Source organism: Aspergillus udagawae, assembly GCF_001078395.1.
Source record: "Aspergillus udagawae IFM 46973 DNA, scaffold_3, whole genome shotgun sequence".
Taxonomy (NCBI): domain Eukaryota; kingdom Fungi; phylum Ascomycota; class Eurotiomycetes; order Eurotiales; family Aspergillaceae; genus Aspergillus; species Aspergillus udagawae.
Window position 1 is genome coordinate 1181150 of NW_025091266.1, and position 135857 is coordinate 1317006.

At 50.1% G+C, this 135857-nt stretch overlaps 41 protein-coding genes across 41 annotated transcripts in view; 21 read left to right on the forward strand and 20 right to left on the reverse strand.

Annotated features, from left to right (window-relative positions):
- Positions 1-2208: 2208 nt before the first annotated feature.
- Positions 2209-4490, forward strand: Aud_004275 (fungal specific transcription factor domain-containing protein; the record flags this gene model as incomplete). Its single annotated transcript, XM_043289215.1, has 6 exons — positions 2209-2384; positions 2407-2591; positions 2649-2854; positions 2945-3333; positions 3393-3989; positions 4046-4490. 6 exons carry the CDS (start codon positions 2209-2211, stop codon positions 4488-4490), a joined length of 1998 nt encoding a protein of 665 aa, XP_043145150.1.
- A 3129-nt stretch (positions 4491-7619) lies between these two features.
- On the forward strand, positions 7620-8458 carry Aud_004276 (pyridoxamine 5'-phosphate oxidase family protein; the record flags this gene model as incomplete). Its single annotated transcript, XM_043289216.1, has 2 exons — positions 7620-8012; positions 8108-8458. 2 exons carry the CDS (start codon positions 7620-7622, stop codon positions 8456-8458), a joined length of 744 nt encoding a protein of 247 aa, XP_043145151.1.
- A 363-nt stretch (positions 8459-8821) lies between these two features.
- Positions 8822-10555, reverse strand: Aud_004277 (aldehyde dehydrogenase family protein; the record flags this gene model as incomplete). Its single annotated transcript, XM_043289217.1, has 4 exons — positions 8822-9051; positions 9105-9525; positions 9642-10422; positions 10494-10555. The coding sequence occupies 4 exons, from the start codon at positions 10553-10555 to the stop codon at positions 8822-8824; spliced, it is 1494 nt and encodes a 497-aa protein (XP_043145152.1).
- Positions 10556-13250: 2695 nt separating this feature from the next.
- Positions 13251-15228, forward strand: Aud_004278 (acyclic terpene utilization AtuA family protein; the record flags this gene model as incomplete). The annotated part of the gene is made up of 3 exons (XM_043289218.1): positions 13251-13278; positions 13331-13665; positions 13717-15228. 3 exons carry the CDS (start codon positions 13251-13253, stop codon positions 15226-15228), a joined length of 1875 nt encoding a protein of 624 aa, XP_043145153.1.
- A 241-nt stretch (positions 15229-15469) lies between these two features.
- Positions 15470-17867, reverse strand: Aud_004279 (MRX complex nuclease subunit; the record flags this gene model as incomplete). Its single annotated transcript, XM_043289219.1, has 2 exons — positions 15470-17799; positions 17852-17867. The coding sequence occupies 2 exons, from the start codon at positions 17865-17867 to the stop codon at positions 15470-15472; spliced, it is 2346 nt and encodes a 781-aa protein (XP_043145154.1).
- Positions 17868-18418: 551 nt separating this feature from the next.
- Aud_004280 (F-box and WD domain protein) lies at positions 18419-21881 on the forward strand (the record flags this gene model as incomplete). Its single annotated transcript, XM_043289220.1, has 2 exons — positions 18419-18770; positions 18835-21881. 2 exons carry the CDS (start codon positions 18419-18421, stop codon positions 21879-21881), a joined length of 3399 nt encoding a protein of 1132 aa, XP_043145155.1.
- A 475-nt stretch (positions 21882-22356) lies between these two features.
- gel2 (1,3-beta-glucanosyltransferase gel2) lies at positions 22357-24059 on the reverse strand (the record flags this gene model as incomplete). The annotated part of the gene is made up of 5 exons (XM_043289221.1): positions 22357-23262; positions 23317-23601; positions 23659-23758; positions 23832-23962; positions 24051-24059. 5 exons carry the CDS (start codon positions 24057-24059, stop codon positions 22357-22359), a joined length of 1431 nt encoding a protein of 476 aa, XP_043145156.1.
- A 1136-nt stretch (positions 24060-25195) lies between these two features.
- Aud_004282 (TOM complex receptor protein TOM20) lies at positions 25196-25835 on the reverse strand (the record flags this gene model as incomplete). Its single annotated transcript, XM_043289222.1, has 3 exons — positions 25196-25401; positions 25471-25716; positions 25778-25835. The coding sequence occupies 3 exons, from the start codon at positions 25833-25835 to the stop codon at positions 25196-25198; spliced, it is 510 nt and encodes a 169-aa protein (XP_043145157.1).
- A 356-nt stretch (positions 25836-26191) lies between these two features.
- Positions 26192-28390, forward strand: Aud_004283 (exocyst subunit EXO84; the record flags this gene model as incomplete). The annotated part of the gene is made up of 3 exons (XM_043289223.1): positions 26192-26582; positions 26656-27934; positions 27994-28390. The coding sequence occupies 3 exons, from the start codon at positions 26192-26194 to the stop codon at positions 28388-28390; spliced, it is 2067 nt and encodes a 688-aa protein (XP_043145158.1).
- An 809-nt stretch (positions 28391-29199) lies between these two features.
- Positions 29200-31523, reverse strand: Aud_004284 (putative ABC transporter; the record flags this gene model as incomplete). Its single annotated transcript, XM_043289224.1, has 2 exons — positions 29200-30731; positions 30788-31523. 2 exons carry the CDS (start codon positions 31521-31523, stop codon positions 29200-29202), a joined length of 2268 nt encoding a protein of 755 aa, XP_043145159.1.
- A 725-nt stretch (positions 31524-32248) lies between these two features.
- On the forward strand, positions 32249-34100 carry Aud_004285 (acyl-CoA synthetase; the record flags this gene model as incomplete). The annotated part of the gene is made up of 4 exons (XM_043289225.1): positions 32249-32280; positions 32373-32674; positions 32731-33875; positions 33936-34100. The coding sequence occupies 4 exons, from the start codon at positions 32249-32251 to the stop codon at positions 34098-34100; spliced, it is 1644 nt and encodes a 547-aa protein (XP_043145160.1).
- Positions 34101-34414: 314 nt separating this feature from the next.
- Aud_004286 (putative histidine acid phosphatase) lies at positions 34415-36212 on the reverse strand (the record flags this gene model as incomplete). Its single annotated transcript, XM_043289226.1, has 8 exons — positions 34415-34620; positions 34684-34804; positions 34854-35083; positions 35159-35529; positions 35581-35688; positions 35744-35862; positions 35912-36045; positions 36104-36212. The coding sequence occupies 8 exons, from the start codon at positions 36210-36212 to the stop codon at positions 34415-34417; spliced, it is 1398 nt and encodes a 465-aa protein (XP_043145161.1).
- A 524-nt stretch (positions 36213-36736) lies between these two features.
- Positions 36737-38625, reverse strand: Aud_004287 (allantoate permease family MFS transporter; the record flags this gene model as incomplete). Its single annotated transcript, XM_043289227.1, has 7 exons — positions 36737-37333; positions 37386-37640; positions 37696-37755; positions 37809-37954; positions 38064-38255; positions 38319-38363; positions 38433-38625. The coding sequence occupies 7 exons, from the start codon at positions 38623-38625 to the stop codon at positions 36737-36739; spliced, it is 1488 nt and encodes a 495-aa protein (XP_043145162.1).
- A 1594-nt stretch (positions 38626-40219) lies between these two features.
- Aud_004288 (bifunctional carbamoylphosphate synthetase/aspartate transcarbamylase) lies at positions 40220-47112 on the reverse strand (the record flags this gene model as incomplete). Its single annotated transcript, XM_043289228.1, has 3 exons — positions 40220-40276; positions 40338-46324; positions 46386-47112. 3 exons carry the CDS (start codon positions 47110-47112, stop codon positions 40220-40222), a joined length of 6771 nt encoding a protein of 2256 aa, XP_043145163.1.
- Positions 47113-49208: 2096 nt separating this feature from the next.
- On the forward strand, positions 49209-52478 carry Aud_004289 (ion transporter; the record flags this gene model as incomplete). Its single annotated transcript, XM_043289229.1, has 2 exons — positions 49209-49356; positions 49432-52478. 2 exons carry the CDS (start codon positions 49209-49211, stop codon positions 52476-52478), a joined length of 3195 nt encoding a protein of 1064 aa, XP_043145164.1.
- Positions 52479-53952: 1474 nt separating this feature from the next.
- Aud_004290 (uncharacterized protein) lies at positions 53953-56277 on the forward strand (the record flags this gene model as incomplete). Its single annotated transcript, XM_043289230.1, has 1 exon — positions 53953-56277. One exon carries the CDS (start codon positions 53953-53955, stop codon positions 56275-56277), a length of 2325 nt encoding a protein of 774 aa, XP_043145165.1.
- Positions 56278-57258: 981 nt separating this feature from the next.
- Aud_004291 (uncharacterized protein) lies at positions 57259-57996 on the forward strand (the record flags this gene model as incomplete). The annotated part of the gene is made up of 2 exons (XM_043289231.1): positions 57259-57429; positions 57481-57996. The coding sequence occupies 2 exons, from the start codon at positions 57259-57261 to the stop codon at positions 57994-57996; spliced, it is 687 nt and encodes a 228-aa protein (XP_043145166.1).
- Positions 57997-58507: 511 nt separating this feature from the next.
- Positions 58508-59329, forward strand: Aud_004292 (synaptobrevin family protein; the record flags this gene model as incomplete). Its single annotated transcript, XM_043289232.1, has 2 exons — positions 58508-58545; positions 58606-59329. The coding sequence occupies 2 exons, from the start codon at positions 58508-58510 to the stop codon at positions 59327-59329; spliced, it is 762 nt and encodes a 253-aa protein (XP_043145167.1).
- Positions 59330-60747: 1418 nt separating this feature from the next.
- On the reverse strand, positions 60748-61458 carry Aud_004293 (60S ribosomal protein uL24; the record flags this gene model as incomplete). The annotated part of the gene is made up of 3 exons (XM_043289233.1): positions 60748-61017; positions 61169-61281; positions 61440-61458. 3 exons carry the CDS (start codon positions 61456-61458, stop codon positions 60748-60750), a joined length of 402 nt encoding a protein of 133 aa, XP_043145168.1.
- A 470-nt stretch (positions 61459-61928) lies between these two features.
- Aud_004294 (putative C2H2 finger domain protein) lies at positions 61929-63858 on the forward strand (the record flags this gene model as incomplete). The annotated part of the gene is made up of 2 exons (XM_043289234.1): positions 61929-63456; positions 63563-63858. The coding sequence occupies 2 exons, from the start codon at positions 61929-61931 to the stop codon at positions 63856-63858; spliced, it is 1824 nt and encodes a 607-aa protein (XP_043145169.1).
- A 323-nt stretch (positions 63859-64181) lies between these two features.
- Aud_004295 (dolichyl-diphosphooligosaccharide--protein glycosyltransferase subunit 4) lies at positions 64182-64409 on the reverse strand (the record flags this gene model as incomplete). The annotated part of the gene is made up of 1 exon (XM_043289235.1): positions 64182-64409. One exon carries the CDS (start codon positions 64407-64409, stop codon positions 64182-64184), a length of 228 nt encoding a protein of 75 aa, XP_043145170.1.
- A 758-nt stretch (positions 64410-65167) lies between these two features.
- Positions 65168-66913, forward strand: Aud_004296 (Zn(II)2Cys6 transcription factor; the record flags this gene model as incomplete). The annotated part of the gene is made up of 1 exon (XM_043289236.1): positions 65168-66913. The coding sequence occupies one exon, from the start codon at positions 65168-65170 to the stop codon at positions 66911-66913; it is 1746 nt and encodes a 581-aa protein (XP_043145171.1).
- Positions 66914-67737: 824 nt separating this feature from the next.
- Aud_004297 (TBC domain-containing protein) lies at positions 67738-71055 on the reverse strand (the record flags this gene model as incomplete). Its single annotated transcript, XM_043289237.1, has 1 exon — positions 67738-71055. The coding sequence occupies one exon, from the start codon at positions 71053-71055 to the stop codon at positions 67738-67740; it is 3318 nt and encodes a 1105-aa protein (XP_043145172.1).
- A 712-nt stretch (positions 71056-71767) lies between these two features.
- On the forward strand, positions 71768-72912 carry Aud_004298 (SDR family NAD(P)-dependent oxidoreductase; the record flags this gene model as incomplete). Its single annotated transcript, XM_043289238.1, has 4 exons — positions 71768-71892; positions 71960-71991; positions 72065-72395; positions 72456-72912. The coding sequence occupies 4 exons, from the start codon at positions 71768-71770 to the stop codon at positions 72910-72912; spliced, it is 945 nt and encodes a 314-aa protein (XP_043145173.1).
- A 660-nt stretch (positions 72913-73572) lies between these two features.
- On the reverse strand, positions 73573-76500 carry Aud_004299 (DENN (AEX-3) domain protein; the record flags this gene model as incomplete). The annotated part of the gene is made up of 4 exons (XM_043289239.1): positions 73573-74664; positions 74715-74951; positions 75014-76033; positions 76120-76500. The coding sequence occupies 4 exons, from the start codon at positions 76498-76500 to the stop codon at positions 73573-73575; spliced, it is 2730 nt and encodes a 909-aa protein (XP_043145174.1).
- Positions 76501-80034: 3534 nt separating this feature from the next.
- Aud_004300 (ubiquitin-binding serine/threonine protein kinase VPS15) lies at positions 80035-84965 on the reverse strand (the record flags this gene model as incomplete). The annotated part of the gene is made up of 3 exons (XM_043289240.1): positions 80035-84529; positions 84577-84697; positions 84752-84965. 3 exons carry the CDS (start codon positions 84963-84965, stop codon positions 80035-80037), a joined length of 4830 nt encoding a protein of 1609 aa, XP_043145175.1.
- Positions 84966-85922: 957 nt separating this feature from the next.
- Positions 85923-89400, forward strand: Aud_004301 (uncharacterized protein; the record flags this gene model as incomplete). The annotated part of the gene is made up of 16 exons (XM_043289241.1): positions 85923-86029; positions 86090-86227; positions 86288-86851; positions 86912-87192; positions 87296-87383; positions 87458-87500; positions 87573-87593; positions 87652-87700; positions 87765-87849; positions 87908-87926; positions 88001-88015; positions 88125-88153; positions 88522-88597; positions 88661-88695; positions 88761-88824; positions 88936-89400. 16 exons carry the CDS (start codon positions 85923-85925, stop codon positions 89398-89400), a joined length of 2079 nt encoding a protein of 692 aa, XP_043145176.1.
- Positions 89401-91422: 2022 nt separating this feature from the next.
- Positions 91423-92714, forward strand: Aud_004302 (putative C2H2 finger domain protein (Ezf); the record flags this gene model as incomplete). Its single annotated transcript, XM_043289242.1, has 2 exons — positions 91423-92388; positions 92613-92714. The coding sequence occupies 2 exons, from the start codon at positions 91423-91425 to the stop codon at positions 92712-92714; spliced, it is 1068 nt and encodes a 355-aa protein (XP_043145177.1).
- A 2630-nt stretch (positions 92715-95344) lies between these two features.
- On the forward strand, positions 95345-96293 carry idi1 (isopentenyl-diphosphate delta-isomerase IDI1; the record flags this gene model as incomplete). Its single annotated transcript, XM_043289243.1, has 3 exons — positions 95345-95582; positions 95656-95994; positions 96058-96293. The coding sequence occupies 3 exons, from the start codon at positions 95345-95347 to the stop codon at positions 96291-96293; spliced, it is 813 nt and encodes a 270-aa protein (XP_043145178.1).
- Positions 96294-96592: 299 nt separating this feature from the next.
- Aud_004304 (DUF202 domain-containing protein) lies at positions 96593-97260 on the reverse strand (the record flags this gene model as incomplete). Its single annotated transcript, XM_043289244.1, has 2 exons — positions 96593-97019; positions 97163-97260. The coding sequence occupies 2 exons, from the start codon at positions 97258-97260 to the stop codon at positions 96593-96595; spliced, it is 525 nt and encodes a 174-aa protein (XP_043145179.1).
- Positions 97261-98139: 879 nt separating this feature from the next.
- Positions 98140-100245, forward strand: Aud_004305 (MATE family efflux transporter; the record flags this gene model as incomplete). Its single annotated transcript, XM_043289245.1, has 3 exons — positions 98140-98962; positions 99019-99377; positions 99439-100245. The coding sequence occupies 3 exons, from the start codon at positions 98140-98142 to the stop codon at positions 100243-100245; spliced, it is 1989 nt and encodes a 662-aa protein (XP_043145180.1).
- Positions 100246-100525: 280 nt separating this feature from the next.
- On the reverse strand, positions 100526-101590 carry Aud_004306 (putative replication factor-a protein; the record flags this gene model as incomplete). Its single annotated transcript, XM_043289246.1, has 3 exons — positions 100526-101269; positions 101415-101512; positions 101587-101590. The coding sequence occupies 3 exons, from the start codon at positions 101588-101590 to the stop codon at positions 100526-100528; spliced, it is 846 nt and encodes a 281-aa protein (XP_043145181.1).
- A 516-nt stretch (positions 101591-102106) lies between these two features.
- On the forward strand, positions 102107-104893 carry Aud_004307 (ATP-dependent RNA helicase DBP10; the record flags this gene model as incomplete). Its single annotated transcript, XM_043289247.1, has 1 exon — positions 102107-104893. The coding sequence occupies one exon, from the start codon at positions 102107-102109 to the stop codon at positions 104891-104893; it is 2787 nt and encodes a 928-aa protein (XP_043145182.1).
- A 7633-nt stretch (positions 104894-112526) lies between these two features.
- sclB (putative C6 transcription factor) lies at positions 112527-114247 on the forward strand (the record flags this gene model as incomplete). Its single annotated transcript, XM_043289248.1, has 2 exons — positions 112527-113119; positions 113188-114247. 2 exons carry the CDS (start codon positions 112527-112529, stop codon positions 114245-114247), a joined length of 1653 nt encoding a protein of 550 aa, XP_043145183.1.
- A 946-nt stretch (positions 114248-115193) lies between these two features.
- Positions 115194-117150, reverse strand: Aud_004309 (amino acid permease; the record flags this gene model as incomplete). The annotated part of the gene is made up of 6 exons (XM_043289249.1): positions 115194-115677; positions 115742-116206; positions 116260-116408; positions 116470-116511; positions 116560-116761; positions 116813-117150. 6 exons carry the CDS (start codon positions 117148-117150, stop codon positions 115194-115196), a joined length of 1680 nt encoding a protein of 559 aa, XP_043145184.1.
- An 885-nt stretch (positions 117151-118035) lies between these two features.
- On the reverse strand, positions 118036-120471 carry dbp4 (RNA-dependent ATPase HCA4; the record flags this gene model as incomplete). Its single annotated transcript, XM_043289250.1, has 1 exon — positions 118036-120471. The coding sequence occupies one exon, from the start codon at positions 120469-120471 to the stop codon at positions 118036-118038; it is 2436 nt and encodes an 811-aa protein (XP_043145185.1).
- A 245-nt stretch (positions 120472-120716) lies between these two features.
- On the forward strand, positions 120717-121505 carry Aud_004311 (uncharacterized protein; the record flags this gene model as incomplete). The annotated part of the gene is made up of 3 exons (XM_043289251.1): positions 120717-120782; positions 120842-120885; positions 120968-121505. 3 exons carry the CDS (start codon positions 120717-120719, stop codon positions 121503-121505), a joined length of 648 nt encoding a protein of 215 aa, XP_043145186.1.
- Positions 121506-122199: 694 nt separating this feature from the next.
- Positions 122200-123171, forward strand: Aud_004312 (FAD synthase; the record flags this gene model as incomplete). Its single annotated transcript, XM_043289252.1, has 1 exon — positions 122200-123171. One exon carries the CDS (start codon positions 122200-122202, stop codon positions 123169-123171), a length of 972 nt encoding a protein of 323 aa, XP_043145187.1.
- A 764-nt stretch (positions 123172-123935) lies between these two features.
- On the reverse strand, positions 123936-126054 carry Aud_004313 (putative RNA binding protein MSSP-2; the record flags this gene model as incomplete). The annotated part of the gene is made up of 6 exons (XM_043289253.1): positions 123936-124230; positions 124288-124602; positions 124662-124756; positions 124804-124893; positions 124945-125035; positions 125090-126054. The coding sequence occupies 6 exons, from the start codon at positions 126052-126054 to the stop codon at positions 123936-123938; spliced, it is 1851 nt and encodes a 616-aa protein (XP_043145188.1).
- Positions 126055-127259: 1205 nt separating this feature from the next.
- Positions 127260-128574, reverse strand: Aud_004314 (uncharacterized protein; the record flags this gene model as incomplete). The annotated part of the gene is made up of 3 exons (XM_043289254.1): positions 127260-127997; positions 128199-128389; positions 128571-128574. 3 exons carry the CDS (start codon positions 128572-128574, stop codon positions 127260-127262), a joined length of 933 nt encoding a protein of 310 aa, XP_043145189.1.
- A 1074-nt stretch (positions 128575-129648) lies between these two features.
- The window catches only part of Aud_004315 (putative cell morphogenesis protein (PAG1)), a gene marked incomplete at both ends in the record, with an annotated part of 7920 nt that continues 1711 nt past the window's right edge, over positions 129649-135857 (reverse strand). The window contains 2 exons of the mRNA XM_043289255.1: positions 129649-133131; positions 133184-135857. The exon at positions 133184-135857 is cut by the window's right edge and continues 647 nt beyond it. Of these exons, the coding sequence (XP_043145190.1) occupies positions 129649-133131; positions 133184-135857 (6157 nt within the window). The remainder of the gene's footprint in view (positions 133132-133183) is intronic.

Consider the following 135857-nt stretch of genomic DNA (forward strand, 5'->3'; position numbering starts at 1 on the left):
CTTAGAAGTTGTACAGAGTCCCATTGCAAAGCCAGTCTCATCAAAGTTCCAGATGTCATCCTCATGGATGCCGTATTCTTGAATAGCCTCATGCACAGTTGTAAACCACTGTTTTATAACCCTTGGATCCTCCTGCTTTGCACGCTGGTATGTAATCCTCCGGTTATATCGTGTGCGAAGGGCTGGATGGCGTTTAATAAACTTATATGCCCAGTTGACACCAATGGTTGCGGTAGGATCCTGTGTACGCTCATGGAGTAATATCTGCGCCATTCCACGTAGGAACTCTGGTCGAATTGAAAAGCCCCGTTTATCTGCATCTAGTAGACGCTTGGTAAGAACTTCTTCTTCCAGAGCTGTTAATTTATGGCCATTGGCACGTGTTTCTGAGCGTGGTTTTCTTCCATTGAGGCGAGCGCGAAGGGTAGGCTCAGGCACGCTAAAGGTCTCTGCAGCGCTTAGTACTGACTTAATTTTTTTATTCTTAATGGCTGCAATTGCCATTTGTATCCGATTTTCTTGAGATAAAGGCATTTTTAATAGTGGTGATGATAAAAGAACGCATTAAAGAAAGGAAGTGGTTGACCCAGGGAGAAATTCGTCGCTCGGGGGTATTCGTCGCTCGGTGGTTGATTACGTTAACTACCCTGATTATTAGACATGTTGTTAGTGGTCCTTGCAATCCGAGCGTGTCCAAACCTGGGTTTCTCCAAAGAAACAAAAATTAATATGACCAATTATGATGTTTTCACTGTTGGGCTGCCTTTGGCTGACGGGCCAGAGTGACCTATGAGCAGTAACTACGTACCTATCAAATTATGGCGGCTCATTGTTAGCTTGTTATGTTCTCTTACGTTGCCGATTGTCTCTTTAGCTATTTCGGCATGCCGAAGTCGAACCCATTCACGTACTTAGCTTCCCATCAGAGTGGAGAGCAGAATTACAAGCTTAGGGATGACTCCATTCATCCAATGCCAGCCAGTATCTGTCTGGGACCATGACCTCCGTCACAATGGATCGAAGTATCCCAGTTCTACAAGACCACAGGACAACATAGAGCTCCTCGGCTGCACCGACTCCTCCATATAAGCGGATTATCGATTGCATCTGGCAGTTGATATGGAGAACTTGAGGTCCTCATGGTTGCCTCCATGTTGGGATGCTTGAGATTGCAAAACGCTGATCTACGAGATACGTATATCTTTTCTCACATTCGCAGAGACACTGGTGCTCTTGGGCAGTCTGAGACCCGACATTAAAGCGTATAGTGCCAAAACGGCATATAAGGGCTGCTTTCAAGACAACTCGAGTAGTCGGTGGCATTGTAGTATCTGCCTTCTCTGTCTGCTGCGTCCTATCGTCGAGGACTTTTATTGTTGTGATGGAATTTTTGAGATTGACTCGACTTTTTTTCCTCCTCTTGAAACTAGATGGTCCTGGTCTCGAACGAGTGACCCGAACGTGGTCTAGGAAAGAAACCCCAAAAAAAGGGGAAAAAGTTATAGGTCTATCCCTTCGGCTAAGGGCCACAGATCTAAATCTAGTTTTAGAACTATAGAGTAATATGCACTAATATCCATCCTAAACCGTGAAAGCTTCTCGTGAGCTCCTTCAAGTCCAGTTTTTCCCTTCTAATTTGAATTATCATGTTATTGGGGTATTCATATACTGTGTGACTGGAGAGAAAGCTAGGTCCTGCCGTAGTTCAGTGATTTGTGAGTTGTAGGATTGTTGCGGATGTACCTGATACAAGTGTGTGTATATACATATATATATCGCTAGTAGACTTTTGGTCCGCTGCCACATATGTCTTCGATAATCATGGAGAACCAACCCACACCTCGATTCCGATGTTTCTCTAGAGTGGATTCTATCAGCCACGATGTCCATAAGCCCGAGTGATATAGTTGAAGTCGGCCCAAACGTCCAGGAAGCCCCAACGCATAAGCAAGTCACGGGACTTTATCAGCCGGAAGTCGGAAGGGGAAACATTTGGAGATCGACACGTTCCCCCGCCCACATGGCGGTCGCTTGACCAATCCAAACGTTCCAAGACTTTCAACGACGATAACCGATACAAAGCATGGCTCAAATGCGGGGAGACCTTATCTTCCCCTGCAGAGCCGGAAAAATAAAATATCATCGGGGGTGCTCAGGCTATTGACAACCGCATCGGTTCCAACGACATATTAATGTGGATCCGCATCCATGCTGGACATTGATATCGGCTATGGCACGACCCAAAGTGCATCCCGCCAACCGTCTGCGGGCATACGAGGCCTGTTTATTCTGCAGAACATCCAAGAGGAGATGCAGCGGATCTTTCCCATGCCAAAATTGCATTCGAAAGGGACAGGCGCATTCGTGTATGCCAAGCAGACGAAGTGAGTCGTTCTCATCTTCAAGGCAACCCAACACGCCGGATGCGCCAAGCAGACCGGTTGCTCCTACCACGCCGTCCCAGATACTATCTTCTACGGATCCCCGGCGTCATGGACCACTCGAGAACACTGTCGATCAGGGATCGGCCTCCCCTGAAGCACCACACAAAACGCGTCCTAGAATGTTGCGTAGCCTGCAAGGGGAAAGAGGTTTGTGGAGCAGTTGATAATGCCACTTCGAAAGGCTTGGGTTGACATGCTATCCAGTATACGTGGGCAGAGCTGCGTCGCTTTCCTTCCTGCAGTTACTCCGAGATACAGTCACTCAACACATAGGCCCGTCGCAGTTCTCACACAATGTTAAATTGGAAGACATGCTCGAAACAGAAGCGCCCAAGAATGTTTCGCCGGACTTTGAAGACCAGCTGGATCTCCAGCAGCGTCAAGCCTTGCTCCGAGCATACCAGATTGCAGTAAGATATATCGGAATTGCCTGAAGCTTATTAAACCCAATCCCTCGTTGAGTTATTCAGAAACACCCTGCTGATCACCTGTGCATACAGACGAGTGGCTTCCTCTATCTGATGCCGGATTCCGAATTGATGCAACTTCTACATAATCGACGCTCCGAGACTAGTCATGCACAACATACAACAGCTCTGCTCGACGTCATGATTGCCATTGGCGCACAGTCGCATAAGCACGATCCAACGAAAGTGCAAATCGAACACTTCTTCTTTGCGAGGGGGCAACGCCGGGCGTTCGCCAGCATGCTGGAGAACCCCAGCCTGGAAATGGTGTGCTTGTTTCTGCTGATGTCGTTCTACATGCTCGGTGCGTGTCGCAGAAATGCTGCTTTCATGTACCTTGGGGTGGCCGCTCGAGCAGCTGTGGCGCTCGGTCTACACATTGATGTCTCTGGTTCACTACCGGTCAACGAATTGCACCGAAGGTATCCTTATGATTCACTGTAATTTCACTTCCCCGCTAACGCAGAGATCATAAAAATAGAGCATGTGTTTGGATGAGTTTATGCAACCTTGACCTCCTCGTCAGCTCCATTCTCGGACGACCGCCCGCAACAGCCTCACTCCGCTCGGAATCAGGAGCCAGCATCTCTGAGGCACCGCAGCGCAATGATCTTGCCGAGGAAGGACTGGTGGCATTATATAATCTCGCGCAAATCCTGGATGAGACGATCACCCGCTTGTACAGCGAAAAGGCGGCTTCGGCGCAGGTCGCCGAGTCGATACTGGAGAAGCTTAAGCGGTGGAGCGATGGTCTGCCAGAGACTTTGCTTGCACCCCCAGGCACAGAACAGGAGTGTCTTGCTGCTCAGGACCGGGTCATAGGCAGCTTGCACATCGCCTGTTCCTACCACTTTGCCATCATCATTGTGACGAGACCATTCCTGATATCGGCGCTAGGTGTCCGGCTGGCCCGAGTACATGACAGCCTCGCCGAACGAAACCTGGAGGACGTCTTCTCAGAAAACCCCGTGCATTCACGGCTGGCTCTCGCCTGCACAGACTCAGCTCTTTACATGCTCCAAACCTGCCTGGAGATTCATCGTTCCCATTTACTCCTAGGAAACATGTGCATCCTAAAGTGAGTTGTACACACGACTTAAACTACTGCACATGCTAAATAACACTATTCATCAGAGCCTTCATCTTCGCTGCAGCTCTCGTTGTCGGGTTTTCGCTCTTTTCGCAAAAAGACCCAATCCCCGACCTCGAAGAAGCCTTCACTGGCGCCATCGACATCCTCCACATGTTCTCCCAGCAGTCCGCCCAAGCGGGCCACTACTACGAAATACTCTCCTTTCTCCGCAACGCTATTGCCGAACAACGCCAAAGACTCTCGAACCAGGACCAAAGCAGCAAAAGCCAATATGTGAGCAAGCTTTTCAGCTTGCATGGCCGTAGGGCGTCACGCCAGATAGACGGCGGGGTCACCGTTAATCTAGCCACACTGCCGAGTCCCTTTGATATCAATAGCGTCCCTCTGGAATGGGAGGGCATGGAGCTACCTTTCTGGGATAGCTTCCCCTTCACAGAAGAAACACTTCCACTGCAAGACAGAACGAGTGATATGAACCCACTCTGAATGCATCATTCTGTACGTACTAGCATGAATACTGCATTGTATGAAGTCCAAACTGCTAATCGTCTGTTTAATTTGCGCTTCCATTTGATATTGAGAATTGCGTACAGTTCTGGCAAACCGTCATGATGTATCACTAGTGGCTCAGGATCCTAAATAGAGAGTTCAACAGTCCACCAGATTCGATTTGGCCATCAAACCTCTATCTATCTATAAATAGACTTCTGGTTATTTGGGTCACAATCAAGAATATCCGGATTGTTTCTTAACATTATGCTCTTCTGGATATTCGACAGTCTAGGCTCAGAGTCGGCTCGTGTCGATTTGCGTCTCAACCCCTTTATTGTATAAATTCTACCTTATAAGGTACAGTTTCGCCTTTCAGCCGGATATTAATCCATAGTATGCTGATGAAATTCCACATTTTTCATTTTCTATACCTATTTGGGAAATACATAAGGCTTCATTTCTACCGGTTCAGGTAAGTTGTAGGACAGGTTTTGTTCTGAAACAGATGATCTCATTCTGAGACATCACATTCATACAGTGGCCCCACTCTATATTACTGGGTATACTGCTATTAGATGGCCTCATCTTTTTAGTTCTACTAAGTCTAGGAAGGTGAATAACCTGTAGCATATCCAAAGCTGTTGTGTACTGGTTGGATTCTTGTCTAAATATGCGACTCATAAATACCTTAGCAGGCTTCTCTCCTCATACTACGAGATCCTCTAACTATTGTTACTAGGCCGCAGAGACGTGTTAAATCTCGTACTGAGTGAATTATTCTTTGAAGTTTTCTCCACCTTGTTCTCCGCTATCATCATTTTCTTTTCTTGTGTTGCCTGGTAGTCTCCTCTTCAATAAAGCGATTCAACTTTGAAAGTGAGTGCCTTCCAACTCTTGTTCCCTCGACAGGCGTTGTCTGATGGCTGTCAATATCGATATGGAAGGTCCATTTCGGTATCATTGGATGAACTTCCCGGTTAGAACACACCTGTTTTCTCATTCTATCTTCCATTCCTCGTCAGAATATCATCTTCTCCAGCACTCGTATTTTCTCTTTCATTGACAAAGGCATCTCTCTACCTGCCCATCATTCGCCAATGATCTTCTGCTGACCTATCAGCAACCGAAGAGCTATCGAAAGGCCCTCAAATGCTTCTCGGGTACCACCATGGCCTTCAAGGAAGGCTCCAACTCAGTCGTCGACTTTCGTCCTCTTTGCAATCCTCAGAGGCAGAAAATCTTCTATAATTTGCAGAAGATAATTACTACATGTCTCGTGTAGACTTCGAGGACCTCGAAAGCATCAATACGCCTGTTACGGTCGAGACTCGTCAGTCTCGAGCTCCCAGGTGCGATTGCCATAAGGCTACTGGCCAATGAGAGCCTGGAAAAAATACCTTTTCAGAAGGAACAAGCCACCAGAGAGTTCTATCGTACTGCCTTGCAATGATCAAGCCCTACGGGAGGTACGTTGTTTTCTATATTTCCTGCTTTCTTCGATTGTTGACGGACCCTGACCTCTTGGAATGTAGAGACGGGTGGTATGCGTCGGGCAATAAAGACCACAACTTCAATTCTTCAGAAACACAGACTTCGCTTACATCGCGCATGTTATCTGCACCCAGTCGAACAACGTTTCGGGTTCTATCTCGGCTGCATGTACCCTCGCCTTTTGAGGTGACATGGTGCAATCAAGGAACTGTACAACATTTCTTCCTGCGAAACAGTTGCAGACACCGTTGATAACAATTCTCGGCGGCATAGTGGGAGGAAGAGAAGGAATCTGTTGAAGATCATATCTTCTCTAATTATGGATATGTAACCCTAGACTGACGAGTACATCGTCCGGACACCCTTTTAGCGTAGTGGTATTGTATGTCTATAGAAAGCAAAGATCTTGATCCATAGGGAAGCGACGACATAGCCATCAACTTTCTAGAGGTCGAATACGACTGTCTCATTATTGCGAGCGACGTCTGCTACCTGGACTCTCAAATCCATGTACCGATTTTACGTAGGACCTTTGCGAGATACTACAGGCCATATGGCTATTTGCACGTATGCACCTTTGGCAGAAGCATACGGCATTTCTCTGCTGATGCGCTGGAAGAAAGCTTGCTTATCAAAGACAAGTCCGATTTCTGACACTCTTCGAGTATTCCTTGTTTCCGAATGAACATTGTGTAAGCACTGGAACAAATCTTATTCACCTTAGACAAGCTACTCCTCCTGATAGTGCAGTCTATCTGTACCGTGAAACCATGAAGATGTTGGTTCTATGACGGCACAACCTGTCTGCAATACAAAGAATATGAACATACCCTGGGGGAATGTAGCCTTCTCCATGGGCCATATAGACTGTCACCAAAGGCGTAATTGCCCTCCATCGAGCAAAGGAGACTATGAGAAAAAAAGGCCGAAAGGGCAAGATCTTTAGCCTCTTCAATCCGTTCAAATTCAAAACAATCTGAGAGCAGCATCGGCGTCTAATTTGTGAACGTCAATATAGTAAAAGTGATCTGATTGAAGTACTCGTATAACAGGCATCGCAATCTCTTACAAAGGCCACAAGTATGATTACTCCCAGAATGGAGTCAACACTGGATGTGGCCTTTCGGGGTACGGAGTAATGCACCGCGAGATGCCTCGGGTTAGTCTACGCCGACACGGCGTAACCATACAACGTATCCAGTATATCTAGAGGGGAAACGAGACTCCACTCTCAGTTTCGCGAATGATAAATGTGAGCGTGTTACTAACAAATCTCAGGTCGTTCAAGATGACAAGTTTTCACGAAGATCGCTCCTTTCTCCGGGATAAATACCTGCGCCTGCCTGGAAAGTCTCAGACACGAGTTTCACAGGGACCAGAAGACAAGACTTCATAATTACTACGGAGATACGACTCAGAAATTACACCTCCAATAATGGCCATGATTTGGATTATGTTAAGCCGTGGAGGCAGAAATAATGTAGAGCGGAGCGGTAGTGTGTACGACTCTGAATACGAATCCCTGCATTCTGTCAGCCAGGTGACTGGTGACTCATGATCGACCGTCACTATTAGCACCTCACCACGTAGTTTTGTACAATATACTAGAGGTCACCATCCATCAACAACACCATGCCTAAATTCTACCCTTCGATCTCCCCAGACCTCCGCGACTGGGCTCTCCGCCAGAGCGTCTTCTTCGTGGCCTCGGCCCCCCTCCGCGGCAAACACGTCAATCTCTCGCCCAAGGGCCTACCCGATGCCTCATTCGCCATCCTCGGCCCCAACGAAGCAGCGTACATTGACGCAACAGGATCCGGCAACGAGACCATCTGCCATCTGCGAGAGAATGGCCGGATCACGGTCCTTTTCTGCTCCTTTGACGCTGCTCCGCGCATCCTGCGCTTCTTCTGTACTGGCTCGGTGATAGAATGGAACCAGCCTGAGTTCGCGACGTATCTTGAACGCATGGGGAGCAAGAGCGTCATCGGGGCTCGAGCGATTATCCGGTTGGATGTTTACAAGGTCTGATTACTGCAGTGCCAATTGTCTTTTTGATTGGGAGTACACTGGTCGTGAGGACCATTTAGCTAAATCACTAAACACTTTGTTCGTTGCAGGTCCAAACCTCCTGCGGGTACGGGGTCCCGCAACTGGCCCTCAAACTCGACCCAGAGACTCACGAGCCCAAACCGTATTTCAAAGACCGCGAGACGCTGGGACACTTTGCCAGCAAGACGGTTGAGAAGGGCCAGCTCCGCTCGTATCAGCAGCAGTGGAATGCGAGCAGTTTGGATGGCTTGCCGGGGTTGTGGTCTGCGATGGGGGATAACGGGGAGTATGTGTGGGTGGGACGAATGCGGAATTGGTTCCGTCGTCATGAAGAGGAGATTGAGGTTGTCAAGACGTCGTTGCTGTGTTTGTTTTTTGCTATGACTGTCCTTCACTGGATGGGGTATGATTTGAGGTAGATATGAGGTACAGTAGCTCGTACTAGTAGCTCACAGAGTATTAGAAACAAAAAGGGAGCGTTGGCATGACTGAACTGTACAGCGTTTTTGACAAATGGTAGCAGACGAACCAACTGTCTTTATTGCTGTATGTTGGCATGGCGTCATACTGCCAGTGAACTAATAGTACTGCTACAAGATATCCAAGGTAGATAGATGGCTTCACGTCGAGGTGATTGCTGGCATCGCTAATCTTGATTCAAAGGACTAAATGCTACTATCTGAGAGTCCTCATCCTTGAAAGCATTTCAAGCCTGAACGTGATAAACAAAAAAAAATTCGTTAATCAGAGTAATTTTGGTCGGAAGCGCAGTGTTACTGGCTTCAAGGGAACGGGCAATCGCTTGTTTGGATGTGCACTGTCTTGACCTGAGTATAGTTCTCAAGAGCATAAGAGCCGAGTTCACGGCCAAGACCAGATTCCTTGTAGCCACCGAATGGTGCCTGGGGATAGATCATATTGTAATTGTTGACCCAAACTGTTCCGGCCTTGATGGCGTTTGATACACGAACTGCTGTATTGACGTTTGTGGTGTGGACAGCAGCGGCGAGACCTGTCCATAAGGTTAGCATGGATAAAGGCAGTTGCATATCTGGATACACCTACCATAGTTTGTGCTATTAGCAAGCTTGATGGCCTCCTCCTCGGTGCTGAATTTCTGCACTGTGCAAACAGGGCCAAAAATCTCCTCCCGAACAATCTTCATCTCGCCGTTGACGTCCGCAAAGATAGTGGGTTTGATGAAATACCCCTTGTCACCAAGGCGTTCTCCGCCGGTGACTACTCTTGCACCAGACTGCTTTCCATCTTGAATGTAGCCCATGATGCGATCGAACTGAAGCTGCGAAACCTGGGGTCCTTGGAATGTCTGGGGATCAAAGGGATCGCCGACTTTGTTCTGTTCTGCCCGCTCCTTGAACCGAGCCAGGAACTTCTCGTAGATCGACTCGTGGACAAGAATACGGGATCCCGCACAGCAGCACTGGCCATGGTTGAAATAGATTCCAAAAGACGCCCACTTCAAAGCCTATAATTTGCAGAAACTTGATGTTAGAAAAACCCAAGAAAGAAATGTGACGCCCGTTATGAGGATGCGGTTTGCGAGCACTGAACGGGGCGCCGAATTCATGGGATTGGACTTACATTCTCAATGTCTGCATCGGCAAAGACAATGTTGGGAGACTTCCCACCGAGCTCGAGAGTCACCTTCTTGAGGTTGCTCTTAGCGGCGGCCTGGAGGATGTTACGGCCGACAAGGGTGGAACCAGTGAAGGCAACCTTGTCGATGTCCATATGGCTAGAAATAGCAGCTCCAGCAGTACGACCGAAGCCAGAAATAATGTTGATGACGCCCGGGGGGAAGCCAGCTTCCTTGATCAACTTAGCCGCATAGAGGGCGGACAGGGGGGTCTGCTCAGCGGTCTTGAGGACCACGGTGTTACCAGTTGCGACAGCAGGACCGATCTTCCACGACCACATCAACAGGGGGAAGTTCCAGGGAATGATCTGACCGCAGACACCAATGGGTTCGTGACGAGTGTAGGTGAGCGTCTCAGGGTTGATGTCAATGGTCTGGCCGTGGATCTTGTCGGCCCAGCCAGCATAGTAGCGAATGCAACCGGCAGCATTCGCTACATCCATCTTGGCTATGGTGAAGGCCTTGCCGTTGTCAAGAGCCTCAATAGCAGCGAGGGTCTCGATATCACGCTCCATCAGATCGGCCAGCTTAGTAAGGAAACGGCCACGGTTAGAGGGGGTAACCTCTTTCCAGGAACCCTCGAATGCCTTGCGAGCAGCGGCAACGGCAATGTCGACATCCTTCTCAGTAGCTTCGTGGACAGCAACAATGGGCTGCTCCGTGGCGGGGTTAATGGTCTCGAAGGTCTTGCCCTCAGCACCCTTGACGAACTCATTGTTGATGAACCTAGGAACGAGAAGCAATTAGAACGACATGAATAAATAGAGGAGCGAAGATATAATGCAGGGAAAACTTACAAACCCAAGGGCTGCTCATATTTACCCTGGGGGGTCTCGATAGTGGCGTAAAGGTCAGACATGGTGGGTGTATATGACGATTGTGAGGAGTAGCGGGTATCACTGAGACAGAAAGAGAGGAAAAGACACTCCTTATTATAGGTAAAAGAGTAAAGACGGCAAGCTGTATGGAGCTGTTGCCGGTAAGGAGGAGGGGCAAAAGGGAGGTGAACGAGGGGAAGCCCAACGGAGGCGATACGTAACAGGATCCAGTAAGATTACCGCATGGATTGAAGGAACTCCTCTAGGACCCCGCTCTGTTGCGGGGTTGCTGCTTTGCCTCTGCCGTTTCGTTTCTGTGCCACTCATAAGTCGCATATCACTGTAACTGGGTGAAGAAGTGGAGACCTGCAGCTACCTAGTGGTATCTAGCTCTGGTTGCTCAGCACGACATTTCTCTTCTGGACAGGCGGAGAGATTTTCGCCCGAGAAACTAGGCCCAGCTCTACTGATGAATCTTAAACAGACAACGCGAAAAAAGAACTGGCAGATAGGGGGAGCAATGAAGGCATACAGTGTATGCTCACCGGCAACGGATAGCTCTCGTAATTACCGACGGTATCACAACGGCATGGGTTGGAGGTTGTACTACATAAAATGAAGCTTAATGGCAGAAACCCCATAGACACTGTCAATGGTTATCTGTCCTTAATCCACAATGGACAGGACTCCTCTACCACACTCCCACGCTAGTCTACAGAGTACTGCATATTACGGGACCCCCTAGAAGATTTGACGGGCGGAAGTTTTACCGAACCAGGAAAGATGCGCAGCGAAAACTATTCCAGGCCTCGGGGAGACGATCACGAATGCACCGAAGGCAGACGTTTGGGCTGGGTTGCTTACCAACGGACTTAACGGAGCCCGGATACTTTCTTCTTGTCATGAACACTTGCGAGAAGAACGGTATCTAAGGAAAACCAAATGCCAATCATTGTGCTCAGTGCTCCGAATAGGATTGTTTCCTCGGATGCATAGCGTCATCAAGGGGGGGGTAGCTGGCACCTTAAACGGGAAATGTCCAGCCGAGGCAAGGCGAGGCTAACCAGCCGCAGCAAAACTACCTTAACCCCACTTCACCCCCAAGAAGTACCTGAAGTTCTAGGCAACAAATCACAATCATGGATACTGAGGTATCACTAGATAATGGATGCGGTTTAATAATGTGGAATTACAGCTGTTCAACAGTTCAGAGCTTCATGCTTCGAGCCCCGCCCAACAACTAATCATGAAATTGCTACCCCTCTATATGGTGTGTCAGAGTCTAGTTAGTAGTGGACGGGTTCTCGCCAATAAGGTCCTTCACGAGGCTTTAATCTTATATTCTAGCTTCATCTCCTGGTTTCGAATCCTGATGATCACCTCCATTGATTGGAGTCGGTCAACTTCTAAGATCCCGACTCTAAGCTACTTTGCCTTTCACCGTTTGCTGCACCTACCTGAACATGCATCGGTTTCCCAGAGCAACCTTGAACCATATGCGAACCTAGCTAACGTTTGATAATTAATGCCCAGAGGAGAGATAGTTGGACCTAGAAGTGCTTGGGAAGGTAAGTTCTAGACTACTAATTGAATGATCTGCATGAAGGACCTCCCTGAAGACGAAAGTAGTGATACGAGTCGACACCTTGACACCTGGCACTATGCTCCATAAAAGTAACTACCACATGTCTCCACTGTCCAGTGTCCCTCTAACTACCCCTTAAATGATTGACGGCACTGGAGTCCTGAATCATGTCTCCTTTTCTGCTGGCGTGCTGAACCTAGACTGATCGGCCTTTCGTGCGCTATGACGACACATATCAACATTAGCTAATTTTCATGAAAACCAATGCCTGTCCCAAGCTTATTGAAGATGTCAGATTTTCTAATGAAAGCCTGAAAGACCCAAGAGATCTATACTCAAGCTAGGTTGAAGCTTCTCCAGCTGGCTGGCAAAGGCAACGTTAGAAGCACTCCATCAATCGTATTAAAACATACTCTGTATGCTTGGTTTAAAGTCGAATTCCATTGTCTCATGCTTGAGTGAACTAGCAAAGCAGTTGTTAGATTTATGGACCTGACACCCAGCCCTTCACCTACTGTTCTACACGCTCGGGAAGATGCAAACCAGCGCATGTGGCCTTTCAAACACTTCTGTGGATAATATACAGGGAAAACATTAGGCCGTATAGATAAATGGCTCAGAAGAGGTGGTTGGCCTCAGTCAACCAGAGAATCAATGAAGCTGTGCATGACATCGGAAACTTATGAGCTATATGAAAGCGAATTTCTGGGGGTGTTGCTTGCCATTGAGCCAGCTTCTATGCTAAGCGAGTTAATTGACGAGTGGGGCGCTCGCTTGGTTTTGGTACAAGATTCCGGATCGCACTTACAGAAGTTTGATATGCAGACGGTTAACACGAGAATGAGGCACAAGGATAGAGAGTTATGTTCAAAGGCATGAAGGCTTGATAGTGTTAATGCAGATGCATTACCCCAGATTGTATGCTCAGATGCTGACGCTAACCCCGCATTCCAGACCGAGGACCGAGCCATCTTCCCTCGGTGCTCCATCCGAATCCAACCAGATACAATCAATTTATACACCACAACATCAGTTGATTCTTTTGACCATGTGTCTCTGGCTTTTGGATAGAGCAGAGTTTGCTGGTCAAGTCTGCTCAATAACTTTGAAAACTGCTTGCTGTATCAGAATTAGCCTCACAGACCGGCACGATGAGGACTCGCCCTATTCGCATCGCAGGTGAGTTGGTGATCTGTGACCGTGCTCGATGTGTTGATACTGACTGAATAAGGTGCTTCGGGCTCTGCCTCTGACCGGCGCCATGCCATTGCTGAATTTGCCCACAATTATCCTCAAGACCCAGTCGATGTGATCATCGCGGACTTCATGAGTGAAGCCAACATGGTCACAGGGGCAGCACGGAAGGTTGGCCAGCTGCAAGCACAGAGTAAGCAGGATGCAGCTATGCCGGGATATGAGCCATCTTTCCTGCTGGCCCTAGAACCGGCGCTGGAGGATTTGGCGAAGCATGGGATTAAGCTGGCCGTCAATGCGGGAAATTCTGATACTGAAGCGTTGTACAAGGTAGTAGCGCAAATGATACAAGCCAAAGGGTTGAAGTTAAAGGTTAGTAAATATTTCTTGCTTGCACTGAAGGCATGCACTGATTGTGTACAGGTCGCTTGGATATCAGGCGATGAAGTTCTTCCTACTATCAAGAAATCTTTATGCTCTGGCAAATCCAAGTTTAGCAACGTCTACACGGGCGAGACACTCTCCGAATGGTCATTTGAGCCGATATACGCTCAATGTTACCTGGGAGGTCTCGGAATCGCCGAGGCTTTCGCTCAAGGAGCCGACATTGTTCTGTGTGGACGGGTATCAGACGCATCGCCCGTGATTGGTGCAGCGTACTGGTATCACGGATGGGACCGTAGTGACCTGGATCAATTGGCAAACGCATTCGTGGCTGGCCATCTCATTGAATGCAGCACTTACGTCTGTGGCGGCAACTTTACGGGCTTCAAAATGCTGGAGAACGCCGGTGGTGATGGCTGGACCAACATCGGATATCCCATTGCGGAGATCTCGGCAGACGGCCAGGTGGTCATCACGAAGCAATCATACTCTTCCGGTGGTGCTGTCACCGTCGACACATGTTCCTCGCAACTGCTATACGAGATCCAAGGCCCGTGGTACTTCAACTCAGATGTGACTGCCATACTGACGGACATCCATTTCGAACAACTGGGTGTCAACCGCGTTGCTTTGCGCGGCGTTCGCTCTGCTCCTCCCCCGCCAACCACAAAGGTCGGCATCACTGCCCGTGGCGGGTTCCAGGCTGAAGTATCCTGGTTCCTGGTCGGATTAGACATCGCGGCCAAGGCGAGGATGCTAGAAGACCAGATCCGGCACCTCCTCGCGCCGTACTCGTCCAGTTTCTCGGCCTTGAAGTTTTCCACCTTAGGCTCGTCTCCGGATGACCCCAGAGATCAAGATAGCGCTACCGTCACCTTCCGAGTCGTCGCACAGGCTCGTAGAGCCGAAGACCTCGCCCCCTCCCAATTCCTCCGTCCCATCACGGACAATATCATGCAGGGATACCCCGGCGCCACCTTCCACCTGGACCTGCGTCAAGGTTTTCCCAAGCCCGTCCACGAGTACTATGTCACACTCCTGCCTCAAGAGGACATCAAGCACCAAGCCCACCTCCCTTGGAAGAATCAAGTCATCGATATCCCTCCTCCCCCGACGACCCGCCAATACACACCCCGACAGCCCTCGCAGGCCATCACACACACCCCCGCCAATCCGCAGGTAGATTTCGGACCGACAACCCGTGGCCCTCTAGGCTGGATTGTCCATTCACGCTCCGGCGACAAAGGCCCAGACGCCAACTGCGGGTTCTGGGTGCGCCATAACGACGAGTATCTCTGGCTCCGCTCGTTGCTTTCCACCCCGAAAGCGAAGGAGCTCCTGGGTGATGCGTATAACGCGAATCCAGAGTTAGAGATTGAACGGTTCGAGCTACCGAATCTACGGGCTGTGCATTTCTTGTTTCGGAATCTTCTAGATCGGGGCGTTGCGGTCACGACCACGGTGGATTTCCTGGGGAAGAATGTGGCGGAGTATTTACGGGCGAAGTGGGTGGATCTGCCTGTGAAGTTTTTGAATAGGGGGAAGTTGTAGGCGTGGATGTGGCGTTATAGTCTCCTACAAAACCCTGTTCAGATGAGGGTTTCATGAGCGTCGAGATCAAAGCACTGTGAAGAATGTTCCCTCAAACATAAGATCTGTAATTGCCTGAACGCCATAGAGATGCAACACAGCTGATAAGACGCGCATTCGCTTCGTAAGGATTGAAGCAGAAAAGAGATTCAAAATAGGATGTTATTCCCAGCCCTCAATATCATGCCTGCCATCAATAGTTTTACCTCCGTCTTCTGGAACTCGGCATAGGCTCGAAAGCGTCACTGTCATCGTCGATATCACCACTGGCCACGCTAGCAGCTCTGGTGCTCCGACTAGTTTTCGATGCTTCAGCAGCACGTGATCGAGTACTGGTTTGAGAGCCCACAAAATTGAGCATCGTCTGTGTTTGTCTCGTTCTGCCAGTGGTTCGACCAGAAGCCGTGCCCCCAATGGTCGCTGAAGACGGCGCCGGTGACGCCGCGCTGCGTCCCGATCGGCGCTGATTTGTAGCTACCGAGCTTGCAGCTGGTTTGCGGGTCCTTGTTGTTGGCTGTTTGACGAATAGGGCTTGCGAGTCGTTATCGTCGTCGTCCTCGTCCTCGTCAATGTTGGGGAGGCCTTGAGGGGCGGCGTCCTCTTCATCGTCATCTAGCATGACTACATCGTCGTCTTCCTCATCTGAGACTACTTGCTGCTTTCGACCTCTCGTCGTCTTGGCAGGAGTGCTCTTCTTTGTTGCTGGTGTTTTAGTTGTGGTACGAGACGTGGTAGTCGCTGCGGCTCGTCCACCTCGTCCACGGCCGCGACCACGACTCGACGCAGTCTTTTGAGGTTCTGTTCCATCTTCAGCAGCTTCCTCTTCGTTGGGATCGCCACCTTCATTATCAGAGTGAATTAGAGCACCTGGCTGATCCTCCCACTCGCCGTCGAATTCGGTGTCCCATCCGTCGGGCTTTGGCTTGAACCGTTTTTTACTCCGTGTGCTTCGTTTCTTTATCCCCTGAGAAAACATTTCTTCCATCTGTGTCCGGTATTTGTCCATGGCCTTTTGTATTGAACTCTGGGCTAGTTCTTCGTCATCCATGTCGTCGCCTTCACGATCTAAGCTCATCAAATGTTTGACCTGGCCTTCTAGGGACTCGTTGACGAACATCTCCATCGCATGCTTGTCATCCTTGTCGATGAACTGAGCCACTGCGTCTCCGAATGAATTCTGGGGAAGGATAGTCAACGATTGGGCGGCGAGAAACTCGCGCACCAGTTGTTCTACCTTGACGGTGTCCAGAGTGGATAGCTGAGACATGGCAGCTTCATCGACTTCGTCATCCTTCTTGCGTGTCGTGGTATTCTTCTTCTTCCGATAGAATTGCACCACGTCGTTCACGTTGGCGACCTTTCCCACAAAACGGTTGGAAAAGCGCTGAGGGTTCTCACAGTCATAGCTCCCTCCTTCTGGCGTGGATGTCTCAACACGAAGCCTCACTAGCGGTAATGGAACTTCGCGTTCCTCATCTTCATCTGCCTCGTCCTGCATTTCCAGCCATTCCGCTTTGGCTTCCTCGATTAGTTCCTCGACAATTGAGATCAGGAAGCGTGTGACTTCAGTCCTGTTGTTCTCTTTGCGGGCCAACTTCTGCGCGCCTTTTTCTTCTGATAGAACAATCTCTCTCATTGCAAACGGACGTACTGTTTTCAGGCGAATTGGCTCACATTTGAACTCACGGCCAGTGATGCTAAGAATCGCGACGTGCTTTGGAACCGCTTCGCCAGGAACAAGGGACGTCGCTACCGACGATCCAGGCTGCATGACATGGAATTTCGTCTCCGGGTTGAGTTTTGGATTGATCAAGCATTCGTGTTCGTGGCCCCAGATGACCAGGTCGAGGAAATCTGGGAGGAAATTTTCTGGAAGATAGCCAGTCTCGGTATATGCGTGATGGTTCTGATGTACGCACATCAAGTTGAACCAATCGTTTTTTTGAATGGAAGGCTGATAGAATTTCACTTTACCGTCTCGGAATGTTCTGAAAAGCCTCTCATCCCGTACATTACTCATACCATACAAAGCTAACTTTGTGCGCCCTTTCTGTAGCAGCACTGGCTTGATATGGATGTTATCGGACTCCGGTGTTCTACCGTAGTAATTTAACAACCCTGATACCTGGAGTAGATCCAAGGCCGCCAGATGACCCTCGCCTGACGGATCGTCGTGATTTCCATGGATTGAGAAAATCGGAATGGCAACGTTGATGTCCAAATCTTCGTAGTTGACGTGGTTGAACGCTCCTTGAAAGTTCTCACTTGCATCACTGAGCATCTCCAACTCACAAGGCTTGTCACCCAAGCAGTTCATTCGGATTGATCGCATGACTTGATACATGGACTTTCGGGACGGCTTGTTCTCATGGAAAAGATCGCCAGCAAGAAGTACCATGTCCACGTCTCGCTCTTTGGCCAGGCACATCACCTCATGGAAGCTCTTCCAGCTGTCATCGCCCCTTATCGGATCTCGCTCATTGTACCCGACATGGTTGTCGGTTGATACAAGGATGCGGATTGTTTCCGCGTCTATGCGTATCAGCCTTTGAAGCTGGAATGACTTTTATAAATCGCTGCTTACCACTGATGCCAGGCATATTCAAAGCAGAGAGCTAATCACACATGTATGCAGAAATGGAGGAGTAACTGCGCACTTTTCCACGTAACCAGAGAGCAACAAGAGCTTAAATGAGAACTACGGAGGATAGTTGGATAGTTGCTTAGATGCCTGGAGAGTGCTGCCTGCAGACAACAAACACATCCAATTTTTTCCGAGGTGAATTCATGAAAGAATTACCATCTCAGCCTGATCAATTTAGTCGACCTAGGAGCTCGAAATTTTCTCCATAGATTATTATCCTTGAAGTTCTCGTGCTGTTATTAGGGACGAAAAAGCAATTTGCCTCCAAGGCGCGACCGCGTCACGTGTCTCGGGACGCGAAAGTCTGTCCCCCGCCATCGACTATCCGAACTGAATCTTGACTCATTCCTTGATTCCCCCTCCAAACCCTCCATTTGAGTTCTATCTTAGCAATCGATTCTGTCGCATTTCCTTCGTCGCTCCTCTCTGAATATCACCCCGGCTGATCCAGGATTCTCCGCTGGTTCAGTCGCCTACATTGCCCCTCCAACCTTACCAGACCTTTTTATGCAACCAGGGCCATCTGCAGTTCTCCAATCGAGTTCCCCAGCAGAATCGCCATCCGGAGACGCTTTCAATCCCAACCAGCATGGACATGAACTTTATGGAGAGAATTACCGGGTCTCCGGTCTTCCTCATGAGGGAGTCGGAGACCCTGACGCTGGCGTCGAGGACGACAGCCTTTCGTCCTTGAACACGATGAGTTCCGATCCACTCCTCCACTCATCGCCGGCTGTCAGCGGTGCCAGTCAGTACGGGAACGCCATCCCACAATCTCCCAGCAAGCGAGCAGATTACCGCTCCAAGAGAGTAAACTTCAATGCTCAGCCGCGTATATCTCTGGGAGCCTTACCCAATGGTACGTCATCATTCTTCCTAGCGCAGTGATTAGCGATCAACGAGCTAACGATTGAAACGCGCAGAGGTCCTGACTCACATTCTCTCTCATCTGCCACCGCCCTCGTTGTCGTCTATCTCACTTGTGTCCCGCCGCTTTTATAGTTTGGTCACGACCCCTCATGCGTGGAGAATCGCATTCTCCCGGTACTTCCCGGGTCCGTACACCGTGGAAAATGGCGCTCGTCTCTCTGCGGCGGACGGCTCGGATAACGTGGCTTCAAATAAGCGGTACTTCTCGAGACTCACTGCGCTAGCTTCGTGGAGAAGCGAATACATCCTGAGGACTCGCTTGTTGAGATCGCTTTCAAGGGGCAAGCCAGCTCAGTTCGAGCCTTCCAAGAAACATGGTACGGTTCGAGCTGCCAATGTACGTAATGGCAGCGCTGTAGCCACCTACACTTCGCAGCTCATGTACCCCGTGAGTCACCTCGGTGGATCTTTCGGTGCAGAAGATGCCAAGAAGGAGCCGCATTTTATTCATGGTGCGTCGGAGCAGGGAATTGCATCTGCTAGCGACCCCTCCACGGTTAAAGTCGGTACATGGGGCCTGGCAGATCATCAGATGTTCCGGCATTTCGCGGACTTGTTCCCCGGCGATACCGAATACGGCCTTGGATCTGGCGACCTTGCTGGGCAACCCAACTGTATGGACGTCAGTCAGCCATATGGTATGGTCTATGGCGAAGGCTGTCCGCAAGGTCGCAGTTACTTCATCTCGACTACGGAGCAGCGTGGCCGTTTCCTTGGACTCGTGGAATCAAGTTCCCTACCACAACAGGGCGTCCCTGCGCTCAACCCGGCGACAACTTCAATCACTGCGGTTTGGATCGCCAAGTCCCCGCACATCCTTAAGATGACAGGAGGCTTGGTTGGGATGCTATCTGGCTCATCTGTTGGTATCCTTACAGCCTACGCCCTCGGACCTCATCCTGCCTATGAGAAGCGGTTTGAGAGAGGCCAGGTCACGGCTAAATGGGCTATCTGCCCCGGAGTCCCCATCATTGGTATAGCTGTTGATGACAATTATTCCAAGAAACGCTCCTCTCGTGGCAGGATATGGGCAACGGCTCTTAATGCTCTCGGAGAGGTGTTCTACCTAACAGAAATACCTCGACAACCCGATATGGCAGCAAAGTTGAGCGCAGAGGAACTTGATCAGCTTGCTTGGAAGACTGGTAGAAGTGTTCGATGGGAGCTCATAGAAGCGAGCAGGCGGACTGCACGACCTGACCCCTTCAACAGGGACCCTGTTGATGGAAGCTACAGCCCTAGGTCGTCGTCGGACTCGATGAAGCTCGATGAACAACAGATAGCTGCCGAAACCAAGGAGATTGAGCGTTTTCTGAAATTCAGACCCAAACATTTCCGAAAGGTTTGTGAAGGCTGGGATATGAGACGCGATCTGAAAGTCGACTTTGCCGGTGATGACGGGGATGGCGCTGGTGAATCAATCATGGTCATTGGTCGCGGCGCTGGTGAAGGTGAAAAAGCCTCGATTCGCAGGTTCACCAGAATCATGTTGAAGTCCGATCTTCCAGCGGCTTCTGGAACCCTTCCTCATGTCACTGGTGACGCTACAACTCGATCTCTTTTTGGTGGACCTAGCCATACACCTATCCCATCCTCCGCTTTGGATGAGAGTAGTCTGCCTCCGTCCAGAACTTCCAGTTATATCAGTGATACAGTCTGCTCGGTTGCAAACACAGAATGGCGCATGTCAGACTTTGGCTTCGGTGACCGAAAGTCCATCCGGATCACTACAAGCGCCTTGGATTCTTCCACTTATGCCGTCCTGACCGCTGACGAGGATCCACTACTGGGGATGTCTGGTGGCTCGGCCTACTCTTCGGCCATGTCGTCTCCATTGCCGCACATGAAGCAGTCGTCCTCGAGCCCTGAAGTGCCTGGAAATCGAGGACGATACCTCGCTGTTGGTACCGCCACAGGCCTGGTGTTCGTATGGGATATACGGGCGCCCTCAGCCAAGAGTACCGATATTATCAACTCCGTGTCGCCGCTAAGGATCATCCAAACCGACTCACCACAGGTGTCATGTGTTGCCCTGACAGCCTTATATTTGGTGCACGGTGGTAACGACGGACTTGTGCAAGCATGGGATCCCCTTGCCTCTACCACACGACCTATTCGGACAATCAACTCACGATTTTCTTCCAGAGCTCGTCGCCGTTTAGTGCAAGCAGAAGCCTCCATGCACGGAGTTGGTAACAACTTCTTCGCATGCGGAGCCATATGCCTTGATCCGGATCCGACTGTGCTGAGAGGCATGGTCGCTCTGGGAACGCACCTGCGGTACTGGGCTTTTAGCTCCTCTGGCGCAGATCAATACAAGAGCAGTAAGCGTCGACTTCGCCGCGGCCACAAGGGTAGCAACATCACGGCTGAGGGCCAAAGATTTAGCAGTAGTGGCCGTGGAGCCCTCAAGGAATACATAGAGGACGAAAAGGTGGAAATTGAACGACAGAAAGTTGTCGAAGCGAAGGAAAGGGCACATCTCAGCAACCGGTTTGGTGTCGATCTATTGGGGCCGGACGTCAGCGAGGAGCAACTTCTCGCCTACGCACAATTACTGAGCGAAGAAGCTTTCGCTAGTGAAGCCCTCAAGCATGGTGAAGCGGTCGATAACTCGGTGGTCAGCACCTCTCCAAGTGACACTATTGGTCGGAATGATAGTTCCGTCGCAGCAGACGACTATTCGTCCTCGTCCTCTCCGTACCAGGATACGGTCGACGATGATCTTGCACCTGATATTGCTGAAGCTATCCGCCTGAGCTTGCTCGACGAGGGAGCTTCACAGGAAAACTCTCCTTTTCCCTTGAAGTACTCCAAAAAGTTTCAATCAAGTCACGGTGACATTTCACCAAGCGAGTTGGCTGCTGCTGAAAGCAGTCGCCAGCAAGAGCTCGACGATCTGGAGTTTGCCATACAGTTGAGTCTCGCGGAGAGTCAGAGTGCTGGGCAAACAGAAAGACAGCAACACGAGGAATATCCTTCGCGGAGTGCATTCCCACCAGCCTCTGACAATGGTAAAGGCAAGGGAAGAGCTTTGTAGTTGAACCTTTTTTTGTTTTCTTTTCTGAGTTGATTTCGGATTTCTTTTTTACCTTCAATCATTAGATCTTACTAATCGTTTGCATCGACTACATCACCTTGATCATTTTCTCATGCCCTATCAAAGCATAGGGGCATACATTACGCCGTATCCAAATTCATATAATCAATATGATTCAATTCTGAAAGATCACGTCGAGCATAATGTCGAATCTCACATTTCTCTCTGTACAAGTATCTCCTGCAATATCGGATTCATAAAATTCCAATATCAGGTGACAAACTCATAGCTACAAACAATAAAGCCAAGACTTGAAAGCAAACTATATCAGATCTTGATCTATATGTTCTGCATAAGAATGTACTGTGTTTGAAAGCCCCAAGCAGCGGCGAGGTGACATGGCCGCCTAGACGAAGACAAAATGTTCTCAAATATTTAACAAGAATACAAGCAAGGAGTCAAGAATATTAACCTATTACAGCACGAAGAACGCCATGAACGAGGCAGCAGACAGCAGGCCAACGAAGGGCACAGAAATCGTGCCAGCGGCACCCTTCTTGTCAGAGCCGGACGATGACGAGCTGCCGCCCGAGCCGGAAGAACCAGAGGTTGAGCCGGAGCTGTGAGCACCGGGGGTATTGGACTCGCCGCTAGCCAGGACATTCAGCTTGATGCCGGTGATCTCCTGGCCGTTGGCGTTGTAGACCTTCTGCGGGATGTCGGTAGTCTTGACATCGACGAGTTTGCCGGTGTTGGCGTTTGAGAGGCCGTCGTCGATCATCTTCTGGACCTTGGCGGGTCTCTTAGGCAGATCGAAGGAGTCGGTGAAGGTGGAGTTGGTGATGAGGGAGGAGTCGCACTTGGGGGCCTTGAAGGAGGTCTGGGTTGTGTTGGAGGCTTGGATGCGGGTCATGTCGAGCTTTTTGTACTGCGCCATGAGGTTGTCGTAGTCGACGCGGAGGCTGGCGGTGCCGTTGTCGTTGATCTGGACGAGACCGTACTCGTTCTCCTCCTGGGTGTATTCGTAGACGAGACCGCCGGAGAAGGACTGGGTCATTTCCGCGCCGTAGAGGGCCTCCACTTCGGTGAAGTAGCGGGGCTTGACTTCGTTGCAGCCGTACTCGGAGAAGAAGACGGGGAGAGAGGCGTTGGCGAAGTCCTCGGTGAGGACGTCGTAGCCACTCTTGGTGTAGGACGAGTTGCCGCACCACGAGTAGGAATTGAGGCCGAAGAAGTCAGAGTGAGAATTGGCGTCGTCCTCGCACATAAAGTAGTTGAGGGTGTCCATGAGGATGGGACGGATATCAGCAGCAGAGTAGCCAACAGGAATGGTACGGTTAAGATTCTTTGCGATGTAATCCTTCATGTCACGCTGAACTGCCTACAAAAGTGTCAGTGGACAGGCAATCTCAAATTGTTGGGATAAATGACATACCCGAACGTAAGTGGGAACGTTCTTGACACTCTGCTCGTTGATGACCTCGTTTCCAGCGAAGAAGGCCAGGGTGTTGGGGAAGTTCTTGAACGCTTCGACGACGCCAAAGACCTGCTGGAAATAGACATCGTTGTAGGTGCTTTTAGGGTCGGTCCTGTCGAGGTATCCGCCATACAGGGGCGAGTTGACATCCAGGATCATGTAGATACCAGCTGCGTTGAAGATGGATGCGCACTCGTCGTGGTTGAGACTCGGCGACAGGTTGTAGATACGGATAGTGTTAACCTGTTTTCGCGTAAGTAATGCATCGAATTTTCCTCAGAAAAAAGATATGAATCTTACGCCCAAACGCTGCATAAGAGCGGCATCCCGCAAGCATGCATCAGGATCGCTGAGAGGATCTTTGTCCTTGGTGAAGCCAGAGGAACCGCCGGGCTGGTAGCTGTCGGACAGGAGAACGGACGATCAACAATTCCGCCTTCTAATGGTCCGCATCGCAGAGAGTAGATCCTTACTCGACACCCAAGATCTGGAACCGAGCACCGGTTTGACTGTTCACAAAGTCCTTTCCTTTAACCTCAACGGGCACGACGGCGCTGGCAGTGGTCGCGAGAGCGCAGACCGCCGTGAAAAGGCGAACATAAGTCTGCAAGTCATTCTCAGTATATTAATCAAGAGATCAAACAGCGCAAGAAGGATATAATGAAATTATTAGAAAATGACGTGTGACGAACCGGAAGCATGTTTGAACGTGGTAAAATAGTATTGACCCGATGGGGATTAGATGCTGAACGATTGGATGGACCCTTCTACAGGGAGTCCGGAGCGAAAAGAGGGGCTTGGTTAAAAGGGTTCAAGGGTCTTCAAAAGAATGACTGAAGTTAGGGAGGCGTATAAACAGAACAGAAGGAAGCGATCGTGGCGATTAAAAGATATAACCCACGCGACAAGGAGAAAGAATTCGAGGACGAAGGAACAGAAATGAAGGAGGGAGTAGTAAGGGGAAGAGGACTGAGTAAGATCTTCATTTTGGAAACAGATAGGGCCAAGAGTAATTATCAGCGCCCAGGAGTTAAATTAGACGATTTATCAAGGCTAAAAGCTGGGCACAATGAAGGCCAGTGGAGCGTCGTGAGAGTGAAACAGCGCGGCCAAGCGGCGCTAACAGCAGTCCGGCTCATCCACTACGCCAGCGTCTCACCTCAAGATCACACTGGGTTGCAGAGGCTGGGATTGGGCCATTCCATGATCCTAAAGAGTCAGACAACATACAAATTCGTCTTGGGTGTTCTTGGGCCGTCCTGTCCAGAATCTGGCTGCCTTCGAATGAGTTACAACCTCAAAAGAGAATACAACAGCTAACCGAACTTTACTTTTTCTTTAAAGACCGTCTTTTCACCCTGCTAGAACTACTGATCCTTCTAGAATACAACCCAAAGCAGACCTATCGTAACGGAGGATTCGGAGACAGAGGAGCTACCGGGGCTCAGCCACCCAGTGAAATGTGGTGTCTGGCCAGGTCCGGGGCCAAGGAGACCGATGATAGGCGAAAGGGGAGAAACACACATAAATAGAACGAAAAGTCATGGCGCCGAGAAATACCAAGATGGTCCGCCGCATCGGCGGCCAAGACACAATGCAAATGTACAAGTGGTTGAAGAAGAAGGGTCACAAGTAGTGGAGATGTTGCAAGCGCCACGTGAGAGAGAGATTGGTGAAAGTAGAATCAGATAGGTCAGTCTGGAGAAGTGACCAGGCCACGGCCCAGCGTGGACCGGAAGCTCAAGAAACAAAGGCCAAGACTCCTATTGCGGGAAAAGGCGAAAGTACGGAGACGCGGAGGGTAAAGTGCTGTGGAGGGCCGCTTTTTTTATGGCATTTATTCGACGCCGTGGTTGTCAGCACTGCCACCCTCGCCAGTGAAAGAACCCAAATTGAGACCAGCATCCATGGCGACCATTTCAGCCAAGATCTCCAACACATCCTTAGGGACGGTCTTGTCATATATCGAGATCAGGTCCTTGGGCTGAGGGTAGACCTTGAGAGCCTTGTAGAAGCACAAAGCAGCTTCAATCTGGTCGGAGCCTAGATGCGAAGGTGTGTGAGCTGACTTTGCGTGTTGTTCGCCCTGATGACTTGAGATGTTGATCATACCTTCGGCACACAGAGACTCTCCGCGAGCAACTTGACCCATGAAATAGGCCTCCTTCTCTTCCAAGTCCGTTGGGAAACCTTCATCCTTGGCCTGCTGAACTACCTTCTTGATGGATTCGCGCTGCATCGCTCCCTGGGCTTCTGCTTCCTCCTTGACAGCACGCGCAAGTCGACGGTTGTTTCTCTTCAGGCTTCTGCGGAACTCCGGATCGGTCTGTCTCTTGTGGTCAAAGTATACAGCGTAGGCTACAGGACGAGTCAACTTTAGTTTGAATATAGGCGATCGATGGATTTCCTCGGCACTTACCCAAGAGGCCGGTCAAGATGGTGCCGGCAGAAGCTGCCACCAAAGTTGAGGTCTTCATGTTGGTGCGGAGAGGGGAGGTATTTAGTTGAAATTAAAAGGGTAGAATACAATTGGAGAAGTAAAAAGAAACAAGATAACCTCACGTAGTTCCAACAAGGGATGACGAGGTATTCCCTTTGACGACTGGAAGTTTTGGTGACGCCCGTCTTGAGCTTGTAACCGGGCAGCCGCGATAATTTTGAAGGGCGGGATCATTGTTGTTCCGCCTCGGGGTTTCTGTCCCGCTTGAGCGCCCAACGGGACAGCTACCTATGACAAACAGCTCGTCATGTTGCAATGCTTGCGCTTTTCCTCAGCTTGTTCATAGATTATCATCTAATCAATCCCGCTTGCTGAGCGTCTCAGTCCCAAAATATGGAAGGTCGCGGATTGACCCTCCGAAGTAGAACGCGCCGCGCTCGTCCTCAAATCAGCGCTCCCAAGCCCATATCTGGACCGCTTCCACCTAACAACAAGAGTACCGATTCGAGCCAGGGAAACAATATCTCTCAGTCAGTGTCTCGCGAGCGGATCCCCACGAATGGCGCGACCTCAGATCTAGTAAAGCGGAGATACTCGACGCGATTCAATCAAGCTCCAGAATTCGATGCCAGCGCCCCCCCTGTCCCTGGTCTCCCTGCAGCAGCAAGCAACTATGGCGGATTGAGTCCTCCGGAAGCTAGCAAAAAGCCGTTGTCCGACTCCTCCGGGCCCCCGCAAGTTGATTTGAATGCATTGAGGGATCCAAGTTTGCCGGTAGACAGATGTGAGTCGCTGTGAAGCTTATCTACCGTTCTGGGCAGATCTCATGTAGGCTAATCCGGCATGCCAACTTGTAGATGTAGCAAACCTGCTCGCCAATGCTACAGAAGAAGAAATTGAAGAGTATCAAAACAACCTACGGAAAGTGAGAAACCGAACGTCCACCGACCTTCAGCAGAATGTGTACCAGAATCGCACCCAGTTCATCAAGATCAGTAAGGAGGCGGAGAAGCTCAAAGGCGAGATGCGGACGCTTCGCACTCTGATGGCTGAACTCACCACCGCTCTGGGCCAGACGGCTATTGGAAATGCCCCCAATCCTATGTCACCGACGACGGATGACTGGGTACCGAAGCGCAACGCGAATCGCAGTTCAGTGGCCAATCTCGAAAGCATGTGGAATGTCCAGCTTCAAACACTATGGAAGACAGTTGAGGGATCACAAAAGTTCTTGCCTGTAGCTCCAGGCCGGCATATTGTGATGGAGACAGGGCAGTGGGTCGAGCTGGACTCGGCCACGTGGAAGCCTAGGCGCCCTGTTCACATCGTGCTTCTAAACGACCATCTGCTGGTGGCTGTGAAAAAGCGAAAGCGAGTCGACCAAAGCAACCCCAACAATCGAGGGCCAGTTCCGACGAAACTTGTCGCCGAGGAGTGTTGGCCGCTACAAGATGTTGACATGATTGACCTCGGCGCCAATATGGGCACTGGGGCAGCCCGCGAAGAAGCCGAAGAGCGGGGTATCGCAAACGCAATCAATGTCCGAGTAGGCTCAAAGACTTTCACGTATCGCCACGACAAGCGGGATAGTTCCGACAAGAGCGAGCTTCTTGCGACTTTCCGAAAAGCGGTGGAGGACCTTCGGCGAACACTGCGGTCCGAGACAGAAACGGCCACCAAGCCCACTGATGGATTTGGCTATGCAGGCGTCAGACATTCCGTTTCTCAAAAGTCCGATCTCCTTAATGGTTCAGACGCTTCCCGCGACAAGCCCGAAGTTCGCATTGATGTTGATGGAAAGCAGCAGAATCTTCGATGGGTGGATGGACAAGTGGATGAACTCGACATCGATATCGCCCTTCAACGTTTCGAAGAAGCAGTTTCTGGCATTGAGCGGCTTAGAAAATTAGCCAGGGGCTTGAAGGGGAACTCGGTTGCGCAGCAGATCATCAACAGCAAGGTCGATGAACGCGCGGCAAAGCTGGCCAGTGTCTTATCACGAGCATTAGCTGGCACTCACTCGTTCTTGAATGCCACCAAGACGAACGTTACCTGGCTCACTCGTCTCGGCTTTGAGGATCAGGCTCGGGAAGCCTACTTGAAAGCCCGATCGGATGTGATCTCCAAACGGGTCCGGTAAGTCTTTATCGCCAGGGCCCAATTTTGAATTTAGGACTAATTTGAGACGGATCTAGGGCATGTGTCTTCGAGGGTGATCTCCCCCTCTATATATTCCAGGTTTCCTACGTCTATTTCACCTTGATCAAAAACACAATCAACATCTACCAGCAATGCTTCCCGTCTGTTATGACGAGTGCCTGCATCAAGTGGGCCAAATACCACCTGGACGGATTCAATGCCCTTCTCACCCGGCAGCTCAGCAGCGTACAGCGAGGCACGACTGTCTGGCAAAAATGCATCGATATTGTACATGAGCATGCCGACTCTCTCACCGAAGTCGGTGTGGACTTCGCCGACCTTGTTGCCAAGGGATTGGATCTGCATGATGATGGTGGCGAGAAGCCACAGATGACTCGGTCGGAGTCTCTCATTTCGGGGCTGGCGGATGCTGCACGGGACCATGCTTTTTGATAAGGGTATCAGGAGGTCAGGATATTAGGGGGTTTCTTCTCTGCGAGCTGCGCTCTGGGTAATTAATTTCATTTAGATTTCGATCAGACTCAAACCTGAGTAACAATTCATGCCTGCAAACCAAGACTCTCAAATCCTTCTGCAAGTTCAGGAAACCTTTGAAAGAAACTTTATCTATTCCCCACGACCTTTTATTTCTGCAATACTAATCAGAAAGCGGTTACCCGGTATTTGCTGGTGCTCTGATCATAGCAAGGTATGTGGAACGGAAAGAGCCAATATACTACACTGGATTGCCGACTAGGATCTTCCGTATTGTGTGACCTGATTAATGAGCATTAAGCCCTCGTGGCTGAAGATTCTAGACTGTTCAAGGCCGTCCCTTCATTGTATCTAGCATGTGATTGGGGCTGTCGATGCATTTACGCTGGTCTGGGGAATGAGGATATACACCGTGTGATCCGAGTTAAGCACGTACCTAGTGTGGTCAAAGGTCGACCCGCGTCTAGGGAATCTCTCTGGTTGGCTGAGGGAGAATAGAAATTTCGCGGGGAAAGGACTCATCTGTAGCGGGATCCAGAAAATGACTGCTTTATTCTCTGTGGTCTTCTAGTGCTTTGGAACATGAACTTGAAACGGGAGGTGGGATGCTGGATGTAATGATTGTTGGCAAAAAGAATAGGTGATATTTGTACCGGTTTTTTTGCACCGAGGGACCTGAGTTAGGGTTTCGCTAGATCTGGAGAACTAATGTACATGTGAGGGTTGCTATGTAGAATCTGTCTATATCTATCACCAACCAATGTTTATTATATCGTGTACCATTCATATATATTCTCATCATGGCGCCCATTCTTAGCGGAAGATTTCTTCTGCCGTACTGGTTTGGCTGCTTTATCGAACGCCGAAGGAGGAGACCATGCGAGATCCCAAATCTTGGGATCACTCATGACACTGCCTCGTTGTAAGACCCCAAACCGGAAGTCAAGTGGCTCGCCTCCGTCGCCGGGATCGGACGGAAGACGCATATAGTATCGGACGCTGTCAGGGATTTCCTCCTTAACGTGGCTGATCATAATGAGAGCTTGTTCGTCGGATAGGCCGCGGTGCCGTATTTCACTAGCCTTGGCGCTGGAGCCCTTGAGCCACGTAGCCTCTGTGCTTGTTGTACGCCTCGTGATGGAGGTTTTGAGATTGCCGCGCATCTCACCGGCCTCGAGAAAGTGGATGCACTTGTCTCTGAGGGACGCAGACATGTTGGAGAAAGGCTCGTCAAGGATGATTATATCTGGCTTGTGGATCAATGCACGAATGAAGAGCACGAGGCGTTGCTGGGCAGTGCTAAGTTCTCCGAACCGTACAGAGTCGGCATACTCGACGTCGTAGTCTGTCGGCACGAAATCGCGATTCTTGGTAGTTTTGAGTTGTCCAATATTGGGAAATAAGTCCATAGCGCGGTAATTCACACCAGGTGGTTTCTGTTGAGTTGTGACGGCTGCGTCTGGGTCTAATTCGGCTTTGAAGAACCTCAACGCCGCACTTACGTCCAAGTCTCGTTCGTGATCCAAAGTCGGCTTGGCAAGGAATGTTTCAGCAAAAGCAGACTCGATGGCCTGGCGAATGCTAAGTTGACGGGGAAAGAAAGCGTGAATTTCGGGGGACGAGTGACCAAGGCGGGATTGAAGTTCAAAGATTGAAATGCCCGGCTTGCCCGCCTCGGGCAAACGCGAGCGCCCAAAGACCTTGATCGGCAAAGCGTAGGTTTGTGGATGGTCCGATGTAATCAAGGACAGTAATGTGGTTTTCCCAGAACCATTGGCCCCAAGTACCACCCAACGCTGGCCGCGACGAACGGTCCAATGCAGTCCCTCCTTTTTCTGATCGCCGACCCTTTGCTTCCAGCCTCCGAGAACGACGTTGTCGCCGTATTGCACGCGGACACCTTCCATCTCGATCAGCGGCTCTCCCCCATGATTTGTCACTGCGTTACTCTGATTCGAACTAGTTTCGACAAGATTGAGATCCCAGAGAAGTTGTCGATGCAGAGAGCCCGACTCCATATCCTTTTGAGCTTCCTGCAGTATCTTCTGTTCCTCCTCACTGAGAGTTGGAGTTCTGCCCTTCTTTGTAAGATGCTTCCAGACGCGCATGACTCTGTCCGCTTCCGACCTTGTGCCCTGGAACAGGATCTGGTTGGAGTTTCCGAGAAGAAGAATGTGGGTGATCCAATCCGGAAGATTGTCCTGCGGCCGCAAGGCGAGGATCAATCTTGGTGAAGCCTTCACTGCTAGGCGTTCAAGAAGACCGGAAATACTCCGAACTGTAGCTGGATCGAGGCCCACTAAGAGGATGTCAACCCCTTTCTCATAAGTTCACTTGTTATGCAGAGCGACTTACTGAAAGGTTCATCAAGCAGTAATAGTTCTGGCTCACTGAGAAGGGCCTTGGCGATCCGCGCACGCCTTGTTTGGCCATTGCTCAGATTGGCAACGGGCATGTCGAGCAGCTCCCCTAAGCGCAAGTCGGTGATAATCTGCGCCAACAATTCCTCATTTCGGACCGTTCCATTCTCTTCTCCCTCTAAGGGATTCAGAGAGGTTTGGCCCCGAAGATACTGGCGGACAGTCCAGTCGGTTTCTTCCCGAAGACTCTCATACCGAGCGCTCAGGTACGCGCCCCGAGTGCCACCAATTGCCTCTGAACCCTCCCCACTGAATCCAATGTATTGAATCACATTGCCCACAAACCGTAACCGAGCATCTTTGGCCGCGATCTCGTCCGTGAGAAGGAAAGGATAACTGCGAGCGGTGGGCGGAAGGCAGATGTACTGGCCGCGGAGGACATCAAGCAGCTGGGTCCTTCCCAACGAACCGATCACAGCCCATTGTTGTAGACTTTCCTTGCCCTCGCTGAGGGAAGGAGTTGGCTTCGAAGGTAGGACAAAATTTAAGTTTTGGAAGAGAGGGCGATTACGGCCTTTGGCCGCATCGTCGGGAGTAGGATAGTTTTCGTAGAAAGTTCCATCTTGGATGCGAATTAGCGGCGGTGCCAAGGAGGAGCCATGACGAGCAATGCGGATGAAACTCAATGGTCTGAAGTGACAGGAGGGCGATATTGATCGTCTGAACAGCATATTCTTGTATTTGTTGTCGCTCCCTCAAGGAGCCGTCAAATACGGCTTGAATGACGATTGACTGCTGATCTCCGTGGCTTGTGGTCGGCCTTAAGTCCGAGGCTGCAATCCCCGAGCCTTGCCACGTGATCATGCTCAGGTATGGAAGTACCAGAGGTGTTTGAAGTCAAATAGGAAGCAATGCAATCAACAAACAATCAAAAAAAGAATCATAGTGCATAGTTGAACGCGACTTGATAGCGTTCTGTCAAGGGAAGGTTGGACACCTACACCTTACGCATGCATCCGAGACAATCGCAGAATAGAACGACTTTCCTCGACTGCGACTAGTACTGAACGATTTCGATCTCCCAGATACCGAGACCTAAATGATAAAACCGGCAGGTACCACAAACTTTCTAGCTCAGTATTCCTTGTCAACATGCTTCAATGTACAATTCGCACTATTTGAAATGCCTTCATCCATTCTAGCTTCGTTCGGCCTACCCCATCACTCTGTCGCCGGATGATGGCCAAACTCCGATAAGCGCCGGCTAAGACCAACTCCCCTCACTTGATTGAACAGCTAATCGTATCGATATACGAAGGAGTGGATGATTAGGAAAGCGATCTTCGGAATTTCCGAATATCCTTCGTCGGATGATACTGCTTTAACGCTTTCTTTTGGTGAATCTCCTGAATCACGGCCTTTATCATAACCCCTCTACAAGAGACGTAGGATAAAGATGACTGTTGATCCCTCCACCACTAATGGCCGGTATGTCGAGTGAAGGTCCGCCCCTCAACTTGTTATAGATCACTATATTCGCCACTATTTCCATTGGCCGACTCTGACTTCTATTCATGCAGTTCACACTCACAAGAAGTCTCTCCATTAGATTCAATCCCCTCACTCCCTTTATTTCTCGAGGCACAGAAAGTCTCGCAGCACAATGCGGGGAAAGTTGCTGTAATAGATGCGGCCAAGGGGGAGCAATTCACCTACACGCAGCTTTTAGCGGATACGGCAGCGTTGAAAAAGATCATGCTCGAGGAATTGCAGCTAAAAGATCTTGAAGAAAGACGCATCGCCTTCCTGGTCCCAAATGGATACGACTATGTCGTTACCCAGTGGGCCATCTGGGCTGCTGGCGGCGTTTGTGTGCCCCTCTGTACGTCCTTGTAACCGGTGACCGTCGTAAGACTACTAATATCAATGCCATCAAAGGTACAACTCACCCGGTCAAGGAATTACTTTACACAATAGACGACTCGGACCCATCTTTGGTCATTCTGCACCCTGCATTCGACAAGTTCAATGAGCCGCTGCGTGAGTCAATAACCAATGATGTGCCATTTATCGCTCTCCAGCCTTCTCATGCGAAAAACGATCTCTCATCGAGTTCTCTGCCTACATTCAGCCCTGTCTCCTCCCTGGATCGAAGGGCGCTGATGATCTACACATCCGGTACGACATCGAAACCCAAAGGTTGCGTCACAACGCACAAGAACATCACCTTCCAAGCGAGATGCCTTGTCGAAGCGTGGAAGTACAGCCCGTCCGACCACCTCATCCATGTCCTACCGCTTCATCACGTCCATGGGATAATCAACGGTCTAACAGCTAGTTTCCTCAGCGGAGCTACGGTCGAGATGTACCCCAAATTCGACCCGCAAGTCATATGGAACCGGTGGCAGGATCAGGGCTCCTCTACAATGTTCATGGCAGTTCCGACGATATACTCTCGATTGATCGATTACTTCGAGGTCAACATTCGCGGCACAGACAAGGAAGCCGCTGCGCGAAGTGGCGCCAACGCCTTAAGGCTCGTCGTAAGCGGTTCCGCAGCTCTCCCCACCCCTATCAAAACCAAGTTCGCCGCAATCACAGGCCAGACCCTTCTGGAGCGATACGGCATGACCGAGATCGGCATGGCGCTCAGCTGCGCGCTGGACATCGACAAGCGGATAGACGGCAGCGTCGGCTGGCCTCTGCCTGGCGTACAGGTGCGGCTGGTCGACAAGGACACGGGCGCAATCATCAAGTCCGCGAACGAGGACGGCATGATTGAGATCAAAGGGGATAACGTCTTCCTCGAATACTGGCGACAGCCCGATGCGACAACCAGGGAGTTCACTGCAGACGGATGGTTCAAGACCGGGGACGTGGCACGGCGCGATGATACGGGCGCATACTTCATCCAAGGCCGGGCGTCGGTTGACCTGATCAAGTCCGGCGGCTACAAGATCTCGGCTTTAGAGGTGGAACGGAAGATGCTCGGCTTGGATGCAATTGAAGAAGTGGCTGTTGTGGGCCTGGCGGACGAGGAATGGGGCCAGCGAGTCGCTGCTGTTGTCAAGCAACGGTCTGGGGTGAGATAATTTGCCTGTCTCAACACGTCTCTCGCAAAGCATGAACTGACGAAACTGCAGACCGAGCCGCTGGAACTTCAGAGCCTTCGTGCGCAACTTAAGCAGGAGATGGCCCCTTACAAGATTCCGACAGTGCTGAAAATCGTGGACAGCATTGAGCGCAATGCGATGGGTAAGGTGAACAAGAAGATAATCGTACAGAAATACTGGCCTGATAAGGCCTGATCTGGAATCGTCATTGCGCTGCACCATGTAGTTAACGTAAGCGTCATGAGTCACAACCTTCTATATAGTTGTTCTGGGACAAAAGCCTCGAAATCTTCATAGTGTCTTTATGGGCTCTAAACAAGCTATACCCTGCCATGTACCATCTGCAAAAGAGGGCCTTATGCGGGTGAAAAGCCCGTAATCTCAAAGATCACATGCTTCGAATAAGTTATATAGTTACTACACGTTGTAAACCATACAAGAGAAACAGTACGGACTGTGTAATTATTACAAAAGTTAAAACGAACAAGAAACCAGGCAAATGAACGAGATCAAGGCTTGACAACACTCAAGAAAGGAAGGGTCAAGTCAGTGAAGAAAGTCACAGCTCCGTCCGAACCAGCGGTGGTAACATTGCCCTCGGAAAGGCCACAGACAGACGCAAAGGAACCGTACTGCTCCCTCTTCTTGGCCACCAGCGCGGCATACTGGTCGAGCGGGCAGCTGCTTCCAGGTCCAGAGCGGCAAGACGGAACGGCTATGGACGTTAGTCTCGCTGCAATAATATGATACGGCGGCAGATGCTACGGGTCAAACTTACGATAGACAGCGTCATTCAGGAGGATACGGACATTAACCGAGGTCTTGCCGTGGGATGTGCAGTTGAGACGCTCGAAGGCGATGGTCCCCCGCATGGGGTTTACGCGAGTGCTGACGTAGATCTACCGGCAACCGTTAGAGCTGAGTTGGATAAGGGAAAAGCTAGCATACCCTTTTGTTATCCATTTTATCAGCGGGAAGGGCTTCCTGCTCGTCGAAGACGCCCAGGAGAGAGGCGAGCTCGTTGATCTGGTTGTCGTGCGTGAAGGCGACGATGAGAGGAGGGAGCTTGCTCGTGCCGGTGGTCGTATTGGTCGTCGATGCTGGGCCGTCCTCGAGCAGGTTGACAATGCCCTGGAGGACGGGGAGCATGACGGTCATGTTCTTTCCAGCGCCGGGACCTGAGATTGAGAATGGATTCAGCGGCTGCTCGCTTCATCCCGTCTTTTTGTACCATTCGTATAGGGATCACTCACCCGTGCCGTAGTAGTAACGAAGATCCTGACGGTATTCGTACTGAAGGATTTCATTAGGCGTGAAGACATCGCACCAGGGGCTGGTGCTGCCGGTAATCTGGGTTTCAAAACCACAGAGGTACGGGAAAATCGAGACTTGGTCATCGGTTAGAGTGAGGTTACCAGAGATCTTCTTGTTGAGTCTTTTGGTGATGGGTGGCAGATAAATCTTGTCCCACGTCGAGGCATAGGTTCCTCCACTGATGTCCTTAAACTTAGGGCACTTGTCGGATGTCGCAAGAGAGTTGCCGATGGCTGCTGCAACGCCTGCATTGACGACATAGATGTCACCGTAGGTGGAGTTGGGTCCGAGGTAGCCACGAGCAAAGAGCCTGTCAAATATTAGGATAGTCTAGTGTGCAGATAGGGGTTCTCTGGAATACCTAGCAGAGTCAATAGTGCGCTGATAGTCGTTCGCCCACAGCAAGAATGGCGAGTTGTCTTCGTAGAATGAAGGGTATCGAAACCGAAGATCGACTCCAAGGTTGTACCTATCAGTGTATCAGCATCATTCTTCAGAAGTCCTGGCTGACAGAAAATACTCACAGTTCCTTATACCCAGTGAGGGAGACTTGCGCTATCTGCTGATCAGGGTGTCTCAACACCGGAGTCCAATCGGAGATAAAGCTCAATGACCCAGAGGCTTTGAATTTCGCGGATTGGAACTATATAAACTCAGTATTTGGACGATTTTACGAGGCCGAGCAAACATACAGCATTGTAAAGCGCTTGCCACTGTGCATAGGCACCAGGATCAGGGTATCTGCTGCCATGCCGGACAACGTAGATCGCCTGATCAACGGAGCATTGATCTGGAACTTCAGACGAGATCTTATTGACATTAGGTCCTATTCACGGGAGAAGATCAGTATAGGAGAGCAATATCGTTTCAAGGAAATATCATACCAGCAAACCATGGAGAGTTAGCTCCCAGGTGCTCAAGAGGCTCTAAAGCATGAACTGAGGTTGCATAGCCCAGGCTTAGAAGCCAAAGAGTCTGAAGAGTCGGTCTCATTCTCAAATTTAGTCAGTTTGACCCTCAATGAGACGATGTAAAGAAGAGAAGATATCTGGCTGAGAGACATTTCAACAGCCTCCATGGTGCGATTCGTGGTATTTAAGATACCCAACAACATCCTCCTTGAAAACAAGCGTCGTAGACGGAGAAATTCGAACCATCGCGAGCCAATTGTCTCCACCGGTTGTTGCAGCCGAAGGCGATGTCTCGGTTGTCTCGGTTGATTGTTCGACGGTGGTGAGTAGAGGAAGTGACTAGACTGCGGAGTGTTGACTCGGCAGGCCGTTCACCTACAACAGATCCGCCACGTGCGTCCAGTAGCCGTTGCGCCAACCAAGCACTAGACCATGCATTCAATCTATCTCCTTGTAGCTTAAATTAACTAATTTCACGTTTCTCGAACCGAAGAGGTTGCAGATACCCGAGATAACGCACTGACACTTGCTATGGTAATCCAACAAGAAGAACAGTACACCAACGCCAAGCAACGACGTGAACGCCGTTACATTTGATGAGCATGGTTAAGTCTGGAAAATCCATCGAGAATCTCTGTCTCCCTGGAAATCGCGTCCTGCATCCCCGATATCACCGATAAGTGCAGTTATGCCCTTTGCCTCTCTCTGCTTAGCCTTACCGAAGTTCTCCCGGTTCAGCACAACCCAGAGGACACTAACCACAACAATATTCGCAAGAAGGTACCCTAGTGCAAATCCATGGCCAAGATAGTAGCGCGGACTGCTTTCAGTCCGATAGAGTTGCGTGCCCATCACGGCTCCCAAGTTCCCGATCGAGATCTGCATCGCGTTGGCTATAGCGCGTTTGGTTTGCCCGGAGACGTTGTTGGCCGGCCACGACAGCACGATGGCCACTGAAGGGTAGATGCCACCAGCGGCGAAGAAGACCCCTGCGTAGGATACGGACGCTCTCTTTGAAGTGAGGAGAAGGATGTATCCGATGCAAGCGAACGCGGTCGAGCCAATGATGAATGGGGCGCGACGCCGAGTGCGTTCAGAGAGGATTGCGACGATGATTGTCAGAATGAATCCCAAGGCATAAGGAGGAACAGTAAGAAGTTGGGCCTTGGCAGCCGAGTAGCCGAGTTCCTTGATAATCGTAGGCTACATCTATAGTCAGACCGCGACGTAGTCTAGGGTGTCAACGCATCCTTACCATGAATAGCGATAGTGTGTACAATGGCAGAGACATTGTGTGAAAGCAGAGCCCATACAGCCAAACCTTGAAATCCCTGAACGCATCAAAAACCGCCGTCCAACTGAATCTTTCGTCCCGAGTAGCATCACTGTCGTTCGTCAGGCGGAATTGGATGAACGCGCGCTCCTTATCTGACAAGAACTCTGCAGTTGCAGGGTAATTGTAGACCCAGAAATAAGCGACAATGGACATGACAACAGTTGCCAGCCCTTCCTTCGAGCTAGTCAGCTGAAATTATAATTTTAGAACGCTAGGTATCGAGCCGTACCAAGATAAAGATCCATCTCCAGCCATTGTAACCACCAACACCACGCATATGCGCAATACCCTGGCAGATGGTCAACGGGACGTCAATTTTCCTCTGGTTTGCCATGTACCAACCCAGGCAAGAATGCCTCCAAAAGCGCCAGCGAGCGATGCAGCGCTGAAGAAGAGGGCCACCCGATAGTGCTGCTCATTTCGCTTATACCACATAGAAAGATAGAAGACGACACCCGGAAACAGTCCACTTTCAGCAATCCCCAGAGCTACAGACGTCGAAGCGCCACATCTCAACGGACTACAAGGCCCCTTGAGACATGGGCCCCTTTCGAGTCAGTACCGCATTTTGAATATATGCAACATTAATCAATTTACCTGTCCGTGATGTCAGGTATCCAGCGTAATTCTGAACAACTCCGAGAAGCGTGGCAACAATGCCCCAGAGCAATGTGAGGGTCGGGAGCCATATCCGAGGTGTAGTCCTCTTGAGCACGATATTGGAGGGGACCTCGAAAGCGACGTAACCAATAAAGTACAGTGTGAGACCTGTAAGGTACATGTCGCCCGCTTTAAAATTACCCTATCATCAGCATAAAATCCTGTGAATAGCCGGGAAACAAGGCCACGCACTCATTCCAATATCCGTAGCCATACCCTCCAAGCGAGCGTTGCCAACTAGAAGCTTTAAGTAAGCAGCTTATAATGATTTTTGACTCGAATTCAGCCAAACCAAAATCTACGTACCATTGCTTCTGTCTAAGAAGGACAGAAGATATAGAATTGTCAATGGTGGAAGCAATCGGTAATCCAGCTTACGCAGCAACGCCTTTTCATTGATATCGAATTGACCTCCTTCGAGGCTGCTCTGGGAAAGCGAATTTGAGTTCACCGGGAACGATGCACGTTTCGAACTTGTCTTTTCGTCAACTAGAGCCATAGTGTCAAGCAGGTCTACCTGGTCGGGGGTTGCTCGACAATGAGACAGTTGATGGAGTTTCCGCTAGAACGGTATCGCCCGAGACAGGCAAAAGATGGCTATTAAGAACGTTCTGAGAGTGCATTCAAGCGCTACACGGCATACAGAATTCAGCACACCATCCTTGTTGTAATTGCGCGATAGGGGGCCTCATGACGGACATGGACTGGGGAAAGACGATCCCGGATAGACAAAGAAAAGAAAAAAGCGTCTGTCGAATTACCGACAAATAATCCCGACCGAGACAGCCAATGTGAAATAGAGCATTTTTGTGCAGACATCTAATAGCCATTGTTGATGAGCAATCGGACCTCCGCGATGATGAGATTGCGGAGGTGGAGTGCATATTTGGAGGTCGACAGTTTAAAGCAACGACTATCATCGTCGAATTGGAGGAAACAGGGAAAGGATCAACCGTCTTGGTTGTGCCTTGAATTCGACCTGCCCTGCGTGCGCGCTCTCAACAGCAGCCGAGCCAGATTCTTCTGGCTTACTCCCTGTCACGCCATCCGCACGGGTAATGGAATCATTACCAGCCATTGTCTAAGAGCCCTGCAGCACTAGGGCCAGCGATATTCTGGAATATACATATAAGATATCCCTGTCTCTATCGTCGTGTACATAGCTACGAGTCAGTATGAGAGAACAAAAAAGGCGTACAGAGATTCATCACTGACTCGCATTCAGGGAGCGGTGGCCCAGAGAACAAGCCGTAAAGGGGTTGAGAATGAGATGCTCATGTTCCCAATGTCCAAATACCACATTTGGGATTCAAGACTGTTTCGAGGATTCAATCGCAGAAAAGAAAGTATACGTCATATTGTTCCCCATCCTTCGCCAACTCTGTGCCTATTCGAAGGGACAAATTTGGGATCCGGATTCTAGAATATCTATTGTTTATAGTGTAATTAGACAGGCACGGAAGATCAAAGGAGGATAATATGAAGTAGAAGTCAAGTCTCATTGAAATGATGCGGAATGATTGAAATGCATCGATGAAATGGGTATCTCTGATAGCCTTGCAGTGTCCTGTCCCACCCAGAAACCTTGACCGATAAACGCCCGTTTGAAAAATTCCCAACCTATCCGAGAGAAATCGAATCCAAAACCCAAAAACCCAACCCATGACCGTCCCAAATCCACGCCCGGGTAGAAAGGAAAAGATGAAAAGGAAATAAAAAGGAAAAATGAACAACGAAATGAAAGAAAATGAAAAGCAAAAGAGAGAAAACGAAAACAGACACCACATAAACCACACACACCACACATAAAACCCACAAAACACACAAAACACACAATACACCCCAAACATACAACACATACATAACACGTAACGGGATCATGTGGTTCATAAGAGAGATTCATCTAATCTATAAGGCGAGTATATCTAGTATTCCTCGCGGAAGCCTACGTGTATAAACACTGCATAACTTTTCTGAGACATGGACATGACGTGCTGAAAGAAAATCGGAAAACAAAAAAGAAGAGAGGATTAATGGAATGCTTGACCACACGAGTCATCAGCATCCCTTCCCTATATAGAACATGAGATGACCTATGGTGCCAGGATCAACGCAAGCAGAGCCATACGGCAGTAGAGGCCATATCTCATCTGTAGATATAAGTCAGCACAACTCGACACACTGAGAGACGAAAAAACAAAGGCAACTAACCTGTCTGAAGTACGCTGCCCGCTGGTCGAAATCAACCTCCTCGGCGATCTCTGCATTCCTAGGCAGGGGGTGCATCACGACCATGTGGCTCTTGGCGTGCTTCATGAGAGCGTTGTCAATGACGAAGCTGTTCTTAAGACGCTCGTACTGTTCGAGATCAGCGAACCGCTCCTTCTGTACACGAGTGCAGTACAGGACGTCGGAGCGCGCAACGATCTCTGGTGTCAGCTCGTCAGACTCGAGCACAAGCTGTCCTGATGCGACGACCGTCTGGCGAACTTCCTCGGGAAGAGAAAGATCCTTGGGCGCAACAAGCTGGACGCGCACGTCATAGAACTGGAGCAGCTTGATGAGAGAGTGGATGGTACGTCCGTATCTCAGGTCACCAGTGAAGGTGATCGTCAAGCCAGTGACAGTTCCCAGCTCTTCCCGGATGGTGAAGAGATCGAGGAATGCTTGAGTAGGGTGCTCGACGCTGCCATTTCCGCCGTTGATGACCGGCACTGGCGAGAATTTAGCCGCTGTCTCAGCGCTGCTGGGATCGGGGTGACGCAGAACAACGGCATCTCCGTAGCAACCCAGGGTGCGGACGGTATCCTGCAAGGTCTCACCCTTCTTGGTAGAAGAGTGCTCGGTCGAGATGGCAATAGTCCGTCCGCCGAGACGCTGCATGGCAGCGTCAAAGGATGCCGATGTGCGGGTCGAAGGTTCATAAAAGAGAGTGGTCAGAACACGACCCTTCAGTATGTCAAGGACACCCTGGCGCTGAACGCCGAGGCGCATCTCCTGAGCCACCGTGAAGAGCAGGTGCAGGTCAGCACGGGTGAACTGGTTGACAGAGAGAACATGTTTCTGTCTGAAGGGTGACCGCGACAGCAAATCGCGCAGGGGGGAGGAAGTCTGTACAGGAGTGTACAGAGGAGGACCGAGCTCATTGGCGGCCGACTCAGCGGGCCTTGGCTTGAAAAGGCGACCTGGAGTTCCAGAAATCGACAGTCTCCTATCAAGAGAACTCTCCGGGCGAGCCTGGACCATGGGAGACATAGCCTTGACAGATGGAGACGCAGGAACAATACGATGGCCAGACATATCTGTTCCCTTGGGAGCATCCCGAGTCACTTCACCATCGAGGCAAGAGGTCTTGCCCTGGAAGGTAACCCGTTGAACAGCACCCCGCAAGCTCCTGCCATTGAAGGGAGACCAGTACGGGCTCTGGAAGAGGTATGGGCGGTCAACTTCGATCTCGACAGAACTGTCGGCTTGGTCGTGAAGCTCGAAGATCTTCTTGGGGTTTTCGTAAAGACGAGACACAATATCCTCAACGGTAAGGCGACCCTCTGACACAGCGGTGAAGAGCAATGGCAACGACTCAGCAATACCAGAAACCGGAGAGGCCTGCTTACCAGCGAGCTGGAAGGGGATACTGCCGATGGAGAAAACATCAATAGTGCTGATGTGCTCCCACAGGGCCTTCTGGTCCTCAGCAGACGGCAAGCAGTTGCAGTCGGGGAATTCTTCTCTAGAGAGGAAAAGACAGAAGATCGAGACGTCGCAAGTGACCTTCAGACCCTTCTCCTTGCTGAGAGCGATGAGGTTGATATCTTCCTTCGAGGTGACGCTCATGACGTGGACGTTGCGGTTGTGAAGGCTTGCCAGCAACAAGATTGACGCGAGATCAGTAGACTTGGCGTCGGTGATCATGGGCTTGTTCGAGGGCCACACAGAGAAGTGGTTTGTCACAGCAGTGACCTTGCTGATATTTCCAGACAGATGATTGAAAGGAATGAACAGAGAGCCGACCTCTCCGGTGACTTGGCCGACCTGCTCGGAGTTGGTAGAAGTCGCCACAATGGAGAAGTTGAAGTCACAGTAGGAAGCCTTCTGAGCATTCTGTTGAGCAACTCTGAGGGCGCGAGCATCCGTGACAGAAGCCTCGACACCCACGGGCATGACGCGAATCATGCTGAAACCAGCAGCAATCGAAGCCTTGGTGACAAGCTCAAAGTCATTGGAACCGGGAGTGACCAGACCAGGAACAAAGGCGGTTGTGTTGATCAAGCCAGGCAAGATGATGGTGCGATGGCTGGTCTGATAATCAATGGTCTGCACGTTCAGGGCGTAGTGGCGAGCGATGGCTTCGATCAAGATCTTGGCGTTCTTCACGTTGGTGACCAGAGGGGTTTGGTAGTCGACGGCCATACGACGAGTCCGGTAACCCTTACTCATGTAGTTCGCAGGACGTCTGAAGCGGTTGTTGGATGGTAAGTTGATGTAAAGGTCAATGAGGTTGTTCGCCAAGTGCTGAGTAAGGGAATACTCGGACTTAAGTTCGTCTTCCTGGCCAGGAAGAACCTCCAGATACTTGACAGGCACTCCATTCTCCTTCAGGAAGTCGGCAGTACCAGAGGTAGCAAAGAGATTGAATCCCAACTGGTGCAACTTCTTGATAGACGGCAGCATCTCCATCTTCTCCTTGTAAGAACCAATTGAGAACAAGATGTTCTTCTTGGGAAGACGGAAACCAGTGGAGATCAGAGCCTTGAGGTAAGCTTCGTACTTGTCGCGACCGAAGGAAGCAACTTCACCAGTAGAAGCCATCTCAACGCCCAGAACGGGGTCGGCACCGGAGAGACGAGAGAAAGAGAACTGAGGGACCTTGACACCAACGTAATTCTTAGGGATGGTCACTGGAGGGTACTCAGCGAAAGGCTTGCCAATCATCGCCTTGGTAGCCATCTCAATCAGGTCGACGCCCATGACCTTCGACACGAAGGGGAATGAACGAGAAGCTCTGACATTGCACTCAATGACCTTGATATCGTTGTCTTTAGCAATAAATTGAATGTTGAAGGGACCAGTGACATTCAGAGCGTTTCCGATCTTAGCGGTAGCCTCTTCGATACGCCGAACGGTCTCAGGGTCAAGATCCTGAGGTGGCAAGATCAGGGTCGCATCTCCAGAGTGGACACCAGCGTTCTCAACATGCTCAGAGATGAAATGTCCGACCATGACACCGTTACGAGCGACGGCATCCATCTCAATCTCCTTGGCGTTCTCGATGTACTTGGTGATAACGACGGGGTGTTCGCGTGAAACATCGGCCGCCTGGTTGAGATAGGTAGCAAGATCGTGCTCGGAATAGACGGTGTTCATGGCAGCTCCCGAAAGCACGTAGGAGGGCCGGACAAGCACTGGGTAGCCGACCTTGTCGCAGAATCCCTTGGCCTCTTCGATGCTGGTGAGTTCCTTCCAGGCAGGCTGATCAACACCGATACGGTCAAGCATGCGAGAAAATTTGTAACGGTTCTCGGCGCTGTCAATCATCTCAGGAGAGGTACCCAAAATTTTAACATTGAGACGGTGGAGGGGAAGAGCGATGTTGTTCGGGGTTTGACCGCCCATCGAAATGACCACGCCACTAGAGGACTCCAGCTGGTAAATGTCCAGAACGGTTTCAAGGTTGATGTTTTCGAAGTACAACCGGTCAGCCTCATCGTAATCGGTACTGACAGTTTCAGGGTTGTAGTTAACCATGACAGTCTTGTGGCCCTGCTGACGGAGGGTTCGAATGGTACGCACAGAACACCAGTCGAACTCAACAGAGGAACCGATTCTGTAGACACCAGAGCCCAAGACCATGATACCATTATCGTCGAAAGCAACATCATGGGCAGACGCATTGTATGTGAGGTACAAGTAGTTGGTCACTGAGGGAAATTCAGCAGCGACGGTGTCAATCTGCTTGACAATGGGGACAATGCCAGCTTCAACACGTAGCCGCCGGACGGAGAGCTCGTTCGAACTCAGGAACTTGGCGAGTTGGCGATCGGAGAAACCGAGCTGCTTGGCCTCGCGCAGAAGAGGTCGAGGAACAGTAGCTGCATTGTAGGTGTTCATGAGCTTGCCAAAGTCACTCAAGCGCTTGAGTCTGCTGAGGAACCACTTATCAATCCTAGTAAGCTTCCAGATGTCATCGACGCTGTAGCCAGCAGCCATGGCATTGGCAATAGCGAATAGACGTTGATCTGAAGGCGTCTGGAGTTCTTGATCGATAGACATCAGTGCGTTGTTTTCATTGAACCCCGGGTTGTGGAAGTCAACGGAGCGAATGGCTTTCTGAATCGCTTCCTCAAAGGTACGCCCAATGGCCATAACTTCACCAACACTCTTCATCGAAGAGCCAAGTTGGGTCGACACACGGGTGAATTTCTTGAGATCCCAACGGGGAATCTTCACCACACAGTAGTCCAGGGATGGCTCGAAGCAGGCACAGGTGACCTTAGTGACAGAGTTCTTGATCTCGTTGAGCGGAATGCCCAGACCAAGCTTAGCGGCGATGAAGGCAAGAGGGTAACCGGTGGCCTTGGAAGCAAGGGCAGAAGATCTGGACAGACGAGCATTGACCTCGATGATGCAGTACTCCTTTGAGAAGGGGTTCAAGGCATATTGAATGTTGCACTCTCCGACAACACCAAGATGGCGAATGACATTGACGGCGGTAGTACGCAACATGTTGTAATCCTCATCAGACAGAGTCTGCGAAGGTGCAACGACAATAGAGTCACCGGTGTGAATACCGAGTGGATCAAAGTTCTCCATGTTGCAGACAGTGATGCAGTTGTCCTGGCAATCACGAACTACCTCGTACTCAATTTCCTTCCAGCCCTTCATACTCTTTTCGATCAGAACCTGGGGACTGACGGCGAAAGCCTTCGCACACAGCTCCTTCAACTGATCCATGTCATCGGCGAAACCACTGCCAAGGCCACCTAGCGCATAGGCAGCACGGACGATGACGGGGAATCCGATATCCTCAACGACACTGAGAGCCTCCTCCAAGTTGGAGGCAGACGCAGACTTGGCGCACTTCTCGTTGATGGACTCCATGCTTCGCGCAAAGAACTCACGGTCCTCGGTTGTGATGATGGTGTCAATGGGCGTACCAAGGACCTTGACACCGAGAGATTCAAACTCATCCTTAAGCTGGATACCAACTTGGAGGGCGGTCTGGCCACCAAATGTGACATAGATGGCATCAGGTCGCTCGTGCTTGATAACCTTGCGCACAAAATCCGCGTTGACGGGGAGGAAGTAAACCTTATCCGCAAGACCCTTGGAAGTCTGGATAGTGGCAATATTGGGATTGATGAGGATAGTGTAGATTCCTTCTTCCTTCAAGGCCTTGATAGCCTGGCTACCAGAGTAGTCGAATTCTCCAGCTTGACCAATGCTGAGGCCACCACTTCCGAGGATCAGAACCTTCTTGACAGAGACACGTGGCGATGTCTTGATGTTCTCGGCCTTTGTTCCACCAGGGAAAGAGACAGGCTTCTGAAGAGCATCAGAAGAGGCAAGAGTGTTCTTGATAGTGTTGATGAACACATCGAAGAGATACTCAGTGTCCCGGGGACCGGGTGTGCTTTCGGGATGGAATTGCACACTGAAGAAAGGGCGGCTCACATGCCGGATACCTTCGTTGCTCCCATCGTTTGCGTTGACGAAAAGCTCCTCCCAGCCCTCGGGAAGAGTTGAGGAATCGACAGCGTAACCGTGGTTCTGGGAGGTGATGTGGCACTTGCCCGACAGCATGCTGGTACAGGGGATGTTGTGACCGCGGTTACCGAACTTCATCTTAAGCGTCTGGGCGCCAACGGAACGAGCAATCAACTGGTGACCCAAGCAAATACCAAAGATAGGAGTTCTGCCCTCCTCCAGGGTCTTGGATAGATTGTTCACGGTTTGAGAGAGCATCGCTGGGTCACCGGGACCGTTCGACACGAACAGACCGTCGTAGTCCTTGCCGGCAAGCTTGGGGAAATCGTAGTCCCACGGTACAACGAGAACCTCAACACCACGAGCAAGCAAGCAGCGTAGCTGGTTGAACTTCATACCAACGTCCAAGCAAAGGACGCGAACTGGGCGGCCAGATGGGTGTTTGAGGGCGACATTCTCGGGAGGTGTGAAAAGGCGAGGCTCACGGATCGAAACTGAGGATTATGTCAGATATCGAACCTTTTAAAAGCGCATTTTCGATTGTCAAAAACCTACCTTCGCTCACGAGGTTCTTCTTGTTGGGGTCTACCCATTCGATCTGTTCGAAGGATGACCTCCAGCTGTCTTTGTCGCCAGAAGTCACCTCCACGACGCCATCGGCGACTTCAGACTTTGAAAGCATCATGCGGCCGAGCATGCTACCCTTCTCACGGATGCGCTTGGTCAGAGCACGGGTGTCCACTCCGTGCATGGCGGGGACGCCCTGCTCCTTGAGCCATTGTCCGAGGGACGACTCGGCGAGGAAGTGAGAGTAATCCTCCCCGGCGTATGTTGCAACAACGAGAGCTGCAACGTGGATCTCTGTAGACTCGAAGTATTTGGGCAATGTCTTCAGAAGCTCGTCCATGGTCTGACGGGAGGGCACACCGTAGTTGCCCACCAGAGGGAAGGTGATGACCAGGATCTGGCCGCGGTAGGAGGGATCAGTGATCGACTCTGGGTATCCCACCATACCGGTCTGGAAAACCAACTCTCCTGCCACACTCTTCTCAGCACCAAAGCTGTAGCCCTGGTAGACTGTGCCATCCTCGAGTTCGAGGGCGAACATCTTGCCGCTGCTGCCTCTTACTCGGGCAGAAGCAGGCGGAATCACAGCTCCATTACCTGACTCCATTGATGGGAGTGGATGCAGTTCCTTGTTGATCTGATTGTAGGACACGGCCCCTCCAGACAAAGGGCTGGAGGGGAGAGCGACCTCGTCGTTACCGGTGGACTGGGGCATTGCGGTATCTGATGGGGGAGGAAAAGGTCCTCTCGGGGACAAACTGGCAGGTTTCTCACTCTACCGTAGCATCAGCAGCCTCCAAGACTCTTCTTGCTGGTAAGAATAGAGGAGGAGTGTTTCTCTACTGCTTCAGCACAGGAAGAGGAATATAGAAGAAGAGGAGAAAGAATTCTCGTGCGAACGGCAGAATAAAATTTTGTGTATGGGGTGCTCACGAAGCTCTCTCATTGGACTAACTGTCTTGACCGATCCGGGGATCGGGGCCATTCTGCTGGTCTTTACCGCCCGCAGACTTTTTTTTTCCTCTTTCTTCCATGGCCCCACGGAATGGTGCTTTGAGACTCGATCTCACAGTACAGTACACCAAGATATCTACATAGGCAAGAATAAATTATAAGTTTTGTATCGCTTCAACAACCAGTTGATCATTTATGCAGTGTCTAGGTAGTATTGAGAGCAAAAAACAAGCGAAGCCCGGTAGGCTACCCTTTTTTTTTTTTCCCCTTTAATTTTCCATGCCACCCTTGGCAGACGTAAACTATGCTGGCCTTTCCAATCTATCCCACGCCACTCACTACCCAGATTCGGTTAGCTGCCTCTTCGAGAACTTGGACTAGAGCAAGAAAAGGTTGCAGGCGGTGAGCTTTTTCCCAACACCTTGTCTCTCATGCCTGCTCCGTGCATCAGTTGAGGACAGACGCAAATAGATAGCTTCGATATTGATTACAAGCCAAATGATTGCATAGACAGTACAAGAACTCATTCCAAAACTTTACCTTACAATCGGAAGACCGTCAAAGGGTGTCCTATCTGGTGAGTTCTCTCACCAGAGTCGCGGCTCTTTAAATACGAAGTACCGAAAACAGGGATTTCACCTCCAAGCCAGTAATAAACCAGGAGTGGGGGGGCGCTTCCTCTCCTAGCCCCATACCAGCGGCCTGGATACTGTTTTTCGTCTTTGGTTTCGTCATAGGAAACTTGAGTTTTCAGCGAATGCAATATGTACCAACCGAGAGACATCGAGCTTTGAGCAAGGTACTGGAGTACGCTGGAAAACCCTATTGTTTACACATTTCCTCAAAAAATACCTCTCTAAATCAGAGCAAGCATTAATCCGCATTATCATGTCATTATTCAGAACTGTAGATGCTCGCGCCTTTGTTTTCTTACACCGTTTCTCTGAGTTGCACGAGTTCATGACATGAGTGACCATGCTCCATCTCACCCCTCACTTGAAATTGGAACTTGGGGGGCACAGGAGCAATCTTTCAGTATGAAGGTCCCGGTAAACCCAGCCAGAGTTCCGGGCCAGCCCAGAATCAAAGCTCTACTAGCCTACCTTAAGACTCAACCTCCCATAGTCCCCTACAAACTAGCTGCATTGTTTTAAGCAATTTCAGTAGTCAATCCTTGCTCAGTAGACCTTCTCTACCTAGTTGTAGTACTCTTAGGACTTACGGACCTTCTTGAGTCCATGCTGTAGGGAGAGAAGATGGCTATGACGCTATGAGCATAGTCATGACTGGGAAATGATAGGTTTGCCGCTCTAGATCTGTAACGAGGACAGTATACCTAACACTATCTCTTCATGCATGGGTAGATCTTCCCCCCACACTGCAGCAGGCGCATGTGCACTGCGTGAATTATCTAAAGCCAGCCAGCCCTCGCGAGCCTCGACATTCGTGTTTTTTTGCTTTGCAGCCTTCAGTTGCTTTAATTAAGGCTTTTGAGCCCTCAAAACAAGCTCTTCTTTCTAATCACGCGGACCGCTTCCTGTCCTAATCATCTAATGTTTATTATTTACGGCCTTTGTTTCGTCTTTCCCCACACGACTCCCCTCTCCATAGCTTGACAAGAAAAACGCGCCGCCCACGTTACGCTGCGTTCGCCAACCGGGATGCCTTGGACTGTTATCGCTCAATTGGTCAACCCTTGAAATATTGGAATCCAGTCTAGAAATGATGCTCGCCTCTCTCCTCCGCCCGAAGAAACGAAGAGTTTACGCGGAACGTTCCCCATTTTCATCCCCTTACACGACTCGAGAAGGTCCTTGGCTTTTTCGTCAGGATCAGGGTCAACATGCAAGTCCTGAGATGAGATACAACGAGACTCATGGCGCACTGCTTGATGACGAGGACTGTCAACATGCAGATGATCTTTGTGAGGATGCAGATCAGGAGGAAGAAGATCGTCCTGTTGAGTCGACTCCTCTTCTTCCCATATTCTCTGCTTCGCATCTAGGTATGGTCATCTCTTCCTGGGATTTTTCAGGTTTCATATAATACAAGGACTAAATATGGTTCCGCTTTTGAACAGATGCTCTTCCGGTCTATGATATTACTCATGCGATTCGACTGTTGATCGAGTCGCGATGCGAAACCACGCTGACATGGGACCAATTGCGTTCTCCCCAGATCTCACAGTTTCTGGTGAAGCCGATCCAGCAGAAGATTATATCATTACACTTCTCACGTGGAACATTATACGCTCTGATGGCAAACTGCTTGCAGTTCAATAAGGAGATTCACTTGAACCCTGGAAACAGTGGTGCGTCCCAGACAAGAGCCATGGTGAGCGAACTTCTTGCGATCAAGCTCCTGCGGGAATACTCGACCAGGGAGTTGATTGATGCGCTTTCTTACGAATTTTATCCCCTGCAAGGCCAGACGTCACCTGTGGCTCAAGGCTTCCAAGAAACATCGGGCAAGTATCCTGGAACCGGCAACAAACCACTGGCAGGCGTTGCCCGTATTTCCTGCCTCGAGGTTGCTATTCGCGCTCAGGCGAAACGGTTCTTAGCTCATCCTGTAGTGGTACAGCAGCTGGAAGCAATTTGGGCTGGCACAATAGTCTTCCATTCAGCTGCCGATAATCTTCATCGTACTCCAACGGCAGCACAACGGGATGGAGGCCCCGCATACGGCACTGCTCTCGCAGCATCCCACAGTTCAGCGCAGCTGGTCTCCAGGCCACGACGGTCAGTGACGCTTTACGATCCAAGAGACGCCTCTCTCTTCAAGCTCTCCCGACTTAGGGTGCCTCGATACCGGCAATTTTTATCCACACTGTCATTTGCTGTTCTCCTAGGCTTGTTTCTCGCAGTTCTGGTGCAACGGCGAGTGGATATCTCCTCTCTGGAGCTTATCTTCTGGTTTTGGAGCGCAGGGTTCATGCTTGACGAAATCGTTGGTTTCAACGAACAGGGCTTTAGTCTATATCTGATGAGCTTCTGGAACCTGTTTGACCTCGGGATTCTATTCCTCCTCTTTTGCTATTATTGCATGCGGCTATACGGTGCTCTGATGCCCAGCCCATACAATCACGCAATCGCCGATAGAGCATATGACATCCTCGCCGCCAATGCGGTTCTCCTCTTTCCCCGACTCTTTTCGGTCCTGGATCACTACCGATATTTTTCGCAATTGCTTATTGCGTTCCGCATAATGGCTTCGGATTTGGTTGCAGTATTTCTTCTGGTCGCCATTACGTGCAGTGGGTTTTTTGTCGCCTTCACTCTATCCTTTGGCAACATTGAAGAGCATACCCCTGCGTCTGTTGCTTATGCCCTCTTCCAGATGTTGATGGGATTCACTCCCGCTGCGTGGACGCTCTGGGATGATTACAACATCCTGGGCAAGATCATTCTGACACTCTTCCTATTCATCTGTCATTTTGTGGTGGTGACTATCCTTATTACCGTTCTGACCAATTCTTTCATGGCAATTGTTCAGAATGCCAATCAAGAGCATCAATTCTTGTTTGCTGTCAATACTATTTCGATGGTCAAGTCAGATGCGCTTTTCTCCTACGTGGCACCGACTAATATCATTGCGTGGTTGGTCACGCCGCTCCGTTATTTCATGCCTTTCAGACAGTTCATCCGACTCAATCGTACTATCATCAAAATCACACATTTTCCGGTCCTCTTCACCATTTGCCTTTACGAGAAGGCAATCCTCAGTCCCAGAGTAAGCGAGCCCATTGATCTCATTGATCCTTCGATCCATCCCGACGCCTTGTCTCGCAGCCGCCCCCGTCATGGCCGCTTCAAATCATTTAATCCTCAGGCTCCTCGGCTTGTACGAGAGCCATCAGTGGCAACATATCAGAAAGACCGCGCTCTTGAGGAAGTTTTCCGGAATCCTTTGGAGGAGACAAATCGGCGTCCGCCGAGGCTGATGCAACAGAGAAAGAGCAATAATATTGTTAGCAATTGGATGCAAGCTATGGGGTCTGGGCCTGTACATCCTCCCGATGAGCAGGACTCGGATGAAGTGGATCGATTGGAGAGACCACCCAGGAGGTCTGGATTTCCCTTTCGAGGAAGGACCACTGGAAGTCTCCGCGAATTCACCGATTCCAACCGTTCTGCCACGTCAGATCCTGAAGGGCACGTCGGTCATATTGTCTCCTCGCCTGCCACGCCGCGTCGTGAGCGAATCAATATGTCTCCGGCCAGGATACGGCAGCTTTCTCGGCACACGGACATCGAAGGCGACGATGAGTTAACCAGCGATGATACAGAAGTACGCCGTTCAAATTCTTCAAGTTCTCAGAGAAACAGCGGTGTGAGTCCAGGTAAAGCAACACCGAAATTCTACAGCTCCCGGCCCTCCACAGCGAGAGTCAAATCACGCAAAAACAGTCCTTCTCGGCGGCCCAAGTTCCACACCCGGAATTACTCCGCTGCGACAATGCTTTACAACCCCGTTCCCTCGGTCAGCAACGACGAAGGAACCGACGTTTCTCCTCTTCCCATCAGACCCAAAGCGGAGACGCCTTCGCCAGGAGATGATGCGGCCACCGCAACTTCTGTAGACCAATGGGTGCAAAGAAGACATAGTTTGGATATTGGAGTTTCTCAAAACGTGACTTTGCCCAGGTCAAATCCCATGTCTGTACCTGACTTGGGCGGCTTCTTACCAACCGAGTCGCAATACCGGGGTCGCCGTCATGCATCCCATCTATATGGGCTGGGCTCTGACCTGGGCGACAATAGGGCGATTGCAAATGGATTCTTGGCTGCTTTGCCTGCAAGCTTCACGACGCAAATGGTATATGCCGCGGGTGGCATCCCCCGACCTGACAGCTCTAGTAGCAATCAAGACATGCTGAGCAAGCTTGTCCTGGCTCGCATGAACAATATTGAAGAGGGATTCCGCGAGATGTTGAAAGAAGTTAAAGATCTCCGGCGGGGCGAGTCCAGTCGAAGCCAGAGTCGACCTGACGAACTGAGAAGCGCCCACAGAGACAAGAAGAAACGTATGGAGAGCAGGGATTCCAAGAAAAAGGCTCAAGGGTCCCGCAAAAGCAAGAATAGCAGCGAGGGGATGCAGTCCGATGGACCATCAACGGACTCATGACCACGAGACTATGACATGATGATACTACGCGCTCATGATTTCCTTTCTACCACAGGCTTGTAAGCGAGCAGTAATGACGTAAATCTCCTTTTTTGGCTTGTTGTGTCTATCACCGAGTGGCTGTCTCATATCATTTACATCAGTCTGCAATTGATACCCTATATAGTGAGCCAGAATCATGAAATGACCTGTCGTTCTTACTTCACCAGAGTTCCATAAGGCCTGATCCACCCAAACTATCAGTACCATGTTCCTGGAGGTCACTTGTGAGCCCCATAGAAGCAAGCATCCAGTATCGACCCTATTTCTTCCTTATAATTTCCTCAGGCACGAACCCCCTCCTGTTCCCCTCAGGGAACTTATCACCGTGACCACCTTGCACAGCCGCTCGCTCCTCGTCGGTAACCAGATATCTCCCATGCTTGGGCGCAAGCGCACGGAACATCAGCCACGCCCCAGTTATAACGCCGAACATGCTCGCCAAGGCGAAATTTCGAGATCTGTCAAAGCGAGACGGGATTCAAGTCAGATAGCCGTCTGGTATACAGTTAGATCTTGCATGAGGTGACCTACTGGACTGCTCCTTTGTGGCCATGCGTCAAGGGCCCTTTTTTTGCCATTTCTTGTTCCTTTGATGCCGAGGTGGACGGTTTGTGTGGTGGTATTTGGGTTGGTCTAGTCGTGAGGTTTCTTGATCGAATGATCTGAGGGCTGTAGTCCTCGATCAGGAACTATATGTCCAGAAACATCTGTTGTAGTCGTCTGTGGCTAATGACCTGCCAATGATACTATATCTTTGCAATAACTTGACGTCACGTTGAAACTTGAACCAGGAACCAGGGACGCTCGGATATGTACCATGGATAGACCATTGATTTATTTTGTATGTTTGTGTTTCTAGCTTACTACTGCCCGTATATTCTTTGGGGCGGAATGTTTTCCTGTGGTAGAGAAAGTGTCGGTAGGCGTGATCTCAATGCTTCACAATAATCTTCTTTAACATGGAAAAGCGACGTAGCAAGATTCTTATTTGATCCATGAACACCATTTAGTGATATGGCCAAACAGCACAGTACAGGTTTAAACTTCATTTGTGGCTGTCTGTGTCATATCTTTCTTCTCATCATAGCCCAAGTGTGCGCGATAAAAGCCAGACGGAAGCCTACAGGGAAGCAAATGAGTTTTCCCATCGGGTTGCAGCAGGGGTCACACGTAGGCAGCCTTATTACACATGACAGGAATGAGGCTGACTCGACATATGTTCTTAATAATATGTTTTTCTTCTTCCTTTTGAAATCTCCTAGTGATCTTCTTTGGAGATTCTGGGCATCTAATGATTTTTTAAGCATTGTTTCTCGTCCATGACTCAGAGGTTCCATCTTCTCCTCCCATCTACCCTTGGTATACAGCGACGATTTACAAACTGAGGTGGCTTGACGCTAGCACCGGAGGATAACGTCTCCACTGTATGGATATGGACTCCTCTACTACTGAACGAGCTGAGGAGGGCTTCTCTACTTTTAAGGAATGGCAGTGGCCACGATTTCCTTCGGGATCCACCTACATCCCCATCCGGCCAACACCCCCAAGGACCGAGATCAGAAACGCTCCAGAGCCCTGCCCGCCGCTGCTCCTTCTAGACAACGCAGACACTCTCGTATTCATCGATTCACCGCCACGCTCGTCGACCAACTCCATTTTACCTGCCTCAAGGGGATATGTCCCGCACCGTATACACAGCCGAAAGCTCTTGCAAACTAATTCTCCGTTCTTCAAGAAGCTCTTCAATCCGAGGACGCAAGCTCGGATTGTCAAGCGCCGTGGACTCACTGACGGGCTTACAAACGGGCTCAAGTATGCTATAGATCTGACTCCTCCGACAGAGGGAGAAGATGCGGTCATCACCATCACGGAGCTTTCTTGCCCACTTGGTATCAGGACATGGTCCCGCTGTCAGAAACGATGGTGCCTCCCTATCTCGTGCGTCGGGGGGCAGGAAGAAGTTGAGGCGTTGGATACAAATACACACAAAGGCTTCGGCGGACTGCTGTCCCAGGAAGGTTATGTGGGAACGCCCGAGGCAGAACGCGAGAAGCTTGTACTACCGCTGGAGTACTCTCCTTCTCGTCATTATGCAGGCATTGAGCAGATCTTGCAGGCTCTGGAGGACTTCCATCCTCAACTTGACACCCCTTGCAAGCTTTGGACGTTTTTCGCCCTGGCGAAGTTGTATGATATCGCCACGGCACCGAAGATATGCGACCTCATTCTTTCCTGGTTTTATGAGTCCACCAACGTCCGATTCCTTGAGATCCACCCGGAGATCAGCTATCGGATAGCTTGTGGAATTCAGTGCGCCTCCCTCTGTCGGGACACCTTCTCTATCCTTGTAGGGGAAGAGGCCCTACTTCTGCTGGCTAACGGGGACGAAGCGGCTCACTTGGGGAGGCCTCGGGTGACATGGCATGGACGCCTCCGTGAGTCGCTAGATGACACCGAGCTCCAGCGTATCGAGTACGCAAGTAAGAGCTTCCTGGATCATGTTACAAATCGTTTCGTTCACTTGATGGGGGCTAGCATGGCATGGCTCCATGATTTATCCGAGTTTCAGAAAGTTCACCATTGCCAACCAAAGTCCTCACAAGAAGAGAAAGCCAAGTCCCAGCTTCTCGCTGCTCTGAAAGATTTTGTGAGAAGCACCTTACTGTCTCCACTAACAGGCCGTGTTTTTGAGAGGGGGGACCGAAAAGCATCCCTCAGCTCACACGACCATGAGGGCTATCCACCTCCGAATTTCGCAAACGCTTACAAAGAGATGTCACCAACAGAGCGCATAATTAGTAGGACATTTTGGCACAGTCTATCCATAGAGAGTTTTAGTGGCCAGTGCCCATTTCGCTCCGCAAAGCCTTTCGTTATTGCCTTTCTTGCCAAGAGCATTCCACAGTTCGCAGAGCAAGAAGACTGGCGGAGCAGTGGTATATCACGGAAAGAGTTGATAGCCAGAGTCGTAGACTTTAATTCTTTCTACAGAAGGTTTGTGCGCAGAGTCTTCAATTGGGATGCGAGCCGGCCCCAAATGATGGCAAATGCCCCCAGATTCGAGTCTTCTGTATACAGCGCACCCCAACTTCAGAACCTCCCGGGTATTGATTTGGTCCTACCGCTTGAGGCGATTGAATTTGACTTGGAGAGCTTCTTTGCTCAGGCTCAGCGCTACGTAAATGACTACGCAAAGCAGATGATCACCCCCCGGTCTTCGACTATGTTCTACGAATTGACTGATACTCTGACATGTCTCACGGAGAATGAGTTCAAATATCTTCCGTTGTGGGCTGGTGGCAATGATGACGGATCCGGAGGCGTCTTTACTGATGATAACGTGCCATTACTTGAGACGGGAGGCTTCTCGACCCCGGGACCAGCAATCCATACAGGCAGTACGGCCTCCTCTGTGATGTCGCATTCCACCATCGCGCCCACAGAGTTTGAGAGTACAGTTCAGGGTGCCTCCCACAAGGCTACGGAAAGTCATGAGAGTGATATAATGTCGATTGATACCGATATTGGTCATCAGGACAGTGAAAGGAACAGCGACCATGTATCATTTTCATGGCAGAGTGCTGATGACGATACATCGATCGATCTGAGCTCGGCCGATGACGAGGAGTTCGACTTCGATTCTGCGAGTGACTCTACCGGCACCGTTGTTATGGGCTCTCCGAGTCATAGTGACCTTTTGAGTGACTTTGAGGAGGTGCATGTGGACGACAACAATGCCTCTAGTTCACGTCCCTGAATGCTGATAATCTGCTTTGGCGACTTGGAACCCATGATTTGGGATGGACGATTTGGGGTGAAAGAATGTTGCACCAATAACGCATTATGATTGATGAATAATGATATTGAGCCCTTCGATTGTTACAATCATACAGCATGTCCTCCGAACATATTAGAAACCTTCAGCTAGTATACCATGATATGAACTAATTCTCGGGTGTCTCTAGTGAGGAGACCGCTTGATCCTCGATGTATTCTGTCTCAGATCAAGAAAAGGGTCTCCCTTCGAGCTTAGCCAAATTCCATTGGGTTGTCTATAGGAACAAAGGTATTGTCGTCAGTTGTATAGGTGACAATGCTCTTTGAAACACCTTTGTCCACATGGCCTTTCTAGTCGTATCTTTGTTGACACTAGCATGCTGAGTAGTACCTGGTTTGTCTCAGCTAGTAAGTCTAAGAAGGAATGAGGTACCCTATGTGCAAACGAGGGTGAATGTTCAATATAAGACACTAACAAGGTGCTTGTTTGCTTTCTTTAAGTCTTGCTAGCTAGAGATTTACTGTCAAGTCAATGAAACCATGCCATTGTCCTTTATTTTTGACAATAGTTTTCGAAATGCGGCTTAGTGCTTTGTATGCACTTGCTTCTTCATAGGAGTTGCAGCGCAAAAGAAAGATAAGTGATGCACAGAAAAAAACACAAGTCGAGTTGATATCATTATGGGTTCAGAAGTCTGGGGCACCAGACTTGTGAATTCCTTTCTTCAGAAATCTTGCATTGCAAGACAACAGTCTTTGTGCACTGGTAAGACAGGTCAGCTTGATGAAAGCACCAACTTCGCCAAATTCAGTATAAAAGCTAGCTCACCTCCTCTGTCAATCCTTGCCATCCAAACCCCTCCAACTCACTTGCTGCTCTCAGCTCATCTCTATACGCTTCGCCTCGTCTCTGCCAACCTTTTCCCATTAAAGGGTCGAACAATTCCTGAACAACTGCACCATGCCCCCACAACACCATGCAACTCGCACTCCTACGAGGAACCCACCCAGCAATGACCTCAGGAGGCAGGCTCTGACCCGCAACTCTGGCGCATCTTCCAGGAAGACTTCCAACCTACCACGCAGGGATCCAAGGGTCCCAGCGAGCGAGGTCCATCCCGCCCTGAGAACTGTAAGTAATTTCCATCATCTGCTTAGCCTTTTCTTTGCTAACATACTTTAGTATCGCCAAGCCCCCAGCGTCAAGCCCACCATTGATGTCCTAGACGGTGAGAACAGACTTTGGGATCTTACTGAGATCTGGTACCAGATCCTCAAACTCCATTGTGCCCCGGAAGACGGCTTCATCATCAAAGCTATTCCCGAGGCAGCTAGTCCCGAGACACCAGAGACTTACGGACTGCATTCGATGATCGTCACCGGACCTGGTGCAGAAGGATTCGGCACCTTCTTCGCCATCACTTGCGCGACTGCAGTGTATCAGGACAAGACATCGGTCCGCTTGCGAGCTGCTAGTGAACTCAGAAGGCTGCTCGCTGAGATATATCACACGCGGGTAACGAATGGACAGTACTCTCAGCTCCGCGGAGCTGTCGCGGTTGGTCAATCCGTTCAGTTCTTCAACTGGGGCGAAGATGGAGTTCTAAGGGTGTTTCCCTGGGCGACACACCCGTTCGATATCAAAGGCGACCATTACGCTGTCCAAGGTTGTCTTGACATTGTCGTCCAGAATCATTGATTCATTTGTCTGACTCTTGTTTTTTAACAGTGCCGCACATTCTTACGCCGGGATCGCGACTACCAACTCAATCCCGTACCAACATGGGAGAAGAAGGGTCGCTCTAAACTCGATCATCGCTGTTCAGGTACGTCTTGACTCTCTATTTGGTTTGGTGGCTGATTCTTTCTTTACTGAATATGTAGCGGATGTTTGGGGGTATTATTTGCTTAAAATTAGTCGAATGTGCATTTGGTCTTCCCAATCAATACTCACCACGTGCTGCGTAAATGATCAGCTACTCTTCTTTCGTAGGCCTTTGTAGATGTCTCAGCACGTGACATAATCTGGGGTTCTTGGCGGCGACGTCACGGAATTCCACCGCCGTCTTGCAACGGAATCTCTCCTGAATTTCAGAGTTGAAGGAATAGGGAACCAGAAAAATATCAGTTCGGTATTGAAGCCTACATCTTATTCATCCCTGGAGCGACCGACTTGATTATCGTTCGTCCAGCAAAGGTCTCTCATCATTATGGCCTCCTCATCACAACCTTCGAGCTTCTTGCTCTAGTATGTTCTACCCATATTTCGTGACGTCCCCAACGCTCTAGACTAACAGATCTTCAACAGCTCTTGTATAGCACACCGCACAACTATTCTTGCAGAGCACTCGTCACCCGGGACATCCTCTACTGCAGCCTCTTCGCTAGCATCCATTATCCTCCCTAAGATCACGCATGACAAGGCCCAGAAGCTCACTTACACACATGAGCGTCTCTTCGTCCATTACATCGCAGATTCACCCACAGGCTCTTCAGATGATGCTGGTCGCCAAGAACCGAACTCCTATGCACCTCTCAGCTACATCGTGGTGGCGACCGCCGAACAAGGCCGTCGCATTCCATTTGCCTTTCTCCTCGAGATGAAACGCAAGTTCCTATCGACCTACCCCCCTTCAAGCACTGATTTCTCTTCTCTCCCCGCATACGGCTGTGCCGCTTTTAACTCGGAGCTTCGTTCTCTCCTCCAAACATACAACACCGCCCCGCCGTCGGACTCGCTTGCTTCAGCCCGACGGGAGATCGACAGCGTCCGTGACATTATGACAGAGAACATTGAGCGGGTACTTGAGCGTGGTGAACGGATTGATTTGTTGGTCGATAAGACCGATCGGCTCGGGGGCAGCGCGCACGACTTCCGAGTGCGTAGTCGCGGTCTGCGGCGGCGGATGTGGTGGAAGAATATCAAGCTGATGGTGCTTTTGGCTGTTGTGGTGGTCTTCCTCGTCTATATTTTCGTCGGTATGGGATGTGGCTTGCCGGCTTGGGGGAAGTGTGTTGGGCACAGTAAGTAGGGCTGTTGTCGTTCTTCAAGTCATGACTCCGCCATCACTGAACGATGGGAGTGATGTCCTCTTTCCTGTGCACATACCCTTTCCGACTGTAAAACATACGTCAGTAGCTCTGTGGATTGCCAGCTTACGATAGCATTTACGATTGTGACCGTTTTGTCCGTCTTGTCTGTGATATCGCTTGCCTTGTATTTACTCTATGTGATTCTACAGCTTTATGCTGCTATTTTAGCCTACGCACTTGAGGTAACAGCATGAATTCGATGAATGTACCAGCGCTATCATTTGCTTCGGAAATATACCTTGTTGTCTCGCATATTTTTATGATCGTTGATTCGTTGGTCATCCGGTTAGCGATCCTGATGGAAGCGAAATATATATTGCTGGTTCTGGGTACTACTCAATGCTAACAAAAAGGCCTGTTTCTCCAACATAAGTGAGAATTCGGTTTACTATAATAATATGGTACCAGTTATTGAATCACTGTCTGGTCAGAAATTCCACATTACTTTATTTAGCTTATGAACGCATGGTCATTTGGTATATCTCCTGCAGGCGCACGTGCTTTGTTCACAACGAGCGGTATCAAGATTCAATGAGTGTAGCGGCAATCTAATCAAATCGGAAAAATTTGATTTTCAATGAGATTGGTTCATTTTCTAAGGAACAATGTCTAGCTTCTACGGAAGTATGTCCCTCGCTATCAAACTCGCAGCTTCCTAGCTAACGCTCAGTGCGAGTCTGCAAGCGAGCGGAAATAACCTCTGGTTGATACCAGTTTGGTTGTTTTCCGCTGCTCAATCTGCGCCAGCCGTATACCTCTTCAACCATGGGAAGCCGCCCGGAAGGACGGGGTTGATGAGGAGATAATCTGGCGCTATCCCAAAATATGGGGGGAAGGGGGAGCGGGTAGCTACGAGGTGTTCCTGTAATTGAACGCATCTGTGGTCAAAACTCAATGTCACGGATTGCTGCAACGGGCATGCTGACTGATTCCGTGCGCTGCGCTGCCTCAGGGCTGGGATTTGAGTTTGGTGGTTGGCGTTGTGGGCGATTTGTTCTGGGGGAAACCTGAGACTCAGAATTAAACCGATGCCGCCAGATCAGATCAATGAGTGAAGAATTCAAAAAAAGAAGCGGATCTGAGATTTCGGTTGTATTCTCGAGAGGAGTTACCTAGAATGCACTGCAGGTGTCGGGTGAGAGGAAGGATCAGGAACGCAAACTGATGTCGCTCAGAGCCAAACCCAAAAGATGAGATGAAGAAGAAATTTTGCACTTTTTTTCTTTCCATTCATAGCGTGCACCTGTCTTGGAAGACGGAAGCCTGGTCATAGCAGGTTTATTTTCTCATTTTGAGTATCTCATGTACTCCCACGCCATCGCCCCTATTGCAACAAGAAACACAGAAAACAAGTCCCTTAAGCACGAGCCTTAGCAGCCTCACGGCCCTTTCCGATGCGCTCCAGAATCTGTTCGCGGTCCTTGTCCAGCTTAAGCTTGGTGATAACGACCTTCGAGGGGTGGATGGGGATAGGGACGCTCTGGCCGTTGGACTTCTCACGGGCGACACGCTCGACGTGAACGCACCACTTGAGACGGTAGACGGTGGTGATCTTTCCCTCGCGTCCCTTGTTGGAGCCGCGCACAACGGTGACCTCGTCGTCCTTGCGGATGGGGATGGCGCGAACCTATAGGGTATCTGTCAGAAACGAACATCCTTCACAGTTCTTTGCAGTGATCCCTGGCTATCCTCCTGTGAAAGTCCCTCCGAGCAAAGAGTGTAGAATCTGACAACGGGAGGTGATCGGTTTAGGAGAGGTGGCATAACGGGAGGCGTACGTTGTACTTCTCACGGAGTTCCTTGCTCAGAGGAGCGCTCATGATAACACGGCGCTCGCTGGAGGGAGCGCTGAAGTGCGCCTTGCGCGACTTCCGGCGGGAAGAGGCGATTCCTATCATTGAGAAGTCGAGAGTCAGTATCCTCCCAATACAATTCCTGAGTGTAATCGGTTTGAGAATGTGTCTTCCGAGAAAGTAGAATATCAAAAGGCATATTCGAGGAACAGGAAGTTGCCATGAGGGTTTATTGAACAAATTAAGTCGAACATACCGTTGTTCATGACGGTCATCTTGATAGGCCTCTTTTTCTGATATGACCGGGCGTGGTGAACGTTGTCGTCGTTAGTCGTCGTCGAAACAGGACTCTTTTTGCTGTATTCTCAAAGTGTTAGCCGAAAATGTGTGGGAGCCCGAATGTGCGTCACATGACATCCCGCTTAGGCTAGGGTTGGCGGCTTTCCGCTGATTGGCTGACGTTGGCCCTCTCTCCAGAAGGGGAAAGCTCCCTGCCTGACCTATTATCGCGGCCTTCGGGCGCGAGCGGATCGGCCTGAGTCTCACTATGGAGCGTGTCGCATTACATAGTACTGAATCTCGCATCAGCACCGAGTGAGACGAAGGTAGACATACGCGCTTGCTAAATAGTCCTTCTTAGTGACATGTTTGACCTCACTCCGATCTCTCCGTCCTTGATCTTGCACCATGCTTAGCGTTTTGAACCGGCCCCTCAATTGCTCCGCAGCAACATTGTCCGCCAAAGATGGCGAACGATTACTTCGAATGGCTTCAGAATTACCGAGAGACAGGTTCTTCACAGTTTCCTCAACAGAATCAATATGTCGCATTCCCGTCGCCTTTTCAAGGCTACCCGGATTCGCTTTTGGATTTCACCCCTACATCTCATCTACCATTGAGCGACATTCGCCAACCGTACTACTATCAAACACAATATGCTCCTCTTGAGCAATATGTGAGGCCGCAGAACACAGCATATTCCTCATCAAGTACCTATCATTTTACCTCTCATCAAGAAGGACAGCAATACCAGGCAAACCCACCTGCGACGACAAAACAACCACCTCCTGCCCCTCCTCCTCCTTCGACCTTCTCACAACTCCTGCCTGCGAACTCCGCTCAGACACAACCGCAAAATACTTCGTCGTATCTGAACTACCCACCATTTGTACGAGCGACCGAGGTCGTTGGTGCTGACGTTAGGGGGCATGATGCGAAGAGGCGTCGTCTTGAATCAGCCGCGACTGTGACCATGTCGATGCCGTCAATGCCGCCTCAAGAAAGTCTCTCGAAATATTCTTTTACTCCGCAAGACACCACGGACAGGAGCTACCTGAAAACGCGTACGGATATAGCAAAACCTCTGAACGCGACTGACGCGGCGGAAAAGCTACAATATGATCCGAAAACAATCGCGCGGGATGTTTTGATTGCGTCTGGGCGCCATCCTACGGAAGCTCCTCTGAATCATCATCTATTCCGCCTTCGAGATGTCTTTGTTGGACTCGACACTGCTTCAGATTTGGAGACCTTTCGCTGGGATCTTGTAGACCCAGAGAAGCAGGCCAATAACACAACCACAGCACGTGACATACACCCGCTCTCCGCACCAGCGCCTTTGACTTCCGCCATGGCGCGTCCTCCATTTGCTGGTGTTGCTGCAACTCCGCCGTACCATCATCAACAACCTCAACAACTAAGACAAGTACAGCCACCGCCACCGCTTACGTTACAGGCATCACAGACAAGCCCTCAGCAAAAATCCCCATCTCAGCCAAATTCCCTGCGTCAAGTACAGCCTCCCTCTGATCCCCAGTCTAGGTCGCACCCTCCGCCCCAAGTACAACTGCAAGTACAGCCCCCATCGCAGCCGCAATCAAAGCCCGGACCCTCGATTCAAATACGTACAAAGTCACAGCCGTCTCCTAAGGCGAAGTCGTCTCCGCGTCCATCAATCAGTATGGTCGGGAAAAGACCTCCTGGGCGACCGCCCGCGAGCTCTAAGATTGAGGTTACAATACCTGTCACTTCCCAAATACCGTATCAGGTCTACACGTGTGGCTGGGAGAATTGCCAAGCGGAGCTGCACAATCTTGAAATGCTCAAGAAGCACATCTTCAAAGTTCACGTGCCTTACACGCTCACGTGTCAATGGAAAAACTGTACATTTCGACAGAACCTACCGGCGGTGCAATTGTACAAGCATGTCCTTTCAGAACATGTGGTGTCTATCGCATGGAAGCTGGGCGACGGACCATCAGTGCCTGCAACTGGTGAGAAAGCTTCGAGATGATTGAAATTATGTTTTTTTTTTTTTTTTTTTTTTTTTTGCTCAATGGATTCAGTGGTTAACAATTTTCGTCTTTACCTGCCATCTAGAGGGCCGTGTTGCCGGCGAAAGTCCCGTGCCTAAAACCATCCCGAAGTCTATTCAGCCAGAGGGCGAAGACTCTCTAATATTCCCTGCAAGCTACAGTTCGATTCGCGCATTCAACCGTGTCCATGGCAACCACACACAAATTGAGAAAGCCCGGGAGATCTTCAAGGCTGTACAGAGGCTGAAGGAACATATTGGGTATGGATTAGACCCCGGTGGATGCCAGTTGGCTACGCCCGCAAGGATTGGGAGAGTGAGCAACGATGAGGATGTCTATGCAGTGAGGCATGAGTCCTAGTGCATTTCAGGTCTAATGATACCCCTTCGATCTTGTGTTTTATTCAGCTGTCGTTTGTATCGTGATTACAACAATTGGCGTCAGAGACTTCTTTCGCATCGAGCGGGCATTTCGGCGTTTTGATTCTCACTGAGATTGGAGCATCTTTCCAAGTTTACTGGACATAGCATTTATCCAAAGCCAATGAAACAATTCAAGAGGACGTTCATTGCGACTGCAATGCTTGCATGGGTATTCTACAGACAATTTGCTCGACTCTCTGAGTCGCCTCCATACAGATCAAACCTCCTTATGCTGAAACACGATCTCCAAGTATACAATAGCTACCGGTCCTTCCCACCTCCAATTGCTGATGTGCCCCCCGCGGCAGCCGGTGCCGGCGTTACACCGGCCGTAGTAGAACCTTCGACCGACTTCTTGACATCAGGGACTTCTCCTTCAATGGCATTGTCCTTCGCATTGACTTCGAGGAAATGGTAGAGTACTATCATCATCATAGCGCACGATCCAAGGAAGATGGCGAGGCGGTAGAGGTCGTCGTCGGAAATCATGTTGAAAGTATGGAGTATCTTTGGACGCGAAGTATCTGAAATGACGATAGCGTTGGAATAGACAGTCCAGGGAGTTGAGGCAAATAGCAGTGCGACCTGTCGCCAAATGAAGTTGTCTGGGAGCTGTCCTAGGGCAATTAGTATTATTGGGATAGATTGCAAGGAACACGTTGTCTCCAAACGCTTACCGAGTGAATTGACTCTGTTCAGCAATCAGTACTCCAGCGCCGCTAAATAAACAATGAATTTTGGATTCTGTTGAAGCGAAGGTTGACTGAAGATGAGTAGCAGACAATGGTGGTATCGCAAGTTGACAGCTGGAATTACGGCAGTAGATTAATTGGATGGTCGTACGTAGGCAGTTCTGAGGTAAGCTCCTCTCCCCGGCCGAGCCATCACTTTTTAAGTCTTGAGATGACCCATCGACCTATCAGCCTGGCTTCCATCTAGACTAACTGTCTTCATCGACTTTAAAATCACCGGCTTGCAAGCGTTTATCTATCACTTTTCTTCAACCGATCCCTCTTCCTTCTAGACTATATAGTTGTGGATGGTGGTCCCGCTCTTCTCCGACCTGCCTGTGTATCTTCCCCAACTCTATCAAATGCTTCGCACAGCTCAGTTGAGCTAATTGAATCTTGGTTACCATCTCATTTCATTCCTCATTCTGTTAATTCCATCTTTCCCCCAAGCTCAAACTACGTGTCTGGCGGTTTTGATATATATTGGTCAATTGATAAGCTGCGTGGCGGTTCATCATGAATGGACCATTTATTCCAACCAAGAACCCTTCTCATCCCAAGGGCTCTGGTCCTTCTCTCCTGGCTTGTCTTCTCTGTCGCCATAAGCATCTTAAATGTGACGGGATGACCCCTGTTTGTGGCCGCTGCGCGGCCACAGGGGCAGAGTGCCAGTACACTCCTTCTCGTCGTGGTTACAAAGGTCCCTCCAAGAAGCGGCGCGCCAACCCGTCGTCTCCCGAACGGACACCTTCTTCTGATCAATCGTCTTCGTTCGACTTTCAGTCGGTCGCACTACTGGATACTTCCCAGGATTGGAACGTTCCCGATGGACTCTCTTACATTTTCCCAAACGGCTTCCCCTCTTCAGACTCGAATAGTTCCATTCTCAACAATGACAAGGCACTAGTGTCGGACTCTGTACCGGTCAGCAACGGTTGCCCTCTCACTCCCGATTCGGTGAACTCTGTCGCTGGTGATGGTTATCTCATTGATATTTACTATACGTACTTTCACCCTTCGCATCCGATTCTTCCTCCGCTTCGTATACTCTATCGCTCTCATGTGCCGCCGTTCCTCGAGCATGTTATCAAGTTCATCGGTTCCCATTTTACCCCGGCCGCAAATAGCGAGGTATATAGACCCTCCGTGATGTCGTCAGCGATGGAGCAAGAAAGCTCCGTGGAGAAGCTGCAGGCACTTCTGCTCCTGGCTGTTGTGCTGCATTCGCGAAACGAGCGGGCAGAAGCCGGGCAATGCCTCGCTACAGCCGTCGACCTGGCCTTCGAACTCGGACTTCATCGTGAGAATTTCGCCATCTCCATGGGCGGAGGTGATCCGGTACGGGAAGAAAGTCTGCGACGTACTTGGTGGGAACTATTCATAGTAGAAGGCATGTTGACTGCCCTGGGTGTTCAGCGTACCTTCCGCACCAGCCTAGTACCACTCGAGGTCGGCCTTCCATGCGAGGAACGCATCTTTCAGGATGGATTGGCCGCTCCACCGCCTCCTACCATTGCTCAATTTGACGACCACATTTTTGCCGACGAGGAGCGAGATTTTTCCTCTTACACATATCGGATCGAAGCTGTTCGTATCCTCGGGCGGGTTGTTGCTATCCAGGACATGCTTGAGGGTCAAGAAGACCATGTGGAGGCGATCGACGCCCGTATCAACAGCTTTTTCCACCATCTTCCCGAATCGAAAGCCGAATTAATGCGTCCAGATGGGTCAGTGGACGAGATGATGTTCCAGGCAAAAATGATCGCGAATGGAGCCAGTGTCTATCTCAATTTTCCACGATCTGACCTACTATCGTCACCTGCGGTTGCTGCTGAAGTCATCTGCGGACATCATGGTCCCTGCAGTATCCCGGCCTTCACACACAATGATCATGCCATGAAAGCTCTCAAGGCAGCCAAGGACATCTCGCAGTTAGCCTCCATCCGATTACCAGTCGTCAAACATACACCCTTCTTCATCTGCGCGCTTGTTCTTAGCTCCATTGTGCAGTTAGCATCCTGCTCCGTTAAAGCCGGGAGGATGCCCGAACCCAGCCGGGAACGACTGAGTCTCACCATCGGTGTCTTCAAGACTCTGGCCCGTACGTGGGCTATCTCTCAGGCGATAATGCGACAGGTCAAGGCTGTGGCGCGCGACGTGTTGGATGTTGGACTGCGGCCCGCCGCGGAGCCCCTGCAAATGGATTTGACGACTGTCCTTGACGGTGGCCGGTTCTGGTTGCCAGAGGCACTCCCCAGCTGAATAGCTGCGCCGCCATTGCCTTTCGACCTGATTGATGCCCGATATGATTCTACGCAGTCATCCTTGAGTTAAACTCTGCCTTGATACCCACCACCATCATTGAAGTCATACCCGAGAAAGCACATGATTTGCGCCGAGAGCTAATGGTCCGCTTGATGATCAGCCGGACCGTGGACATTGGGTGCGGCCGAGGGAACGCGTTACCATCCCATGTATTCTCAGCCAAGATCTGTCGTTACTTCTGACAATGTAGGCCAGAATCTCATCGAAATGACTACCCCTCATGAATTTATGGAGATAGCAAAAATGAAGTCTGCAGGTCAACGCCTAGCATTGCATGTTCGCTTCTTGAGCGTATTATGTGAGCGATAGACTTGTATTTGATATGTATGCTTATATCCTTTTATCCTTCAAACCGTTCACAGTTACGGATCAAAACATATTCCACTAAAGCAATCTGTTAGAAGAAGGGAATAAAAAATTCAAAGCAACTTGGGTATCTCAATTGATGAAGATGATAAAGCTAATGTCTTTTGCTGGCTTGCCCGTTGCCTCTCTGCCAATAGACGCATGATTTGTGCCCGGGTTCAAGAAAAGGAATGTATGAGAAACGAGACCAACCCAATTAACTCGCCGTAACTCCTCAATCTAGATGATCGTGTATACTCATCAAGTCTATCTTCTTCAGAACATAAATAAGGGGAAGGAAGAAAGGAAAAGAAACGCATAGCGGGTTCTAAGGAACGTAATGGTATCATAGTACAAGCAGTGACACTGTATGAAAGAAAAGAAAAGAAAATAAGGTAAGAGAGAGTGATAGTTGTTCAGGCGGGATTGGGTTCAGCGTCCGCTGACTGGAACTGTCCGCCGAGTTCCCTCATTTCTCGGAGGGCCTCCGCCCGTCGAGCCACAACGTCTTCGCGGCGGACGACGTTCCGGAGGGCCTCGCTAGCCTGGATGAGCCCGTCGATGCTGATGGCGTGGTTGGTCATTTGGTGGTTGATGTATGTGTATAGCTCCGCCGGGGTGGAGCAGGTGGTCAAGAGCTGCTGCTCGTTGAGTTTCAGGAGGGCGAGAGCCACCTGAAAGAGGAACGTGCTGCCGCCGCCGCTTCCGGATGCGATGTCCTGGGCAGAAGGATTGCTCGCATCGTTGGTCTCCCGGGTCGAAGAGTTGGAACCACTTCCGGTTCCAGGATTCACGACGCTGGTGACGTTCAGACAGAGCACCACATCCCAGACGCGGTACAGTGCTTCGGCGGACAGGCAGTCAGTGAAGACGGAGAGGAACCATTGGAATGTCAGAGCTTCGAGCTCGACACCCAACGAGTCAAGGTGTGCGGCTAGTTTGGGTAGCACCTCGGAGATGTACTGCCGCAGGACTACCTGATCGGCTCGTGAAGCAAGTAATCCGTGATCGTAATAATGCTGAGGGAGGATATTTTCAATCATCGACGCGAGAATCCAGAAAGCGTCCTCTGCGGTCGGGGTGATGAGAAGCAGCGAAGCAGCAATCAGGTTCATCCCTTGGCAGTATCCCACCTCCGGGTTGCGGCGTGAATAAGCCAGTAGCACCTCTCTCAATTTAGAGACGCCGGGACCTTTGCGGAAGAACACATTGTCCGTCAGCGTCCGGTTGATATCCATATCAATTTGCGCCACAACCGACGGGTCCGGTTCGCTGCCACCGATGCCCGCCACCAGATCATCATAGTAACCAGGCACACGCATGGAGGATGCGCCGCTGCATTCGGACCAAATCTTCGCCCGCAGAGCAACTGGAATCCCGCCAAGGACGAGCGATCGGAACTCCCGCCACTTTGCACGACCAACCTTGCCTTTGTTCCCCAGATTAGCTATTCCTACTACTTCGCCGACAGCCAGAGATGCTTCCGGTGTATCGACAGACTGCGCAGCTCGCGTAGAAGTCGCAGCAGCAGCAGCTTCTCCCTCCTTTCTGCGTTCTGCGCGCACTTTGCGCATGAACTCGTTCCATTTGACGGTCCGGTCTCGCTGGAGGGTATCGTGGAGGTCAGTCAATTGCTCAAGAAGCAATTTGACTGGTTCATTCTCGCTTGTAGTCGCATTCGGCGCGGCTGCAGACGTGGGCTCATCGGTGGATGTTCCCGCAAATTCTGGACGATCAGCGACGACCGTGGATGTAGATGCAGATGGCGGAGCATTTGGGTTGACGGAAAGCGAGCCATGTCGGTCAACAGCTACTGCAGTACTACGCGGCGGAGGTTCGCTTGCGGTGGTAAGTGACACAATAGGGCCTGCTGATGGGGTGTGAGACAGTAACTCCGTTGGCCGAGTTGGAAACTTTAGATAATCTTGCCATTTCCGTATAGCCACAGCTCCAGCTTCAGGATCCTCGGGCGAAATAGAGCAGGGTGAGCGCTGGGGCTCCGCAGCTCCTTGCGACGTGTTCTGAACGTCAACATCGTCATCTCCATCTGATGTCTCGGTGCGGAAGCTGCTGAGTGTTTCTGCGATGCTCAGACGATTGCTATTATTCTTCAACATAGCAGCTTCTCTCTGCCTCTTTTTCCGACGCTGGTCGTAGATAAATCCAAATCGATCGGTGAGTAGCTCGCCAGGCTGATAGTTGTTATACATATAAGAAAGGGTTGGAGGTCGAGATTCCATGGGGAGAATGGCATCCATTTCGACTGGCCCCAGATTAGTGGAGCTCTTGTCGCCTACATCGGGGCTTGCGGCTTGAGATACGCTAGAGGCTGCATGTCGTCGACCAGGAGGGGCAGTTGATCTGCCGGTCCCAGTGGATCCGTTGTTCGTAGGTCTGCCAGGCGCACTCTGTATGCTCGTATTGCTGTTGATCCGTTTCAAGGCTGCGACCGCTGAGAGTGCCGTCTTGGGATTTGAGGACGTAGACGAGGACCCTCTAGTCTTGTCCTGATGGATGGAGGAAGCGCTGCTGCGGATGGATCCCGCGTCATTCTCATCGCGACTAGTCTGAGAGCCTCCAGCAAACAGTCTGACCGTCCATGATGATATCGATTTTGACGATTTGCGGGATTGAGTGCTAGCATTGTCTCCACTGACTACGCCAGCGACTGCACGTTTTGCAGCTATGCCACCTCCAGTACGTTCGCCAGGAGGTTGAAAGAGCTGCTCATCGAGCGCTTTCCGGCGATTATTGTTTGAAACACGCCGATGGTGGGCATCCTCCTCGACTTCCCCAACATCGTCCATGATACTGCTTGCTCTGCTGGTTTTCCTACTGGCGGTACCACTGCCAAAGATGTAATCCTGCCAACCGCGAACAGAGCTCTGTCTTTTTCGGGTAGTCCCTGAATCGACACTCGACGTGCCTGAGCGCGAGTCACTCTCCGAGCGCTGCGGCCCACGAACAGTCGCTTGAACCTGATCCGATGAGTGCGCCGAGTCGTCCTCATGTAGTAGTAATCCCACCCCGTCGCTCATCGCTTGCTGCATGAGCCCATGAACACCTGGCCCCCGATGCCCAGCCTGCTCCGCATCGATTTCAGCGTTCTCACCGTCCGAATTCTCGCGCGGAGCATTCTCAAGCGCATACAGCCTTCGCTCAATATCCTGGTTGGAAACGGAAACCTCGCGGAGCATCCTCTTCAATTCCCGCTCCCTACCATCCGCTCGCTGACGCAGCACCGAAATCTCTGCATCCCTCTGCGCCAGGTCGCGGGCGAACTGCCTGACCAGCTTCACTGCGCCAATACTGGCTATTAATCGTTCGATATTCGAATCATCTGCTAGATGCAGCGCACCGGGGAAATCAGGCATGGTGAACGAATCGTTGAACAAGGCGGCACGGCCAGAGTTCGCCGGGAGCGCCCCGGTCAACTTGGCTAGGGTGGACCGTCGGTCTCGGGCGACATCGCCGGCACCTTCTTCCGCGTCTCTGTCCAGTAATGCGTTCGTCAAGGCGCGATTCAACGCGGGCTGGCCGACGAAGCCGTCGGGTGAGCGGTCCGGCGAGAGGGAGGGGAAGGAGGTGAGGTCGGTGGTGGTGGCATTGGAGGAGGCAGAATGGCGCTTCTGAGACCGAGCACGAACGGTCTTAGCTCTTTGGCTGTGCCGCGAAGTGGACGAGGTTCGCGAAGAGGAACGACGCAGTCGCTGCTGGATATCGGGGTCCGCCATGGTTCGTTGGGCGGTCAAATGAGCAAACGGAGAAGGAGGGATCAAGTATAGGCTTCATGAATGCTTGATTTATATTCTCTTCCTACGCAGGGGCGCCGATGTAGTATGACGGGGGCTTGCAGGTATCAAGGGACTCTCGAAGTCCTCGCGTGGACCTTTCTTTAGACTTGTTTCCCACCCCACGTGTGGTCCAATGCTTTTTTTTGGGGGCTAGTAGATCGTTTTCGACGAAGCCAGGAGGGACGGTAAGCTCATTCCGGCAGACCAGCACAACACAGCAGATCGAATATGCAGAATTGCCTTGACGTCAAGAACAGTATGATAGCAGACTCTCACATTCACACAGAGAGTTCATAAGAAGGGAAACGGGGAAACCAGTTCTGGTCCATTGTTTCACGCGTTCTTGCTGGCCGCATGGGCCATGACGTGTAAAAGGTCATGTGACTTACCCCAGCCCGCTGCATAATTAATTTATACTGTTAGATGAGTCATCCATGCTTGTTGTACATTTGCTGGGGCCTGCCTCGGCTCTCCGCATGAGCAGCCGAACATTCAGCTAGAGATCACCCGAGACAGTGCATCGACATGGATTTAAAATGACGGTCTATCTAGAGAGACTACTCCGCAATATTTCCGATTGCGTAGCTTCTCTTCATATACACATTTCCCAACCCGACATCTAACCACATAGCACCATCCTACTTTTTGCACTATGTCCGGAGTAGCCAAACGCCGCCTTCAAGCTGTTAGCCAGCAGCTGGTCGAGGGTATCCCCGATGCAGGCAAATTCGAGGATATCCCCAGAATCCGCACGGTTGCGTCTGATTCTGTTGGGCCGTAAGTGCTGCCTTTCTCTGTGCATTTCCCTGCTCTACGTATTTCAATCCATACTAACAGCCTCCAGCCGCGTCAAAGACAAGGTCGTCATTATAACAGGTAAACAAGGACTACACAGCCCCTCCTCCACCGATTCCCCTCCTGGGGAAAGATGATTATTAATGAGACGTAGGCGCCAACTCCCCCGCCGGCATTGGCCGCGCCAGCGCCCACCAATACGCTCACAACGGCGCAAAGGCCGTATATCTCTGCGACTTCACAGACACGCACTTGGCGACGCACAAGCGCGAGATCGAATCCCTGTATCCGGGAGTGGAGGTGCAGGTCCGCAAGTTCGACGCGGCGGAGGAAGAAGCCGTCAAGGCGGTCGTGGACGATGCGATTGCGAGGTATGGCCGGCTGGACATCTTCTTCGCGAATGCGGGGATTGTAGGACAGAATAAACTTTTTACGGATGTGACGGGGGATGAGTTTGCGAGGACGTTGAGGGTTAACACTATCGGGTGAGTATTTGTCTTATAATTGATGAAAGGGGGCCGGGTGCTAATTCTGATGCTTGGTAGTGTGTTCCTGGCGGTCAAGTACGCCTCGCTAGGTATGAAGGTGACATCCGCGGCGAAGCCGTACCCCTCCGGCTCGATCATCTGCACGGCGTCGGTTGCTGGATTGCGCTCGAACGCCGGATCGACCGATTACTCCGCCTCGAAGGCGGCGGTGGTGTCGATTGCCCAGACGTGTGCGTATCAGTTGGCTGGTACCAGCATCCGCGTGAACGCTATCTGCCCGGGTCTGATCGAGACGGGGATGACGCAGCAGGTGTTTGATGCGGCGCGCGCTCGCGGTACAGAACGCAAAATTGGGCAGCTGAATCCCTTGCAGCGGGGTGCGGTTGCGGATGAGGTGGCTCGTGTGGCTCTGTTCCTGGGGAGTGATGAGAGTAGCTACGTCAATGGGCAGGCGTGGGCTGTATGTGGCGGATTGAGTGCTGGTCACCCTTTCGTGCCGGGCAAGTTGGCCTAGTTTCTACTCGGTTGGTATGCTTCGGTACTTGAGATAATATAAGGGTTGGGATCAAAGCCAGGTATGAAGGACACCGTAAGAACACCAGACGGTAGGTTGATCAATTCAACTATGTTCCAGACTTCACAGCAGCTTTCAAAGCAGCCATTGCAGCTATATAGACAAAGGGAATATATGAATAGCAAGTGATCAAAACTAGGGAGTGTGGGTTCCGGTCCGCTCGTCCGCGGCGCTGGGATGGCTCAAAAGCGCGGCTTGTTGGGGGCCGACGTAGGGCATTGTCACCTGACGGAGCCAGAAGAACTGAGAGGGATATAGAACGATCAACACCAGAGCCCAAAAATCTCGGTATCGAGAATAGAGAATTAAAGAAGTCCAAGGCAAACACCCCAACGGACAGAGTACAATGGTAAGGAGAAAAGGAAGAAAGTCCGCCGAGAATCCCAAGAAAGTATAACAACACCTCTTTTCAGAAGAAGCAACTGTGGGAATATCCAGGAAAGATAAAGGGGAAAAGAAAAGAGGACAAGGAAGATCCAAACTCGGGAGAGTGCCGGAGAAATTGGTCACAACGCGCTCTAATTCTGAAACTGTGCAGGAACAGGATTCGTGTCAAAGTCGTCGAAAATGCAGCGTTGATTCATCTTGTCGATGGAGTAATCACGCGAGCAGCCGGGGGCTTGACCGCATCAGATCTTCGCTGCCCTGTTTGGAGAGAGTGCCTGTCTCGGTGTGGTCGTCAAGACCATCGGTCTCGTGGGCACGCTCGTCGTCGTCCTCGACGATCCGGGTCGGGATCTCCCCAGGCCCATATTGTTGGCTCGACCTCTCCGGGAATGTCGAACTGCTGATCATCGACATTGACGTACTTGAGCGGTTGTGAACCAGGTCTGGAGTCGGGGGGAGGCTAGAGGTCCGGTGATCGGGGTGCAGGGTGCTGTTGTCATCACCCATTTCACTTCCCTCCCGGGTCGAACGTCCATCGTGGCCGTCAAAGTCTGGCGCCAAGCGATTGCCGTCCGGTGTGCGCTGGCCCGACTCGTCTGCGTCGTCCTCTTCGGCATCTTGAGCCAGATGCAAGCCCTCGACAGCGGCAGCGCATTGCTCGCTGATGCTGCGGATGATGTCCGAAATGGCATCGGTCTTGTCGCGCAGGTAGCGATCCGCCACATCGGTGATGCTGAGACGGGCAAGACGCTTCTGTTCCTTACCCAGGTCTAGAAGATGCTGTTCCAACTCTGGGGTCATGTTTGGAGCAAGGCTTTTGGCCTTTTCCGCACGCTCCTTGGCCTCCTCTGGTGCGGCCTTCTCCTCGTCCTCCCTGCTTTCTTCGGCCTGCTCCACCAGCTCAGAAAGCTCGGCGGAGCTACTGATCGAGCGAACAATGTGCTCCATGTGATGCGTTTGACCGTTGATGAGACTGCGGAGGTGCAGAACCACCCTTTGGGCCTCGTCGCGTTGCCTGGCGAGAGAAGCAGTGGTGTGCTGCAAGGAGGCAAGCTCCTTCTGGTTGCGCTTCCTCTCACGCTCAAGCTCCTCGGCGATCTCCTGTTGCAGCACGAGCGCCTCCAGAGCATCATCCCGCTGCTTCTCGGTGCCAGACAAACGGAGAGTGAGACGTGCCACGTCGTCCTTTTGTTGGTCAATGAGGCCAGTGAGGCGGCGGTTCTCACGCTTGTGGTTCTCGATCTTGACTTTGAGCTCAGTGGTCTCCTTGGTGAGCTGCTCTGCAAAGGCCTGGAACTTGAGGAACTGCAGAAGGTCAGTATCATTGAATAAATTGTCAGACCACGAAGACGAACCTGCTGCTTCCAGGTTTCCAGCTCCTCGACCAAGAAGTTGTTGCGCTTGGTGACTTTGCTCAACTCGGTGTCCATGCGGCCTTTCAGGTTGATAAAGTCCTGCCAAGCCTCCATAGCATCGCGAGAGTACTGGTTACGCTCACGGACAATCTCATTCAGATGACGCATAGATACCTTGGTCATCAGAGGCTTCTTGACAGAACCACCAAAGATGGCCTTCATGCCGGTGTTTCGACCCTGAAGTTCCGCGCAGTTAGCTTCATACCATGTGACTGAAAACCTCGGATAAAAATTCCTACCAGTTTCTCGCAGACGTGATCCATGATGCTCATGACCGCATCCTGGTTCCACCAGGAAGGATCCTGGATACTCTCGACTTCGCCTCTCATGACGATGATTTGACCGGCGGGAATGAGCTTACCACCCGCATAGGCGGACCGCAGGTGATTGGGAACACCGGAAGGAGAGACATCACCGTTCAGGGCCTGTGTCAACCGGTCGATAAATTTCGTCCGCTGACCAGGAGTGAGGACGTTCGGAGGACTGGAAGTGAGTACAAAGTTGCGATCCAGGTCCACAACCAAGGCATCCGAGGGAGCGTTGAATAGCGTTCGGCATTCGGCGGTGACACCCAGAATATAGGGACCGGGCTCTTGAACAAGGTCCTTGATGTGACGAGCATGAACGACTGGAACATACAGGCCGCTCCATTCGTAGACTCGAACGCAGTACCGAACGGTTTCAGCGGCGATGGTCAGCATAGCAGGGTAATGACTGACAAAGATGATCCGACGAGTAGGCGACACTGCGGCCTCGACCACGCCCACGATGTTGGGGATGGACAGGCAGGTGAACAAGGGCCACATGGCAAAGTTTTGGAAACCGGTGGGCGATGAAGGGAACTGATAGCACAACGCGTAGTCCTTCATGTCGATACGAACAAGATCGTTCAGGCGGGGAGCAGGGAAGCTCAGAATTCGCGAGACCTCCTCAGCGTGGAAAAGGTTGGTGGCCTTGTTCCAGTGTATCCACATGCCACGCAGGTAATCGCCAAGCAGATCGTAAAGAGGATAGCGAGAAAGGAAACTAAGACAGTAAGGGATCCAGTAGGTCTCATCGGGATTGTCATAGAAATCGGCTTCCGTCTTCTTGCGCAGCTCGCGAATTGTTTCGGCGCGCTTTTCATCGGCTCGAGACCAGACACGCAAGGCGATGCCGTAGAGGGTATGTGATGAATCTTGTTGCAGGACAAAGGCATGGTGAACACAGTGAGGCTGGCTCTTGCCTGTGCAAATCTCGACATCATGAGGAAAGCAGGCCTATTGCAGTCAGCTTCCAGTCCCTTGCTTTCGTCTGCTTCAACTCATTTCCTTGAAAGTTTGGCATAATCTGAAAAATTTCTTACCCTCATTGCCGAATGTAAGGCTCTAGCAATTTCGTTGTCCTGCTCCAATCTAGGGCTGCTTCCCAGGATTTCTGGTAACCAAAATTGTCCCACCGCACCTTTCATATGGCCGATCTTTCCCTGCTCTGGGGCGGGAGCCTTCACCCATTGCGAGGGCTCCCGACCCACACCGCACACCATATAGGCATGTGTGAGAGTTTTGGGTGTGCGCTGCGTGGGTTTTGCGTTCACTTGCGAAGGGATTGGTTGGGTAATGCGGGAATGAAGCGAGGAGGTGCGACTAGGAACGACCAGCGAATTCTCTCCTTGGTCACGAGTTACCGGCCGATCGCGAGTCGATGGACGGACAAAGGACGAGTGATCTCTCAGAGATGGGCCCATGATGAAGACTAATAGGAATTGCGGTTTTTCGAATTATTTGGCAAGTGTTGATCCAGCAAGGTATGCGGGATCAGACTCGGCGATAGAATTGGACGATAGAGATATAGAACGAGGTTATGGAACGTTGGTATAGAAGATTTTTGACCAAGAAGCTTAGAAATGCAGCGCTTCTGGAGGCTGACCAAGAACAAGCAAAAGAAAGACGAAATGTTAAATAAGGAGGTCTGTAGCAGCCGAACCAAAGGAATGAGAGAGCTGAGCCAAACAGCTGATATCGAATGAGAGGCTTCTACTGCTCACAGGTCGAATTGATGAGCATTTCCCAAACCTTTCAACACGCCTTGCAACGAAAAAGTCAAGACGTGTAGAAGAGAACGGGGAGCTCTCTTCTGTAGCTGTAGGGGGACCGGCGATGGGAGCGGGGGAGGAGTTGACGATACGGAAGAGGGAGGGACAGAGAGGGAGAAGGAGAAGGAAGACAAATAGGACGGGAATAGAGCTAAGAAAGGAACGGGAGGAGAAACGGAAAGGGCTCAGGGGAGACAAGACCAGTCTGGATAGTACTAGACCAGGTACTCCGTACTAAGGGGCGGCTCGGGTGAATATTACAGGTTGAGACTAGGAGAGAAATACTACATACTTTACTAGATATAGTAATAGTAGTACAGAGAAGTCAGTCTGTGGGGGTGCTAGTCCAGGGTGGTCTAGCTTATCTACTAAAGTATCGGATGCAAATAATCAATGGAAAATAATAATAGGATTATTATAGGTAAAGCACGCTTTGATAGCGCTGATTGCGGAGTCGTTTGCTGTCTGTTCCTGCGCCAGTGGATTTGGCTAGTCAGGGACTATGACGAGAGGAGATAGCCGACAAAGAAGAAGAAGAAGAAGAAGAAGAAGAAGAAGAAGAAGAAGAAGAAGAAGAAGAAGAAGAAGAAAAGAAAGTATGGAGTATATAGGGAAGATAATTAAAAGTTTAGAACCGAGCTCAGCGAATGCTGCCGATGCTGGTGGATTATATATTCGACCTAGATGATATGAGACTGATAGTCGAACAGAGAAGCACGAATATCTATTTCGAGCCTCCGCAGATTTCAGCGGATCAATTGAATTTGAACACTGTGGACTGTGGTAGAACTAGCTATCCTGATTTCAAATTGACAAATTCTTGATGATACGACTAATTAACCCGAATTTCCAGAGCTATGCGGGGCCTCCTTTATTTCCCACGCGAAGATGGATCTTCGTCTCGTTCCACGAGTTGAAACTCCGGAATCCGTTGCAAAGTCTTATATTCTGTATTTGGAGGAGAAACAAGGCAGATAATAAAGGACTGACATGGACAGTCTACATCCTCAATCAAATTGTGAATAGAGAGTACGCCGGTCTGATCCTGGGTCAACACAGAACAAGAAGAATGAGAATTGTCTTGTCCCGACCATATCTCATTACTTCAAGAAAAAAGTGTGCTAGCAGGATTTCTCCGCGCCGACCGAGGAGAGAGTCTCCCTTGTACGGAGAAAATCCATCATGAACCCAAGCGGATCACAAGAGAAGTGATTCCTCATAAATATTGGGATAGTGTCGTATACATACTCCACAGAAGTACTCGGAACCTGGACTTGAATTTTGAGCTCAACTTGACAGACAAGCCACAACAAGATACATTCAGGGGTTCTGAGACAAATCCATGCAATGACCGCCAGCTAGTATGACCATGTGCAAGCTATCTTTTTGACGTGTAGACTGTTCAAACTATCGGCCGTTTTCCTTTGTCTGTATCATATTCCGGCAAGATTATCCGACCATCGTTGATTGTGAGAATTGAAGGACTCGAGGGACAGTGAGCGCCCAACGTCCTGGTAGCTGCTTGATGATGCTCCAAAGTTCTAAGTCCCAGGGTGAGTGGCATTATGATGGTTAGGGGTAGTAGGACTCTTGTTGGTAGCCTGTCATTCTGTCAGTCCATCCCACAACTCGATCTCATCTCGCTGAGATTCAGATAGAGCGACAGGGGTCTACAGCCAATTACTAGAACATGAAAGACCGTGCAGAGTACTCTGTAGTCGAGAATAATCAAAAGGGCGCTGTCCATCTTCAACATACTTTGTACTACAGACTTTTTGTAATCAATCCCTCATCCCGACGATAATAATTAAAACAAAGTTCATCAGTGCGGACTGCCTCGAGATGCCTGCAGATTGTTTCCTGTCATGGCTATCGTGCCTGACTGACTCTGCTGATCTGTTACTTCTTTGTATGTTCCAAGTTCTTGCAGTAGTCAAAGTCTCTTCGATCGGAGACATTATTTTCTAGGTAGGTATTGTTATTTTGATGCGGCAAGCCGAATACCAGCAAGCGTCAATCTCATTTCCCTTTTTTCAGTTGTTGGTTGCCGTTCGCACTCATGGGCAGCGATCGAGAACATCAGCAACCTTTATATGGAGACATTCATCTGTCATAGAGGTGGAAATTCACGAATGCGCCCATGGTTCGTGAGCAGGGGTACCGATCCAGGCCGACGCCTTAGTTCTCAGGTCCCAATCACCAGACTTGATTTCCTGAGCTTGAACGCGGAAGTGACAGTCTGGACTCTGCAAACTATCAGTAGATTGATATTCCAATCAAAACAAATCATGACCCGATACTCGAGTCGAGATAAATGCTGTGCTCTTGGCTCGGGTCGTTTGGACTGACGACCTTGGATACTATGTATAACTAACCCACAAACATGCAAAAGTATTTATCTGTCCCAGACAGCGCCACCACAATCAGACTGTGAGCATTGCATCTTTAGACTTTACGTATGCTGGTACCCGTACAGAGCAGATAAAACATTCCTCGCGCAGGATTGCGTTCGAGCAATATAAGTCAAACTACTCCGCTAGGTGTCCATTCCCACACTCATAAGTAGTGTCCAATTGGTAGGTAATAACTCCTCATGTATGTCTGATTTCTCCTCAACTCAGACGCTCAAGTGACCAGTCAGTACTGGATCCTTACCCTCTGTTATTTCTTGAACATGCTCTGCTGGTCAAGAAGAGCTTGCTGTCGAAAACAGCTAGACAACCCAACTTCCAGGTTCACCAAGGTACAAGTTCGTTTGTTCTAGCTATCCACACTCAACTGCCGATCCTTGATTTATCCACCAAGCGAGCGTTTCACCATCCCCGCTTCGGATCCACTCCTACACCTGCTCATTATTACTTTGTGCTACGACTGAATCTCAGAGCTCAATCAATAGCAGGGACTGCCCGGCAACTCCGGGATTCGAGCACTGGGAGCTTGGGAACTGTGATTCTCTTTTGATTTTGTCGATGAAACTCGATCTAGATGGATGGCTTGTTTTCGACTCAGTAGGCCCTAAGAGTTGCTCCCTCGGAAGTGAAGGAGCTCTGGCTCTTTAGGCTACCTGAATGATCGAATGGGTTGCAAATGGACAGACTCGAACGAGCCAATTAATCATCAAGCATCGACAGCTTTGGATCATGGTCAACTCAGAAAATCTATAGACAAGCTATCTACTTACATGGCTCATTGAAAGACATACACCATTCCCGCCCGGTCCACGCTTATGATCATCCCATATGGCACCCTCAACACCGCTACATCCTGGATGATATCCAGATGACTCTTCAGCAATTGCTGCTGCTGCAGACTGATCACTGTACTACGTGGAAGTCTGGCACCGCCCCCTTTCTTGCTGCTACCCTTGTTCCCCGCACTGCTAGCCGCTGGAGGGCCGGGAATGTGTTCTGTAGTCACGAGTAGAGTCGGCAGTGGTTGAGATAACTCGTAGCGTGGCTTGCCGCTCATGCCCCCATCTGACACAATGTCCTGACCGCTGACAATACTAGAAAGCTCGGGCCGAGCTAGGTCCCAGAAGCGGATCTTCCGGTCGCAGCCCGCTGACACGATAAACCCGCATCTAGTGCTGTTGTCCTTGCCATCGTCCGGCGAGTCATAGCCAGCGGCAAAGGCGCAGATACCGGCGGGAGTGCTGGCCGCCGATGGTCCCGAGGACTCAATGGCCCCCGACAATGGCCCCTCCGTGCCGAACCGGCTGAGCATTCCTTCCGGCCGGTCGCTCTCGACGTGCCAGGCCTCATAGTCCCTGGTGCTGGCAAAGGCTAGTCTCGCCTTGGCGTTATCAACTGGAGAGGCGGCAGGTCCTCCGTTGGCAACTGCATTGCTGCCGGGCGAGTCGGCATGGTATACCTCGCGACAGCGAACTTTTTCAATATCCCAGACTGTAATCTCATTGCCGCGACTCCCATTGCTTGAGACGCAAACCCACCGCCCACGTCCTTTTGTAGGATGTACCTGGAGCCTGAGGATAGCACCCGATCCTGGGAGACCCCAGGCCTTCAGACGCACCCGAAACCGGAGGTCCCAGAGATCAAGAACTCCATGCGTAGTCCCTACTAGCAGCCAGTTATGCTTTCGGTCACAGCAGAATGTTGTCGGTGTGCCATGATGGACAGGGTTCTGCAAAGAATAGATGGGAAGCATAGTCTTCATATCCAGAGCCAGGATGCGGCAGGTGTTGGTCGCAATCAACAGCGTGGATTGTGCATCAGAGCGGAAATGTTCGATCCAGAGCGCGTACTCGACAGACCCAGCGTCAGTTGCCGGCAGTTGATACTCACGTACGAGCTGGAGCTTCCCGTATCGGACCGTCTCATTGACATTATGGTAGTCAACCTTTACGACATGGATGCTCCCATCAGTGGCACCGCTAATGAATGCATGAGTGTTCTCGACAAAGGTGAGCGTCTTCACCTTGGCCTCGCTGGAGTGACGATATGTTTGCCGGGACCTAGGCGTCAAGTTCTTCTCGAGCCGCGTAGTATCCCAGATCTTGACGGTCCCATCATCTGATGCAGTAATGAAAAAGGCGTGATCCGGAGCTACCACCACCCGATTCACCGGTCCGCTGTGCTCGCCAAAGAGTGCGACGAGACTCCCTTCTGGCTTCCAGACTTTGTTCTCGCCGTGGCCGCTGGCCTTCTTAATCGGACGGCGAGGGTCTGCTTCCTTGACGAACGGACCAAGATCGAAAAGGTCAGTGGGGTAATTCTCTGCGAAAACGCTGTCCAGCAGTCTGAGAATCACCGGGTCGTTTCCTACGTAGGAATGGTTAGCACGGTAGTGCTGCGGTTCATTGAGTCGAGCTTTCTTTTCGTGCGCCAGAGTCAATGCTGACGGCTGTGGTGAGTGACGCTGGGATGGCACGTCGACTTTGCCGAATGCATTTGCCGAACTCATACTGGTCTCCGCATACGCTTTTGATGATTCTTTGCGGTTGAGGAGACTGATCGCGCTTGACTTCCTCTCCACGTGAGTTGTGAGATGATTGTTTTTGACAGAAGGGCTTCCCGCTTCCGTCGGAGTCGACGGGCTGTCCTGCCCAGGACTCTGTCTGCCCACGCTGCCTCTTCGTTCCGCATCAAAGTTGAGAGGCGAAAGGGGCCGAGACTCTGCAGCACTTGGTGATGATGCCACAGGATTCTCAGCTCGAAGATTGTCATGTGACTCCTGTCTTGGGGTATCATTGGCGTTCGTTGCATCTCTCCGCAGCTGGCTGCGCGTCCTCAAATGTCTCCGACGAGCGTGAGATGCGCCGTCAATCGTAGTTGACGCATCCAACAAGGCATCGGTGATAGTGTGCGGCTTGCGTTCTCCCAATCCGGCATCGTCAACTTTGGGTAAGGGAGTACCGTGGGGCTTGGCGCTCTGTTGCTTATCAAAAAAGACTGTTTGAGGTGTCACTCCGTATTGAGTCAGGGCTATTACGTTGTTCAACGAGGACACCACATTGTCGGACTCTTTCATCTGACGCAAAGACACACCCCAAATGTAGCCTCGTAGAACGAGCAACTTGAATTCGTCGTCCGGACCGAGCCCCATGTTCCTTAGCCTAGATAGCCACTGCTCATCCTCCTCGTTTTTGGGTTGCGCGCTGTGTGAGAAGTTTGGGACCTTTTGGCCTCCCCTCGGAAGAAAATGGTCAGTGCCTCCCACGCTAAACACTTCATCTCGAGCTGTCGACTTCCAAAAAAGACCTTTCTCCGCTTTAGAAGCCCAAACGAAGGCCAGGTCATAAACACCCCTAGATAATGGTTTCTTGAGACCGTCAAGCAGTTTCTCTTCGGAGAAATCTACAATATTGACTCTCACGTATGGTTGGACGAGAGGGCCCAGGATTGAGTACTTGTCGGCAACGGACAGATGCTTTGCACTATTGATGATGAAGCAAACAGCTGCTTCACGAATCCACGTATTTGGATGGACTAAGAAACGCACGACGATCTGGAGGACCTCCCAAGTGGTCGATCGCTGGAAAAGACCGAGGTCAGCCATCGCTGCCAGGGATCGAAGCACTCTCTCAACAACAAATTCCTCGGGCTCGGTCATAGATTGAATCATCAAAGGCAATATGTACTGCTCCAAACTCGTACTTCCAGCGTAAGCTGCGACTCCGACGACTGCTTCAAAGAACGCACATTTTAAGATCCAGTCCCGATCATTCATATAAGTGTTCAGATGGCTCAAGATCACTTCGTTCGTCTTAAGGTTGCCGAAGAACACACACAGACTGGGCACTGAGCCTAAGAAAGCACGGCGGACAGATGCGTCGGAGTCGGTAAAGAGAGCTTTGGTATGATTCTCAAAATATTCGAGAAGGTCTACCCTCGCAACGTCATAGAGATTGTGAAAGGTGGCATCCTCAGTCCATCTTGGCTCGGACTCGGCCGGTATAAGGGCGGAAAGCCGAGTATCAGAGCGTAGAGCCTGGATCATATCTAAGAATCTCAGAGAAGATTGCGCTAGTGAAGCGATGCAGGAGGCATACGCAGCGCGCACCATCGGGCTTGGATTGGAGCTGGAGCTAGAGACGAACGGTTGTAGCCGAGGGAAAATGTATTCTGGGAAGAGATATGCGTTCACCGGCGAGACGACCTGTACCATCTCCAGTAGCTGCGCAAGAGTACGAATGGCAGCAACTTTCACACTGCCAGTGCGGTCGTTTAGAAGGATCATAATGTAAGGCAAGATACGATCAAGCTTCGCCTCATCCGACAATCTCTCTGCAAAAGCAAGAAGGATATCGCAAGCTTTGATTCGGGCAGATGCTCTTGCTGTGTTGCGCAGACTAGACACGACAAGCGTTAAGAAGATCAGAACGCCATCGTCAGTCCGGAGCTGAGACTTCGCAGCCTGTGCCCCGTAGTTCGGGAGATCAAGGTGGATCGGGAACGCGTTCCCAGTAAGCCTGGAGTTACTGCGACTGGAGCCGTCTTTCACAGGCTTCGAAGATGTACTCAGGAAGTAAGAGATTTTATCAAAATCATAGTAAACCCTCTCAATCCTGTCATCTGACTCGCCCCTGTTTGCTGATTCCGCTTCCACCTGCGCCCTGCCCGACGAAGGGTCTGTCATCAAAGACATGTACTGATGAAGAAAGCTGTAGAAATACTCCGGAAAAGCTTTATTTTTCCAAAAGTTCAGGTATTCTTCGGCAGAATATCTCGATTCTGGCTCAAGCTGAATCATGTGGAGGATCATCTCTCGGATCTCCGGGTCCTCGATTTTGACCAGCTGGCTGTGTTGCGGACTGTATTCGCCTTTGCGGTATTTGTACATCTGGCTTAGGGTGAAGATGGGCGCTTCTAGAAACAGCTCTGCAATCACGCAGCCAGCACTGAATATATCCATGGCCCAATTGAGACGCCTATTCCCTGGCTCCTCACCGGCTTCGAGGAACCGCTCAGGGGCCAGATAGCACGTTCGTCGACCTGAGGTATCAAAATAAAAAGAAAAGTCTGCAGGATTGTCCTCCGGCAAGAATGTGGGCTTGAAAGACGAAGAGAAGTCTGTGAGGTACAACCAATTCCATGATGTCACCAAGATGTTCTCTGTCTTGATGTCGCCATGGAAAACATCCAATGAGTGACAATCCCGAAGAGCACATAAAAGTTGAAATGCAATCCATTTCTTCTCGATTTCTTCTGGAAATGGTCGAGTGCTACCGGGGTCAGAAAATTTCTGGCTGATAATATGTACGAAGCATACCTCATCCGGTCATATAGAGAGCTGTGAATATATTGGCGAACCAGATAACCCCCAGTGCCGGTCTCTAAAATTCTTTGATGGCTCAAAGCATTTGGGACATCAGATAGTAGTTTGCGCTCCCCTATTACGTTGTCAGAGTATATCCAGGGCTGTTTCACGGCAAAAGCAAACTCACGAATGATAGCTTTGACATAGGATTCTAGCTTCATGCTGGGGTAAGGCTTCATGATTACCTTTACAAGAACGAGGCCATTTTGCTGTCTTGCTCGGATACTTTTCATGAACCGGCCGCCACCCATAGACTTCTCATACATCAGATCTGATAGCTCGGGAATATCTATCCCAGCCGAACCCGTTGAAAGGGTTGTGAGGGAGTAGCCTTGCCCCATAGTGTCGCGACGACCTCATCTCAAGTGCTAATAAGAATCACGAATTTCATCCACTAAGAGTAGATAGAGCTTCAAAATATCTTCGAGACACAAGCCTACAATGTTGATAGAGTTGATATTGATATTGATACTGAGATTGAAACGATCTGTACGCAAACTCTCTGAACAGATGCCCCCTCTACCATCATGTCTTGACATCAGTCGCGGGTGACGGCGATGACGGGGTCACATGACATTCAGGCGGTGTAGCTACTGCTTACAACGCCCATTTGTGCCATATCACTGGCCAAGTCTTCCCATTTATTGCTTGTTTTCCTTTGGATAGATCACTAATTTCCGAGAATCCACCTTACCTCTCCAGAAGTAGATCTTGCAGATTCGTTCTTGCGCCGCCGAACGATATTCTTAGAGTTTACCACCAATTACATCTTCCTTCGTATCTTGAAGTTGACGAGCCCTTTCGAAGGTTAACCATTTTAAGATCCTCAACTGGTCTAACATCAAGCTAGCACTGCAAGTTAACTAAAGTACGGAGTAGATTTGCACCAACTAGTCTTTGGCGTCCAATCAAACAGTTTCGTCAGCGAGACAGCTGGGCCGTCCTTCTCCCTGATTTTTCCTGCGTTTCAACAAAATATGAACGACTTGAATGAATTTCTGCAATTCGGCTCCTGAATTATGGGTCAGGGTACATGAGCCCCGCATTATACTTCACCTGGTGTAGGCTATAAGAAGGCCAGTGACAGTATCAAGGGCTTGAACTGAATTTCTCTCACCGACACAATCAAACGACGGACCTACCGATCGTCGGCGACATAACGTCATTCGTGGTTATTGTAGGACACTTCGATCGGCGCGCGATCATTTCGTGGAGGGCAAAGTAGCTGGTGGTCGCAAGTCTCGAAGAAATATTTGCGAAGGAGACTGAACGATTACTTCCAACCAGCGTCCACCAGGATGGATGCGCCGGCAACACCTGTCTTACCGGCTAACGGTGAATATCCAGAGATTCCTATTATCGATGACAACGAGAGTCTTGCCGAGGTGATTCGGAAATTAGGGAAGTAAGTTTAGCATGCATTTGCCCAACCTGTACCGGCGGGTCTAACTTGGCATATCACCAGTTACCTCAATGTAGCTGTACCTGATGTTGCATGTACATTTGAGCAGCTGAGATCTTCTGCCTATGGACACAAGCTCCGACTCCTCATAGGCTCTCTGGCCGAGAATTCACACAATCCTTGGATTATATCTGCTTTGATGTAAGTTGAGAACCGAATTTATCCTGCAAAAGACCGACTCCTGAGAACGGCTCGTATCAGGATCTTGAAATGGCAGTTAAACAACGAAGACAACGACTCCGATTGGGGGTTGAATGAAAGCCGGGGCTATGCGTGTGAATACATCGCCTGGCAGTTTCTTTGTCACCTCACACGACGAGAGATGATAGATGTACTGCTCGAGGAGCTTCCCTCTCCCAGACGAGACTCTGCAACAATCTCACAGGCCGAGCAAGGCGCATCTGGACTTGGGTCAATCTCTCATGAAGATGGAGGCAACGAGACAGGAGGTGAAAGGACTCCGCTATTGTTGAGCTCTTCCTCGTCCCTCTACCGATTCTTTGTCGGCAAAAGCCACCGAGGTGACTCTTGCGCTGAGGACAATCGAGGATCTCGGGGCTGGTATTATGAAGAACCTGAACTTCATCCCTTCTCGCCCTTTTTTGGTCTCAACGCTCTGGAAATCGCAGCAATCGCCCATGCTAAAAAATTTCTCAGCCAGAAGGCTGTTCAAAGGGTGATAGACGATATCTGGAACGGGGAGATTGTTTTTTGGGACTCATTAAGTGTACATTCTAAGAAGAAGCCTCGGTTTTTTAACAAAAGGTAAGACATAGTCTTCCAGGCATTTACTTTTCACTAATATTTTCGCGATCCACGCTACAGGACTGCGGATCCATACTCAAGATTAAGAGTTCCAATGTATCGAAAAGCGTTTGAGGCCGCTTTTTTTGTTTCTTTCTTGTTCCTATACTACGCAGTCCTTGTTGAGAGAAAATCAACCGGCATAGGCATTTTCGAGACGTTGATGTATGTCTGGATAGCTGCCTTTGCTTATGATGAACTGAGCGGCATCGTCGACGCGGGGATGCTCTTCTACCAGATGGATTTTTGGAGCCTCTGGAACATGGGTATCATTGCCATTGGGCTTGCCTTTGTTATTGCGCGTGAGTCATTCGCCCCTGGTACAATACTTGGGCCGGTAGCTCTTCGGCGAAGGCAACAAGTATGCATCGCTGTTCCGCTCTCCTTACTGATCTGGGCTCGCAGGTATCGTTGGACTGGTCAAAGAGAGCGATTATATCACGGACTTATCATTCGACATACTGTCATTGGAGGCTTTGTTTTTGGTTCCAAGGCAAGGCTTCAACTACCACGACGATTGATTTGACGCTTCGGCTCACGACGTTGACTAACACGAGCAATTCACAGGATTTGCTCACTAGTGAGCTTGAACCCGTATTTTGGCAGCTTGGTACGTCGGACTACCTTCTTCATGCTGGGAAACCACCTACTGGAACAAATACTGACAAGCTGCTGCGCATAGATACCTGTTTTGAAAGAGATGGTACCGTCTCAATATCTCGGATACGCCGATCGGTGTAAGGCTGATTGATATGTTCTAGACCAAAGCCTTTTTCAGATTCCTTCCTGTGGTCGTCATTTTGTACATTGGTGAGTATCTGAAGGGCTCAGGTCATGTCGAGTTATGCCTCGTGCGAGCTGAACTTCTTGACAGGGTTCCTGACAACATTCACTATGCTTGCCCGTGACCGACTGTCTCTGCGGCAAATGTCATGGATTCTTGTGAAAGTATTCTTTGGGTATGTCGGTGAAGATTTCCTATTTCCGACCGCTCTTTTGACTGACAATGCGAGGCAGATCGAGTGTCTTAGGATTTGTACGCTTCTTTCCGGTTATTCTGTGGTAGAAGAGCATTCTTGACTGACGGTGGCTTGACCGATTGGCTATTAGGACATCGCATATGATGTAAGTCTGTTGCTCTAAGTGGCTGCCATCGACGATGTGACAAGATGCGACGAGTTTGGCAGAATCGATAGGCTCTCGTGTTAAGATAGCTAAGGCGCTAATTTCTTAGATTTCCCCGATTTTTGGCTACGGTTTGATGTGAGTATGATATACCTCTCCTACTGCGCCACACGAACCATTTGAAATATGAACCGCATACAGTTTTAGTCACGTTCAACGTTGAAGTGGCTATGAATCCCGTCTTTCTTTTCTATTTCTTCCTTTCCTTTTGATTGGTTTATTTGCTTTTTGTATTCAATTTCCAGTTAAGATTTTGTTTCTTTTCCCGTTGCTGGGGGTGTGGTGTGTGGTTGGCGCAGATAGACGCCCGCCACCAGTCACCCCTCAAACGAGCCGCCTGACAATTGGATGTACACGAAGCTTTCTGAAGGAACTTCGAAAGTGGAGCGAGAAGACAGGATGGCGAAAAGCACAAAACGGAGATGACTAATGTCCACACTCAACAGGCTCTTGTTCGTGTCAATGACAAATTTGTTATTGATCTCCTCTCTGGTTAGCTTGATGAGTATGAGTCTAGAAGGGGTGCGTTTATTTCGGCTTCCTTCGAAATCTCATGTGCAGATTGCTAAATCAACCTGCATATAGGTCATGGCTCATGCACGGGAAGAGTATCTTTTCCAGTTCGTAACACCCCTGTCGCGCCTACTGATTCGATCTCCAACAGTCCCTAATGTGTTGCCAATAGGTTATCCATTTACGTCCTAGAAAGTAGCAACTCTAGGAGACTAACTTATTTTATGCCACCTTTGGTAAGTCCTATCGTGGCTAACCTATACCCAATGAGCACCACTTGGCCATTAGCCTACCGATTTTGGCTTGGTTACTCATATTAGATTTTATACAAATGCTAAACGGCACAGAACCTCATTCCACTTCTCTGCATTCGGCCCCTAAGGCTGTTTTTGTCCGCCGGGCATATCCGTCGAGTTCGCATCGTTCTTCTCCGGGCAACCCACCTTCCTTTTGTTGCCTTGATCTGGGCTTTTGAGTCTAGCCGCCGCCTTGTTTCGCAACGACACAATCATTTTCCCCCTACTCGAGCGACTGGACAGCTTACCGCTTCCATACAGGCTAACTTCCCTTACTCCACGCACCACGCTCCGCTCCATGCTTCCACAGTCGATACGTCGCAGCTGGGTTGTGGGAAATCCAAGGGATCGAATAACGCGGCTCAGCATGCGGAGGCCCGCGGAGTGGGTGGACTATCCTCAGGTGAGGCCGGGCGTAATGACTTGGCGGATATGATCGACGAGCTGGAACGGTTGCGCACCCAAGTGGAGCGCGTGGCAGCTACAGTAGCTTTCCACCAACGAAATCGACTGTGAGACCATGGAACAGTACTTAGAGCAGAAAATAAGAGCATGCTAGATATTCTGAGGCTAGTTACTCCCACTAGTTTCAGACTTCCATTTGAACAGACCACGACCTAAAGTGATAGACACACGCACTGACTGGATGGCTGCGGCCATAGTCTAAAAGACTAGCGCAAGCACCGGCCAGCGACAAGTCTGACTACTAACCATGGTTCAAGATGTGGACAGGCTTTGGATGTCGTTATTATTGCTTAGATGCCTTAGTATATGCAGATAATGTCTGTGGATAGAAAACAAATAGGTGTGAAATTACGGAATACTTTGTAGATAACTGTCGGCTATTACCGTCTGCCCCTTAGTCTATTCTTATCACACCTTTGTTGAAATTCCTTTCTTAACCCTAAAAGGTATGCCTGAGTCATTCCCGGGCTTTGAAGATTTTCATGATCTCCCTTGGCATTGCAAGTATATCTATCCTCACTACACGAGATGAGGAGTATTGGCCCCTGGAGAATTAATCAAAGACTAAGTTATTTGCCTTGAGGTAGTCCGAGCGCCATCATCCTCAAACCAACAGTTATCTTCTAGTATAGATAATGTATAGAGTCACTTTTGGTAATTGGAACATTTACTTGGCAGTCTGGTTGTGAAGAGACACTATTAGTAGTAAACGTACTTTGTAGGCAATGCCCCTCTTTCCCCTGTTCCTGGGATTAAGAGAGGGGAGCGGCTCGACCAGGTGCCAGTCCTGCTTCTTCGTCTTCGTCTTCCTCTCTGCTCATCGACAACGTCTTCTGCATCAACTTTGCAACCATCACCAACCGCCTTTCAGTCTCCCAACATCACATCCTGCAGGACTCCCTTGTTTCTTCACGCTCTGGCTTTCTTCAAGTCTGTTCCCAACTCTTGATTTTTGAGATTCAGCAGCTGTGCCAATCACACCCGGCGACACGCACTGCTCATTTGCCAAGCAAGGTACCAGACTGTCGGGTCGCAACTAAACCTCTTTGATGCTCGTCTCACAGCAGGATAAGACGAAATGAGTGACCAGGCGGCGATGATCGGGGGGAAACAAGGTGGCAATGGCAGTCACTCACCCCCCAGAAACTAGGAAGACGCGGTTATTCCAGTCGCAGAACGTGAAGAGAGAACGCTGAAGCACTTATCATTATTCTACCCATCCATCCTACCAACTGGTCTTCCTTCACTCTTATGCAACCCCCGGTCCTGTGGGCTGCTAAGATAGGTATTTTCCCTCTCTCATCACCAATCCATTTCTCTGCCCCCCTCTTTCTATTGTTTTTTCTATTATTACCTGTTTTCATTGGAATTATTCCTTTTCAGACCCTGTCGAAGCACAGTACCGGACAACAGGCCCCAGTGGGCTGCCTGTTTCTCCACCCTTTTTTCTTCGACCACACCAAGCGTCGCCCCCTCAAATCCCCAGGAACATGGATCAAAATTAATAACTTGAAAACTCGGGCTGGTCACACATTTCTGGCGCTAAGTCATTGTGCACAAGTCTCCATCAATGCGCCTATCTGAATGTTGCAGACATGGCCTGCAATGATCAGTCCAGCCCAGCCCTGCCCAGCTAACTTTCCCACAACCCCCTTCACAGTCTCTCTCCCTCCTCCACCGCATCCTCTCTTCTCTCCCCTTCCAAGTCTGCCTTGCCCACTCAGGCGTCAAGGTAATTGCTTTCCTTGGGTCTACTGCGCCGATGCGGCGGGAAATGTACACAGGTGAGCGTCATATGGCTGAATCTTCTGTCGTCTTCTCAGCCGCTACACATGTTCGCCGCAATTCTTACTGTGCAACAGCATTGCTGTTGAGTCAAAACATTGCCTTATATAATTTGCATGCTTTCGTCTTGTTTCTTTGATATTAATATCTTTTTCCATCCGTCCGAGGTCTCGACTGTGAGGTTGCAAACAGATCCGACTCAATTTACCCGGAGTTTGAAAAAGAACAAGTGATTCACATCTCCAGACAACATTTATCCTTGCGATTGTGACAGCACAACTTCTGGTCATGAATTGGACCTCCGAATCCTTCTCGTCCGCGCCAGCCTATGTTACCTCTTCATCTGATGACAACTCGATGATGATAGAGACAACTCACGGTTACGCGACTGAGGTCTTCGCGCATGCAAACTGTCCCAGCAGTTCACAGCCACCTACTGGTCTTGGAATCACTTACGTTGGTATGGAGGCTCAGTTCAGTCAGATGGAACTCTGCTCTGCTCCAGAAACACTGTCTCAACCGACGACCGACTGGCCTGATCAATTGATGCCGTGCATATTCGAGCCTTGTCTGGAGATTGAGAATCTTACCACTGGGGCGTGCTACGAGTCCTTCCCTGTTCACCATGATGTGTCCACCTCTCCCCACAGCCTTTATAGTCCCCAAACCCTAAGCGCATCACCGAGTTACTGTTCGACCTTGGATGTGGGAAATCAGGATACAACATGCAATCAGCCGTCCCATAGGTGGCCGGGTACGCCTTGTTCGGACAACACCACTTCTTTCGAGGGATGGTGCCATGTAAAGCAGGAATATGACGATTGCCCGGATCCACTTCTCTACTCTGAACCGAGTGATGCGTCTGGAGTGTCGACGTCCACAACAATACCTCAACTGATGGTGAACGACACATTTGCAGTCACGGCATCCCTTGGAAAAGAGGAGGGCGACACCGCCCTTAAGCCTGATCCTATATCAGAAGGCCCCGTGGGCCACAGTCAGACGGCAACAATACCCCAGACTCCCCAGTTCACCTCTCGGGCAGGCACGATGACATCAAATCATATTGACTCATGCAAAATGCCCTCTGCTAGCGGCCTCGTGTGTACCGTGTGTGGCACCCGCTTCACTCGACGCTCAAATTGCCGGGAACATATGAAGAGACACGATCCCAGCTGCAGAAAACTCTACCCCTGCGAAGCTTGTGGAAAGACTTTCGGAAGAAGGACTGACTTAAAGAGACACGTGGATAGTGTAAGTCGAGTGGGCCTGCTCGCTATGTCTAGTGCTAATCCACGCGAAAACAAAAAGATTCATCATGGACTGCGAAAGTTCGGTTGTGACCAATGTGACCGACGTTTCAGCAGGCAAGATACTTTGACAAGGCAAGTTCGCACCTTGTGCCCCATCCTTAGCCCATCCCTGTTCTAACGCGGGCGCTTTTCAACAGACATAAGGCATATGGCTGCCGGCAAAAGTCTCGACGATCCAGTCCCAAGAAAGGCAAGGAACCTACCGGTTCCCCTGGCCAACTCATTTCCTCTGGCTCGCCAGACATACATTCCCAACCCAGCAAATAATTTTTGATCGGCACATGCCAAACAATTGGTGATTTTGAGCTCGACAGGGCATCCCTGAAGAGACAACGACCTTGGCCACGCAATTTGCGTTGACCGCATATTGCCCGTGGCCTACACACGACTTCTTAACGTCTTCGTTTGCAAGACTACTGCAAAGCTTCACGATCGACACTGCATACATTCTCAATAGAATAACAAATACCCCGGAGCATTTGAGCATTTATGGGAGGCTGTTTTCTGTAGCATTTTTACTTACGCGAGCGGCAGCAGAAGGCAAACCGAAGATTTGCCGGCGTTCATTTCTCTCCATACTGATTGATTTTGTTTCTTTGGTTGCATGAATCTCAATGGCAAAGGGCAAAGCAGTCCTTTAGGCTGTCAATAACCGGCATAGCATAACATGTAAGGATAGGGACCTGGCGTTGACCACTGCGAGGTCATGCTGAGCGTGATGATTCGTAGGAAGCATATTCTTGATCTTTAGCATCAGTTTAGATACAGCATCTGTCATATAACAAACCACTCAGCCAAAAGGCTGTCTAGACAACCATCTCTAGCTAGTAGGGATGGTAGCAGTCGGGTCAACACAGGAGGAGTACAACAGCATCTGCTTAGTTGAATCCTCGCGTGAGAGCAATGATTCACTGCAACTCATGAAACCGTCTTGACTTCCGAGTTCGGACCAGCTGGCAGCCTTAGAGCTAGTTAACATGACATAAAGGCCAGGACGTTCGTGCTACGAAGATAGGTAGTTCCACTTTAAAATCGAGAGAATACGAGATATTGTGGATGACCGGAAAAACTAAACTTGATCCCCGACGCCTTGAAACTCTTCGGCTTTGACCGACAGGGGACTGGCTCCACTCTGGGATTTGGAATCTCGATAGAGGGCTCAGGTGCAACAAACAAACTGCTCCCCATGTGCCCAGCAAGCTAAATATCATCTCCTTGTTGCTGAAAGGAGTAAATACCAGTCTTGGCTCATTAATAGCGCTGATTAGTCTACTGATCTACTCGGAACTCCGAACTTCCAACCTCAAATCACGTCCATCGTCATGTCGAGATTGACGTGATTCTGGCCGATGGTCTAGACTCATATAAAATGTTCGCCGAAGCAACGAATTAGCCGATCATTATGTCAAGACAACGGAATCGGCAAAGTGTGGATAGGCTGAATATGCTGGAGTTCATCTCCTTCGATACAGCAATCAACTTATCTTGTGCCTGGTCAAGCATAATTGCATCAGACACTCCTCCATTGGCAGTGGTGTAACGGAAAGTTCACTGAAGTACTCTGAAGTCGGATCTTTCCTTACTTGCCATCGGAGGACGGGAGATTCGGAGCCGGGGCTCACTGCACTAGATAGTAAGGTACCTCCGTACTTGCTCCGTAGTCAGTACACTACTCCGTACTACTCAGCATTTTCTGACATTGACAATGATCTGCTGCTAAGCTGGAATCAGAAGTAAGGAACGTAGAGTATCAGTTGTCACCTAGACTATGACTTTGTCAGACCACTGCATGTGAATACTAAACAGACCACATTTAGCCGATAATCCATCAGTAAGAGTGCGAACTCATCTTCTGATGCTGAACTCAATACTCCGTAACTTGTACTCGCAGTAAATCGTTGCATAAGTTACAGTCAGGTGAGGACCATTACTGTATCTCTCCGTTATCTCTCCGTCCCTACCGTCTGAGGCAGTGTAACCCAAGACATTACTAATTACGGCGTATTTTACCGACGACGAGCTGAGAGCATTGGGATCGCTTGATCGAGCCCCTGCTGCTCCAACAGGCAGCTAGGTCCTGCTAGGAATGAGTCACGACAATCATTCATCACCAAGCGTAGTGATCACACTATCAATTGATGGAATGTATCTGTAGTTCGTGCAGATTAATATTTGAAGACATGTGGGTTTAACAGGCTATGACTACTTGATAGCTGGAGATGTGCACGCACCTCCGCTATTTCTTCATTGGTTAGTATGGGCCTTAGCACTCCAAACTTTGCCTCATTCAAGTATTGACTCTATCCATGTCACCTGATCAGGGTGGCCATCAGAGAGGGATTCTATAGGATTCCATAGCAGGCATGGTATGAGAGGATTCCTGTTTGCCCGGGTGAGGAAGCTGTTCGTCACATGGGAGTCTGCAACAGGTGGTGATTATCCAGGTTGTCTTGGGCTTATTATTAACTCTTTCGAGGACAGGCGACGGTGTATCGCATGTGATGAGGACAGGGGATGATAGTTAGCAATCCTAAAAAGAGTTGCCATTAGGGAGGATGTAGGAATCTCATCAAATGCTTGCTCAATGACAGACTCCTACATAGCAGGTAGATGCACTGTGATAAATTTTGATAATAAGCTGAGTCAGTCATTAACCATGGGAACCTTGCGTTGAGGTGCGGGGAGTAAACAATGATAATCACAGCTGATTTGGTGGTGGATCAGTGAATTCTGCCCTTGTTCGCCTTACCGCTTTAGAATCATGGGCGGGGTTTTCCCTATGAGTAGCCGGGTACAAAACCGTAAAATCCTCAGACGCTTTTTCAGAACTCTCTGAAGCCTCTCGATCTTCAGGCAAACTATCAAATTAAGTACATCATCCAGAGACACATATCAAGATGACAGCCACTGCAACAACCACTGCTCCCCAAAGAATCACGGCGGAGAATGTCGCCACTCTCTTCCCCGAAGTTGATACATCGCTGGCTCGTGAGGTTTTCCCCTCGACAACGGACACCGCCAAAGACAGCGAAGAGCTCGCTGGCTACGATGAGGAACAGGTCCGTTTGATGGACGAAGTATGCATTGTTCTAGATGACGACGATAAGCCCATCGGCAGTGCAAGCAAGAAGGCTTGTGAGTGTCTCAATTCCTTGTTTATCTTTTGGGTGTTTCCCAAAAACTGTCTACTTACCAGTGGGATGGATAGGCCATCTCATGACCAACATCGACCGGGGTCTGCTTCACCGTGCATTTTCAGTTTTCCTTTTCGACTCCAACAACCGCCTGCTACTGCAACAACGCGCTTCCGAGAAGATCACCTTCCCGGACATGTGGACAAACACCTGCTGCTCTCACCCATTGGGTATTCCCGGCGAGACCGGTGCCGAGCTGGAGGCTGCCGTGCAGGGTGTGAAGCGTGCCGCGCAGCGAAAACTGGACCAGGAGCTTGGAATCAAGGCGGAGCAAGTTCCTCTGGAAAAGTTTGAGTTTTTCACGAGGATTCACTACAAGGCGCCCAGTGATGGAAAATGGGGCGAGCATGAGAGTATGTACCTGATACCTTGTGGCTTCTGAATTTGCTTTTGCAGTCGTTGCTGACACATTCAAGTCGACTATATCCTCTTTATTCAAGCAGATGTCGATCTGAACGTGAACCCTAACGAAGCCCGCGATACGAAATATGTCAGCGCCGAGGAATTGAAGCAAATGTTCAACCAACCAGGCCTCAAATTCACGCCCTGGTTCAAGTTGATTTGCAATTCGATGCTGTTCGAGTGGTGGAGTCACCTCGGCACCGCGGGCCTGGACAAGTACAAGGGGGAGACGGAGATTCGCCGCATGTGAGAGGTCTGCACAACGAGAGCGCACGGTAAAGGATTTCTTTTGTTTATAGCCAGCACTATCTGGCACTTTCAACATTCTGTTTGGAGAATAGCATGATACCATACCATGGCATGAGCCAGCCACTTTATAACATGATTCCTCAATAAGGAGCCAATCGATGTTCTTTTGAATTTACAGAACCCGACAGTGTCATTAATTTGCTGTTCATGGGCAACCATTAATTCGCCTTGCGGGGCATAAAAGCTACCATTGACTAGCATCGAATCATGCACCTCCCACCCAAAAAATGCTGACCGCAGCTAACGTCGACTCTCCGCTCCTGTGACAATAAACAAGATACAGCAGGCGAAAATCACCACTCCAACCACAGTAAAAGTCAGCTGCGTTCTCCACCCACTCTGCACCAGGGCCACCTTGCGACTATATTTCACCACCGTCTGGATATAGTTCCCGAACCCGTTCACAAGACAAGTCAGACTCAGAACCCAGAAGATAACTCCCAGCGGAAGGGCCAGTCGGCGTTCAAGACCCGTTGGTTGAGAGCGGAAGTGGAACGAAATGATGATCGCTATCGAGACAACGGCGAGGTACATGGATAGCCGGAGCCAGGAGAGGAATGTCCGTTCATTTGCGCAGTGATCTCGAGCATCGGAGGCGACGTTCTCGAATAAGAGAGCTCCGAAGAGAGGGCGGCTGAGGAAGAGGTGCTTTTTGTCCTGGAGGTGTCTGGAGCCTTGCGTTAGTTGGGCAAACTCTGGCCAAGGGATGCTATCAAGGCGATCGAAGAAGACAGAGAGCGTGTACGGCGGGCTCGAACCTGCCTGTCTCCGAGTAGGATAACGGGGCCGCATACGTAGGGATTTACTTACTCCTCTACTAGCACTGGGTTCGAGTTGGTCACATTAATTATCGGATTGTATCGCGGCCGTAGAGAGGATGGTTCCTGGTCTGCCATGCTTTCAGGCATATCGAGTATAAATTAAATTCTCGCAAGAGAACCTCCAAAAGGTGTAGCTCATCCAGGGGCAGCTATGAAATTCATGGCGAGCAGGTAGCCACGATAATTTCACAGTGAAGTAGAATCAATTGACACTTGAGTCCCGTTATTGACCCATCCGATGACAGGAGCACGTGATATTCATCTGCTAATCCACTTTGAGACTGATGTCATGTGTCAACTCACACCCTGCAATTGATTGAGCTCTGCCGCCGTCCTATTCAGTTTGATTTGCCTATCGATCTCTAAAGTCGACAGCAAGTATGGGACTCTATATGGACTTTTGTTGGGTGCTGATCAACCACTCAATAATCGAGAGCTTATGGCTTGCGGTCATCGTTATGTTTGGACGGGATGATTCCGAGTGGAATCTATATTGAACGTTTGCGGGGTTCACTGTCCGAGCAATAACGCAAGAATACTAAGCATGGACTCTTGACATCTGACGAACAGTTGACCTTGAAGCGTGTCTGTGTATTAGAAAATAGGCCACTAATAATTTGTTGATTCAAAAGTCAATTGCTACAAGATGAGTCATGACTGGGGCACTTGGATGGCGTCAAAAAGGCAGTGGGGCCCTTTCAATATCTGGTCCTCGCAACTTTATTCCTGATCTTTATCGCCGCGGGCGGTCATCGAGACGAAGTCTGCTAATAATCTAACTCCCCCAACGCCGTTCGGTTTGCTCCCAATCACTGTGCTTTGTTCCCTGTATTTCAATGGAAGGCTGAGGAAGCTTCATTTTGAGAACTGGGACCGGGTGGATGACAGCGGCTGCGTATCTTCAGCATCCTTCGGATAGACTCGGTAATTGACAGCTTAAATCTCTGCCTCTAAATAATTGTCATCATGGTTCGCACTCAAGGCAGTCGCTCGCTCAACGCAGACGAACAAACATTTTACGGTCGTCGCATGTCAAGTTCCCCTCTGGCGGAAACGGCAATTGCTCGAGATATTGAAAATTATGCGGATAATGAAGGCTCAATAACCACCACCGAAGACGATGACTACTCGGAGGTGTCGACAGTACGTGCGATCAATAGTCAGCCCGGCACAGGGCCCCATTCTTTAGTTGGCTCTTATCAACGCCCCAGCTTTTTCACCACTGTATCGCATAGCACAGTTGTTCCGCACCGAGGAGAGCCAGAATGTCTTTCGTGGAGGGAACGCGACCAGGCAATCGAAGAGGAAAGACGTCTTTTGACTGATAATCATGTCATTTCGGATGATATCAGAACACATGAGCACAACGGACGACGGCGCAGATTTAGCGGCCTTCTGTCCCGCAGTCTCAGATCAAAGTCTCCCCAGCCTGTAGATTCACTGGAGTCTGGCAGTGGACTGGAGAGGCCGGAGAGGCCGGAAGCCGCTGCTGTACCGACAGAAGCTACCTCTCTGCTTGGAGCGGGGAACGGTGGCCCTGAGTATAGCGTGAGAGATGCTGAAGCGATTGATCAAAAGTGGGAGGAAGCAGTGGTTGCTGGTCTGATACATACAACATGGAAGCGAGAAGCTCTGGTAATAAGCAAATACGCGGCTCCGCTTACTGTCACCTTTCTGCTTCAGTATTCCCTGACGGTAGCGAGTATATTCACCCTGGGTCATCTGGGCAAGAAGGAGCTCGGTGCTGTTAGCTTGGCAAGTATGACTGCAAATATCACCGGCTACGCAGGTTCGTCCATTTCCTCCATTCTACGTTAATCTTATCATTCTAATTGTGCCATGTAGTCTACCAAGGTTTAGCAACCAGCTTAGACACGCTTTGTTCGCAGGCATACGGATCTGGAAAGAGGAAGCTTGTTGGTCTGCAAATGCAGAAGATGGTCTTCTTCCTTTGGACTATCACTATTCCTATTGCAATTATTTGGTTTTTCGCCGACATAATTCTTATGAGAATTGTTCCAGAGAAAGAGGTCGCCAAGTTGGCAGGTTTGTACCTGAAGGTGGTTGCTCTGGGCGCGCCTGGGTACGCCTGCTTTGAGAGCGGGAAGCGGTACATGCAGGCACAGGGATTGTTCTCGGCATCTCTCTACGTTCTGTTGATTTGTGCCCCTTTTAATGCATTCATGAATTGGTTCCTCGTCTGGGTATGACCGCTCCAGTCAGTTTCTTGCATAGTATGGTCGGACTTGACTGACTCGTAACTAGAAAGTTGGTTTGGGCTTCGTTGGTGCACCGATCTCGGTCGCCATTACCGATTGGCTAATGCCGTTCTTCCTGTTCCTGTACGTCTACTTCGTTGCGGGTTCAGAATGCTGGTGTGGTTTGACAAAGCGTGCTTTCCGGAACTGGGGTCCGATGATCCAGCTTGCACTTCCCGGACTGGTCATGGTGGAGGCCGAATGCCTTGCTTTTGAAGTCTTAACACTGGCATCGTCATGGCTTGGCACGACTCCCCTCGCTGCCCAGTCGGTCTTGTCCACAATCTCGAGCATTACGTTCCAAATCCCATTCCCTCTGTCGATCTCCGGCAGTACTCGCGTCGCAAATCTCATCGGTGCAACACTTGTGGATGCCGCGAAAACTTCTGCAAAGGTGACCATGGGAGGTGCGGTCATCGTCGGTCTGTTGAACATGATCTTTCTCTCGTCGCTGCGCCATTATATTCCCCTTCTGTTCACTTCAGATGAGGAAGTAATCCGGCTCGTAGCTGGAGTTCTACCTCTCTGTGCAGCGTTTCAGCTTTTTGACGCGCTGGCGGCTAACTGCAATGGTATCTTGCGCGGTATCGGAAGGCAAGAGATCGGAGGTTACGTCCAGCTATTCTCATACTATGCCATTGCGATGCCGATCAGTTTTGGCACAACTTTCGGACTGAATTGGGGACTGTTTGGTCTCTGGTCCGGTGTCGCTATTGCGCTTTGTCTGGTCTCGATCATCGAGGCCATCTTCCTCACGCGGGCAGATTGGAATAGGGCTGTGACTGACGCCCTTCGGAGAAACGCGATGTCATAAATGTCCTTGAGTAGTTGATACTACATGATTGATGATGCATATGATATGCTGCCTCGCCCTTATCAAAATTGGGAATGTGTAAATGGACGTTGAAGATTTAACGGGTATTCGGCCGGAGGCTTCATAGGGGAGGACAAAGGTTTAAGACTGATGTCTCGTCAAGAAGAATCTAGACTAGGTATATAGTATAAAATTGAGAAGAACCAGGCCTCAACACCTTTTATTTCCCGCCACATACTCGTAAATGTCACATTAGCGGTATATGCATTACACAATCATCCTAGTACTCCAGAATCGCCCAAGTCTGCTCATCAACAGTCGAGAAAATAACACCAGCAGTAAGTAACTCTTCCCCAGCCCGCGCTACATCCGGCATGGGCAGATTCAATTTGGCGGCAATCAACTGAGCGTGTAAACCCTCGTTGCTCTGAGGCTCAGTCTTCAAGAGGTTATAGACTCTCCGAGCGGCAGGGCTCATAGCAGGGAGGTTACTGTTGCCAGCACCGTAGTCGTTTGCACCACCCATCGCGGCATCCGCGCCGGCCCCAGCACCAGAAGCGCCGCCAGCGGCTCCACCACCAGGGGGACCACGCGTAAAGAACAAATGGATCGCAGCGGCCTCGAGAAGATGGCAGTGCACCTCGTTGAGGTTCGTCGTCGGCCGTACACAGTGCGCTCCCACGTATCGCTTATTCCCGAAGGACTTGATCTTTCCAAATACCTTTGCGTAGCCGTTCAGCTCGACTTGGTTCTTCCCCGTGCCGGTTCCCTTCCCATCGTCCGTCTCCATCGTGTCGGTGGTCTGTGTATCTATCCATTGCTTCACTTCGATCTCCCCTGTGCCATCATCGATCTTGTATGTAACGTTTGTGCTCTGTGAGCTGATGTTGCGGACTTGACCAATGAAGCAGACGCTGGCCGCGTCCGCTCCGTCAATCAGGAAGGCGGCTTCGGGGTATGGTTGTGAGGCATCGAGGGCTTGTTTGACTGTGATCGGACGAAGTGTGGCGTTGTTGTTATCGCCCTGGGTTTGTACATGTCAGTGAGGCTTCTTTCATCAAGCGATGAGTGTGGTCTGAGATCGCTGCCTTGTTTGATACAAGCGGGGAGGCATAGCTCATTGAAGCTCTAACTCGGGAAATGCTAACGGAGAACAGAGAACAAAATACCTTTCCGCCAGCTGGACTGTTCATTTCTCCAGGCATGAAGCCACCGCCACCGCTGCCTCCACCTCCGTAAGAGTTGCTGCCATAATTGTAACCCCCGTCTGGCACAGGAGTCAGTAAAGCCATGAGAACAAGAAAATTTCACAGTAAAGAGAGAAGCAGATGCTCTACTCACCCATTTTGTACTGGTTCTCGAAAATCCGCTCTGAATACCCACCACGGGAAAGCTATCAATTATCACCGCGAGAAGTTAAGAGCTCACATCATTTCTCTGAGAGGGCTGTCATTTTACCTCTTCGGGACGTGTTGGACGCGTCGCGGGGCGGACTGTGTTTGTCCTGTTTGCAGCGAGCATGGATTGCAGTAAAACTGGAACAGAGTTTGTTGGCTCACCGCCTTGGGATTTTCTCCACCGCTAAAACGAAAAAAAGTAGAATAATCACGACAGGACTAGGTTTGTTCTGGTCGGAAGGAGACGAGAGATATTCTGGGTTTCGATTTCACCCTTGCAAGATATAGTTGGACGAAAGGGTTTTCTGTTTCATCTTACATCTTACAATTTTGATGAAAGTCGAAGCCTGAGCGGTTCCGAGCTTCAAAATATCTTCGCCCGCCCTTGGGCGATCTCAAACAACTTTTTTTCCCCGTATTCTGATTAGGAGCGACCTGGGCCACCTGCGCAACAGAATCTCAAGATGCCTCACCGCGCGGCATCCCCAGCGATGTCCGAAAATGAGTTCGACATCACAGGCGCCCTCTTCCAGAATGACAGCGACTCCGACAACGAACAGCCCTCGGCCAAGTCCAAGCGGCAGCCCCCAAAGAAGGTTCCCTCACAGGCGCTCGACTTCCTGGGTGACGTGAATGAAGACGACGACGGTGATGAGGCTTTTATCGCCGAGCAGCAAACCTCTGCCAACCGCAAGGCTTCGAATCTCAAGGGTCGTACGGTGAAGAAGGGTGGTGGTTTCCAAGCCATGGGCTTGAGTGGCAATCTGTTAAAGGCAATCGCTCGGAAAGGCTTCTCAGTACCGACTCCCATTCAGCGCAAGACTATTCCGGTTATTATGGACGACCAGGATGTGGTTGGTATGGCTCGGACTGGTTCAGGAAAGACGGCCGCTTTCGTCATCCCCATGATCGAGAAGTTGAAGAGTCATAGCACCAAGGTTGGGGCGCGCGGCCTGATCTTGTCCCCTTCGAGAGAATTGGCACTGCAGACATTGAAAGTCGTCAAGGAGTTGGGCAAAGGTACTGACCTGAAGTCTGTTCTTCTTGTTGGTGGAGACAGCCTGGAGGAGCAATTCACGATGATGGCCGGCAATCCAGATATTATTATTGCGACACCCGGTCGATTCCTGCATCTGAAGGTGGAAATGAACCTGGACTTGTTCAGTATCCGTTATGTCGTTTTCGATGAAGCCGATCGCCTGTTTGAGATGGGTTTCGCCGCGCAACTAACTGAGATTTTGCATGGTCTTCCTGCAAATCGACAGACTCTCCTGTTCTCTGCCACCCTTCCGAAGTCCCTTGTCGAGTTTGCCCGCGCCGGCCTGCAGGAACCTACATTAGTCCGTCTGGATACCGAGAGCAAGATCTCGCCCGATCTTCAAAATGCGTTCTTCTCCGTGAAATCCTCGGAAAAGGAAGGAGCTTTGCTTTACATCCTCCAAGATGTCATCAAGATGCCGACCGGGCCGACTGAGGTTGCGCAACAAAGGAAAGAAGAGGATGCGAGCGCCAAGAACTGGAAGAACAAGAAGAGGAAGAGAGCGGAAATGGAGAAGGCTGTCAATACGAAAGAGTCTCCGACCAAGCATTCGACAATCGTTTTTGCTGCGACGAAACACCATGTCGATTATCTTTACTCTTTACTCTGCGAGGCGGGATTCGCTGTGTCCTACGTCTACGGTTCGTTAGATCAAACCGCTCGAAAGATTCAGGTTCAAAACTTTAGAACGGGCATGACCAATATTCTCGTTGTCACCGACGTTGCAGCTAGAGGTATTGATATTCCTATCCTTGCGAATGTCATCAACTACGATTTTCCCTCCCAGCCAAAGATTTTTATTCACCGTGTCGGTCGGACTGCTCGTGCAGGACGCAAGGGTTGGAGTTACAGTCTAGTCCGCGATGCAGACGCTCCTTATTTACTTGATTTGCAACTATTCCTTGGAAGAAGACTTGTTGTTGGTCGCGAATTTGGTGATCAAGTGAACTTCGCCGAAGATGTTGTCACAGGTAGTCTACCCAGGGATGGGCTCTCTCAAAGCTGTGAGTGGGTGACTAAGGTCCTGGACGATAATGCCGACCTTGCAGCCCAACGCACGGTTGCTGCTAAAGGTGAGAAGCTCTATATGCGAACCCGCAACTCGGCATCTCTTGAGAGTGCGAAGCGATCGAAACAGGTGGTTTCTTCCGACAACTGGACAAGTATACATCCACTCTTCCAAGATGAAACCAGCAGTTTAGAGGCCGAGCGAGAGAAGATGCTCGCCCGTATCGGTGGTTACCGGCCGCCAGAGACAATCTTCGAGGTCAACAACCGGCGCACGGGCAAACATGAGAATGTCGACGCTCTCGATACGATCAAGAGAGTCCGTACCACTCTAGAGTCCAAGAAGAAGCGTGCCCAAGCGAATGAAAAGTCCGAGTTGCTCGAAGATGCTTCCGACGGCGAAAAGGCAGCCAACGAGGCCGAAGAGAACCAGAACGAGGATGACGACGTTCCCACGGGCGTGGCAGATGACATGTCGATGGCATCCGATTCAGAGCTGGAAGTCACCTTCTCGTCATATTCACAATCAAAGGAAAATAAGGCAAAGAAAGCCAGCGCGGCCTCTTTCCAGAATCCTGAATACTTCATGTCCTATACTCCCCATAACAACTCCCTGGCGGAGGACCGAGCTTACGGTGTGCATTCCGGCACCAACTCCAACTTCGCCCAGGCCTCACGCAGTGCGACCATGGATCTGGCGGGCGACGATGGAGGCCGCGGGTTCGGCGAGGCTCGTACACTGATGCGCTGGGACAAGCGACACAAGAAGTACGTGGCACGACAGAATGACGAAGACGGCTCCAAGGGCACGCACCTCGTCCGGGGCGAGAGCGGGGCGAAGATTGCAGCCAGCTTCCGGAGTGGACGGTTCGACGCGTGGAAGAGAGGTAATCGTCTCGGCCGCTTGCCTCGGGTGGGTGAGGCCGAGGCTCCTAACCTCGCTGCTGGTCTCAACGCAGCCATCTCAGGCAAGCGGTTCAGGCATCGCAAGGAGCAGGCACCTAAGAGGGCTGATCCTCTCCGTGGTGATTACGAGAAGATGAAGAAGAAGGCTGAACTGGCCAAGGAGCGGGCCATGTCCAAGGTTGGCGGCGCAGCACCCCGTGGCAAGAGCGAGCTGAAGAATACGGACGATATCCGGATTGCGCGCAAGCTGAAGCAGAAAAGACGAGAGAAGAACGCTCGTCCCTCGAGGAAGAAGTAACTGGGAGGTTGCGTTTTCCTTCAGATTCATGTATATACCAGGAATTGCCTATGATACCTGCTAAAGTATTATCTGTTTTTATACGAAAGCCCAATTCAGATCAATTTCTAGGGAAGGACCACAACCAAACTTCTCTGGTGACGAAGTGTCTTACGCAGAATATCATTTCTGCCATGTATTACCTTCTAGCCCCTTATGCCAAACCATAAAAGCTCTCTCAGTAAAAGTGCTAATAAGTTAACACCCCCTTCAATACAGAAGCTCTCATCACATCACAGAGAAAAATGCTACTTAATATTCTACCTAAGAACCCGTGACGGAGACCCATAGACCCAAGCCTAGAATCCCAAGATGTTCCCAGTTCACTCAACCCGCAAAGGGAGAACTAGAATGCATATGGATGATCCGGCACCTCCACCAGCTGGACTATTGATTCCGACGGTGAATAGTGGAGCATCTGTGTAGCGCCATTGCGTTCTCCGGAAGGTCTCTTGTTTGGTAACTCTTTTCTTTTCTTTTTCTTCTGGCAATTCGTAGATCCACAGTCCGTCTCCTTCCTGCCACACCGGTTTTCCTTGGTTTGCGGAAAGGGCGAGCGCTGAGGGGAGCTTAGGATATCACCAACATTGCGTCATAGAATAAGGTGTATAGGGTATACTTATAGAAGTGTTTTAGTCTGCTGAGTTTTATATGCTGGTCAAAAGTGCGAATTTCAGTGCGTATCATGTGACAGAAGATCGATTGATAGGACAAGGGGGAGGTCTCGATATAGGACCTTTCTTTTTCCGTCTACCTTGTGTCGATGCCTTGCTCTTTATTTCTCCGTGTGTGTTGGGAGTCAGGTATGATAGATCATCTTCTGAGCAGGGGATGCGTCCTTGCGTCCTTGGCTTTCTCCCCATTCTTTTGTTTTCTTTTGTGGGGAAATAATTCCCCTTCCCAAAACCAATACATATGGATATGGCTGTCCTTCATACATACAGAGCTTTTCTACACGCCACGACTCTTTGAGTATGTACAGTGCTCTCAAGGGTAATCATCCGAGAGTCGAAGAGTAAGGTAAGTGGATGGTATTGTCTGGTCTGCGTAGACCAAGATCGGCAACAAGGATCCTTGGGCGCTTCTCCATAAAATGGCAACGGTCTGACCTTGACTATCTCTTATTGGTGCTTGAAGTCAATTAATACTGTCGGTCCATTGGCCTTGTGGCTATCAATATATGCACAAGTGTGATTCTTTGCAAGCCTGCCTTTTGATTTCAAGCTTAACCTGCGCAGAATAGAATTGTCTTAGGATGACGGCAGGAGTTACTGCAAGAGGACATACATTATTAGGCACATGATCTGATACGTGGATATTTGATGAACGCACACTGCTACCACGTTGAACTTTGAGTTGATTCATTATGGTTGCTGGAAAGCCAAACGGAGTATAGCTGGTTAGTCGAGCGTTGACCCAAAATGATGGGACTGTCGATCCGTAGATGACTTTAATATATATTTAAATAAACAATGCTAACACTGGATGATCATTTATCCAGCTAGATCATAGCTGCAGTAAACTGGCCACTGACCAGTCTCACCGACATTAGCCAGCTCGACTGGCTTGGTCCAGGGCTTCGCGACTGCGTATTTGAGTATGATGCATTCTTTATGCCGGTGACTTATCATTTCGCCAATTGAGAGCAGATTAGGCGATCTATGTGCAATTGCCTGAAGGGGAAAAAAGCTTCTCGTCCCGATACTGGTGTGGTACATCTTTTCGAAGGTCAAATTACTGAACCTGCATCCAGGCTAAACGTCCGTTGCTACCACAAGGTTAGCAAGGGTCAACATTGAAGACATAGCGATCGCTTTCGGATCGAACGTTTCGGAATTTACTCTGTACTGGTTGCTGACAACAATACCCTGCTCATCAATTGGATCGTTAGACCATTCTTTCAAACCTTCGGTTGTCAATCTCCCCAACTGATGCATTGAGGGGATATCACGAGAGGCGCCGTAACAGCAAATGGTTGCACAAGTTCAAACTAATCTCCAATTATATGGCTGTAAGTAGAATACCGGCAATGTGAAAGCGTCGACAAAGTTCAGTGGCTTTATGCAAAAGGAGGAAATTGGTGATGTTGTTAAAACATACCTTCTCCTCCTATCACCATCATCATAGGCATTTGAGCTGATCACACAACGCAACAGAGAAAGAAGCAAGTCTGAGATCATTGGTCCTTTTCTGGGAGTAGTCGTAATGTGCGGTCTTTTGGGAAGGACACTAGCCTCTGATCGCCGCATAATCACTGGCCCAAAAAGATGTCCGTGATAGAGACAGGCAAAAACTAAGTCTTCGACGCACAATTCGATGAGAGATAGAGAAGAGAAAGTAGGTTGATAGACTCGCTATCGTCGTGTACATTTGCAATTCGCTATTCAACGAAATGGGATGAGTGGCAGCTGTCATGCGTGCAACTGATAAACAATGACTTATCCGCCTAGAAGGCATCTGATTAGTGTCTGGGCTTGCTCATCTTTTGCACATGAAGATCCCTTGTAGTGAGTGCCCCAAAATTGACAGTTGCAGCCGTCTGATGGCGTTGTGAACGATGACTTGTGATCATTGACAGGAATTTACTGCGTATATTCAACCTATTCCACATGTTCCACGGTGAGAAATCGGGTCAATGCTTAGCGAATTTTTTGATTCGGTGAATAACTCTCCATCAAGCGTGGCAATGACTCGGGTCTGATTGGGGAAAGTCCCCTTCTCGGAATATTGTGCACTCCCGTGTAGCGAGCTGTTGTGGTCTTGCAACCGTGAGATGCATGCTCTGGCTACTCATTCGATGGTGCAGAGCAGGAGTCTGAAAAAAATCCAATACATACAGCACGGAGTAAGGTAGACATGAAGCCAATGGATAAAGAAGGGTCATGCTTGGGATCTCTCAAATGTGTCTTTACCTTTCTTCGCCTGAGCCATACACTGTCTTATACTGGACCGCGTCGATCAACCTCGAGAAATTGCTAACACAGAGTAAACAGAGTAGGATGTTGACGACTCAGTACTAGGTACTACTCAGTACTCAGCACTCCGTTAGATACCAGCGTGACAAATCCCGGCGTCAATCGTTGCCCCATTAGTGAGTACTGGGTATTTCCCAAAACAGTAGGTAGCTCTGCTCACGAGATCCACTAAACCATATCTGGGTAGACGCAAATGCGAGCCTCGTCTACTCAACTTCGGGATATCTTCAAGGAACTCCAATTAACGACGATACCGAGAAACTCTATGATTATTGTTTCTTACTGGCTGCTGTCGTTGCCTCCCTCCCAAGCACAATTCCACAATTGATGTTCTAAGTCAAGAGTCATAAGGAGGCTTGCGGTCGATAGTTCAAGTCGATAATTCAAGTTCGACTTCCTGCTGTAAACAATCGAATCTTTGAGAGTTGCGCATGTCCCAACTGTTCATGAAGATCTTACGCAACGTATTATTACTCGTCGAGACGAATGAATCTTAGTGGTTGGTGGCTCAAGCTATTGACACTTCTGAGCGCCTAACTCTTTAGACTAACGAGCCGTTCGTGCTGGCGCCTCCCGCGCCGGCATGCATGAACTGCTTACATTTGCTGAGACGGACTCCGTGTCTCATCACTGGACGCTTGGTCCCCCAACACAGCCAAACTGAAAGCCTGAAAGCATGGTATCAGTGTATCACACAGCGTATTCATCACACTGTGAGCCTGGCACTGATGACCATGACCGGACCCCTTACTGCTGGCACCTCGTGCGGCATGTTCCACCACTGGAGTTCATGCTCCGTCTACAGCACCTTTCGTGCTGGATCACGACTCTGACTGATCTGATTGACTGTTCTAGCTGAGCATTTAGCCTTATGTCCTGAATGAAAGTTTTCGCGTACAATCTCATTGGCATGTCCTCTCGTGGTCCGCTTGTCTCTGCTAATTGATTCCTTACACGCAAGGATGTAAAAAGAGCGACAACCCAAGAATTTGATAGCAAGCAAAGAAGTTTACCTGACACCCTATGAACTGACAACCACAGTTAAAGCCTCGAGAATTTCTCCGACGTCGCTCCGCCCGAGTATCTGCTAGCTTTGGAGTTGGACCCTCAGATAATGAATTGGGCGCCAACCGGATGTGGAACGTTCCCAAAGATCCAACAGGTGATTTTCAATGCATATACTCCGTACTCCGTACTTTCTAGGCCACTGGGTCATCTGACATGTCAGCAACCCTGGAAATCTTAAATTTTACCGCTTGATCATGCTCAGCGGGTTCAGTGTCAAGCTTACCGGAGAGTTGGAGAAACGACTGACTCGAACGGACGGTGCTTATCGGACATAATAATCAGGCAATAATGGACAACCTTCACGCATATCATTTGTCCCAAGGCGACTGGAATGAAAATGCCCCATCGAATCCTGGTCAATGTCGCTGTCTAGAACGTTGCGGCTGCAGCTACAGCTTGATACCAAGGACTTCGTACTGTACATAGCATTCATATCCCAGTTACTCCGTCTACGATCAATTATCCTATGTACCAGGAACCCCATCGTCCTGTGCTGACCAACCCCAAGGTTGAGCCGTAGAGATTACGCACTTTGAACTCTCAGCGTGTTGGCTCGCTTCTTAGAAAATATGAGCGCGTACTAGGCTGGTGATCCTGATTCATGAGCTATACCCTACTTACGCCGGAAAATGACGGTCGATCCAATAGGTCCGAGGGCCACCTCTGAAAACAGACGAACCAAATTGTGCACACCGCATTATGCACTCTGCAGGTGCTGTGTGCGACTTCAGTTCTCGCTGAGTGGACTCCGCAGTCCACGCTGTGATGCGAAGAGCACAAGCTAGATACTCATGAGCTTTGTCATGGAAACAGGAGCGCGCATTCTTCTGTCGTCGACGATCGAAAAGCACGATCCGAACGAGCCTATAGCGCTAAAGATGACGCACAAAGAAGTATCGAACAGCTTCCTAAGATGTATGTATGGAGTACGTACTCTGTCATGGATTGCTATGACAAGTGGGTCTCACTCTCGAACCGCTGGAACATAGCCATTGCGGAGAATTGTAGCTTTTTTCCTTCGCTCGAAAGCTTGAACTGGCGTCTGGCTCAAGTCTTTTTGACCATACGATAAACTTCATTGGCTACACAGCTACTCGTCAGAACTGCCTTTTACACAAGATTATTCATTAATTTCAAGAGCGCCGTGTGCCCAGGAGTCTAAGGTCTGCCTGGTCAAGTGTCATGCTGTCCCGTGCCCTCGGAACCACACGAGTTCTACGACGATCTGCATTCCTGGGCTTGGGCTTGAGCAAGATTCCACCAGAAATCATTCCTAAAGATCTCCATATCATGACGGAAGAAAGAGATCGCTTCCATCCAAGATAGATAATCTAGTAAACGAAAGGGCTCACCATTGTCAGTGAAAAGAACAAAGACAAGAATGAGGAAAGAGAAGAAAGAGGTCGGGAAACCCTAGGAGGAGAAGAGAAGTGAAATCATCATCATTTGGACTGATGATCATTTAGGAAAATAAGTAGCTCCTTGTGAGGATCCTCACCAATATCCAAGGCAATGCGTACTCCGCCCCAACGACTCGAGCTGGAGAAAATAAGACGCAGGCGCAGTGCTATTGGTCAGAAAACAGGATTCGGTGATTTCTTTTTTTGGCCTTTTAAGGAAAACAGCCGGTGCTGTGTATCATTCTCAGCTTTCTATCGTACATGTCTCATGTGTGGAGGCTACACAGACATCCAGCTCTGTGCTGATAAGCCTAATACGATTGGACCGACAAGCTAAAGATCCTGGTGACGAGATGAACCTTCTTGCGAGTCGCTCCCTCACTTTTCTCAGTCCCAAGTCCCAAGTTCCAATTCGGTTTTTGGCGCATGTCAAACTGGGACGGAATGAGCTAAAGAATAATGACAATGCACAGCTCCCTCCCTGCCGACCAGACTATTGGCAAACAGCTGCAGCCGGGCGGGCGCGGACGTCGATCCGTCGCTGGCTTCCTTTCGCCTTGCGTCCAATTCCCTGATTCGGCAACGTCCCATGATTTCAGTTCCAACAAAAGCAAAAGGGGAAGAGGGAGAATGAAAAATAAAATAAAATAAAAAGGGGGGGGGGAAAGGAAAAGAAAGCAGAGCTGAATTTCTTGCCCCACTCCACAGGAGCAGCTGTTCTTGAGCTGGTCTACCCTGTTAGCCTGCATCCTATCTAGATACTGCATGCTATGGAGCATCGACATCGACCCAAGAGGTTGTTTAACCTGTTTGGGATTGTGTCACCAGCAGTGGCACCCTTCTTCCCTATCGAGGTCCATCTGGAGCAAGTCCCTTGAAGAAGAGGGAACAAGGGAAAATGAGAAAAATGATTGTCGGAATCATTCAAGAAGCCAAAAAGAATAAAAGAACGAAATGCCACAGACACAAAGGGACACTAGCAACAATGTGACTGCGGATCTGTCGAGGCTCATCACTGAAGATTGAGGCCTTATTATTGATTGGCCTTGACTGGGGAACCCCCTCCCTCCCCGGAGGATTGGAACCTGACTATCAGCCTACTATTTGTCCCTCTAATTCTACCATTCCTAGTGAGCAGTGACACCTTTCCGTCGTCTGGACACCGGAGTGCCAGAGGAAGAACTCCCCTCCTCCATTTGACTCCATTGAGATCTACCGTGATGGAGATCAAGGCTATCGGCTGCTAGTCGCTGTTGCACTGGCCACCACTATAACCCACTCTTTCCTCACGTCGCATGGCGCATCAGAGCTTTTCCCGTTTTAAGGTAGAAGCCTAATCTAACCTGCAAGAAAAGAAAGACTAGATCGTTCAGACTCTATCAGTCTGTCTATCACTATTGTCTCCTCGCTCGAAGCCAGTCTCCCACTTGACGGCTGATGAGCTGTATGCCACTTCTGGCCCTAGAAGCAAAAGAAACCGATATTCAGGCCTCCTCTGACTGTTCATTTGTTCCTTTCACCCGTCAGGAGTTCAAATTAATCGGCAAAACCAAGTGGTGCGTCTCATTGCCCCGTATAGTTCACCGTTTTTCCCTTTTGCCCCCTTTCGGGTAGTGGACTGTCCCCCAAAGTCCACCCGAAGCCATAACGTCTGGGGCCCAATTTTCAGCATGCATCGTGACTCGGAGGTAAGGCATATCTGCTTTCCCTTTTGCGCCGTTTCCTTCCTTCTTTCCTTCTTTCGCTGAAATGTCCCGCTCTATACTCCTGCCTAGCCCCATTGATCGCCCGTCCCATACTGCAATAAATCAACCCTACATGAGAACCGCCGAATCTGTGGAGACCGCTGTCATGTTGTGGGCATAATTCAATGATCGACACACCCTAGTTTATGACTTGTCCAATCGCGGATATTGTACTGACTGATTATAAGCTCCTCCAGTCCTTGGACTTGTAAGCGTGAGAATCTCAGATGACGACTGGCGATCGAGAAGAACTATTGCGATTGGATAGACGCTGCAACTCCCGAAAGCCTTTCTCCGTGCCAGATATGCTGCCTATTTCAACATCAGATCTATCTTGTTTTCTGTTCCTTTGAAATCATTTCAGTCGTAGTTCCTTCACAGCACCAGGGGACCCTCAACCTACCAAATGCAATCACTCGTCCTTCCCCCTACTGCCCTCACCAGCACACAATTTGGACATCCAAGGTTCAGTTCAGCCTCCGAACGGCTTGCTCTTAATTACACGCTACCGACAAATGCTCGTCTGTGCAATCCCCGGGACCTTCCACCCGTTCACCCTATGTCCAGCTCGGTCCCGGCAGAAGACCCGCTGGAGACTCCTCGACACGTCAGACCAACCCCCCATACAACAGGACTGCCAACAGTTACGGCTGTGTCAGTGACCGCGCCAGCGGTGACAACCGCGTCTGTGTCAGAGACGGCTCTAGCGTCGGGATCTTCTGGCCCCGCGACAGGCCATACTTCAGCATTCCAACATTATGTGGCCGCGGTCACGAGAGAAGAGATACGACCACCATTCATCTTCAATGAAACCGTCCCTAACTCCCAAGCACCGCTTGGGACCACCGAACAACGAGCAGCACAAGAGGCCTCGACGACGTTTCCGTCTTCAAGTTTCGGAACCTCACCGACTGCTAGGGAACTGCTGCCAAAAGGGACAAGGCGCACTAAAGCACACGTCGCATCGGCGTGTGTTAATTGCAAGAAGAAGCATCTAGGGTGCGATCCTGCCCGACCTTGTCGAAGGTGCGTCTTGTCGGGAAAGGAGGTAAGCCATTCTATTCTAGTCCACCTGATACCGAGTTCGTTGCTAAGATGAATACTGGTGGGGAAAAAAAGGCTACCTGTGTTGATGTTACGCATAAGAAAAGAGGAAGGCCGCCACTGAAAGCTGAAGATGCGTCTCTCAGGACGTACGCATCACAGGCAGAGAATGCGGCGACATCCGGAGAGCAGCAGACCCCTCTACCCAGACGCACTCATACGCATAGGTCCACCGGCTCCCGCGAAATTCGACCTGTGACAGACCTTCACATGCCTGGTACACCGCACGGGGCAGTCGGGTTTAGAGCTCCGCCGGGTCACCCCCACAGGTGGTCGACTTCCGTGTTTTCCCAGGTCGTGGATCCCTCATTATCGATGCAGGCAAACCTGGGACATAGGCGCTTTTCTTCTTCTGGTTCCATACCACAGATGACAGTTGCGACACCGCCAGGTTTTATTCCTCTGACAAGCGGTTTCAGTCCTGCGCTCAATCTCGGCCGCACGCCAATGGGCGCAGGGAGGCCTCCTTCTTCATATACTCACCAGGGATTAACTCCTACAACCACGTCTCCACCGCAATATCAACAACCATTCGGTGTGCCCATGCCGCCATACACGGCGAGTCCGAGAATGGTGAGCCGGTTGCCGGCTGGCGACAATCGCGAAGCATACCCGGAATCTCCAGTCCGATTGCCCCCTATTTTCCCTCCCGCGATGACGCACTCTCGTCCCACACCACAGGCACATCGGTTGAGCGATCCGTACCCGGCAGCGTGGTCACCTCGACTCCGTGAGGAGCTGCTGCAGCCACAACTACAGCAGCAGACTGGAGGGTCGTCGCCGCACAGTTTTATGGAACCAATTTCTCCCGCCGTGCAAACGCGTCACGCTGCGCTCGAACACGGCCACGGAGAATTAGGGTCGCAACAATCAAATTCAATTGTACACGGAGCCCAAAATCTTTCAGCGCAGTCGTCTCCAGCTCGTCCTCGGGACGAGCAACCAGCTGGGGGACCCGAAACAGGCGAATCCAGGCCCACCAAGAGGCGAAAGATGGCCTTGGATGATATGGTGAATGACTGATCGTCTCTTATGGACACGACTTAGTATGGATCCAGATCGGCCTCCTTTTCTTCGATTTTGGCCTCTTGGAAGTCCCGGAGACCTCCTCAAGACATCTATCCTTGTAGCAGGCCCTACGAACTTGAACGACCCTGATGTTTACATTTCCTTTGTCCGTGTATCTCCAACTCCCAGATCAATTCGCTGTACGATTTAATCACCACTCATCGCTGGTATGAGCAGCTCACGCCGCCCGCCGACTCGCTATTTCCTTTGTTTCTGATATCCCTGGTGTTTGCATGCGCTCCAGCATTGGCATCTTTACATCTACTACGCGGATTTTTAGCCCTGTTTACACTATACACTGGCTGCATCATATTCCACGATCGTCTTCCTCTTCCATCCTTTCCGTTTCATCAAGGTCAAGGTTCATCTCTGGCGTTTTGCGTCTGTTGGGTGTTGTCTTTCTCGGAGTTCTTACGGGGTCACGCCATTCGCATTACTGTATTCGATCATCCACACTGCTGCATAATGCATAGGAGGGGAGCGGGACATATATAATTTTCGTTTTTCTTTTTCTTTTTCTTTTTCCCTTATTCCTGGTTCCTTTGTCAGCATTCTATATGTCTATAGACTATACATACCACAGACTGGCTCTGATATCCTGCTGGACGGATGGCCTAATATCTAGTGCATGTGACTATATAGCGGAGGGATACTCGGCTGTTGAATAGAGTTGTGTGATGTTGGAACTGCCGCTTACTCATTCTGAATGTAGTAGATATCTAGATCAATGCTACGAGACGAAATAGTTGTCTTCCCGCATATCGATCCACCTTGATTAGTGACAGAGTAGGCAGAGTCATGAGTTCGTGTCGTGTCGTGTCTCATTCGCTTAAGTCACGTATATACACATCATCTATTACAAATATAAACAGGAATGGGAACGGGGACGCAAAACACCATACTATAAGAACAACCACATCCCGACTCGCTTGAGCTTCCCAAGCACGCCCTTTTCGGTCTCCACCTGTTTGATATGCAGGATCCTTCCAACCCGAGACGGGCTCTCCGCACCATTGCCATGGCCATTACTTTCATCGTGCCCCGCATTCAGATCATACCGGTCCGTGACCAAGTCCATCTCATCGAGATGCACGAACCTAGTCCGCTTGACCAGCTTCCAGGCTAAAAACATGACAATCATGACCGGGATCTCGATGTAGAAGGAGACAAAGTCGACGGCCTGGAAGGACGGGCTGAAGCAGGACCAGCCCTGCACGAGGATCAAGACGATATTCAGGCCGACGGCGATGATGGGGCCGACGGGGTACGTCCAGTTCTTGAAGGGGAGGAGGTGTTCGAGGTTTTGGTGGCGGATGGCGGCGCGGAAGCGCAGGGAAGCGATGCCGATGCAGACCCAGGAGATTTGGTTGGAGACGCCGACGATGCTAGTTTCTACCATTAGGGCTGTTGCATATTTGCGGGTGGTTTTTTTGTTGGGGGGGTGCTTACTTTTGCAACCAGGTCCAGAGCTGTCCGGCTCCGATGTAGCTGGCTCCGAAGCACAGGCCGCTGATGAGGGATGTGGCCAGGACGGCGACCCAGGGGACCTGGAAGCGATTGAGGTGGCCAAAGAAGCGAGGGGCGTGGCCGTCTACCGCGAGGGTGTAGAGAAGCCGGGATCCGGCGAAGAGAGCGTGATTTGCCGCGGAGATGACGCTGGTCATTAGCACGGCGTTGATAAAGCTGCCTGCGATGGCGCTGCCAGCTTCCATGAAGACGATGGTAAACGGGCTGGTGGCGGTGGTTTTCTTCGACAGGTTGGGGTAGTTGTAGGGCACGTTCAGACCGATGAGAATGATGGAGATGATGTAGAAGAGGACGATGCGCCAGAAGACATTGCGGACAACACGGGGCAGGTTCTTGGCTGGGTCTTTGGTTTCTCCCGCTGTGATGGCAATGGATTCCGTGCCGCCACTGGATGCAGTCAGCTCCGTTCTACCTTCGTTATATCAGATCAAAGGACATACTAAGCGAACGATGCCGTAACGAAGACGGAGGCGAATCCACCGATTCCACCCACGAAGGGGGCATCGCCCACATAGAAGTACTTGTCGCCAATGTATTTGTGCTCCTTATTGCCCCCGCAGTTGACAACAATCCCAAGGATAATGAAGATCTTGCAATCGTTAGTCTCAAGTCCAAGGAAACAAGCAACGTGGGCGCGGATGTGAGCATACTATAATCGTGATGACCTTCAGTAAGCTGAGCCAGTATTCAACCTGCGGAGAGTTAGCAAAGTTCTTGTTAAAAGCACACCATGACCATACCTCTCCATAGACCCTCACAGACATCACATTGAATAAAATGACAACAATGAGAAAGATCAAACTGATCGCCCAGCCTGGAAAGTTATCCGTCCAATACTGAAGCAATAGTTGCAGTGCAATGACATCCGACGCCGTCGAGACAGCGTCATTAAACCAGTAATTCCAAGTCAGAGCGAACCCAAGAGCATCATCAACGAAGCGACTACAGCAGTCGTCAGCGATACCCCACACTATCCATCAATGAACTACTCACCCGGCAAAAGTACAGAACGAACCCGCAATGGGAATAAACGCAGCCATCTCACCCAAACTCAACATCGTGACAAACACAATCCCACCGCATATGGCATACGAAATAAGCATCGACGCCGGCCCACCGGTCGCGAGAGCTTTGCCCGTTCCAAGGAAGAGGCCCGTCCCGATTGTGCCGCCGATGGCGATCATCTGCACCTGTCGGGCGGAGAGCTTACGGGCAAGCTTGTCGGCCCTGACATGTTGGTCGAATTCGAATGGTTCTGCGCCTGGAGCCTTGCCGCTCAGAGGCTCCTGGGGAGCGTGAGGAGGATACTTTTCGATATCATGGACTGTCATCTTTGCTTCGATCGTGCAGACAGAAGACAGCTCTGCGAAGAAGCGCCTCAACCCCTCACCAGACCACTGCCAAGCTCAAGAATCTCGCTTGGGTAACTTCCACCGCCAGCAGGCACAATTGGCCGTGATTCTTTTTGGGCTAGCAGCCATGTTAGTCCGCTGTCAATGAAACTGCGCTCGAAGGGCTCCGACTCACCTCTGGACTCCCAGTTCTATATCTCGCTTCCCAATTTGGAAATAAGCACGTGACTCTACCGGACTTTTCCAATTTTTCAGCTCCTTGGACTTAAAAATGGACGAACACCCATAACAACAGCAGATGAGTAGAATTTAGTTCAAAGGCAGGCGAACCCATTCGCAGAAGAAACTCCTCCTGTCAGACTGATTATGCCATTTGCAACGATCTTGACGCAAAGCCAAATCCCTGTCTTGACGTTACATTCGAGAGAGTTTAGCGGCGATTGCGTGATCGATAAAAATTACGTACTGAGATGGATCTGAATCTCTTCATCTTCGATTGATCCAGAAGGACCATCCACACATGGCTGTGGGCTGAAGAAGACCAGGAGAATTGACGATTGGTTCGACTAGACGGAATTGCAGACCATGGCTCCACGGTCGACGCCACGCTTTGCTGAAAAGCTTCATTATTTGTCTTGGCAGCAGGGAATTAGGAATATGCCCCAAGTGGGTAGTGGGATCTGGAGATAGACATAGTTGTTTGTATAATAATGCTCATTTACAGTATTGTCTATGTTATCACTATATACAAAGATTGATATAACACCCCTTGGACCAAAGAATGCTTTTATTACTCCGCTAGAGAAAAGTGCAGTAAGCGAAAAAAAAAGGAAAATGTATCCGTAAATCGTCGATACAGGACCGCTAACCGAGCAAGCCAGTGGCGAGTGATTCCAGATCCTCCAGGGTTTGGATCTGAGCAGAAGCGTCGGCTGCTTTGTCGCTGGACTTCTTGCTCTTCTTGTACCAAGGCTCTGCTTCCTCCTCTCTGTCGTTCGCCTCGGTGAACTTGACCTTTGCCTTCTTGCTGGGACGTGGTGCTTCGTCCTCGGAGGCGGAGAATCCTCCATCGACGTCCTGGTCCCCTTCGTAGGGAGGTAGTTGTACCAATCTCTCGTCTTCCTCCGCTTCGGCAAGGAGCTCGCGCTCGCGGGCCTTGCGTTTCTCCTTCTTCTCGCGCCGCTTCTGTTTGGCGATCTCCTTGTCCTCCATGTCTGCCATACGTGTGCGCTCCGCCTCCTCTGCCAAGAACTTGGCCTGTTGATCCTTGGCGTCGCCGCGAGCCTTGAATTGCTCTTCGTCTTCCAGCTCATACAACTCGTGCGCGTTCCCTTCGTCGTCGTAGACCAGTTTGGTTCCCTTGCCCTTGAATTTGAGTAACTTCTTCTTCGACTTGAGGAGCTTCTCGCGACGCTTAGAATCAATGACCAGGGGTGTACTGCCGTCAATTTGCACCACCTTGACGTCCTTCTTGTCACTTTTCTCACCCTCATCGTCCTCATCGCTTGACAATCCGAGGTTCTTATCACCAGCGTCGAAACGGCGCTTAACGGACAGGAAGTCATCATCTTCGTCCGCATCCGCCCCGGCACTGGCATTGGGTGCAACCAATGTGCCGTCGTCATTGATGAGTTTCGAGTAATGCTCCGCCAGCACGTCTTGGTTTCGCCGCTCAAACATCCGGTCATATTTGGTCCGTACCTGTGGTTCCTCCTTCTTCTTGCTCTTCTTCTCACTATCCTCCTCGTCCGAGTCGTCGTCATCACTCAACAGGTGTGCTGCGGCTCGAGGTGCGTTTTTCCGTTGCTTCGTATCGTCTCCCTTGATGAATTTGATCCGGGGTGCACCAGGGAGACCTAAGCTAGCCGCGAACTCATCCAGCTTCAGTTCCTTGAGTTTAAAAACCTCCTTGTCTTTCTGGATATAGACAGATTTGACATAAGAAATGAATGCCTTCTGCCCGAGATACTTGAGCTCGGGATCCTTGAAGCACATGTTCTGTAGCTGATCCTTGATACTCTGTTGTTTGTTTGCCTTGATGTTAATCTTCTCGATGGGCACTTTCTTCTGCTCCAGACGCTTCAGCATGCCTTCCTCCTCACTAGGATCCAAGAACAAAACCGCACGACCGTCCCGCTCGTACCGCGCTGTACGTCCCACTCGGTGGATATAAGTGTCCGCATCTTCGGGACAGTCAAGCTGGATGACCCAGTCGACCGCTGGGAAGTCCAAACCACGAGCAGCAACATCCGTAGAGAAGAGAACGCAATGCTGTGATTGAGAGAATCTGGTTACGATGTCCAATCGTCCACCCTGCTTCTGACGGCCGTGGAGATGCATCAACGGGATACCAGGCTGCATATGTCGGAAGGATTCGTACACAAATCGTACTTGTTTCCCCGAAGACAAAAACACCATGGTCTTGGACTTGAGATTGCTCCGGATGAAACTCCACAGAGTATCAAGCTTCTGCGGAAGCGGCGTAATCACGTAATGTTGCTGAAGTTTAGATGGCGTTGCTGAAGACGCCGTCTCGTGGACAGCCACGTACTCGGGATCCTGGAGACTCAACCGGGCAAGGTCCGAAACCTTCTTCGTTTGAGTTGCACTGAATAGCAACGTCTGGCGCTCTTTAGGAAGGTGGCCGATAATGGCATCCACAGTCTGCTGGAAGCCCAGATCTAGGATACGATCTGCTTCATCGAGGACCAGCATCTGAAGGTTATATGTGTCGAAGAGTGCTGTCTGATCCAGATGTTGTAGCATACGACCGGGCGTACACACCAGAATATTCATCCGTCCCAGTCTCTCCTGCTCCTCCTTCAAACTCTTCCCACCAATGACCAGACCGGCCGAAAATGTATGGTAGCGACCGATTTTTCGGAGAACTTCGAAAATCTGAATGGCAAGCTCGCGAGTTGGAGATAAAATCAAAGCGCCCAATCCGTCATGCTCAGCCCATTGCTTGCGGTAGAGATTTTCGAGCACGGGGACGAGGAAAGCCAGCGTCTTGCCACTACCGGTCTTCGCGGCGCCCAGAACGTCTCGACCCTTGAGCGCGTGGCTTATCGCACGGGATTGGATATCAGTCAATGTTTTGTAGTGCGACGAAGCAAGTCCTGAAGCAGTCGGTTCGGATAGAGGGAGATCGGAGAAGGATTTGAAGGTCTCTTTGAGGTCCAGATCTTCAACCCGCTGGATGAGAGATGACAGGTCTTCCTGCCCGCGCTTGCGTTTCAACGTTTTTGAACGTGGTGGCTTTGCATGTTTACCAGTGTGAGGACCAGTAGCAGGAGCCATGATAGTCCGCGTGAGCCCGTATCAAGGGTAGTATCCTCGCTGATACAGAAGTTGATGATCTTTGGTCGGCCATGAAGCAATCCGCCGTCGGGCGGTGAAGCAACTTTTTTTTTCTCCGCTGCTGAGTCAGCCATAGATAAGATTGGCAGCTTATCACCAACTCTCAGACTACAGGGACTGTTTCTTGATCATACAGCGAAGACAGAGTAACTGAAGCTTCTGGCGTTTGTAAGATCGAATTCGCAATGTCGTCATCCGAAGAGCAAGATGCTTTGGACGCACTGGAGAGGGAGGCGTCAGATTTCATCAAGGTATGTGCGAGTGGCCCTAGCTGCAAACTGGTGTCAGACTGACACGTGCTGCCATGTAGGATGCGGAAATCGATCGCATTCGAAAAGCTTTTCAATTAGATGCGTGAGTATTCTTCTTTACTCTCTTGTTCTTCGACATCTTCTATGCATTCTACGGTTTACCAGCTGACAATTTCCCTATAAAGATATGCGGTCTTGGATCTTCAGCCAGGTGTCGCCGAATCCGACATCAAATTACAGTATCGCAAAAAGTCCCTTCTCATTCACCCCGACAAGACAAAAAACCCTGCTGCCCCAGATGCCTTCGATCGACTCAAGAAAGCACAGACCACATTATTGGATGAGAAGGCCCGCGCGTATCTGGATGAATGTATCGCTGATGCGCGACGGCTCTTGATCCGGGAACATAAGTACACAGTAGACTCCCCTGAATTGCAGACTGAAGAATTCAAAAAGGAATGGCGCCAAAAGACTGTGCAGGTCTTGCTGGAAGAGGAAGCGCGCAGACGAAGGCAGCTTAAAGCCAAGCTGCAGGAGGAAGGACGAGAGAAGCGCAAAGAGGAAGAAGAGTTAGAGGCAAGGAAACGGAAGCGAGAGCAGGAGCAATCTTGGGAAAATACCCGAGATGAGCGGATTGGAAGCTGGCGAGAATTCCAAAAGGGGCAGAAGAAGGGGACCGATGGTGACAAGAAGAAGAAGAAAAAGATGAAAGTTCTAGGCTAATGATCTGGCATACAAAGTCCGAATCGCTCGGACTGTGGTCAATTGGCGTTTGGGATGCCTCTATTATAATTGATTTCTCGTCTTCTCAATGTTTCAAGACATCGGATTGTGTATCATAGCGGTTCTGAATATATAAGATTGATCTCATGACCATTGCAGCCTCCTGTGAAGTTCTCTGCAAAACATGGGACATTCCACACGGTCCATACTTGCCAATTCGCCGGATGCGAGTCACGAAGTCAAGAGTGAGAACATAATATCTATAGCACTGGTTGATCTTGGTCTAGCAGGTGCCTTGGACTCTTGATCAAGCGATCAGCCCGCAGTCGATGATGGCGACGCGGGGCGCGGGGTTGGACTTCTCCGAGCTGATTTCGAAAACCAGAAGATTCTCCAGCCTGTCTCCACCATCGGGAATGCCCTTTTATGATCAGCTGTCATTGATTATTACCCTTTCGTATGAAGCCATCTCCCATGAGGTAGTATACGGAAACCGCTTTTTCCTCTGAAATTTGGCCTTGACAGGCTATATGATCCTATCTCTCATCCGTGACACCACTGGCTTTGCCGATAAGTCAGTGATACAACAACATCACATTCCGCCCCCGCTACAACGTTTACCAAAGCTGCAAAGCTCATAAATACGCGAAGTATATTTTCCACGTCAAAACTGCTACAGAATCCAGCAATTGGGATGCAAGACATGAGAGAATCTGCCTCCGAGCCACATCCGGCGCTCCCAACTGCAAATGGCACCGCAGTGAACAGCCAACATCCTCCACCACAGTATCCCAACTCCCCCCTCACGACAACAAAAGAAACGGATAACATCCCTTCGTTCCCCTCTTCGGCGACTGCCGCAACAACAGTCGAATCCTCCCCTTCGCTCTCCGCCGTCGTCGCCGACGTTCACCTCCGCGTCCAGTCCTTCCTTCGAGAATCACACCCCCCGGATTCCCTTCTCGCGGCCGTCCAACGACAGACCCGCATCTCCCTCGACGTCGTCGCAACAGCCCTATCCCGCTACAAGCTCTCCGAACTCTCCCTCTCCTACAATGGCGGCAAAGACTGTCTCGTCCTGCTCATCCTCTTCCTCGCCAGTCTCCACCCGCACCCACCCCCGGAGGAAGGTGGTCTCGCCGATATCCCCTCCATCTACGCCCTCCCACCCGATTCTTTCCCTGCGGTAGAGGAGTTCGTCCAGTGGTCCTCGCGCGCCTACCACCTCGCAATCGTGAGATTCACCACCGAGCCGCCCCGCACAACCCTCAAGTCAAGCTTCGAACACTACCTCTCCCTCAACCCGTCCATCAAGGCTATCTTCGTCGGAACCCGGCGCACTGATCCGCACGGGGCCAATCTGACCCATTTCGATCCTACCGACAGCGGATGGCCTGAATTCATGCGCATTCACCCTGTCATTGACTGGCACTACGCGGAGATCTGGGCTTTCATTCGTCACTTGGGTCTTAAGTACTGCTCTCTCTATGATCAAGGTTACACTAGCCTGGGAGGCACTACAGATACCCACCCGAATCCCAAGTTGCGTGTGGACGACAGCGCCGATCCAGGTCAAGACGCTGCAGATGGTACACAATCTCAGCACTATCGACCAGCCTACGAGTTAACCGAGGATCAGGAGGAGAGGCTGGGACGCAGCAAATAGCGGCAATTTAACGGCCTGGCGCCATCTTTAGTCCATTGCGGCCCCGTTGTGTATAGCGGGATTTCAACAGCCCTTTCCCTATTCCGTCGTTTCTAACCCCTTCTTACCTCTCCTCTCCCCCAAAGCCCTGGACGCTGAGCGGTTGCCCTTTCGATTTACGTTCACCGCAGAGCTATAGACTGTGCAACAACCTTGCATGATTTTCGAAGATGTTCCAATCCCACGGAACTTGACTAGAGTCGTTATCATATTTTAGACTAGGAGGCCCTAACCTGTTGGACGAGAGAAAAGCGAGCTTGCGGTTTAGGTCAGATGAAGAATTCACGAATCCACTTTTACATCTTTAAGAGAATTTATCACTGCTTGATTCGCCGAATCGGTAACATATGCAGTTCTATATAACACATTTTTTTGATCATACATCAAACTTCGGCATCGAGAAATTAACAAAAAGATAACACTTGCAACGCTCAAATATTAACCTGCAATGAGTTGCAAAAAACAGAAGGCACAAAAAGGAATGAGAAGGATCAAGAGTAAGGGATGGCGCACGGGAGAAAGTTCTGCAATAGCCGAGCTAGAGCAGTGATCATACAGTCGATAGGATAATGCCTCGAAAAGTAAAATAATCCGGAAGACAGAACTTCATGATGCTCGTAATGACTGCCATGGTTGACGACGAGGGCATTTTGGTACCTCCGAGTAGTGGCGATACAGATAATCCATAGCAATGTGATGGGTAAGACAAAGCTTGAAACATCAACTCAAAGAGCAGATCTTGGAGAAGTCATGATGGCATCCTTGCAGGGGGAGATTGGAGACAGAGAATCAATCTCCATGTTCTCCTTCTGGGGACTGGAGCCTTGCGACCGAGCCTTGACGCATGGAGTGCTGGGCATAACTGTCTTGGAAGAGCTAGCAGAAGCATTGTTTGGCACGGCATGACCGTCATAGAGTCGTCCATGATATACCGGGGTGGTCTCCCAAGTTGCTGGACTGTTCCTGGTTGACCATGAGCTGAAAGGCAAGTTGCTAGCCGGATTTTTCATCAACTGGTACCTGCTTATATCGTTAGACCGCTCATGGTATCTGTACAAGACAATCCTTCATACATACGACGGGGAGATGGACGTCGCAGGAGTCCAAGTGGAACCTACTCCGACCGGCGATGGATAGCTGACCTGGGAGTTAGGGCTGAGATGATTGGCTGTCTGCTGGAGACGGTGCAGAGAAGGCGATGGAGTAGAGCCCTGCACCACTTCAACGGAGTAGTTGTACTCTCCAGCGCGGTATGCACGACGCTCGTTGCTTTGCTGTTTCAACATCTTTTGTGCCTTCGTGTCTGCGAACCGGAGGAGCAATTTCACTCCACCTTTGGCGATGTTGTGGAATTCATCCAACACTTTCTCGGCGATTTCACGTGTCTCGAAACTGTTGAGATGCAGTTAGATTCGTGGCAGCGGGAGATAACCTAGCGAGTGAACACTTACCGAGCGAAACCGACCTCCTTGCTGACGCCAGTTTTCTCGTCACGGCTGATCTTTTCGGAGACAACACGGTACGGCTCGAAATGATGTCGGAGGTCCTGGACATATATTAGAAGGTCGTTTCGGATGAGGTCACCGTACTTACAGCCTCAGTCCAAGTGATCGGAATATTAGTGCAATAGATATTGGTGGACGTCTTGTCCTCAAGGTCCTTCAGGCGTGAATTGCGAGATTTCTGAACTATGTTAGTGTTTGCGAATGTCCAAATGGCATTCGGTCACAGTACTTGTGCAAAACTTGCTTGATATCCAAGATAAAAAAAGCCCCGAATGCAATTCTCGCATGACTCGAAGTTATAGAACTGGACAAAACCGAATCTGGCAGCGAAGTTAGCGTGGCAGGACAACGCATTAAAGACTGCTTTGATATACCCTTTGCAAAGGCCCGTGTCCAGGTCCACAATCGCCTTGCAACGATCGATTTTCCCGAAGCGGGTAGCGTAGGCGTGCAGCATTTCGTCGGTGGTCTGTGGCAAGAATCCTCTAATGTAGACGTTGGTAATACCTTCGCGGTTCTCGAGGCATTTTGCGAGCGTCACTTCCGAAGGGTTAGTCCACATGGCGGGGACGGCTCTCGGGATTGGAGGTTCCTGTTGGGTGAGACTCTCCAGATCCTGGAGCATGTAACCATTCGGCGTCTTCATCACCTGGTAAGGGAGACATGGTTGCGGAAGGCCGTTGTAGTTCAGAAGTGGAATAGAGGAACCATCCATGGTGGAGACAGCAGGGCCAGGATAGAACTCGCACTGGTTGCCAGGAGACTCAGAGGCCGATTGGCCACTTACCTTCTGGTTCTCGCTAGCGATCCAACCGTTCCGCTTCTGGCCAGCCAGATTCTGCAGGTTGTTGTCTGCCATGAAAGGAAAAGGATACCCCTGCATTGTTGCTGGCCCCATAGGAAAATTGGGACTGGCATTTGGATACATGGCTGGAAGATACGGAAGGTGACTTAGCTGGTTTGGCCCAAGGACAGAAGTGGGATTGAAAGAAGAAATAGGAGGAATGCCGTTCAGCATCGGACCACTGGGGAAGAGGACAAACTGGCCATTGTAGGGTGCACGGTTGGCCCCAGACAGGTCCATGGTTGGGGGCATCGTGAATGGCATGTTGCCCTTGAGGGTGCTGTACTTGGGCCCAGGACGCTGGTTCTGAAAGTTCAACCCTCCTTGAAGCGGAGCAGAACCGTCAGGACAACCCTCCGGCTGGTTGGCAAGACCGTTCTGCTGGTAGCCAGCAGTAAAGGGGGCACGAGAGTCTTGAGCAAATTGCCCAGACTGGGTCTGAGGAGCTTGACCAGAATCGGCCGAAGCAGCATGCTGTTGACTTTGGGACTGCATGATGGCTGTTTCTAAAAAGGGATCTTCAAGATGAGTTAGCAATGCGTAAATCCTCGCTTTTCAGGTATTCAAATGCTCTGATGATACCTGTGACGTCGAGGGTCAAGGCCTATATGAGATGCAGGAGACACGCACCTTGGACTTCGGGATTGGACAGCAATAGCAGTTATTGTAAAACGTTCAAAAAGACAGCTGGATGGTCAAACTAGGGTCATCAGCTAGCGTACGGATGGAAGAATGCGGTAGTTAACTCACCTATACTCGCGATCAAGCTTCGTATATAAAGACGATGAGGATTGAGTTCCTTGTGGTAACGAGAGCAACTAAAAGGGCAAACGAGAGCCGTTTCCGGACGATGAATAGAGTTGATAGAGGCGGAAGGATGACTGGTAACGAAAGGTTGCTAGCAGAGAGAATGAATTGCTGGCGAGGAGAATGGGATGAAGAAGAAGAAGGAGAAGAATGCGGGAGGATGTGGGATGAGAACAGGTGGAGGAGTCCTGTCGGGCAAGTATAGAGAAGAAGGTGGTGTTTACAGAAAGAAAAGCTCGGGGATAAGCGACAAGATCCCAGAAAGAACGACCTATAGAACGTACAAATAAAGAAGGAGGTTATCGGGAGGTCAGAAGGATGATACTGACAATGCAGAAGGAAGGTAACCACCGTTCAAGGAATAGGAAAGCGAAAGGGAAGAGAAGAGGAAACCATTGAGTACTTGGTCGAGATCAGAGAAGCTGGTGAACTGAGGCATCAATATGTAGCCTGAAGAATCACATCATGTACCTGTCCATGGCAAGAAGAGCGTCTGCACAACAACAATAGGAGTGCGAGGCAGCTATCTAGTGGAATCATTACCAAGTGATGCAGGCAACAATGAGCAGCAAAGACAGATTCTCATTACGTCCATAATCAGATGGCTGAAGCCGCTAAAAGATCTGCCCTAGTATACTCCGTAAGTCATACATATACCGCAAGACACTTAGTAGTAGTACTGACAGCGTTCTAGTAAATGCAAAGGTATATGGAATAGGTCAAACACATCTATCTTTCGTAGAGCCAATCTATGATGGTAAGGTGCTTTGCGAGACGAGGCAGGATGAGATAAGCCCCAGGAAGTTCAAGAATCACAAGACGAAAGCAAACGGCAGGGGGAATCAGAACAGAAGAGACATGCTGAACAGCTCGTCTGGCGGATACAACGAGGTCTATTGCTCTGACCTGTCTTGTAGCCACTTGTACACGACAGAGAAATCCTTGCCTCGGTACTCCTGCTCGACAGAATTGTATACCTCACGAGCAGACTCAGCTAGGGCCAGGGGAGTGCCAGACTCCTTCGCGGCCGTTATTGCTAATCTGAGATCCTTTTTCATCAAGCTGACTCCAAATCCGCCCTCATATCCACGAGATGCAGGAGCGGTCTCCACAACGCCAGGAACAGGATTGTTAACTTCCATTGGCCAACAGCGGCCGGTGGAGGTATTGATCATGTCTGCGAGAGCTTTGGGATCCAGGCCCCAGCGAAGTCCGAGATTCATGGCCTCTGCTGTTGCGATGTTGTTTATAGCCAAGATGTAGTTGTTGGCAAGCTTCCCCGATACGCCTGCTCCGGGAGGTCCCAGATGCCAGGCCTTCTTTCCCATAAGCATTAGAACCGCTCTCACGCGTTCGACGAGCTGGCCTGTTTGAGACGATGCTCCGAACATAAAGCTTAATGTACCTGCACGAGCACCTACTACTCCTCCTGACATAGGAGCGTCGACAAAGCGCCCTGTCCGTGTCGTGTGAATTGCGTTTGCAATCTCCTTCGACGAGGCGGGGTCAATGGTCGATGTATCAATGAACAGGCGTTCTTCCTCCAGAGCGGGTAGGTCACCGTGCTTCATGATTGAATGGAAGACATCCTTGACGTGTTCTGGCTCCGGCAAACTGGTTATCATGATGGTCTGTAGAGGAGGAGCTTAGTATCAGTATCACTAAGTGAGACACACATATAGGCGTTCCAAAACACTTCAGAAAGGATCTGGAGAGCCACTAGAGCAGCTTTGCGCCTTGTAGCACAGCACACTCGGCGTATCAGAGAACATGCAGCTCCTGATCGTTGAACGGGAACGCAGCTTCTAATGAATCAAGGACGTTTGACTTACCGACTGCTCTGCTACTTCTCGAGCACTCTGGGCGACCTCAACCTTCATTGTGCCATCTGCAGCACCACTGCTTTTCGCAGCCTCCTTTGTCTCCTCCACAAACCTCGTCGTCGCATTCTCGTTCACATCACGCACAATCAGCGTGTCAGTAGCTGGAATTTTGGCACGTAGGTTCTTGGCCATGAAGTAGCCTACAAATAAAGAGAGAAAAGCAATTAGACCCATAACCCCTTCGCTTCAGATAAGTGGTCAAAAAGGGAACATGAACGCGTGGATTCAGTGTCGTTCCAGGAAAATTAACGCACAGCATCCGTTCAATCAGGACGGGCTATGAAGCGGAGTAGTTATGACAAACAAACTAGGTTAACATACCCATTTGTCCTAAACCGATGAATCCCCATGTTGCGTCACGTTGCAGAGTAGTAGAGAACGTCCTGACCGGAGACCGCTGGAGCTGTGGCACCGACGACAATGAAGACGGCAACGATTTAGGGACAGAAAATCCCCGCATTCGAAGGGATACAGTGGATGAGAGACTCATTTTCAAGTTTCGACGTTATCACACGACTTGATCAATTTACCAACTCTTTCCTGGCTGTACCAAGACGAACGAAGGGAAAGACAAGAGGAATACGTGTGATGGCAATGTTAGACCACGCTCAGGCAGTCAGGTAATGCATCGAGTTCGGTGTTATGGTACAATTTCCGGCAGAGGTATTCCCGAGGATCAAATAAAGAGATAGTGTGAGCATTCTTCTCCGCTGCTTTCCGAGTCTTGCCATGAAGTGAGGGATAGAAGAGTGGAGCCGGTTTCGCGTGGATGGTCGGAGTCACCAGAGAATGCCCTTGCACCCAGAAGAGCAGCCTTGCCCATGTCCTTGGACGGTGCTTCTCCACTGATCCGCTCAACGTTCCGTGCGGGGAAACCCACGGCAGAGCGCGGAGAACCGAGCATCACGTGCTTCAGATGTGCTGCTGCATATCTACCTCAGGTATTATGGCCGGAAGTACCCTCCTGGCCGTATTGGTTTGTGGCTAGTCTAGGTACCCTTCAGCAGAACAGGTTTATATACACCGCTAGGTGAGAATTCTCTTGAAAGATGATATAACCGAGAAAAATATCATATCCTTGTCAAAGGCACCTGGGCCTCCTCTAGCCAGTATCGTTGGCCAATGATGACCCATATACTTCTATAGTTGACACTCAACCAGTGCAATGGCATACACTAGTTTACATACATAGTCTAGGTACAATATGGAACGAATTTATGAAATGTATAGTTAAGAATATCAATGGACAGAATGGGTATTGTGACTATCAATGTGGTGTAACGCCCGCCATATCAACTCAACATGAGAAACCACTTAACAATTGCAGATATACCTTTCCGAGCAAAGTCAAGCAAAAAGATGCATGGACTGGGATTGAGACACAGTCTGACAACCCCAATCACTGTCCTGGCGATGTCGGATTGCTGATCGGCCCCGTCAGGAATTCCGGTGGCACTTTCGGCACCCGGGGTGAGTTCGCCGTCTGAGCGGCTGCACGCTGTTGGGCTCTGATCAAGTCACGTTGCCGCTCTTTCTCCCGGTTTGCGGCCGCGCCGCCTGTGAGTCTTCTCATTCCGCTGCGAATCATAGACTCAAGGGACGAAGACCCGTCCGTTACACTTCGGCCCTGACTATTATGGAGGGTGGTCGGCGGTTTGATATTAGTCAGTCGCTCATCGAACTCATAGAGCCCGTCTTCAAACTCATCGTCGGACAAAAATGCCGATTCGCTGAAGCCAAGTGGTGGAGTGGAAAACTGTACACTGGACGAGCTTGGCGGATAAAGATTGTTAGCTGGCGAGGTGACAGAGCGAGCGTGTGACGTGGGCCGCAATGTGTGGCCCGAGACCTGGGGCATCAGCGTATTCGGTGAATAAACACCCATACTATCAAAGCGTTGATTGGGCGGTCGTGATTCAGCGAGGCCATTGTGAAACGACGAGGTTGATGCAGTCCGCGCAAGTGATTTGCGCAGGATGGGTGCCGTCTGCTGGTCATAAAGATGCGCGCTTGTGTCCGCATAGGCACCAGTGAAGCCTCGCAACGTTGCGTCTGGCATTACATCGAGCCCAGAGTTGATAGGCTCTGTCTCCTCGAAGAAGTCATCAAGACTGTCTAACTTTTGCACAATGTCTCCCATGTTGCCGTCCATCTGCGTGTCCATTGATTTCATGGTGTCTGCACGCATGGGGAAGAATGAATCTTTGTATTCATCTGCGTGGAATTCGACTTCCGGTGTGACAGTCTCTTGCACTTCCATCGGGTCCACCTCAGCACAAGTGTAAAATACAGCGTGAACATTATGCCGTGTGACACTTGACTGAGTGGCAGGCATGGGTATGGACCACCCAGTAGGTTCTGGAATGCCATAGAGACTCTGAATCTTCTCATATTCTTTGCGGATGGCCCGAGAGGACGAGGCCGAGGCCATACTCATTCGAATGTGATGGCGCTCCATAGGATTTCCGGAAACAGTCATGATGTGATCCATGACTTCTAAGGCTTGAGGGCAAAGATCGGTCTGTAGAAGTCGTAGAAGCGGAGAGATCAGGTCAGGTCCATGCGAGGTCACCTCGGGCCGCCGCATGTCAATCTCAGGTATCAACACGCAGAGGATCTTCATGATCTTAACGCGAAACCATTTAGCGGTATTTGTCAGGAGGCCCATCAGAAAAATCAGGCTCTGGACGTCCTGACGAGGGAAGTAGTAAGACCGCATCTCTGCAACGATGTGATTCAGGAAATCGTTCTCTGTCTTATATTGTCCGTTGGCGAGCCCCAGAAGAGACGCTGCGAGACGCGGGCATCCTTCTCCCTCAGCAACGCGCGCCAACAACGTAGCACGTGCAAGAGACTTTGGATCATCAACATCCGGTTCGAACTGGTGAAGGAAATGAGCCATATTTGCTAGGATTGTGAAGAGCAGTCTATCGCTATCCCCAATAAGCGCGTTGTTTGGTAGACCACTTAGTCGATGCAGGACGTCCAATGTGCGATTTAGGGATTCTGAGGATTTCAACCCTTTGTAGACCAAGTTTTGAAGCCCCTCGAAGCCACCCTCCCACTTGGGGGGCTGACCTTGAATGAGCTCGGTGACCACTGCGGGGTCACTCATATCGACACTGTCAAGGAACTTTTCCAGCATTCCAATGCTCTCAATGAATTCCGTCTCGTGGATAGTATTGAGGCAAGCGCAAGTCGTCCAGAATAACTGGGGATAACGCAGGAGATCGGCGGGAGCAAGAGAGCTAATGATGATTTTCAGAGTTGTTAGAATTTCCATGGAAAAGGTTTGGTAATCTGCCTCTTCATCCGCGATGGTGTTGGAGAGCCGGGCCAACATGTCTGCAAGCATCCTCGGGTTCAGGGACGTTGATATGCAGCGGAATACCTGGAATGACCGACATGCTAGGTGTCGCACAGGGCATGAAGTAGCCCAGTTGAGTGCTTCCTTGGCCCAGAGATCACTGACACCCTCGTATGCGAGGCTGAAAAAATTCACGACCTGACGAGTGACAGTGGACATTGAGGGAGGTACCCTGCTGCCATCGTCCCCGTCCTCTTTGTCATTATTGTCTTCGTACTCCCAAACAACCTTCGAGTCACTCTTCCGTATGGATTCAACGAAGTCCTCGATGCCCTGTCGTGTTGCTGCGGGCGCATCATCGTCGATCTTGGCGGCAATCAACTCGTGGATAAGATGGACCAACATCTCTCTAGCTTGTTCTTGTACCGTGAGCATGTAATGGTCCCATAAAATGAGCACGACGTGAAGCAATTTGACAACGGCTTCTAATGGAAGAGTCACTGGCGCAACCATGAGATCTACGAGGAAAATAAGTGCCACTTGACCGAGCGAAAGACCTGCTTGCTTATTACCGACGGGAAGCACGGTGCCTAAATCCGCCACATAGGGTAGGCTTTTCACATCCGGCGGAGCTGGGGTAATATCCTTCCTTTCTTGAACCATGTTCTTAGGTACGACCTGCATCAAGAAGAATTCAATGACCTTCGAGCCCGCAGGCGTCCCTGATAAGAAGACGACGACTTGCTTGGCATACTCGACGAAGTTCTGCTCTTTGCGTTCTAAGCAGAGACTAATGATGAAATCAAGAACCAACTGTACGTTCCCACCATGGGGTCCTGTTGCCAGTGCCTGCCAGAGGGCTTGCACCTCGTTCGGTAATATGTTGCCACATCGAATAGTGATCTCGAACAAATTGGCCAGAAGCATGTACGACCTAGCTGTTGGACCACCATTAGGATCGATTTGCAGCTCCATGGTTTGAACCCAAGGTAAAATTGCAGCCACCATATTTCGCTGGCTATCAGGGCCCACATTCCGGAAATGCAGCGAAAACTCTGAGAACAAGGTGAAGGCCAAATCGGAGTGTTGTTTGGCCAGCCGCCGGGATGTTTCGAATTGAGCGAGTTTGTATACAGCTGTGGTCTTATCAGAGATGCTGATGTCGAAGTCCTGAAGTCTGGAACTCTTCTGCTGACGTTCTTCTAATATGCGAAGAAGTCTGGCAGATTTCATTCGGATCTCCCGCTTCTGATTTCCCAGCGTGACGAGTACGGCGCCCAGGATTCTCCAGAAGCCAAGTGGATAGTCGGTATGTTCTATCAGCACTTGAGTCACCACCTCAAAGTAACTTTCCAGCGCTTTCGGCCTTTCCGCGATGTAACACATCTCGATTGCTCTCTCTAGTAGGTAAGAATGCTCTTTGTTGTGGATTATCAAGTTCTTGAGCGCTCGTCTACCGATTGCGTGCCACTTATCGCTGATAGTGTTGAAAATGATATCGATCCAAGAAAGCATTCTCCCCACATCGAATTGAAGCACTGAGCCACTCTCCGTAGTGATACTGATTGGCCCAGCCTGTTAAAGATTAGCCACTGACTGAAGGACCACACTCGTTTCAACTACTCACACATAAGGAGGCCATTGCACTAAGAGCCGCTGCGCGGAGATTCTTCTTCTCGATCTCCATTGCAGCTGCTGTGTTCCGAAACTCCCCAGATTCAGATTGATGGGCCATGGCGAATTTTCGCATATTTTCTTCCCTTTGAGAAATCTGCGCTTGATTAGGCGAGTATCCGCACCAATCTTCCATTAGCGAGAAAGCCGATTTTCGTGACTCGAAAGGGATCCAGTGAGACGGGTCTTTGGTCCGATTAATTCCCTCGAATAACTCTTCCATCAAGCCACAGTAATGGAACCGTAGCCGTTGGAATTCCCAGTCGTTCTGCACTTCAGCATCACTTAGAAAGATGCGCAGATCCTTCGTATAAGTGACGAGGTTATTGACGATCCAATCGTCATTGTACACCTCTGGTTCTCGAAGGAAATGTGAAGTCAACTTGTATACATGCGTAACCTCTGTGCGCAGGCGATCGGTTTTTCGATTTCGTCTGGGGCTGCTCGGGGATCGATGGTGAACACCAATGCGGATTTTCGCTTCCTCATTGCACGTCGTTACGGCGTATTGAAGAGACTCAAGAAAGGTGCGATAGAGATTCTTATTGATAGAGCCCAGCGCTATCACGATTGCATTTCGGATAGAGGATCGCTCAGCTGACAACAATGGTATCACAAAAGCAAAGAGGCTTCTGGCGGAGCTGATCTTATCTTGCGACTGCTGAGATCCCTTGGAGGATTTGCGCGCATGTTGGGCATTTGCTAGCTGACTTTGGGACTGCGCACCTACGCTGTTGAGTGTGGTACAAGCCATGACTAGATAGAGCTTCCATTGCTCTATGAGAATTTCCGCAGTCATGTTACTTCTGCCCAATGCACGAGCTTGAGCAGGGTCAATTGGCGCATACGGAGGCGGATGTGGACTGTCAGCAAGAGCAGTGATAGTTTTGTGCATTTGGACAAGCCTCGCACAGACGATCTCTCGTCCTAAAGTCACAGCAAACGGACAGGTTTCAAAGCTGATCCTAATGATATTCGGAAATACTTTTGACCACAGGGTTGAGTCGTAGGACACCTCGCTGCTGCACAATTCAATCAAGGTGTTATGCGATGCGCTCTTTCTTTTCCCCTTTTGAATTCGGCTTCTTTCGGCAACACTTAACTGTTCATCGTTGACGTTCAGGATTTGATGCGCGTCGGCTTCAAGGATTCTTATAATCCTTGTGTTCTCTTTGCCAAGAGCGCGGTCGAACTCCGTGATCAGTCGAAGTACGGTGATTGCGAAGGCACGGACACGTCTCGATTGGGAGCAAAGGAAGAAAAGGCCATGAGATTCGATCTCCTCCACGTGTGCGAGGACACTAGAGAGATCCAACTGCAAGGCTCGACTTCCGGTGCCGGACTTATCGACGGGGTCTGTAGCAGCACCTTTGGTCTTTTGTTTGATCTCTTCTATCCAGATCTGCAGCAATTGCACGTACAACCTCAACGTGGACTCAATATGACCTGGCCCGAGCATGCCTTCGTCTGACATGGTGGAGTATCTTGCATCAAAGTTGAAGATAAATCTCGCAAAACCAATAGTGACTTGTTGAGCGTGTGATTGTCGCGCGATTGCCTTCAAGGATTCGGCAGAAGAAGAAGCTATGTGCGACTGAACGTGCGCAGTCCCGGTACAAAGTAAATTAATCAGCGAGTTGAACGGGATGCGATCTGATAAGCAGCGAGGGAGCGCCTGGACCGCCACATGAAGCAAATCGTAGAAACCCTGCCTTTGATCCCCAATACTTGGATGATCGTCACGCCTTCCGAAGCTAAAAGCCTCTGAGATTGGTGTCTTAGGAGTTGTCCCACCGAACTTCTCATCTAGTGCTGCTTGGCCACCAAATGTGTTGTCGCATAGAAGTGTGATCTTGCCAAGGATATCACAAAAACGAGTATAATATTCCTTGACATTATCGCTTAGTCTGGATGTATTGACAGGCAACGACAGTGCTGTATCTTTATTCTCCATAGAACCGGGCAAACGCGGATCTGTGAGAAGCTGGGGTCGATGTAAATGAGTCGGAGCAGAGATATCAGTGAATGGGTTTGGAATCGAGCCAGTGGGAAATGGAGGGCAGAGTTGATCACAATTCTCAAGGTCCGTCACTATCGCCAGGAAAGATCTGATACCGATGACCATTTTTTCCGGCTCCATCTGTTCAATTTTGAGCTCTCTTCCAGAAAGGAAAAGGTCCGAGTTTATCAAGGGGAAAATGATATTGCGGAAGCAGACATCGGGGTGTTTGAAGCCGATCATGCGAACCAGCTGTATGAGGGGCTCTGCAACTGCAGGATCTGTGCTCAAGTACGACCTTTTGCCAGCTGGCAAGGCTATTCTGGCAACCTCCTCAACTTTTCGGAGGGTCACTGTTGGGGAATCTGTGTAGCGAAAGAAATAAGTCCACAATAGGCGACACATAGCTTGGAGGGCTGGGCCCCGCGTTGGACGATCCTTCAGTCTTGCAGGAAGACCCTGAACAACTGAGAGCCATTGAGACGAAAATACCTCCTTTGAAGAGACACATAATAGCAGTACGTGAAGAGGAAAGGCAGCCGCCCAGTGACGGGGCTTAGTTAGCATTTGGGATAGGCGAGATTGAACCAAATCCAGGAATTCTTTCCACTTTGGTAAGCTGAGATCG